Here is a 144,179-nt window from a genome sequence, read left to right as displayed (position 1 = left end):
CCAGCGCACCCAGTTTGAGGTTGCAAACGCAGTTTGAGTCACCCCTACACCGACAACTCTGCTGCAAACACATCACACGGCACAAGCGTAAATTCTGCAGGTTCTGTGTTCCGAACAAACCAAGCCCTAAGTGCAGCCCCGTTGTTTGCAAGGGACTTACATGAATATATTAAGGTTGTAAGTTTCTGGTAATTGGTGTGCAATGGAAAGCGGATTTTCCTCAGATCTGAAATCGGTTCCAAGGCAGGAAATCCAGGATTACAAATGCCTTGGGGTTCAATCCCAGCCCTAGCGAGCACACGGTTATTTGCCCTCCAGTTTCTCACCCCCGACATCAGGCCCTGCAGCCCGGCCAGTCTCAGCAGCACCAATAGTGTATTTTCCAGGCAAATACCTGCATTACCAAAGCAAACCCTTTGTCAAATACAAAGCAAAAAAATGACATATGTTATCTTTCAAACATTTTTTTTTTATTGTAAGTTCTTTGCAAATATTTGTATAGTCATTACAAAACATACCAAAGAAAATTTCAGTCTATTCAGAGAGTCGTAATTTACAAAAAAATAAATAGCTTTACTCTAGAGAAGACAATTGTCTAGTATTAAGGTCAGCAATATCATCCACAGAAGTCCACGCTCTCAGAGTGCTGAGTGTTGGGGCCACCTAACTTAGTTTGACTTCTTCCAGCATTTTCCTTTAAAATGAGACTAATCAGAACATGAGAAAAGTAACTTTTTTCTTCCCACAGAAAACTAAACATTCAACATAGATCCTGAAAACCACACTCTGTTGCTAATTGAACTGTCGGACCCCCAAAACAGTGAAACTAACTTTTTGTCTTTTTTGAACAACTGTAAAAGAACAGTTTCCCACAACAATTCCACTCGCCAGCAGCAGCATGAAGGGCGCGATTCTTCGGTATAAGGCTAATGAATGGTCCTTGCTGGGGCAGAGCTGCTGTTCCAGCCCACAACGGCCCAGGTTCCTACAACCAACGTCTCACCTCGGCCCTGCAGACAGAACCAGGATTCGCCACCCCGATCCCAATTGCTGAGTGAAGCGGGTGTCCGGCGGGAGCCGCGGCTGCCGCACACGTTGGGTTTGGAGTGATTGTCGCTCCGGACACGCTCGGATACTGAACTTTGTGCTTTTCCACATCAGCACTGCAGACACGCTATAGCGAACTTGCTGCTATACACTGTAAACACATGAACCCTTTAGGAGAATGCATAAAAGCATTAACCACGTACAGTAAACGCAATAATGAGAAAGTCTGGCACACGTTATTTCACGAGAAGGAAAAATCTTTGGACTGTAGTACTATATGCCACAAAACGTTCCAAGTGCATCCCACAATAGATGGCTCATCAAATGAGGAATCAGCAAACAAGCGAATAACTAGAGTTTGCAAAAATGGTTTAAACAAAAAAAAAAAGGGGCTTCAAAACATAAGAGCAGATGGAAAGAAAAAGCTTGCTGAACTTCTCTGATGAATCACTCCGCCTTACATGTGAGCATATAATGACAGATTTCAGGCAAAAATTAAGTCTGTGAAGTGTTTAGCACAGTGCATACACTTCTCCTAAAGCAGGCTAAAATCAATACTAAGGAGAATTAAAAAAAAAAAAAGAAAAGAAAACAAATTGCATTTTGATGTTACTTCCATCATGCTCTGGCTGACTTCCCTCGGTCTGGAGCGGAACAGTGTGGTTCAGCTCTGGGGAAGGGACAGTTCTCTGAACGTATCGCCTCCCCCTGCCCCACACAGACGAACCAGGTTCACGTGCTACGCCAAGCCCGAATCTTTGGCCATGCTGTAGAAAATGCCTTTTTCCTGAAGCAGGTCGTCTGGGCTGCCACACTCCACCACTTCTCCTCTGTCCAGGACTAAAACTCTGTAAAACAAGTGGGAAAACAGTCACAAGAAGATCCAGAAAGCCACCAAAGACAGATGTGGAAGCGCAGACAGAAGCCGACGGGAGCGTAGCTGCTGTGTGCAAAGACAGTTTAAGTGCATGAAGGGACGGGGTTCTCAGCTCTGTCCTTCCCAACCTCATTGCAGAGTGTCTGTCTGGTCTGGTTCGCATCTGGAATATCGTGTCCAGTTGTGGCCCCTCAGTTCCAGCAGGACAGGGAACTGCTGGAGAGAGTCCAGCGCAGCCACCAAGATGCTGCAGGGAGTGGAGCATCTCCCATGTGAGGAAAGGCTGAGGGAGCTGGGGCTCTGGAGCTGGACAAGAGGACACTGAGGGGGGACTCATTCATGGGGTCAATATGGAAAGGGGGAGTGTCAGGAGGATGGAGCCAGGCTCTGCTGGTGACAACCAGTGACAGGACCAGGGGCAATGGGTGCAAACTGGAACACGGGAGGTTCCACTTAAATTTGAGAAGAAACTTGTTCCCGGTGAGGGTGGCAGAGCCTGGCCCAGGCTGCCCAGGGGGGTTGTGGAGTCTCCTTCTGTGCAGACATTCCAACCCGCCTGGACACCTTCCTGTGTAACCTCATCTGGGTGTTCCTGCTCCATGGGGGGATTGCACTGGGTGAGCTTTCCAGGTCCCTTCCAACCTCTGACACTCTGGAATTCTGTGGTTTCTAAAACCCGTCCTGCTGCTGCCTCTGTTAACCAGCCAAGCGCTGGAGACACTCACAGTGTCACTGGCTGCCGTGCCCCAACTGGGAGCTCTGGTGATAGTGCTGCTGGTGCTGGGCCTGGGCTAGGTGTTGCTCCTGGCTCTTATCTTCCACTATTGACCACACAAACAGAGGTCTTCAAAAGTACACAAAGACCTTATCACTTTCGTCACTTTGTTCTCTGCCACTTGCTGATAAAAAGGATGAGAGAGCTAAAGACTGAAATTATGAAACAAAACCCCGGCCCTCAAGCACACCTTAGCAAGGCGCTGAGGATGAGGGAGCCCATATGAACTATAACCAGAAGCGATGGAAACGCTGAATAAGCTTCAGACAAGCACAGGACCTGTCCCTTTGATTCACAGAATCATTTTGGCTGGAGGAGACCCTCAAGATCATCGAGTCCAACCACAACCCACCCCTGGCGCTGCCCCATGTCCTGAGAACCTCATGTCCGTCTGTCCAACCCTCCAGGAATGGTGACTCCAGCACTGCCCTGGGCAGCCTGTTCCAATGCCCCACAGCCCTTTGGGGAAGAAATTATGAGCTCCCTAAAGCTCTGATGCCTCTTCCAGCTCTGCCTAAATTAGGGAAAGACCCAGCAATAGGCTCCAGTCCTTGACTCCCTCTCCTTCCTAGTTTGCCTGGGCAGAGGGTTCAGAGCAGCTCCCCAGGCCAGAACACACCCCCACCCATCAAAGCAGAGACTCAGCGGCTCTGCGCAGAGCTGCCTAAAAACACACAGGTCAGCATTTAGCAAACACAAAGATGCTCGGTTGAGTAGAGCACAATGCAGGTCACACACACCACTGTTCAAGATAAAAGCAGTATTACTTTACCTCGTGTAGTCCATGATTGTGTTCAGACGATGTGCTATAGTTAATACAGTACATTCCTCAAACTGAGACTTTATTGTTGACTGTATAAGCTTATCTGTTTCAAGATCAACAGCAGCTGTGGCTTCATCCAGAACCAGGATTTTGGACTTCCTGAGCAGAGCCCGTGCCAGGCACAGCAGCTGGCGCTGCCCCACGCTGCACAGATGTGATGGGAGAAAACAGTCAGGACAAGTTTGCAGTATTCATTTTGAAGCCTAGTAATTCCTTGTTCTGAAGTATAGGTGCCAAGAATCCAGCAAAACAGATAAGGTCAAGCCTTACTACTTCACTGCAGGGTATCTAACGCCATCTGAAACTACATCCCCTCCCAAGCAAGTCCTGGCAATGCAATCAGAGAATATTCCAAATGGCTTCAGCATCACTGCATCAGGCTGCTTCACTGAATCAATGTGGTGCTGAGGACTGGACTTCAAATGGTTCCTTCAGACTGAAGATACATCCTTGTTACGGTGCAGAAAGCAAGCTGCCAGCTCCTAGAAAAATGGCCTGTGTTGGCCCAGAGCTACGGCGAGCTCAGAGCATCCACTAGAAATAGCAGGTTGCTGCTAAGAAAATCCTTTCCAAGGCTGCCCAGGCTGTCAAACCTCTCACAGCATTCTAAACATTTCTTAAATGACTTTAAATTCTCAAACTCAAGAGTTTAAAACATACTGAATAAAATCTAGTTGGTCATGCTTTAAGAGTTTCCCAATCCCTCCCCAAATTCTCCCAGGGGCACAGGGGGATCCCCACACTGCTATGGCCTGTCCCAGCTGGGCTGTAAGGCTTCTGCAAGTACCAAGTCCTGTTGCAGATGGGACGACGCACACACACCTCTCAGTTCTCACTTAGTTCAAGGCAATTTGCAGTCACGGTGCTTTGACCTACCTGAGGTTCTCGCCACCTTCGGCACACTCATGATTCAGTTTATCAGGAAGGGACGATACGAAGTTTTTCAGGTGAGCCAATTCCAAAGACTTCCAAATGTCTTCATCGGAGTGTTGGTCAAAAGGATCCAGATTCATACGCAGAGAGCCAGAAAACACTACTGGATCCTAGTCACAGAAAACAGGTAATTGATAACGTACACAGAACGTGGCAAGTGCTCCAAGAATATTTCTTAGTGCAAGGAGAACAACACATTCGGATGCAGCTGCAAACACGCTAGGTCTACTGGATTGAGGAGGGAGACCTCACTTCTTCAACAACAGCAAGTTATTCTCCCTTATTCCTTGTGCCTCTTGGGGCCTGACCTCCGCCCTCTGCAGACTCTGGAACTCCAGACCTTTCTGTGAGTGAGTAACTCATGAATCCAGGGCAAGAAACCAACCAGACCCCTCCTCGCAACACACAAACCACCACCCAAAACCTCACAGCCAGCTTTCCTTTTGCTGGGCTACTAAGCCAAAGAACAGGCACTCCCTGCCCAACCTTCCACCAGCAGGGACTACTAGGTCAGCTTTGCGCTTCTTCGGGAATTACACCATCTGTAAATGTTTCAAATGTCTTCAGCTGCAGTATTGATGAAATTAGTGCATTTTTTTTCTTGGACATGAAGAAATAACACTTGGGAAATACTTCTGACCTAGTGGTGCCAGACTGGTGCAAAGTGATCAAAACAGAGAAAGCAAAGTCCCCTCCAGATTTCCAAACGAAGTGGTGCAGAAAACCTTTTACAGCGCGCTCGCTTGTTTCTGCCAGCGTCCTGCAACCCTGATTTATATAACCACATTTTATGGTCTGTTTTTGAATCACAACAGGCAGGCAATAAAGGCTACACAGTCACAACAAGAAGACTGGAGACACTCAGTTGCTGGGTGAGACTGAAATGGTTATATATGGATTTCTGAACAGCCAAGCTCCCACTTGTTACCCAGCACAAGCAAATGGAGGAGAAAAGCTTGGTTTCAAGCACATGACAGAGCGTGCTGAAACAACTCAGCTTCATAGCTATAGATCAGAAGAGGAATAAATATATTCTTCCCAGTATATGACTGAAAGAGCATTGTTACAGAACGAGTTCTGCTCGTGGCAGGATTTCACACCTACCTGAGGGATGATGGTGATCTTGAACCGCAAGTCGTGGAGCCCGATCTTTGCAATATTAACTCCATCAATAAGAATTTCTCCTTCGGCTGCTTCATTAATCCGAAACAAACCTAAAGTAAGGGAGGATTTCCCAGCTCCCGTTCTTCCAACTATTCCAATCTGTTGGGAAGGAATACAGGAACAAATTATTCTGGGGAAGAGTTAAAGCATTTCCAAGCATCTACCCGAAACAGACATGTTTTCAGAAGGTTGTCGTATTTGCTGGGCTATCAACACCTCAAAATGGCCTAACAAATTGAGGCTGAACAAAGTGGGCTGGATATGGAAAAAACAGGAACAAAAAACAGTCAAAATTTTCATCCCAATCACAGAAATTTTCCATTTGTCTAGAAAGGCAGATGGAATTGGGTAGAGGAGGTTTCCCTTGCGCTTTGTTTGAGTCACACTTTGCAGTTATAGTTGCTGACTTGACATTTATTTTGTTTGAATTTGTAGCAAAAAATATACCACAAGCGCTGAGTTTCATACTGTATTGTTGTGCTTCCCAGTTAGACTGAAGTCTTCCCCAATTTATTTTCCCAAGTGTTCTTTGAGGTGGTGTTCTGCCCATATTTGTAAGCAGAAAGTGTGCACCCAGGAAAAAAGCAAATGCCTTATTAGATACCACAAATAAGGAAGTGGGATAATAGATGTCTTGCCTTTAATGCTACCATGCAAGCTGACACTGTTATTAGACACCAGAGAACACACACAGGACGGGGCAGGCTGCGTGTGATCACACATGCGAGGAAGCCGAGGAGACGCACACGTGTCAGCAGCAGCTCGGCCAGATCCAGATAATCTATGCTCAAGTCCCATTTTTTCTTGCAGCTTCTGCCTCGCCCCATCAGGGCTCCCCCCCTCTACTTTGTAGCTCATTTTCTTGAGACTATAATTAACTTAATCTCTCTGCAACTTCTACTCCTCTTTGCTTACAGCAAACAAATTAGCAAAAAGTCCTGGGAAAGGGAGAGAAGCCAGCATAAACCTCACTTCCTTATGAAACCAGACCAGAAAATGCTTCAAAAGCATCCACATAACAGTGTATCTTCATCCTTTGAAAAGGAGAAGAGCCCACTATATTTGCCAGTTACACTAAGACCGATTCTATAAAAGCTTTTCTAGTTCTTAAGGACGCAAGACACAGGACAGAAGAGGGATAGACGTCTCTTTGGCTTATGCATGCAGACTTATAAACAGTAACACTCTACTATAAATTCAGATTCATTACCTTCTCACCCCCATTTATGGTCACATTTATGTTTTTCAGAACCAAATCCAAGTCTTCCCGGTAACGTAAACCGTAGCCTCGAAACTCAACCTTCCCTTCCTCGGGCCAGGTACTCGCTGGGGCGGTTTGTTCAATGCTCCACTCAGCCTGCAAGAACCACACACACATTATCTGATCAGTTCCTCCTTCCACTGGACATAGAAAGAATTAAGACAAATCCTTGTTAGTGCGTAATTTGCAAAGGGAACGGTGATGATGAGAAGAGAGGGAAAGTGCTGCCCTAAGGCAGATGAATGTTTATGTAGCCAAGGGCTTTGCTATCTCAAGTCCCGCTTGCTGGATAAACTTTCCCCTTACAAAGGGCAGATCAATGCAGGCAGCACGTGTCCGGGTAACCTGCTGGTGCCGCCCCACCGCGGAACGGAAACCACCGGGGAAGCCAGACGTGCAGCTAGAAGCAGTTTAACTGAGACGTAAGCACTGAAAGATTAAGAAGTTGGTAAAGTAAACAGCTGCAGCCTCAGCCTCCCACAGAGGTGGGACAGAACACACCCCCACTGCATTCGCTGCCAGGGCCACACAAAAAGGCTTTGAAGTGGGTAAACACTGGTCTGCCACCAGAACCTGAGAAAAAGTTCTAGGAAGGGTCTTCATAATGCTCAGTGCAAAAATAGCAACTCAGGTCGGGTTCGAGTGACAAGCACGGCAAAGAGATGCCACGGGGAACTCTGTTCTGTAGCCAAAAGGGGCACCACCGCAGACGAAATGAGTTGTTGGGCGATTTGAATCAAAACAAAAGTAGTAAATCCTCTTTATTCCCCGTACTGAGAGCAAAAAGAGAAACACTAATTTTAAAAATGATGTTTAAATGCTTAGGAAATCAAAACACTTGTACAGTTCTATTGCTTAGCCCAGGGCAGAATGGGACATCTCCGAAACAGCACGGTGCAAACATCAGTGGATACTCCCCAGAAGTACCCACAGATCTACCCGTGAAGATTTAGCCTGTCCCCAGAGAGAGGACACGGCCAGCACTGAGCTCAGCACCCCCAACCTTGGTTTGCAGCCCACCCAGCCAGCTGGAACAGTGCACTGACTTGCACAGCTGTGGTGGCCACCTCCACCCACCTCCTTCTCCATTTCAGCGTATTCTTTGACTCTTTCTACAGCAACTATGTTGGTTTCCAGCTCAGATGACATGCGAACCAGCCAGTTCAAGTACGCTGTAATCTGCAAAAAGAACACGAGTCTGGAAGCAGTTTACACTAAATATCTTACCTGCGATAAATAAAAGATACAAAACAACCACAGCACTGCAAGTTCATGGAATGCACAAACACAGGCAAGATCTTGGCTTATCAGTGCTGGAGAGGACAAAAGTCCAGATGCCTTTAATATGCAGGGGGCGAACTGTCTCAGCCACATCCCCTCACACAGACAGGGCACAGAAGGAACTTCCAGCATCTTTCCAGATGCTATTTGTAGGTAGAATTCTCCTTCTGTGTTCCATATATTAGTTTTCCCTCCAAAGGCACAGCAAGGTTCTGACTTTCTGATGCAGTCTTATAAAAGCTAAAATTACCTGCAGTGAATAGGACACTGAGAGGCCAACCAGTCCCGCGCTGAGTTTGTTGCGCGCAATCACCGCAAACAGCGCTGCAAAGAGGACGATACAGTTCCCCACGTACTCCAGACGGACGGCAAGCCACCTGCAAGACCAAAAAATGGAGTGCATCTTTCCAGTAATCCATCCACAGAGACTCAGGAGTGCAGCCACTGGCTGCCATTTGTAAGGAGCACCGGCAGCAGAACGCGCCCTCCCTACACAGCCCCCTTCCAACACTTCAACCCCACTGCTACCTGTTTGCAACAATGCTCGGATAATAGGCTTTCTGATTCTCATCCACTTTCATGTCGTTCTGCTTTATGAATCTTTTCTGCTCCTCAAAGGCTCGAATGACGCTGGCTCCCAGCAGAGTCTCGTTGAAGTGAGAATACACAGGAGAACGACTGACGGACTCGAGGCGCTTGAGCTGACGAGAAGTGGCCACGTAAAATCTCTGCAAATCAGAGTGTGAGAATTACGGTTACATCTAGACTGTGTCTGAAACGACAATGGGAATAGTGAGAGAGTTCCATGTCATTTGGGCTGTTAGCTACAGAGATTCAACTTAGATGTGAAATACACAGCTTTTCCAACACGTTTAGGCCTAAAAAGACCGTTACCTACACTCTGCTCTCTTCAAACAACTGCCAATCAAACCATCTCATGCGACGAACGTTTTCTCCTCCCTCTCTGCAGGCTGAGTTCAACAGCATAAAACACATACATTGCCGCCTTTAAGGTTTACTAACAGACCCTGATAGATTCATTAATTCAAGAGTTAACATCAAAACCCAGCTGCTTCTCTCCAATCTGTACTGGCTTTAGTAGATTCTGAGCATAAAGCAAGAGGGAAGCAAGCATGCCATGCCTACCCAAGGCAGGGGGAAAGGCTGCTATCATTTCTCTTGCTCTCTAAACAACATTCTGACTAAAACCAGCCATACCAGGAACGCACATATACCCCTCTCAAGGCTACTCTTTGGAAAGAAGTTTTAGAAAAGCCCATACGTTTTCTGTATTTTGGCTCTGGGCAACAAGCAAAACAGAATTTGCCTCAAAATCTAATGGTATTTTTTTTAAACCAGCTTAAGTATTAAAGAATTACCTTCCGCACAGAAGTCATTCTACCCTTGACAACGGAAGGAAATGCTCTGCTAACGTCAGCTAATCATTAAGCCGTGCAAAGCACAGTCAAGTCAAGTGTGACTCAAGTCAAACACATTAAAATCCATCCTAGTGCGGAGTACAAACTGCCTTCAACACCAGATGCGGAGCAATTGCTGGTCCTGGTGTCTCTGGGTAACACCCCGTACCTGCACGAGCAAGTAGACAAGTCCCAGAGGTGGGATAACGACAGCAGCTATCGGTGTGGCCAGCAGAATGATGATACAAGCCCCTATCACGTTAAATGTTGAGCCCATGAACATCTTGATGATTGGCGGAATGGCGGAGTCGATGGTGTCGATCTCCTTGGAGAAACGGTTCACCAGATTGCCGCTGGGGGTGCGTTCAAAGAAACTCATTGGAGACCTGAGGACATTGTGCAGCAGGTTAAGGTGCAGATGTCGCGAAGCAAATATTCCCCCTATTGACACAGCCATTGAGTAGCCAAAGACAGCGATACCTAGAAAAGAAGACTTGTTTTTAATCGCTTCCACCTCTTATACAAACCATTATCCTCATTTTGTCATCATTTAGCATCAGCACATCTGTTGTACAATAATCCTGAGAACTGGGCTTCGCTACAGACTCAGTGAATACGTGAAGTAATTTAAAAAAGAAAAACGTCGGTGAAAATACCACATTCCTCTCATGGAAGAAGTTGTTTCTCCATTATAAAATTTTGTGTAATATTTGAGCACTTTCCTTGAGTAAAGACTACTGAATTTTAACCTGGCGTTTAGTTTTTATTGCAGGATTTTTATGGGAATTCCGACGTGGAGTACTCGGGGTGTTAAGTTTCATGACAAACAAACTTTGGCTACAAGAGGACACATAAGGAAAAGCTGAACGGGGCTCCCCTGGTCTGAGCAGCCCCAGGCCGGGGCCTCCTGTGACAAAGCGTCCCTGACAAGCCCTGTGCAGTGACGGGCCAAGGAGCCACTGCTGGGCTCACACATCTTGGCCCCAACTGCTGCCTCACTGGCCCTGCAACCCACTGCTGTTCCCATTTGGTACAAACGAAAAAAAAATAACCAACTGAACCATTTTACAGGTTAGTTTGCTTGCCTTCTTTTAATTTAAGTTGTTCATCTTCCTACAAAAACCCATACTCAAATCCTCAGCAAACTACTATTGCAGTTCTGGGGATACACGGTCACCAAGAGCATTAGAAACATTCTGAACAGCTAATCTTAACATAGGTAAGACCAAGCAAACCTTGAGAAATTCCCAGTGCTCCATACACTCCCAGTCTGACATCTGTGTATTGCTGTGTCCCATTGACAACAGGATCATCTGTCCATAAACTCAGCCAGTAGTTGGAAGCCAGGGAGGCTATGTGATTACACATGAAGAGGAAAATGCTCAAGAAAGAGATAAAGACTCCAATCGCTTTCATGTACTCCCAGTACACTGTTGCCTTTACCTGAAGACAGAGGCGAAAAAAAAATATATCATTTTGCAGACGAAGTTTCAAAACCAGCAACTCCCCCCTTCTTCAAGACCTTTTTAAAGTCAGTATTGCTGCATCAGGCCATAAAAACACAAGCAGCCGAGCGTTCTGTGGGGCTGTGCCAAACCCGATATCCCCAGCAGGAACACATCGGCCTTCCCTGTTCTTCCAAGGGCCGGGGGGAGTGGCCTGAGGCAACACAGAGCATCAGGCAGGGCCAAAAACCTCACTGGGAGTTCCAGCTTTTGGCTCCCTCTCCTTACCACAAGATTATACAGACATTAATTAAACCCCTGCTCCACATGGCTGGTATCCTGTGATCTATCTTTAACCAGAGGATTTAAGCAACATTGCAAGGAGGTGTAAGTGCCATTTTCCCAGGAACCTCACTCTCAGGTTTCTCAGAAGCCCTGTGTATCCTGGGATTATACTTGTGTCTACAGTGGAAACTTGGCTTAAGTTCATCTGAGCCAGTTCCAGGTCCTTATGCTGAAGGGCAGACTTCATTAGGTCACCTCATTTGTCACAACCTCTCTCCAAGAAATAGCTGCAAGGTTTTTGTTTCTTTCTCATTTCTTTCACTTTAAGCTTTGATGTGGTCAGGCCCATCATCTTACACAGAAGTTTTGGTGCCAGCATTCTTCCCGCAGGCAAAGCTGGGGCTCAGCATTGGGAGCAGAGGGCACAGCAACGCTTCCGTGAAGTACTGCACATCAAGCAGCACGTCTGAGAATCCTCTCAGCCCTTTCTCTCGCAAGTTACACAGCCTCCAGAAGCTAATTTCTTCTGAACCCGATGGATTTCTCTGAAATGGAGAGAGGGCCAGGAAGCAGGACCTTACCCTCCCTGTCTTTGCGGTGTCGGCCTCCGTCAGCTTCCAGGAATTCTTCTCAGCAAGCGGCTTCTGCAGCTCTGCTGTGCTGCTCTGCTGCTGCGACTTCCCAGTCTCTCTGCTGTATGTTGAAGAGTTACTGAGTTGCCTGTTGGAAGACATTTATTGTTCAGTCTTAGCATGATACAGGGTAGGTGTTTACTTCATAAAGAGACTTCAGCACTCCATGGCTCCAACCAGTCACCATCAGGCCAGTGGTGACCAGTGCTTCCCTGCTCCTCTCTCCGTGCTCTCCTCATCCTTCCTGACAGCATTCAGCTCCAGGTACCCATCTTCAGACACCAGTAACAGACCAGCCACTCACACAAGTCTTGGTTGCACAAACTCCAGAAAGAACAATGCCTGGTGATTGTCAACATCAACTTTACACACCCCATCACCATACACACTGCAGCTGCTCAAGTGCAAAAAGGCACCTGCACTGGCATCAAAATGGGCAATTCTACTCCCAGGCACTCATTAGCTGTCAGAAATACAGCATCTCTAGAGCACCATAAGAATAAGGCACAGGCTGTGAGATGATCTGGGGAAGGTACAATCAGAGTGGTTGCCTCTGGTCTCTCTCAGGCATTGCAGCAGGTGTATTAGGTCAGACTCAAGGGCCACGTGGTGCTTCACCCAATCTGGCAGCACTCAAACGCAGAAGCCTTGGGAAAGCATACGAAAGTGCGTCTAGCCCATAAGATACCACGCCAAACCCACAGTATGTTGCTACAACACGCTAGTTTCTTCACATGGAAGAACAGCAGGAGAGTTCTGTGCGCACAGACATGAGTGTGCAAGTCTGCACCAGCACCTGCAGCAGGGCTGCAGCCTCAGGTGTCCATCTGCCCAGGCGCCAGCAGCTGGGAAGACTGGGATCCAGGGGCTCTACTGGGCAGAGCAAGTGTCTGAGCCCATCTAGGAGATATCTGCCCCGTACACATGTCTGTAATACATTCTCACCCGTGAACCTGCACCCTGCTCAGCAGTGGAACAGGATGAGGCCACGCGGTGCTCATTTGTGTGCGTGCAGCCTCAGCTCTCCCAGGCTGCTGGATCCAGTATTACGTATTTTTCTCTAACAAACATCATAAACACCAAATTACTCTTTGTCCACAACTGAGTAACAGGATGGAAAAAGGAGAAAGAAAAAAACCAGACTACACACCTATGCATGAGCTTTCCTCGGCCTTCGTTCACAAGGACTCCGTTTTCCACAGGCTTTCCTTCCTTTCCAGAGGGACTGCTTGCATCTGGGGGTGTGAAAAGGTAAACATGAAAATGGCAAAGCAAAGAGATACAAAGGTTTCAAGTCAATGCTAAACACCAGGTGCAGTCCTAACGTGCAAACAAAGCAAGGAACACAAGTATGTATTTACAGATACTAACAGATAACTGACCAGGTGAACAAATTGGTTTAGTTCTACCCCAACAGGATTAGTTGCCAAGGCAGGGAACGTTTATTTTTCTATTTTTCTACAAAATGCAGGTCAATAATAATAATAATGTAATATAATTATGAGGAAATAGTTTATGTTAAAGCATGCAATACCAAGTCACACTATGACTCATGCTGTAGGAAAAACAACAGCTCAACCACTCCTTTCACACCATGTCTTTTACACAGTTAACTAGAAACTACTTTCATTTTAGAACGCAATGAGAAGACATTCTAGTAAATGACGGAGTGAAGCTGTAAGAATAGCAATTGTGTGCTATTAACTTTGAGCCTTCCTGCAAAATTAAGCAGGAATTAACATGCAAAAACTTGGTGGTTTTAGGCAACCAGAGGCATGAGATTAATCCAAGCAAGAAATCTTTCTATGAATGTTGCTTCTCAAAGAAGTCTTGTTACCCACAATATCCCATTTGTAACAAGACGCAGCACAAACAAGACAATTGTCTAAAACACAAAACCTGTCAGCTTGAAATATTCAGCTTTCTCTGAGCAACGTGATTCAGTGTAATATAGTGCCATGAGTAAAATCTCTAGGTTCAAGTTTTGCCATAATGTTCCTAATACAAACCAAATGACTGACTCCTAAAGAATTAACTGTCAAGTAAACAGAACTTTATTTTCATGTATGAAAGTTAATTCATTTTTGTAACAAAAAGAATTTTGCATTTCAAAGGGTCTATGCACAGTTTATGCCAACACACAAATTCCACCTGCATCTACTGAAAAGATAGGCAGGAAAATTTGTGTAGATCTAGAGTCTGAGGTTTTTGTGGTTTTATAGTAAAGCAAAATATATTTACAAATCAGTGCTGTGGACCACTTGACCTTAAAGCTGTTCCCCCTGTGACTGCAAACTGAACATTGGTTCATCACTCCAAAAACCCAAAACTAAACTGTTCAGTGTGGTCTAGAAGCAGAAAAAAGCAGAGAATGGGAAAAACTGGAAAGCTCATTGACTTAGTTTTTATCTATCTGAATGAGAGCAAACCAAGATGGGACTGCTGGGTACTTTAAGCACTTCACAGCATTTCTTTGGGAAGGTTCCTATATGAAAACCAGCAAGCGTTCCAGCGTCGTATTGCTTTAGAGCATCACTAAAGCTCTAAACCCACATGAACAAAAAACCACAAATAAACCATCCTCCCCAAACAGCTCTTAAATTTGGTTTTGTGTTGTAGGATTACCTGCTTATATTGCATTTACCTCTTGGGAACAAAACGTGGTCAAGGTGCATCTTTAAAGTTTATTTCAAGCTTCCTCATAGAAGTGTTCAAGATACAGAATTGTTGCTGCTGAGTTACCTACAAGCTGACACACCAGCTGTTGAAGTGTCACACAAACAAGTACCATGCAAACAGAGACCTTCTACTGTGCAGACAAAATTCTTCTAGTAACGACTCAATCTCTTGTAAATGAACTGCAGCTACTCATGTTACTCCAACACAAGCACTAATGTAAAGCCACATGGCAAAAAAGCAATTACCTGTTTCCAGAGGTTGAATCGTTCCTTCTAATGAAGGATCCGAGTCTAAAAGTATATATCATTAGCTTTTTCCAGAACACACTCAACTGTTTTCAGCTTTTACAAACACGTCCAAGTAGCACAACCTAAACCACGAAACCATGAATGCCCAAGGCAGGATCACATTTGCTGAAATGGGCATCTTTTAAACCCCAAACCTCATACACAGTCAAAAGACAACCTTGAGGAAAAGGCCCAAATCAGATGGCTACAAATGAAGAACCAAGAAACTTCCTTTCTTTCAAGATATGCACTAATGAAGAGAGAATAACTAAAAAAAGCTACTCTGAAGTGGCTTCATATTGACAACGACAGAAAAACCTGACTACGCATAGGAGCTATCACAAGGTCACTCAGTCCCGTGTACTGGGTAGTCCCTGGTCATCCCCCTGCACAGGCAGGTCAGTGTGAAACAGCAAGATATTTCACTCTTCCGAGCATGTTTATATCCCAACGGCACTCATCTTCAATCAAGATTTGCTTCTGCCATTGGGACAGAGGCTGCAAATATCTTTTACTTTAGGAAAGAGTAAGGAAAGAGTTGCATTTTGAATTTAAGAGAATGTCATGTTATCTCCCGTTTCCTGCCGCAGACAGGTGTGTCCTGAATTACCATCGGATCCACACTCCACAAGGACACTTGGAAAAGAGCCGACACATTTCACTGTTTAACTCCTGCCTTCCAAGCTGTCAGGAAGGAGAGAAGCACCGGAGCATCCCCCTGGGCACCGCACAAGCCATCCGAACCACTCTGCTGTTAAGCTCAGCTCAGCCTCTTGCTGCTAGAAGGAATCACATCCAAAAAATAGAGGTGCGCTGTTTTTTTAGTGGGACGCTGTGGATCATGAAGGCCCAACACTTTTCCTTGCAGATATGAAACCCCAGCCCAAAATGCAGAAATAATTTTTAGGATGAAATACACACTACCACCTAGTGTATAATACAAAGCTATTCAGCAAAGAAGCTGACTTTGAAATTCAACACTAGAAAAAGCAAACAAACAAACAAACCCAAAACCAAACCAAACAAAACCAACACACACACACACAAAAGACACACAACTTTTTTTTCCTCTCTCTGCTGCAATTTATACAGAGGCCAAGCAAAGCCCTGCAAATCTCACTCCTGTACCATCTTTTACAGGGGGCGGATTTCTATTTTCTACAGGGCAACAGCTTGGGGAATTAAGTCCACAAAATTTGAGAAAAACACCAAAGATGTTCACATGAATAGCTACAAGTGTCAGACCAAGACCCTTCCTTTCCAGATAGGCAGATGTCCAGACCCTTAGCAGTTCTCTGGGTACTTCTACACCCCTTTCCCTCCAATCCAACACTGAGTAAAGCCTGTTGTGCTGCCCGCTCTCGTGTAGAAAAATGAACTGAATAGACACTGAATGGTCGTTCAGCTTTTTATTTGATTGCAAAGTAACAGAGCCAAATTCTGGGGAGACAGCCATCTGAAGCACAGCCCACGCAATGTAAATCAGAGTCTGAACTCTTTATGGTGCTGTACATCTCTGTCTTCCAGGCACTGCAGTCAAGTGCAAAGATGAACCAGACGGTTAAAAAATACTTGAAGCTTATGGTGCAATTGCACTTCTGTGGAGCCGCTTTTACTCCCCACAAACACTAAAAATAAATCCAGGCTTTTCAAGGACAAACCAAAGTTTATGCTGAAGCCATTTGGAAAAAAAACAGCAAAACCTCAACCCTCACACATGTTAAAACAAAAATTAACACTTGCCGCATTAGTTAGTATGGGGGACAAGGGAAAAAAGTCATAAGAAAGTTAATCTTAAAGTAACTATTTGCTGTCTCTCCAGGTATTACAGCAACAGATCCAAGTCTGTCACCCAGGATGACAGCGAAAAGGACACGCACTCCCAGGAGGTCAGGGCACATCTACAACTGCAGGCCAGTCTGCACAGGAGCAGTGCTGGCATCTGCTCATCACCCATGCTAAATGCCAACGGAGTGGCTGCTAAAAGCAAGAACAATTTGGATGCTCTTTATACCACCTGGCAGGTTATTTTACATGTAACTCCAGTTACTCTGGAGATCACACACCACAGACACTGTAAGGCGCCCACTGAATGGACTCTGGTGAAAGCAGAGGGTTTTCTGCCCTTGCAGAAGCAGGATGTATTCCAGGCAGAAGGTATCAAACCACAGTTTTCTATTCTGCTCCAGTTTCAGTGTTGTGAGGCTGCTGACACGGAGCTTCCCTTTCCAAGCGGGTGTGCAGACCCTCCAGCCACTCCGGTCACGTATCGCCCTGTGCTTACCCAACAACCTGTGATGTTTAGTAATATTTAGTGATCTTCTACACATCTGATAAATATTAACATTATCCCTGTGAATCAGATAAATAATGCCTCTTTTTTTTCACTTTTTACTCAACCAAAACTGAGAAACAACTTCACCGTACATAGGCCAACCCCGTGATTTAACAATCCTCTTCGAATGACCGGGGTCACACTGAAGTTAAAAATGCTTTTTATTAGACAACTGCAGAGAAGCTTGCCAAAAGATAAAGCACTGGCTCACTTTCCAAAAGAAGGTTTGGTATTTAAATGGAAAAAGTAACTTAGTTTAATGTAAAGGACTTGAAATCCTACCATGCACTTGGACACGGGAGGAGACAAAGGTTAGGGGAACAAGGCTATTAAAGGAGGCAAATCTTTGTACAACTCAACTTGTTAACTTCCTAGGGAAGCACAAAGTTTATTTGTCTGGTACACTGAAGACCACACCACGCCTTATTGTGCCCAAAGTAGCTATGGGAGCACCTACAGAAAATACACAGGAGTCAGCCCAATTTTGCTTCCCCAAAACCTCTTCCCGCCGTGCTTTTCAGTGGGAGACCTGACCCCTGCAGCATTTGCTGTTACAGTGTCCACCAGAACTAGTGTCCCAGCACAGTGACAACTGAGACGAAGTAAGGGCCCCTTCCAGGACAGAGCAGGGCGTCCTGACCCAGAGACTCCACATAACACGTCACCCCACACCCAACACCCCATCGGAGACAGCTGGACACACAACAGGGAGCCGGGAGAAGACGCCACCTCACACCTCCAGGAACCAGACCCTGCTCATTCTCAGCCTCCCAGGGTAGCCTGTGTGCCAGTCTGGAGAGAACACAATAGAATCATTTTGGTTGGAAAAGACCCTCAAGATCAAGTCCAACCATAACCCACCCCTGGCACTGCCCCATGTCCTGAGAACCTCATCTCTGTCTGTTCAACCCCTCCAGGGATGGTGACTCCAGCACTGCCCTGGGCAGCCTGTTCCAATGCCCCACAGCCCTTTGGGGAAGAAATTGTTCCCCACATCCAACCTCAACCGCCGCTGGCGCAACTTGAGGCCGTTTCCTCTGCTCCTGGCGCTTGCTTCTTGGGAGAAGAGACCAACCCCCTCCATGCTCCAACCTCCCTTCAGGCAGCTGTGGAGCGCGGCGGCAGAGGGCAGTGCCACAGAACAGGGCCCACCGCTACAGCCCTCCCGTAAGGAACCTGCAGACAAACACCAGGAGCAGCCCTTGCCCAAGGCAGCCGTTCAACACCTCGCATCTCAGTTTTCCTTGTGACAGGCGCGTGAGGAGTAGGCTAAAAACTGCCTCCACATTCCCTCAAGGGAACAGGTGGGAACCAAGAGTTTTCCAAATGGCAGATGAAAAGCAGGCTCAGTCCCCTCCTCGTTCTGGAGAGCCTGCTCTGCAGCTGCCATCTGCCAGCACACAGGGCTCCACGGTGCCAGCAGCCCTCAGCAATCACCACAGCAAGCCGCTGAGGAAAACAAGCTGGAGGCAAGAGACCAGGTTCTCTTATTAAAATCCAATACTGCAACCATCTGCAGATTAAAAACAAGAAAAACCCCTCTACCAGTGCAGCTCTACAGCTGTTTCATAAAGCAGAAGCAGGAGTCAGGGACATCAGCTACAAAAATGAGCTGCTCCTTCCTCTGCTCCATCCCCAGAGGAATTATCTGCACATCCTAACAAGCACAGGAAGGGTGTGTAAACCCCAGTCAGCCTTTACATGATGTCAAAACCATCTGAATTCTGCTCTTAGAATAATTTTACTACAGATCTGCTTCACATTTTCCTACATTTTAAGAAAGAGTGTGTATTTAACCTCACAACCTTCAATGCTCTCAAGAAACAAGCACCTCTACCAATAGGCGTATCTTTTGACTTTCCTTCCTCTACTAGTATTTTGCCTTTAATGTGACTCCTTTAACGTGCCACACATCAGCTTATCCCAAGCAAGTTTATTCGTAAGCTTACCGCTGTCCTCCGTGCTTTGTTCAGCATTGGCGTATGTACGAAGAAACTCAGCAAAAGCCCCATCTTGCCTCAGCAGGTGCTGGTAGGAGCCCAGCTCAGAGATCTCCCCTTCAGACATCACCAGAATTGTATCCATTTGAGGCAGATAGTTGACTGCATGGGTCACCAAAACCCGTGTCTAAATAGCAAAAGAAAAAAAAAAACCAATAATAGTTTTTGCAGCATCTCAAATTTAGGAAACGAAATGGTTGGCTGCTTGAATTTTTTGTGTAATACTGTAATAACAATAGACAGGCATGCAGCATTTTTAAGAAAAGGTGCTGTCCTTGTGTAAATTTTTTCCAAATAATTCTGAATTACAGAAACCAGGGCACATTTCATTATCAAAACCTCAGTGTTTTATAAAGGTCCTCTAAAAATCTCAGAAGGATCCTTTCATTTCTCAGATGTTTGAGACAAAAGTGTGAATATGCGACTTGACAAACTTGGAATCATTTGAACTCAAAGCAAATCACATCATTCTCTAGAGACAAGTATCTCATTATGACGTACTTTATTTTTCAAGATTCCTTTTGGTCCAATAACTTTTTCAAAAATATGTTTCCCAACATGAGCGTCAACAGCTGATAAAGGATCATCAAATAAATAGACATCTGCGTTACAGTAAACCGCCCGAGCAAGACTGACTCGCTGTTTCTGTCCTCCAGACAAATTCACACCCTGGGGAAACAAGAAAATATGATCTGTATTTACAGCTGAAGAGAGATGTCTTAATACAGTTCATGAAACACACAAGTCACAGGTGGTTTATGCAAGTTAGAGACATTTCAGCATCGTATGAAACAAAGTTCCATCACAAATAGCTTCGCTACCACAACAGAATGGAAGGAAGCACATCTACCAATTCTCACTGCCAGTGAGGGGCAAGTCAAAAATGTGTTTGTAAAGTGATTGTAAAATGTAAAATGTGGTTGTAAAGTGATTAACCCAGACCAACCCACCCAACCCAGAGGCTCCTTTCCTTCTCAGCTGTGTCTCTCCAGAGCTGTCTCTGATTTAATACACATACTCTGCTCACACTCTACAATGTTCTTGGCCTGCTGATGGACACGAAGGTAAAGCTGCAGCTTTGCTGAACCTGGGCCTGTGGGTTGGCAGCTGCACCCACCCACCACAGTCAGCAGGCAAAACACATACCCTGCAGGTTTGGGGATTTTTAACGAAGCTGAAGCGTTCAGAAGATTCTTCTGTTGCTGCTCTATGACCATGGCAACTTAAAGATTATTAAAAACTGTCATTGCAAGATACTTTTGCATTTGTAATTGAGGACAGGTTTCCTCCCCTTTGGGGCTTGAAGACAAGGAAAACATACTGCTCAAACTTGCCTCTTATTGTAGAGGATTTATACCCTGAATGCTTTAAAGTCAATACAACTTTCAGATAAAGTAGAACAGAAGTCATACGGCTTTGACTACAAGCAACAGCACTGTTGCGGTAGAGAGAGTTTTAAATACCTTTTCTCCTATTTCTGTTTTGTCTCCTGTAGGAAGAATCTCGATATCAGGCAGCAGCGCACAAGCCTCAATCACACGCTTGTAGCGGCTCTCATTCATCTCCCTTCCAAAGATAATGTTATCTTCCAGAGTTGCGTTTTGGACCCAGGCTTGCTGAGGAACGTAGGCTACTGAGCCCTGCAACAACAATAAAGTTCCTTATTTAGTACTTTAGACTAAAGGTCTGCACACAAAGTCAAAGCACAGCAGGGCTTTGTGAGGCAGGCAGTGCCCATCACCTCACAAGTTGCCTACGGTCATTTCCAAACTGTTCTTGGGCTACAGACTCCTCCAAAATGTTATTTGTATAAGTGAATGTAACAATGTGTTGGTGGAAAATAAAGGACTTCAAACTAAATATGATTCTCTAACGTAAACTTGGAAGAAACGTGTTTAGAGAACCTGTTTGCACAACTGCTGAATGTCAAAATTCATTAGTTCTTTCTCATAGTTATGAATTATGTTCAGCATAAAACAATTTAACCTGGAATACAAGTGTTTAACAAATGCACCCAGACAAGCTATTTCTGCAGAAAGCTGGGGAAGTAGAATAAAGAATTTGAGCTACTGCAAAGCATTTTGCTTTGGAGGTTAGTAGTTCTGTTTCTGCACAAATAAGCAGCGATTCAGACCTCACCTACTTTATTTTTCAAGAACAATTTCAGAGATGACCAAACGTGCATGCTTTTAGATGCAACATATTTGTCTTGCTCTTAAAATATTTCTCCTCCCATACATTAGAGCAGCAGCAAAGTCCAAAACAAGGACTTTTCACTTATTTATTTACTTCCAAGTCATTTTTCCTCTGTGAGCTCTGTGCAACTTGGATATCTAAGAAAGTACAAACTACAGCAGCGGCTTTTCCCATGTTTGGCCATCTCTGGGTACCCTCTCTCCTTGTAATTCTCTGATGTCTAAGAAGGTATGAACCAACACTGCTCTTCCTCAGTCTGGAGTATGAATAACAGGATCTCCCCACCTCATACCTGGCTGCCAACCACAATACTTATTTTTGAGACCTTCATCATTCTGATTATTTGCCTAAATCTGAAACCAACAGATCTAGAAATTGTTGGGTCGAGGCTTAACAGGCAATTACACAGAGTGCAGCCAAAGGCATATACATGGCTTGCCAGGATATCAAGCTGAAAAACATGTTCATTTGAAATGCGCCTCTTCTGCTCTTTGCGTCACTTGGAAATCTAGAATCCCTCTAGAAGACCCACAAAGAGGTGAACAATTCTTCAGACGCATCGCACCTTGACAGCCACGTAGCCTTCCTTTTTGTCCATCTCCCCCAGCAATGCAGACAGCAACGAAGACTTTCCACAGCCAACTTGACCAACAACAGCTACCAAGGAGCCTTCAGGAACAGTGAAATTAATGCTGAAAGAAAGTGCACATAATTCAGCCTTGCTTGCTGCCACATCCTCATAGTTAAACAGTCTATAGAACAGCCCATATAAAGCCAGATGCCATGTGAACATCCACTGCAAATGCTGACACAGCACAGAAGCTGTTTGAAAATGCAAACGTCTTATTCAGAAAGCACCAAGCTCTTCTTATACTTAGGACATAGCTTCTTAACAGGTAATTAACCCATCCAGTATTTCTCTGAAACGCTCTGTGAACACACATGTAAATACCAATGGATGCTTCCCAAACAGCATCCTTGTCTCAAAGAATATGCAATTTAGAATCACAGAATAGTTTGGGTTGAAGGGACCTTGAAAGTTCATCCAGTCCCACCCCTGCCATGAGAAGGGACATCTTCACCAGCTCAGGTTGCCTCGTTTAAAGCCAAGAAAGAGCAGCCAACATTAAGGCAGTGGACATGGCAGATGGAAGACACAGCTTGCAGCTGCATCACCCAGTTCCTTGGTTAGTGACACCATCTGCAAGGTTCCTCACTGGTTTTCGCCAGCATGGGAATCAAGGGTGGCTACAGCTCAGCGAGAGGAAGGTTTTAAAAGGAAGATGCTGGAGACACAGTGCAAACATGAGACCAGGGAGAATGACAAGGGGCTCATCTGGCTGCATCCTCTAGATGGAGCTCAGCCCGTCGGCAGCACGGAGCCAGAGCCTGGAGTCACTGAGGATTCAGCTCCTCTCACACCTCTCACTGTTCCCCTTTCTGTATCACATACATACAACATACTCTGTAAATTCCCCTAAGTCATGAAGCCCCTAGTTTAAAAAAATATATATAGAACAGATGTTATTTGTTTTCCTATTATTTTAAGGCAACAAACTATTCTGCATATAGATTTTATAATTCGAATTCAGATCACTTATGATACAGCAAGATTAAGGAGCCCAAACGAAGGGTACTAATTCTTACCTGTTCAGCAAAGGAGGGTCAGTTTTGGACCAGCTAAACGTTGCATTTTTTACAACAATGCATCCTTCAGCTGAGAAATAGAAAATTCATGTTTATAGAAGTGCCAGTGCAACCACTTAAATTGTGTGCTCTGGATCATGCCACAGAAGTCAATTTAAGCACAGGTAGGCAGAGGTATAACGCTACTTTTCCGTCAGAACAACCCACTGCTTGCTAAAAGCTTGTGTTCTGCTTCTACTGAGTTTATCAAGGTAGCAGTGGTTCTGAGGTTACGCTCATTCAGTAACCAGGAGGCACACAAATGTCAACTATACAAAGATCCCGACTTATTCAGCTGCATTCTCCTTTATCCAGCAACCGCACCGCAGCACGGCCAAGGCAGTTCAGCAAACCGGCCGCCTCGGTGCTGCCATGGAAGCACCAGCTAAACTGCCAGTTCCACCTGTGAAGTCAAGTTACTGCAAGAACGGTGGGGCAAAATAAATCAAACTACCAAATAAATTAACTTTGACCAAAACCACCATTCAGTGAAATGTCATATGGTACATCTGTTGATTTTTACAGCGACAGCTCAAAATATACCACTTCTAATTCAACCGAGTATGCAATAAATACTTAGCCTAAGAAAATATTTACATTAGTATGCAAGTACAACCTATTATGGACAAAAGCCCCCCAAACACCCCACACTAAAGATTTGTGAGCAATGTATTAATGGTTATCAGCTGAGAAAAAGGAGGAGATATTCCCAAAACACAGATGGAAAGGAAAAAAACCAAACAAAGTTAAAATACAACAGATAACTGCTCACCCGAAAGGCAAGTTACTGCAATGATATAGAGAGGGAGTGATGGGGATTTCACTATCTTTGTAAAAAGGCAGAAAATCATTCAGAGATGACTGATGTAGTTAAAGTCAGGTTTTATTTTACAAGAAAAAGGGCATTAGTTTTTCAGTAAATCTGCCTTCATGATTATCTAGCTCCTAAATGGCTCTATATAACACTCGGTACAGCAGGAGTGATGGAGTAACACTGCACGAAACAAATTAGAAGCATTTTCCAGAACTGGGGCTTATCCTTTCTCCTTTGAGGGTGCCAAAGTGTTACACGATTGCTCTTCTCCAAAATGCTGCAGTTTGGCACAGCATCAATTATCATTCTGTTAACTGCCTACAAATTTCAAATGGATACACTTAAAACACTCTAATAAGTGATTTTCGAAGTGACCATCTGTGTCTGGATGCAACCACTCTGTAGTCTGGACACAGGAATTGAGGAAAGCAATTACCTGAGAAGGTGGAAGAAACTTTATGTAATATTCATCTTATTCCCTTCTCTACTTTCTGGCTAAAAGTTATCAGTAAAAGCACCGAAATGCAGTATATTTGTTACAGGAAGCAAAACAAACACTGCAAAGCCACCCCAAACCCGGACACACTGATTTTCAACAGGAAAAGAAACTCACACTCTGTGACGGGATTCCTGACAATGCTGTCTGCGTCTAACTCTTCATGAGACAGGAACACCCGAAGGCGCTTCAAGGAGACACTGGCCTGCATGGGAAGGGGATGCAAAATACCCTGTTCATTTTATTTAAGAGCTTGTTGTATTGCACCATGTATACATGACATCATTATTATGCACTCCTAATCCCTTCTTAAATCCATTGCATAGTTTCTTGGATAGTTATCAAACCCGCACTTCCCAAACCACAAGAAATGGGGTTTGTTTCGGGAACACCCATCCACCAGAACTGGGATTGATAATTTCGTTCATGCAGCATTTAACAGACAGGAAACACAAAGGTCCCTTTCTGAGGTGGCTGAATTTCACCACTGGACATTCTCTAAGCATAGGAATAGAATCTTTCCACCCCGTGGCTACTTGTGCACAAAAAAACCTGCTAATGACCGAAATCTTACTTCTACTATGCTGCTGATAACCATAGGAAGCATGTTCAATGGAAACCTGAGGATGTTGAATAATGCGAGGGAAACAAACGCCTTCTGCGCATCCAAGATGTTGTTCTTGTCTATTGTGACATACACAGCAAACGTGGACAAGGCAACCTGGAACAAAGTGTAATGGGTACAGTTAGGGTAACATTTTTTTAAAGCCACTAACTCAGGAGTCACACAGTCTGACCACCAGAATTCAGAGGTGTACAAGTCAAAGAAAGAATAATGTTCTGGGAACCTCCTTGTTCCTGGAAATGATTTTTGCAAAACAAGCATTTGATTTAAATCTACTGTTGTAAAAAGAAGTTGACGGCTCCTCTTGGAAAAGTGTCAAGCGCTCACTTGCTTCACATAGCAAGGGGGAAACCAGGAATGTCTCGGGCTGTTTGTGGTCACACCGCAGGAGAAGGGAGAGGAATGATCACCAGCTTTCCTTGCTGCTCTCTCCCAGTTTAAGGCACTCCCCATGGTACCAGACACCGGATGAGTAACACATATAGACAGAAAAGTTAGAAAAACCCCAATGCTTTCCCATTTTGTATTTTACAGAGACTACCACAACCCTACACTTCCAAGTGCAGCGCACTGTATCTGGACAGATTGTTTGCCAAGAAACCCACAATGTTACTGCATTACAACGATGAAGGCTTACAGTACCTCAACAGTTCCCAACAGAAAAGCTTAAGATCCATGCTGAACAAGAAAACGAGGGTCAACCATTGTTATCAATCTCAAGGTATAAAAATAACTCAAAAAATCCATATACTTATGTGCAGTTTTAAAAAGTGCGATGATTGAATTACAGTAAAATTAAAGTAAAACCAAACGTTCACTTGGAGATCTACTCTCTGCACAGTGTTTTCTTCCATGGCAACAACACTCATAGCTCAGCGCATCACAAGATCCAGCAACTCTTTCCCACAGACTGCCATGTAAACCAAGACCTGGAGGTAGGTTAACTTTTGGCATTCCCCTCCCACAAGACTTGAAACAGTTAGCTCAAATACCTAAGGAACAGCCTCATCCACTGAAGACATTAGTGTTTCTGCTAAAAATCAGACTGCAGTGAAGACGCGTATTGTTCTCCGCAGGGCGGCTGACTCAGCGGTGCCTGGTCCAGTAGCGTGTTTGTACAGCCCTTTAGTTTGGAGAACTGTGGTCCCAGGGAAAAGCCCTCCCACAGAGATGGAAAACAACACGGGTCCAAAGAATAACCTCACCAGCAGCATGTCTGCACTTGTGTCACCATCGGAAAACCACCCTTATCATCACACAGAGCAGGAGGGGAGGTACTGCAAAATGAATCATTTCCTGACACCACAATTGAACAACGTTTTAAAGAGGCCATGGAAACAGGAGGAGGAGGAGAGGAAATAAAGGAGTTTTACACGTCTAAAGTGCTTTCAGGTAGGCACTTCCAACAATTCCTTCATCAGAAGTTCAGAAGAAAATAGACAAATGGGAGAAACGGGATGTCAGCTGCCCCGACCCTGTCCCAGGGGCAAACCCCATGGCCACACATCAACAGCGTGCACGAAACAGAGCTGCTCGTTAGGCAAATCTGCCCTATCAGACTCTACAGAACAGCACTGAGGAGTCCACCTGCAGGGTTTTATTTAGCAACTTCATTTAACAACGTATTTAGATTAAAACCATCTCAGGCTTCTTTTAGAAAAGCATTCACTTGAGAATGCGGCTGATGTTTCCTACCCAGGGCACTGCTTCTGCCTTTCATCATGCCAAAACATAATGTAAACAATAAAAGTGTTTGTGGGGAAGGAATCTGAGACTGGAAAGTACACTTAAACACCTTCAATTGGAACAGCACATATTTTATCCTAATGTAGTCATGGCTTTTATTTGCGTCTGCAGACAAGAGCAATGGCCCCGTGTTCTAATAGGCTCTGAAGCAATTTTGATGTGATCTCACCCTTCTCTCTCTTTTATTAGTTTAAATGTAAGCTAACCACAAACACAGTGGGGATGTTTCACATATCAAGGATTTTTTTTAATAAGAATTTGATGCAACCACAGGGTGTGCAATGGCTTTCCCTCTCCAAGATGCTGGGAGAACCCAGGTCAGGTGTCCCTGGCACACAATGTCCTGGTCCATCAAGGACTCTTATCTAAGGACCTGCTGCTCTCAGAAAGATGCTGAAATAAGGGCAGATTTACTGTCAGCCACAGGCACCATCTGCAGAGTGCTGTGCACATTAGCGACCTCTTCTATAATCAATCTGGCAGTACATGTGACCTTAGGTTCCCCAAGTACACCACTAAAAACAGAGCGGGATGCAGAGGAAGTTTCCATTTTTAAATATTTCAGCCATTAACTTCAGAATACACCCAACTTGGATGTTACTAATTTCAAAGAAAATAGTAGCACCAGAAGCAGAGACAGAAGTGTTTGATCTCCCACCGCTGCTGCGGACTCTCCCACTCATTAAAAACAAAACCAAAACAAGTTGTCGAGCGCTGCCTTGGACAGCACGATCCCCAAAAGAAGAGCAGCCTGCTAGATTTGTTCCACTTACCAAAAAAGGTGCGCAAACCCAAGTGAAGGTTGCCATCGCAGCGAGGTAAGCAGATTTTTTCAGGACTTTGAGTTCTTTCTGTCTGATCTCTAATACCTTCTCTCTGAAGGCTAATTCCCAAGCATACAGCTTCAGAACTTTAATCCCATTGAGAATTTCATTCATCAGCTTAATTCTGTTGTCTTTGCTCTTCATTTGAGCCACCTAAAAACAATATTGCAAAAAATAATTAGCAGAGCACAATACTTGGCAGAGGCACAAAGTTCTAAGCTTTGTATTTTGCCATGGCCAAATTTACCTCATAATCATCAAAAGCTTACTAGCTTCCCAAACAGAAAATCTGAGATGCTATCTGAACAAACAAATATGCAGACTTAACAAAATGTTTTAAACCAATTAAAATAATGCAACTAAAAACTCAAACCAAGATGAAAACAACGATGGCACCGGTTGAAGCGGGATTAACCGTGCACCAGGGAGCCCCAGGACTCAGGCTCCTCCAAGGTACAATATGCACTTCAAAAATAAGCTGCTATAATCAAGCTTCAGTGATGGGCGGTTTGCATCTAACCGTAGGCCAAACTCTGTTTTCCTTTACTGTCAGAACTTAATGGCTTTCTGATGGTGCACTAGGACAAAACACTTTCCATTCAGCCATAAGGAAGGCCATTCTTGAGGAATTTCTGTCTTCAAGTGTTTTAAGGAGGGCAGCACAAAGCTGGGATCATGTTCAGCCTCAGCAGAGTCAGTCGCCTGCACTGGTACAGCCACCCAGACCCTGTGACCAGCGGCAGTGGGGACATCCCCACTTCCCCTGCGTAGGAGCCAAATCCTGGAGTCTATTTTCATGAACATCTACAGCTAAAAGGTTTAATTTAAGTAAATCTGACATTCAGTAAATTCAGTTAGTAGTGAATTCTGTACCGGAAAGCATGTGGTGGGGCTATTTGAAGTAGATTTTGCAAACGAAAACATGAGAACTTGAGTCTACATTTACTGATGTGCACTCTGTTACAAACCAATCATTCTAAATAAAATCGACTAGGGATCAAGAACAGCCAACAACTACAACTGCTCCCTCCTCATCCTTCCAGGAAAAAGAAACACTGCAACCACCAACCTGGAAATGCGTGTATTTCACTTATTACGGTTCATCAGGCAGACAGTAGTTTATGTTTGCACTTTAGTTCTTAAGCAGCAAGTTAAAAACTAAACTAATTCCAATCCAATCATTAGGCATTTTATGAAGTTTGTTAATCTGTCACCTTGGTCTTAACTACTGCAAAATTTTTAGACCATTATGTACAGATAATGCTGTAAGGCTGAAAAATGTGAGTTTGTTTATTCTGCACAGACAACACCTCTGACCTTTCCCTTCCCTCTTCCTTTTTTAAGGGATAAATAGAGGCAGGGGAAAAAAATTTAAAAGGACAAACCTCAGGAACAAATCAAAGAGCAGAACATGTTTCTTAAAAGCAGTCTGTCGCATACAGAAAGGTTCTAACCTGATAGGTTTTTGTCTTCATCGCCATCACAGCGTTTATCGGAACCAGAAGAATCATGACAGCCACACCTGCCAGCACCGAAGGACCTAAATTCTGAAAAACACTTAACTGTAAACATTCATTCAAACTAATATTAAAAATATTTGCTCAAACTACTGCATATGCTACAGGAAAGCATCCTGAAGTCACTTTTCAAACTCTTCTTCCCTTTTCAAGAACAGCTCAGGGGAAGGAGGATCAAGTAGTGGCTTGGGTTGATGCTTTGATTTTTGAAACAAATGTACATTTACAACCCCCCATATACAGAGGTATATATAGATACAGATAATCACTCTCACTATATATATATATATATACACATCTCTATACAAACATACAGAGATCTTTTAATGTTTTCCAGTTTTTGCTAGTTTGTCTGTTCTTCTGAAGATGAGACTCATGACAGGAGTGACTGACTTCTTGGGGATTTTCATCACCTTTCTGACTGACAATCGGTAAGAGACAGCCTGGTGACTGCCTGGACTAAAACAGCTGACATCTCGTATGGTGACTCTCTGAGTGCAGAACCAAGACCACTTTTATTTAAAACAAGTGAGAAGTGAGAAACCATAGGTGCTGCAGTCCCCCAGGAGATCATAGCTCCCATCTGCATCCTCCCAAGCCAGGAACCCCCTGCCTCCCTTCTTGACAGCAGTGACAAAACCAGCTCTCAACAGCTTCCAAACAAACAGCACTTTCTCCGCACTGCTGTAAACCCTGTGGTGGTCTGAGCAACAGCTGTCTGCAGGCAGGACCAGGGGAAGGATCACGTTGCCAAAGTCAAAGCAGGAACCACCACACAATGCTCACCTGCCACAGCAAGTACAGCGCTAGTATCACCTGGAAAGGTGCAGACCAGATCATGTTGATATAGGTAGCCAAGTCCATGAACCTCTGAGCATCCACAGACATCAGATTCACAATCTCACCCACAGTAGAAGTCTTTCTAGCAGAATTTGTGATAACAAGTGCCTAGGTGCAGATTAAAAAGAAAAAATTAAGGCAACATGAAGGAAGACCGACTTCTCCACAGATTCCAATTGCTTTACAGAGCTTCATCTTTAAAATTACAAGCAAGCCTTTCCCTGCTTCATATTCTGTTTACCCTGCACACCTTACAAAATGCAACTTGTAGAGTTTTAAGCAAGCAGCTGGGTTTAAACTAACAGAGAATTAAAGACAACAAGCAGTCTTTGGGATGAGGGTTGGACACTGGTTTTATTGCTGGGGGGGTACTGGTGCTTGTTTTGGGTTTTAGTGTAAGAAGTGGAATCTTCACTTCTTGTCACACATTTTTCTCACACAGAGCCATCAGTCCACAGCTTTGTTACATGTTCCAGTTTATTTCAAGATGAGGCGGTGCTGCTGCTAAGTCCCAAATGAAGTTGTAAATGCAGATGCATCTTAATTTCTCATAAATTGAAGTGGTTTCACATCACCAGTCCAAATGAGACATGGTTTCTTGTTAGGCAGTGGGAAGAAGGTGCCTGAACTTTAGCTTACTAGAAAATCGCTCTGTCTTAAAGCCTTTATTTATAAATATGATACTCTCTTATTTCTATTAAGGGTTAGGAATCAGTCTACCAGCCTCCTAACTACTTTAATTATTCAGACTTAGGCAATGCATTCACACAGTCACCAAGACGTATTGTTGTATGTTTAAAGACGCACCTACCTTTCGATAAATTACACCAACAATAGCTGTTTTGAGCCTCATTCCAGTTACAAAGCAAATATGAAAATACTGGTGAAGAATCAGTGTCTGAAGACAGGCAGAAACAAACAGCAGCCCTGTATAAAAGAATCCTTGCCAGCTTGGTGCAGCTTTGTTATTTACAAAGTTGATTAGCAATCTGTGGAGAGAGGAATTAGTTATCTTGATATATGCAAATCAAAATGAAACATCAGGGTTACAGCCTTAGAGTATTCCAAATATTATACAGGTCATACAAGTACCCAAAGTACCAAACATTGATAAAACACCTAAGCTAACTCCTTAGAAACTGGAGATCATTTTATACTAGTACACATCAGTGCCTCCTCCTACCAATGTTCTACTTCAAAACGTGAAGCATCACATACCTTACATGTACAGCATTCTCTTGGAGCTACACTAAAAACTCTCTTGTTCCCTTCAGCTAAAATGCAACTGCTTATAGTTGTTTTACTTCTTCTCACCTTAAAGCAACACAACTCCTCCTACCCCCTTAGCTCTCTGTTGCTTCACATACTATGACTTGCAGTCCCACAATCATTACAGGCTAGAATTAAACAAACTCTGCTGCTATTGTTGATTATGTTCCTGCCTGGCCTTCCTAGTGTTGGAAAGGAACATAAAAAGTCAAATATTCAATGGCTGATGTTATTATCTGAAAACCAAAGCACCAAAATAATCTGTCTGCATGGTCTCTGACTTGCATGACAACTGTTCCCCACTGAACCAGCTGAAGGCAAAGCAGGTTGGTGAGTGAAATACCAGCACGTCTGTCCGTATACTTTTAATACAACAATCAAGCATACAGGTCTTACTTCAGAATTTCTGGGCCCGCAAACATCAAGAGATCATGCGCAGCTTTAAACAGGAAGCTCATGAGAAAATACGGCCCGAAGGTTTTATATAACACCTTGAATAAAGATGCTTCAGAGCTCTTCTGTGATGGTTTTATAATCAAAGCTTCAGCCTCTTCTGTCACATCACCATTTGAGTCACTTGATTTTTGCTGCTTTTTGGGCGAGTATATCATGCTTACTGGTTGCCTGAAATAAGAGTAGGTATATAATGTAGCCTTTGTTCAAGCATAAAGCAAACTGGAAAAATACAAACTACACAAACAAGACATTTATGAGCTGTTCATCGCCCTTCTCAATAATTTAACTGCATTTTACTGTCAATCAAACATCTTTTTAAGCATACAACCATGGCTAAATGGTCTTCTTTGTAGGGACAGGTAACATTCCCATCGAATCTCTCCTATAGGTTTGTCCTGTGGAATGCGGAATATGGCCATAATGTGCTAAACCCTACGTGCAAAGGCCATTATTATCCTAGAACAAAGTACAATGAACTTTCATCAAAATCAAGGCCTCGCTGTACCACCTGAGTTAAAAAATCACAGTCAGATTTATGCCAAGTCATGCCCAATGGACTGAACACATTCATTTTGTACATCTGGCTTATGCCAAACTACGTACTTCCAAACTTCTGAGGACAAGCTGTATGTAAAAATACACTGTGTAAGCAAGCAGGCAATTTTCCTTCAATGAAAAGGTGCTTGTGTTTGGTACAGTAAAGGATGATGAAAGCAGGATGGAAACTGCAGGCATGCAGCCTTTCTAATTTTAGTCATCTGGCTTAGATGCCCAGGCTCCCTATATAGTCAAAGGAAAAGACATAAGCTGCTCTCTTTCACACCCTGAACTGTCCCCTCTTGAGGCTTCACCAACTATAGAGGGAGCCCAAGCTCCTAAATTACATGACTGAAGTTCAACTGTGTGAAAACATTCCCTCTCCAGCGAAAAACCACATATCCAAAGTAACAATAATCAGCTCTGGATTACGAAAGACTAATGGCAACTTGGTGCAGCTCTTCATAAAGAAGACACACACACACCCTGCTTGGTTCTGGTTCTGTATTGCGCTTAGGGACAAACACAGAACTACCGCTCCAGCCTTACAAAACCTGTCTTGATAACAGCCAACAAACAGCTCCAAGTTGAGGCTGAGTAACCTGAGCATTTGCATCTCCACATCTTGGAAGAACTGCCAGGCAGGATGATGAACTTACCTCTTGGTCTTCGCCCACTCTTTTGCCCAGTTTCTTGCCAAACCTGGCACCACCTCCTCCGATTTGTCCTCTTTATTTAGCGACCACAAATCCTTGGCTTCCAAAGGTCTCCGGTAACCCTGAACCATCAACCTGTATCAGAAAGAATCAGCACTATATATTTAAGAACACTAGAGAGATGTGTAATTATGTGTATGTGTGTGTGTGTATATATATATATATATATACACACACACATACACATATATACATATATATATAATACTATAACACAATGGTCCTTACATCCAGCCCCAAAACAGAGCCAGCTCTTCACAAAAATGCACACAAGAACCTACAACACAGGTCCAGACGCTAAGACATACATCCTCCTGTCTTTACTGTGAGAATTAGACACCAAAACATCTAAGGATCCAGGATATGCCACGGAGTTCAAATTTCAGGGAAAATAAAACAAAGAAGTGACCTCATCTGAAACTCAGACAGACAATTAATATTCCCATGCCTACCATGTTTCAAGATCTTTATTAGCCTTTAATTTTACAAAGTAGTTCCTTTCATGTAGCTTTCTGTTGGAACTCTGGCCAAGTACCAACCACAACTACACACCAATATTATTTTACAAGTTTCTGTGTTTTAACTCACAAGAGTATGTGTTGTGACCAAATCACACAGCACAACCAAAGCCAGGTTAATGAAAAAAAAGACAAGACTATTAGACAAAAAAGAGCTAACAGTTTCGAATGCCTTAGTTTCTAAATACAGCAGATAACTTCTACCTTTTATTTCCCAAAGAAAAAGTTTATTACCTTCTTTCAGCAAACATACTAAATACATACTGGCAAAATTTGAAATTACAAAGACTCTTCAAAGGAAGTCAAAAAGATTAATCAAATTTGAAATAAAAACTATTTATCTACAAAACCACCAGCCAAACCAACCGAAATTATTTATTATCGCATGATTACTGCTAATTTAACTCTGAAAGCATGATCCTACAATGTCATCTAACTTTAACTGGTGCTTCATGCATCATCTTGTTCTTACCCACTAATCCACCAGAAGGTGATTCTGGAGAGGAAAGAAGCACTGGACTCCGGACACGGATTCTAAAGGACAGAAAAAGAAATCCATCTACATACAAAGTGACTGATACAGGGCCAAAAGTAACAAACCAAGCAGACAAGACACTCTGGGAATTCCTTTTGTTTCTAGTGGTTTTGTTCACACTATGAAACCTGTCATTCATGCTTTTAAGGGCTTGTTCAGGAAAGACTCCAGGGCTGTGGGTGTCATAATCAATGCCTACCTATCTTAATGCAAGGTGTGAGCACATAAATTTGTTAACTGTTAGTCACAAATGAAGAGTTTGACTCTACTATTCTAGCAGCTAAGGGCTGTGACTCCATCTAAACAGATGCACAATTAAAAATGAAATTGTAAGCACCTTAAAAACATCCCAAAACAGCCCCAAAAACCCCTGCACCTGCATGGGAATGTAAGTCTCCATAAAGGTAGGCGGCAGCTCATGTTCCCATCCAGCCCAAGGGCCGTCTGATTTAACTGCTCCTCAGGTCAACAGTCTCTCCTAATTTGGTTGGATTGAGACAACAGAAAAGTAGGCTGGAAGAATTTCAAAGGCACTAAAGGTGATTTACTTGCAGTGTGGATTTCTCTCTTCCCTCTGTCGCTGCTCTGAACAGCATCTAAAGAATGCTAAAGCCAGCCCCTCCTTTGGCACACAAGCCACCAGGTTTTTTTATCATCAACTGGAATTGCAGGAACTCAGGTATCTCCATCTACTAAAGTCACCAAACATCATTAGAGCCCTGCAATTAAAAGTCAGAGCCAAGCATTTCCCAGATTTGCATTTTTCAGCTCCTGTTTGTGTAAGCTGGTTTCTCCCCGAGCGATGCTGAGCTGTGTTGTAATCCAGCTATACAAAGCAGGTTCCTGCATCTCCTTCACACAACTTTTCTTGCAACCTTGTAGGGAAAAATAAGAGTATGTACAACACAGATGCTTTTTTTGAAGGAGGAAAAGAGTTCCACATTTCCAAAGTATTTAAACACCCGGAACAAAAAGATTGCAAGAAAACCCAACATTATTGCTTAATGAATAAATAGAAGTTTTTAAACTCATAGAAGTTAAAAAGAAAGGAGGGGCAATTCATTCAGCTTTCAGCCACGCCAGCATTCCTGATCCAGATTTCTACTTCAGCAAATACAGGGAATACTTTCAGCATCAACAACATTTCAAAATATTCTGAACTTCACATAAGATGCTGTATTACTTTTTTCCTCTATACTTTTTAAAATTTACTTGCAGGTGGAAACTCTAAATTGAAAAGGCCACCAGATCTTGTACTACCCAAAATTGGACTTCATTCACATAAAGAAACTTTAAAACATATTAGATTACTGCTAAAATAATACTATTTTTGATAATAGTAAATAGTTACCACACAAGGAACTACTAATCCTTCTGACATTCATGTCAGATGGAATGAAGACAAACTGTAACAAGTCTGGGCTTTTGTAAAGAAAGTGAAAACAAGACAAAGACTTCTACAGACATCAGCATCTATACCTTGGAAAATTCATCATAGTTTTTTGGCTTAAGTAAACATATAATGATATTTTACTCAAGACTTGCAAACATTTCTGGCTTGGAAATCCTTGGGAGAAGGGAATAAAGCAGAATTTAAGACTAACATGACTTGCTTTGTTCTTTTCCCCATCATAAAATTCAACAAACACTCCACTCAAAACAAAAGTCAAAATCTAAAGTCTGCCCTATTTCCTAGAGACACTCCTAGAAACACTCAGAACACAAAACCAAACCACTGTGGTTTCAAAGCACCTTGTAATTATCGTTAACTAAGATCAAAGCAGCAAAGGTTTCCACAAATCTGCAGTAGTCTGTCAAATATATTTCATCCCCAAATGAGATGAAAAGGACCTGCAGATGAAGAGGACCAGCAGCATCCTCCTCCCTCCAGGCACACATATAGCTAGAACATATAATTAAGGACAGACACAAAAAAGATCATGTCTAGATTAAACCGAATTTTTACATCCAGACCACACTCTAACGTTAATTGCTCTTGTAACTGAGCAGGTTACATTTTTGCTTGACACAAGAGCGGTAAATACGGAAACCAAATACATCCATCCAGATCCATGAGTTTTCCAGGTATAGATTCTCCCCCAGCTTTAATAGGAAGGGAATACGCATCCTTCCGAGTTACTGCCTGCTGAACGGGATCGGATGACCAGATGACAGCGTTTCAAATCAGTATTTCCCACCGACTGCCAGAATCACGACTGAATATAAATACATACGAGTAGATTGCACGTTATGATATTCAGCACTCAGCATAGACTGAACACTTACAGGATCCTTTATTGTTTCAGAAAACAAAGGTGGTCGTTCTGGGAAACAACACAGGATGAGCTGTACAAGTAACAGGACGAAATAGATGCAGAAGGTGACGTAACGAAACGCATCCACTTTACCGCCCTATAAAAGAAGGTAACATTCCAATTAGACAGCTTAAGGAATTTACTTAAAACATCATCTTCCTATTAAAACAGCTCATTACTGTAAATACTGCTGACTACACATATGTTACACTACCTACGTCCATGCAAATTAAAGTAACTTACTATTTTGGTAAAGGGAAGGTAAAGAGAGAGCGGAGGAGATAAAAGATACTATTTATTTTTAACCAATCACTGGCATGAACACACAAGCATGAACAACTTCTGTAGAGCAGTTTTCTTTAAGACACAGTTTGCACTAACACAGCAGGCCCCCATTTAACATCAAGGTGTTCCTTAGAGGAGCAAGGCATTTATGCACTGGAGAGTAAGGAGTTTTCAAAGCACATTTGTTAATTAACATGCATACAGAAAACAAGAATTAGACAAGCAGAATTTAGGTTACAGCTTGCTGTGTTGTGCTCAAACTCCAGAGGTTCTTCCATTTTGTGGACTGGGGCTGATACATGAAGCGTAATCCATGGAAATGAAAGCGCAGGGATGGCCAGACACACACCTCCACACACACCAGTAAAACCCCACTCACAATAGCTAAAGACAGACGGTGGCTGAAAGTTCTCAATATTCACAACATGGCTTCAAGGTTTCAAGAAATAAAAGTGATATGCCATTTGCAATTACTTGGATATTTGAGGCAGCCTTACTATAAAGCAGACTGACACAAACATATTTCACTTGTGCACTTTCATTTTGTCTCAGCAGATGAGATCACGTTACCATCAACCGAAGTGTTTCAGGAAACCCATTGTATAATCAACAAGAAGACGACGTAAACTCCCAGAACAGCTTCACATCAGAGATTATACACTTTTATTGTATTCAGACGCACCCCCTTTCTGGCACAGCTCACAGAATTTTCTTGGCAACTGTTGCTATAGTTGACTATGAATTTCACCAGCATTTCAAAACTAGAGCCATTAAGTCTTGCTTGGCTTGGTTTGTTTTTATAATGCAAGGTACACTAGATGGATCATTAACTGTCTTAACTAGCAAAATCAGCAAGCTACTACTTTATTGCTGCAGCATTTAGGATAGTTTTCAACTCAATAAGGCCAGCAATCACTTACCGTATTTAAGACATGTATAATTTTGGATCTAAAAACCACTGTGGCGCATAACAATGAGATGAGCCAGAAAATTGTCATTACACCTGAAGACTGGACTCCTTTTATTCTTTCATATTGTATTAAAAATGTGGCAAGCAACTGTGGACAAAGAAGATAAAGATATATTCACAAGCTCTAAGTTTTACAACACATTATATACATACACAAGGTACTGCGTTAAAGTGTCCTTATTTCACCGTTCAAATCAGTATGTCCCAGACATTCTAACACCCAGAGATTAAGCGTAATTCAAAAACATGCTCAAAAAGGAAACTCTCTGGAACAGCAAAGATAAGAAGGGGTCAAAAAAGGAATACGTACTAGACAGAAGTAAATGACCACATACACATAAGTACTGTCAAATGCTGTCAGTCTATTTCTTTACTTTTCTGCTTCTACATCGCAAATCAACATGCAATTATAATGACACTATATCCTTTCCAATTATTTCCTGACTAATTATTTTTAACTGAAAAAGATTTCTTTCCATAAAAGCCACACCATCAAATAACACTGACAAAATATTACTCTGTTTCTATATTTTTTGTATTTTCAGAGTAATCAGGAAGCTGGTATGACTCAGTAAACTCACTTGGCTGCTGCAACATGCATTTTTTGTCAGCCTGACAAAAGCTTGACAACTGCTTTATTAAATGCCCAAAAACTATTTAACAGTATGTTTCAGGGCTCCTGGCTTTTTTTGTTTGGCTATTGTTGTTATGCTGTTGCAGTTGTTGGTGTCTCGTTCTACCCCTGTCTTGAGTATCATATTTAATCACCACCACTCCAAGTCTGTGATTAATGTAAGGCACCTGACAACAAATTAATAGCAAGGCGCTTTCCCTGAACTGCAGGCTGCAGAGACACTGGTGTGAAAACAGAAGATACTTGCGCAGGCAGGCAGAAAGAGTTAGCTGAGGGCACCTATGTTATGGCCACAACAGAAGAACTTACCATGGTTATACCCAATACTGTAGGGCTAACGAGGAAAAATGGAGCTCGAAAAATATTTTGACTTCTTTCCCAGAAAGAGTAGAAAAGGTCTGCCCAGCAGACTATCCACAGTATTAAGCCCAAAGCCTGCAATACAAAAGCGTATTTCATACATCAGGTCACACAGATTAGGCAGCACAAAATATACATGAACACTAGATATTATGCGTTAGTGGAAGAGGAGTCAATACTCAGTTCAGCTCTTTTGGGCAATTCTACAACATGCCCAAAAGAAGAGTGATTTGAAACAAACTTATTGTTTCCTCTCTAGAAGAAAAAAGTGAATTATCATAGAATCATAGAACGGTTTGAGTTGGAAGGGACCTTAAAGCTCATCTAGTCCCACTCCTGCCATGACAGGGACATCTTCACCAGCTCAGGTTGCTCAGAGCCCCATCCAGCCTGGCCTGGGATGTCTCCAGGGATGGTTCATCCACCACCTCTCTGCCCAACCTGGGACAGGTTCTCACTACTCTCCTCATGAAGAATTTCTTCCTTATATCTAATTAAATCTTCCCTCTTTCTTAAAACTTTTCACTTATTCTAAAGGCAGAAAAGGAGAAGAAAACATTAAGTACCTATTTCACAATAGAAGGGGAACAGAACATCTGCAGCAGCTCTACAAATCTATGCTGTGTAACTTAAGAAGCTGACAGGTAATAAATTCCTTTTCTTATTGAAATAAAGGCCTTGAGATTGAGTTGCCTTAACACAGTCTTCTCCAACTGGTCCTACAAAGGATTTGCATGGGGTTTTTTTGCAATGTCAGAGTAGATTTCAGAGAGCCTTCTGATAAAAGGGCCACAGAAACACATAAAGCTTAGAAATCAAACAAAGTAGAACAAATAAGTTACAGCTGAAGTGAGCACACACGTCAAGATTGAGGCTCAAGAGAAATAATGTGCTAAAACATAGCTGAAAATAGACTCAAGCTTACAGAGAAGCTTAGCAAGTTCTGATTTTAAAAACTCACATACCGTTTTGGCTTTGTTGAGGTTTGACATTTGTATGTAGCCCCTGTCATGACAGCGAAGGTGCAGGAAGTACACAGGGAAGCAAACCCACAGGTAAATGCAAGGAATCCAGACCAGCACTGTGTTCTGAAAGCACGGGGTGAAGTCTGGGTTTTCTGTGTGCCATGTCAGATTCCAATCCTGGGGAGAGAAAGTGGATCGAGTCAAAGAAAAATCAAACTCAGAACTTCAGTATTTGAAGAAAGAAATAGCCACTATCTGCCTTATTCTTTACCTCTTCTTGTGTGTTTATTCACACTCTTATTAAACTGGTTTCATCCAGTGATATACCTAATTTTATTCCACTTTTTGTAGCTCCTAAGTTTTAAACATTCACCTTGCAGAAAAGTAACATGACAATGAAAGCTATCTCCCATTACGACCACTGTGCAAGGATGTGCAAATCCTCAGATACCCTGCATTTCCAGATTTCAGCATGGAAACATTATCTGGCACACAGTAAAAGTGAACAGGACAAGGCAACATCACTTTGCTGTCTGTGGAGTCAGAGCTCCCCAGCTGCCTGCAGCAAACCCCACTGAGACTGTCTGGAAATCCATACCGTCACCCTTGCAGCCCCTTTACTACTGAACAGCACGAAAATGTGAATCAATACAATTCAATGTTTCCCTATTTCTCTCAACAGCAAGATAAACCACCATAAAACCAAACTACAACTGACAGTTACAGTAGTAAAAACGTGATGATCATTTCCATTATGCGTACAAGCACTACTTACAATGACAGGCTATTTAGTAAAATGAGTTTTCATACCATATTTATGATTGGCTTGAGTTAGGGAAATCTCAGAGATGCTCCCAGCACAAACCTTTGTTAACTACCACCGCATTGCCAGATGCAAAGTGTTTTTTCAGACGGCTGCACAGCTTACGAGTGCACAGAACACCAGTACTGCTACCGGGACATAATGGCAGTCAGTAATCCTTCTCCTCTATAAAAGCCCGAGCAGGTCACAGAAATAAGCGCCATTATCCACATTTTATAGATGAGGAAACAGAAGCAAAAGGAGCAGTAGTGCCTGGCCCCTCTATTCCAACATCAAAGCTGGAAACAGATCCCGCTGCTCGGAATCGCCAAGCTTTGATCCTTGCATGTCTCCATCTTCTACTGATTAAGCAGTTTCAAACGCTACTACAAAGAGAGAAAAATAGATCTGAAATGAAACAGAAGATATAACTTACAAAAATTTCAACTTGACGCTAACCAAACATTATTTTATTATAGAGCAGGTTTCCCTTTAAATTTGACCATTCCATATTAAGATATGTTGTTGTGTTTTGCTGGTTTTTAAATAACTTCTTTTGCAAATGTATTAACAAAAATGTTTTCCTTCCTCACTTCCCTCTCAATTTCTGTCAGAATCGATCATTTCTTTATCAGTTAGATACAACTGCCAGCATGCACAAGACACACAGCCGTTGTTTTCCTCTTCTAATTCCACAGCATTCTAAAACTTCTCACTTCATTTAATTTTTGTGAGCTTAAAAAAAAATAAATCCCCAAACTTAATACGGCAAATTCAAGGAAATGAATACTGGTAGAGCATAATGAAAATGCCTGATTATGTTTTAGTGTATCTGCATAGGGGTCAAGTACGTTGTTCGTGACAAGGCGGCGGCTGCGAGGCGCTGCGGGGAAGCCACAGGCTTACGAAGTTCCCTGCGTAACATCATCGGAAATCTGAGCTGAGTCATCCTTACGTTCAGCCACCGCACAAGTGGTTCTGGCTTTCCCAGCCCCAGCTGCTCCGCTCCAGCACAACAGCCAAGGCAGGAAAGTCTCATGACTCTGCACAACAGTTTATAATTCACAAATTAGGATAAATATGATTATACAAGTAAATTGACTGGGGGTAATCCGCTTTATAACAAACAAACAAGAGCACTGACATCATTTTAATGAGGAGATTTGTTGATATCTACACACCGCCCATCTCCTTTTTCAGTGTTTTTAAATGTTTGCTGTAAAAGGAATCGGGCAATTAGCAGAAAGGGCAGAGCAGGTAACGCACAGGTCACTGCCACGTGGCTAAATAAAGTTAAAAAGGGCTGTAAGCATGACCGCTGTGCATACTGGCTGGGGGACATTCTAAAAACATGCACTATCTTTGATATTTGCAAGTTATCTGGAGGATAGGAAGTTATCTGGAAGGCAGGAGAGTAAGATGTAACGGTACTTCAGGGTTAAGAACAGAAAGTGGGTACATGGGCGGTTTGGTGTAAGATTACTGCCAGAATTTAACAGTCATGGCAACATCAGTGTATCTTCTTCAACATTTTTCCAGGATTTGGTCCAGAAGTTGCTGGTAGGAGTTTGCTTAACGTAAATACACTGTTCTCTGTAGAAATGGCTGCACCAAGGTGAGGTGCAGAAGCCCCTGCCATTTTCCATCCATTTCTGGTGACAGAAGGTGACACAGCAGTATTTCTCCTGCAGATTCCCTAGGTGCAATTCTCTCCAATGATGCCTACACAAGGCGGTGGCACAGACAGGAATTCAGCTTTACAAGGTTCCATCATGGCTGGAAAACATGTCGCTCTCATCATGAAACCAACATGTATTCATAGGCAAATCACTGCGTTCAGGTACGCAAGTCTAGACTAGTTCTGCCAGTTGAAAGAACATGCTGCTCCTTTCTTTTATATAAACTCCGATTTTCTTTTTTGTTTTCCAGCACAAACCAAAATTCTTTACAGATCAATAAAGAAACATTCACTGAATCAGACCTTTGTATTTAAAAGACACCAATTAGCAAATTAATGACATTTTTTCTGACTTGAGTTTTAGAAACGCTATTTTAGCAAGTTCTATTAAAGTACTAAAATGCCCCATTTTCACATCTCGAAGATTAATAACAATTTTCACTCTGATCAGCTAACCCTTCTACTTTGTAAGAGCACACCAAGCGACAGACCCAAGTACCCACTGAAAGCCAACACAAACTAGCAGCTTCCTGCCATGGGGAGGAGGAAGAAAAAAGGGGTTTGGTTTATCTAGAACTGTTAGATTATATCATCTGGAAACAGCCTTTAATTTAAACTATGACTGCAGGAATCCACAGGAAAAGAATCAGTGTGATCCTTGTTCCTTTCTTGGTGGATGCTGAGAGAGATCTGCTGGGGGTTCAGTTTCAGTCTAGTCCAGAAGAAGCACATCTTAAATGTTAAATAGTTTCAGGTTGGGGCTTTTTTTCCCTTTTAAAAATCCCTGGACAATTCTGAAATTTCCCAGAAGAGGAAATAAGTATTTTTAAATTTATCCAACCTATTGCTCAGTTTTCATTTCCATCATTAGTACTGTGGCTGAAAAAATACCAGCCCACAGTTTTTTGTGCCCATAGCATGTTTTCTCTTATGGCAAAAAAGAGGCTTCCTGTTACATTTGAAGTGAAACCCCCTAACTCCAAGAGCACAAGAAATGCTTGGCGTTCCCCACAATCACGCGGATCTATTCACAGGTAAACCACTTACTTAACAGTGCATAAACCCGACGAAAATAAATAACTACATTAATTCCTGTCTAAAATTTCCGGAACAGGCAAGATAAAAGCATTGGCAACGGGAGCGTAAGCCAAAGTTGCGACACAAAGCGCCCCCAGTGTGGCTAATCTGAGGAAAAACGGCGTCTGAGGCTGGAGGGACCTGTGGCCACTGTCCTGGCAGCGGGAAAGGCCAAAGGAAGCATAACCCAACCTGACCCCACTGCACATTTTCTAATTCTCACTGGAAGAGACATCAAAATCACTCAGTTTCATGTCTGTGGTGCGCGAGGTGCCATCACACTGTTAAACCCACCTGCGTGAACCAGCTGTGACTGAAAAATGACTTAAACGTTACCCCACACTACAAAAACCACACAGGAATCTTAATTTCACAGTCAACACTTACACCTCAAATGGCACTTGACACTGATATCGGTGTGTACCCTCTACTTTGATATCGCCCCCAGAAGAACCACCTCATTCGTAATACCGAGATAAGGTTTCTTTATCTTATTTTCCTAACAGTAAAAACATTTTTCCTTTAATGCAACCATTACATTTAGTAGAACATGAGTAATTAGCTCTCTCAGGCACTAAGACTGTAACTGCAGCTGACAGCTTTCATTACAATAGTATCATCACTTTCTCGTTGAAATAGGAAGTCTCACAATCTGGCAGCTCTAGATATCGTATTAAAAAAAAATCCCTAGTGTAGCACCTATAAACCCACGAGCTGACTCAACCACGATGCCACGAGGCCATCGGCCTTTAGCCTACACTATCTAGGACAGCAAGTTTCCTGCCTGTCCCCAGGCACGAGATGTCCCTGATCTGGCTGAGCATCCAGCCCCTGAGGGGCCACCAGCACCAGTGAGCAGTGACCTCTCCCTTCAAGGCTGCTTTAAAGTAACTCTGATCTGAATGTACAAGTCCCCAATATCACCATTCTCCATCAAAAATAAAAGGAAAAATAGTGACACTGTTGACCACCTTGAGAATTAAGGAAAGCAATGAACTACAAAGTGATCCACATTTGGCAATAGGCTGGAAGGTCTGTTCTCAAGTGATGAACTAATAAGAGCTCTCTGAAGTTATTCAGCTTGCCAAATCTTACCCAATGTAGCTTTAAAAATGTTGAAGAAAGGCTGAAATAACGTTCTCAAAACATTGTAAATATAGCGTCTTTATTCTGTCATTCACATTTTGGAGTCAGATAATGAAGCATATTTAGAATAGAACCTCCAACAAGCACAATCATACCCAGTCTTCACCAGCATAACATTTGCTCTGTTGTGCTTAGTGTTCAGGCTAAATCACAAGAGGTGACAGGTTGATAAAACAAGCAACAGATATTCCTACATGAAGAATACTCCAGAGCTCCCACAAAAAGCAGCAGAAACACCCACCCCTGCAGCTCTCCTGTCTGCTCAGCACTGACCACAGGCAGCAGACAGTAACAACATCCCTAACAGTGGTGAACAAGGCACTAAATGAGCTATATATGACACTACAAGCAACATCACAAACTTCCTATTCACATGCTTACAAATCCTTTAAAAATACTACTCATATTATATTGAAATTATTTTGGAAGAAGTACTACTTGCATTAAAGGATCGAACAGCTCTAGAATCAGTTCCAGATGAAGCAGCATTACGCAGAAGGACAAACATACTGCTCCACCTTAATTGACTTTGCTTTCCCCTAGGTTTTTTCTCACTAAACAGAAGTTACCCAAATGCACGGATCTCCCCTGTGACACAATGCAGTTGTTCTTCCTGCAGCTGAAGTTAGTGTAGAATCTAACTCAAATGGTACCTTTGCTGCGGTGCACATAAAGTGAGCTTATACAGCATTTAAGTAGAGCAAGTTCCTTTGAAGACCTACACTACTTGGATGAAATTACAGGTTTACTGCTTTTTTGTATCATTTAAGGGTGTACTGTGCAAAAAGGAAGTTGAAGAGAAAATGAAAATACTCGCACACATTTTACAACATTGTCTTTCCAACAGCTGCTTCCTATGCTTAGTGAAAGACGGAGTGATTTTTGTTTTTAGAACACACAAAACCAAGATTCTACCACAAAGTAAAAGCCACACAACCAAATACTTGACTGCATTCCCAGACCTCCACAGACCCTAAAAATTACTTCTGGAGAGAGAAATGATGGAATTATGCTGCTGCAGAGAACTCCAGCACTGACCACAAGCAGCGGAACAAAGGAACACAGAGTGCACCGGGCGGCTGGCATGGGAAGAGACTGGAGGATCTCCTCTGATCACATCCGAGGAGAGCTGCTCATATCCCCACCACGCTCTCAAACAGTTCTTCAGGTCAATAACAACCCAATTAGATCAATAAGTTTCTGCCTTTTTGTTCTTCTACTACCACAAAGGTGAACTAAGAAACACTAATGGCAATTACTATATTGGAATGTAAGAATTCAATTCAGATCTCTAGCTTTCATGGAGATCACATTCACCCACAGAAAAAAAAAAGTAGCTTGAGGGGCTTTGTTTTGTTCGTGGGGTTTTATTATTATTATTGTTACTACAGAAGAACTCAACCTGCCATGCAACTGAGGATCTTTTCCTCTTAGTTGCTATTAGAGTCTTGGGCAAGGGGTGGGATGGGGGGTGTTCACCAAACAAGTGAGAACACAAAACGTTTCTCCTCATAAAGCCACGAATGCACCAAAACTACTGCTATTAAATCTGAAGTTCACTGGTTAAAAAACTAGCAATAGTCAGGGAAGCAACGAAAATATAATAGTTTAGCAAAAATTCAGAAAATAAAGATCTCTAATTAAGATTTTGACATGTAAGTCTTGTGCCTGAATAAATAGCCTTAAATCATTCACCAACAAGGCTTCTAGCCCAGCCTCCCAAAATACCACGCTCAGATTGAAACCTCAGATGGGGGAAGACACCAGGCCCTTTCTCCTTCCTTTGGTTCAAAATAATTCTGACATCTAAGCTTTATTCTTACAGTCTCTTAAGGTTGTCACGAGACAATGTTGTTACAGCAAGAAGGGAAATTTTAAAATAGTCACGTAATAAACAGGGGTCCTAAAATTTGTAAATCATTTACATAAAGAATACTTAGAGGAAAAAGTATCAGTGTTTCTAGTGACAGGGAAATATCCTTAATTTCTCATAATGTTTTCTGTTAGAAATGGTTTTAGCAAGACTAGGTTATCATAATAATGACTTACAGACCTGACTTGTTAACACAGCCAAGAAAAAGCCTCTAAGCTTAAAGCAGGCGTCTGCACCTCCTTGTCCAAACCCCAAACATCAGTATTTCCTAATGTTTACTAATAGCTGAAATCCTTCCTTACAGACAGCACTGCATTATCTGAAACTGTCTGTAAAACGACAAGTAAAAAGCATGTTTTGCCTTTGTTTCCCTTTAGTCTAAAAAGTAGCTGGTGCAGAGAACAGAGCATCTGCAGCTGTCGAATGCACACGAGCTGATCTTTGTAATCCAAGAATCTAAAAGCCACTAAACTAGGGCTATTTTTTTGTGTCAGGGAAACATGGGACAGATTACATCAGCACTTGCAAGATTAAAAAACGTTTAGCCTCTTTCTACAGACGTAACATTTCCATACCCTGCCATGTCTGCAATACTATGAGACATTTGGCCACATGACAGCAAAATATTTACTCTTCACAGCTTCAGAATCAAAGAAATCAAAGCGATGGTTTTTGCCTTTCTGTTAAGTTTTTCACTGAAAAGAGTTACTTAAAAGGATACAAGAAAAAGATTCCTGCCCTCATCTCCTTTTTGCACCAAAACCCAGACTTTTGTTCAATAATGCAACCACTGAGTGCAAAGTGAAAACCCCTGCGAGAAGTTTGAACATACCTGGGTAGTAATATTACAAAGGGACTAAAATAACAGTATAAGTTGGGATAAAGTGTATCCGAAGCTACCACAGACGCAAAGAGTGAGAAAACAGTAATGTACGGAATTCTGACTCTATTAAAAGTAAGCAAAAGGTCAGTACTCGGCAGCAGGCTTTTTAGGGATGTGACCCAGAATGACTCCACTGCCGCCCGAGCTAACCTTCGCTTAGTCTCAGTATAGCACAGTGTTTCAATGTAAACGGCATTGTAATTGCAGAGAACAGTGCAACTTACTCGGGCATTTTGCTGGGTTTTTTTGCCTCATTTAACTTTTCTGAGCAACCTTGAACTGAGAGCTATAAAATGACAGATCATTTGTTAAAAAAAAATCCCCATCAACAACTGAATACCAGGTTTCATTTTCCTGTATTTCCCCTAAACTGATATATTCTGGATCAAGAGAGCTAAGTTTAATTTTTAATGTAAGTTTAATTTCTATGCAAATTTAGACCCACATGACCAACAAAAATGTTTTACAGGTCTAGACAAGAGACAGCTGACAAATAAGGCTCTGGCTTTCACAGCTAAAAAGCCCAAGGACAATAAGCCGTGAGGCAATCACCTGTTAATTATAATGGCACCGTCTTGTGTAAAGGTTTCTCTGTTTAGCACTCTGCTGCTCCTCCTCTGTTCCAAATGCTGTCCACATATGACCTTCCTCTGTCAGCAACTAAGTAGTTTTCTGATCTGCATCCTCTTTTAAACTCTGGACACAAATACATTCATAAACTCCATACCTTTCTAACCGAAGGAAGAGTCCAAAGTCGTAACTTTTATCAAGCTCACTCAGCACCACAAACTCCCTCCCTAGATCTGCCACAAACACACTGAAAAAAGCACTGAAAACATATTTTACAGGGCAAAGAAGCTGCAGGGTTCCAAGATATGTGCTAATTTACTGCAAATGTATAGAAGCATAAGCCACAGAACTTCAAACACAAAATTAATGCTTACATAAAAAGCCTGCTTTTTCTTCAGAAGTCTATTTTGGGAAAACTATCAGTGTCCCAGTGTCCTCATAAACAATATAAGCATAGCAGCTGTTTACATCACACAATATGACCTCATGAACGCCAGCCAGTCATTATCATGAATTAAAGATTTTTTTTTCTCAATAATATCCTATCAAGCCACATTATAGTCTTACAAGATCCTAACGTGTGCAATCAACTGAGAGGCTGGTTGATCTCCCCAGCTACAACAATATCAACCCAAACACAAGAGGTAATGTCTCTGGATAAACACTCAAGAAAACACATTTATTAGGGCAGACAAAACATGTCTAAAAGCCTCAGACACAACTCTGCACAATGGCAAGAGAAGCAGAGCCCAATCCCACTGAGTTGGTCCCTAAATTTTGTGTACAAGGATAAGCTTCACCTTTTCTCACCCATTCTGTTTATCTTCTGTCGCTTGGTTCCATATGAAGAAGTACTGAAACTATAACAGTGTTTGGATGCAATTTCTTTACTGACAGAGGCTCCACAAAAGATTTCTGCACCAAAAGGGAAGAAACAGGCCTGGGTTTACACAGGCATACATGGCTTGAATAGTTACAGGACTCTAGTTTTCAAAACAAAACAGAGATGAAAACTTGCTTTTCTCCTAGAAGTAAATGGAATTACTTGCTTTCAATCAACAACCAAAAGCCAACTAGAAAAATGTGGAAAAAAAATCCATTAAGTTTCCACTTAGCTAAAGAATCAAAGTTAACTTCAGCTAAATTTTTAAAAACACATATTTGCCTGTGAAGTACAGAATAGGAGCTTATATGAATAGAAGCCATTTCTCTCACATTCGCTTAAGTATAAGCAAGAACCTCAAAAGTTTCAGATTCTATTTGATTTACAGGCATCTTCTAGCAAATGAATAACTAAAACTTACCGTAAACCCAGCAGAGTGCTGGCGAGGGACTGTGAGCAAGCGCTTAGTGTGAACTTGCCTTGTCTTTCATATCTCTTACATCTTCTTCATAAAAGCCCTACTGGGGGTTGCCCTTGAAAACTCAGTGTCACAAAAACTCTTAACTTCTCCTTTAGCAATCTCAAACATGAAAAGGTACTGCGTAGTTTACAAGCTCTGAAAAACTGAAACAACCCCAAAATTTTATTAAAAGGAAGGAAAACCAGCAGAACGTTTCAAAACGTAAGTGCACTGAAACCACTGATTTGTGAGCGTGCATGTATCCAGACAGTGAGGTCACCAGCCCAAAGTGTACAGCAGCTTCTACATCTGCCTTGACAGAACTGAAATGCAAGTAGTGTAGTGCGAAACGCTACCCCTAGCACACTTGCTTTATTTTAAAGCTTTTACTGTCATCAACAGCTATTAGTAAATATTATTTACTATCTAGTAAATATTATCTACCCCTAGCCCACTAGCTTTATTTTACAGCTTTTACTGTCATCAACAGCTATTAGTAAATGTTATCTTACACCTTTCTTTATATTTTGGAGGGAATAGTCAGTGATGCTGGAGAAAGCAAGGATGAAACGGTACCTTTCCAAAAAGAGAGTCTGGTTCATAGGAAGCAAGAAACAGTTTGTAAGCACATCCGGTTGCAGTGAAGTTAATATGCTGAGTGGGGGCATAAAGATAGGTTAAACAGTGAGGGGAAAAAAGGGGAGTGAAGAAGAAGAAACAAGACAGAGAACTTGCTTGGGCTGTTGACCTTTCAGAGTAAGCATTAAATAAAATCTGTTTAATTCTCAGACAAGAACTTTCAACAACAACATTCCTTGGGTATGAAAACAAGGAAAATCCTGGGCAGCAAAGCTTAAGAAGATTAGCATACAGTCTTTAAGGGTTCATTAGTTCCTTTCAACCTGCAAAGTGCCCTCAACAATTTAAAACCAAGTTGCCCCAAACTCAGTGCCACCCTAGACAGAGAACACATCTCCTCCAACATTGGAGATGGGGCTGCTGCACCACCACAGCTGCAGCACCAACCCAGCTCACCACGAGCATGAAGTTCCACATGCCACCAAGCACCCCGCTGTCACCCAGCTCCCAGCAGTGCAGGATGCAGTCCACAGGACACAAGGCCAATACCACACGCAGGTGATATCTAAGAAGCCCAGTGAAACACTGCAAATATAAAGGGATTTTCCAAAAATCCATTACAAATTCAGCTTCAAGTAGTAGCAACAGCAGAAATACCAGAAAAGTAAGTAGTCAGAGTACCATAAGCACCAAAACCAGCATTACCCACTACCAGGAACAATGCGACAAAGTGGACAGAGTGTTATTTATGAGGACAAGTTCAGCAAGGAAGATTCTTCCAGACACATCGTACACCAACTGGAATTCACAATTGTTCTTTTGCAGGATTAGAAGAATCCAGAAATCTAAGGACCACACCCACAGGAACCTTAGCTGGAAGAAATGAAAGGCAGACCCCACGGGATTTGGAAAATGATGACAAATCACAAAGCCATCTATATTCTTGGGAACCAATGCAACTAGTGAAAAAAAAAAGTACAGAGTAGTTATGATGCAGCACAAACATCAGAAATGGCTATAGTACATACAAGGACTGTAAATGTTTTCATAATGAAAAAAATCTGCCATCAGAAATCCTATATAAACTAGTTGTTTGCAACATCCTAGGCGTAGTTCTTACTTCTACCTGCTGTTTCAATTGCACAGTCCAGAGAACTGGCAGGTCTTTTTCACAAAACTACTTACTCTCTCAAGTCATTTTTTCCATAAATCTGAAACATGTATTTGCTAAAGCTCTTCAAATAAAATGTCTCATTCTAGGAAAGGAAACAAAAATACATTTGATGACAACTCATAATTTAGCCACTTCTGAGATACCTGAAAATTAGCTGAAAAGAGATATGAACTTAAACAATGTAAAAGCAGGTTAAGAGTCACTTTTGATCAGCTGGGAAAGCTAAATATCTTAAAGTTTTAATTATTTTAATAATATCTGCCGTGTAATACCTTAATGGTTCTTGAGATAAACATACAACGGTATCTGTGAGACATACAATTTTACTTCTTTCTAGAAAGGCAGCTCATTAGCTCAATGCTATTTAGCAAACATCCGATGAGCTGTTCTTTAAACAGTTTAAGAAAATCCACGTGTTTTCCTCTTACCCCCACACTGCCCTCAGCAGCTCTCACCGCACTTATTTTTTTCCCCTTTTGAACTTCCAGCTCCCTCTCCTCCCTTCCGCCGCACAGTCTCCTGCTCCACGCAAACCGCTTCCTCCCCAGCAGGCTCCCCACGCCGTCCTGCCCGAGGCCGCGCTGCCGCCAGCACCTGCGCGCCCCAGCTGAGCAAGACCCGCGCTGCAACACTGCACATCCCGCACCTTCGCAAGGCAGGTTTGCAGCTCACCCACAGCGGGCTGCGCACTTCATTAAGGAAGAGCGAAAATATTGCTGTGCAAACATGCGATACAGCTGCTAGCCAGCAGAAAACGTGTCTTTGGCCTCCTTCACAGGACAGCACCCCACGCCCGGGCCAGCAGCCGGTCACCGCTATTGTTCGCACCCGCACAGCCCCGAGTAATGCAGCCGAGCGGCCCAACGCGGGAGGCAGAGCCGGCTCGGGTCACCCGGGAACTCGTTCCCAGTCTCCCGGATCAACGCACTTACCGGTTCCCCCCGCCGAGCCCTCCCCTGCGGACACCCCACACTCGAGGCTCGCCAGCTCCTGCTCCGCGACCCGGGCGCGACGATCTCGCACCCGGCCGGAGCCCAGCGGGACCCCGGCCCTGCCCCTCCGCCCAGCCTGCGCCGCGCTGTGCCCACGGCGAGCGCCGGCACGGGAGGCTCCCGCTCCCCCGCCACGGGGCGCGACCATCCCGGTCGCAGCCAGCTCCCCGCCACCCCTCAGCGGAGCCAAGAGCCCGCAGCCCCATCCCGCCGCTCACCCAGAAGGGCTCGTAGGCGTCCGCGCTGCAGAAGCTCTCGACCCCCATGGAGCGCGGCGAGGAGACCGCGAGCTCCCGCGGCAGCGTTGCGCTTCCCCTGCGCACCCTCCGTGCCCGGGCGGGGGAGCGCCGGCGCCGCGCCCTGATTGGCTCCGCTGTCACGGGGATGCCGAGCCCGGCGGCGCCGCCGCCCGCGCTGCGCAGTCCCGCCCGGCGGGGGCGGGGGCAGCGGCGCCCGCCGAGCGGCCCCGGCCGCGGGGGAACATCGCTTCCACACACGGGGCACGGGGCGGGACGGCACCGGACCGGGATGCTGCGGGCTCGGCCGGAGCCCAACACGTGCGTTTGTCCAGCAGAGAAACTCCCCACGCCCCCATCAGGGTAACCGGGGCGGGAGCGCTGCCCCCGCGGCGCGCCTCCGCCTGGCACCTGTCCCCAGCAGCGCTCCGGGCCCCGCACCGCTGGGCCCCAGCAGAGCCATCGCATCATCTCCCGTGACACCGCCCCGGCCACGGGGACTCCGCCAGCCGGTGCGCGGAGGGACCGCAGTGCCCCGTCGGTACCGGGGAACACAGGCAGGGCACGGCCCAGGGAAGGCCACAGCGAAAGCCTGGGCTCACCTTCACAAGTTTCACTTCTCAGCGTGAACCAGTTAGACTCGTTTCAAAGCCCTGAACTAGTTCAAATGGACTAGCATTAACTGAACCAAAATAACTTCATATCCACAGCCAAGTTGGCACCAACATCCGTATGAGTTGAAACAACTGCAGAGTGCTGGCGGTTGCGTTTGGCTGTGTCCCACTCTCAGCCCATGGAAAGTGCATCAGTGAAACCCACAGCAGCACCCATAGACTGCCTAACCTAACAGCAGCCCACCTGGGTATGCGCGGTGCAGATGTGGGTCAGCACCATATGTGGCATGAAAGAGCAGAGTGGATACGTACTACCCTGCAGTAACATCTGAAAGCTTTAATCACACAAATTACACAAAGAGCCTCAATTAAAAATGTTCTTTTGACTCCAGAGCAATTATGATAATGGATCAAGTTGTTAGAAGAGAGTTCTCACTGTCTAGTGTGTAACTAAATGCAAGCATCACACATACGAAAACTGTATCAAGGATTGCTCTGTACTCACCAGTATGTTGACACTGAGGGTTCAGAGCTGTGCTGGTGGCCACTGTGTTCTGACTGTCCGTCCATCCATCTCGTCTGTCCTCTGGGGGGGGATCAACTTGCTCCCGGGGTGTCGGGTCGAGGAGCAGCAGCGTTCAGCCCACAGCGAGGTCACACTTGCCATGATCAACTGAGCAGGACCATCACAGAAAGATCAAACCAAACAAATTGGGTGTCAGAAGCTGTACAAGTTTGTGCTAGCTTAACCCATAACTTACTTCATGTCACGTTCAAATCTTTACAGTAAATGTTGAAGTCCAATTCCCCTTATTTTTATTAAGAATATTTCTGACCTGTTTTGTACACCCACTATATTCATCTTAAAATCATCTTAAATACCTTGGCAGGTTGCTTTTGATGCTCATGATGACTCCTGTTGAAAAAATTCCATCATAGTCCCCAACACCTGTCACCCCACTGCACCCCCAGCTGGAAGGTATTTTTTTTCCTCCTGTCTGCTCTGCAACGCATATAAATGTTAACAGCTCCAACAATACAAACTTTCCAGTACCTAAGTTGGAGGAGCTTTTCCCTTTTAACAGCACTATTAATAGCATTGTAAGCCAGAAAAAAAGCGCTAAGTAATACAACCTCTAAGAGCTTACACTTTTACACATATTCTGTGTGCAATAATAGAATATAAACTTATGGTTGAAATGATACAGCAAAAAATTATTGGGAATATAGAGATCATATGCAAGTTTCCTCCAAACAGGAAGACAGTAAATAAGCATGAAGCAAGGCAAGTCGAGAAAAACTAATTTTTACCACTCCAGATACTATTGTGTGCTAAAAGACTGACAAAACTTCGGTTACACTTTCAGGATTCAAACTTTCCAAGTACTTCAATATAAGGTTGGGTTTTTTTTCAGCCTCAAACTGTGCCTGTACCAATGGGCATGTACCAGGTTAATAACATTTCTCATCAAATAAAGATACTTATATCTGCAACTCCAACTAGTTGCCTTCCAACTAGTCCCAACTCCTTCCCTTAGAAGCTCTAAAAAACAGCAACAAGACCACAGATTTTAAACAGTGAAAATACAGAGTAAATAATTAAATGTCAGGGGAAGCAGAAGAGTTCAGAAGCAAAATGTGAGAGACTCAAAATGTTTGTGTGGAGGAGAAAAAAACCAGACCTGACACAAAGACCAACCTACAGACAGAGATGCAAGATCCCAGAGTTCCAGTCACTGAATGTGAATTGCACAAATCATTATTACAGCAGCATCTTTTGAAACACAGATTAATATATAAAATAGAAACTGCAATCTTATTTAAAAAAGCATCTCCTTGCAATCAGAAACTTCCCCTACCACCCCAAATTCTATTTTGGACTCTGAACTTCCCTTTGTAGGACACAAATTAGAGCTGGATAGGAAAAATAGAGTGGAAAAGAGCAACAACGTCTCAACTGGAAATGAGGTGTAATAGAACACTGACCCACAACAACACGGAGAGATTTGGAAGGATGCAGAGAAAGATGTTTTTGCTGTGAAAATGCCATGTGTGTTAAAGGCAAGCGATTGTTGATCCCCAGAGCTCACTGGGGATCAGGGCAGCAGACGGACAGACAGAGGCAGCGCTGCCAGCTCACTGAGGGTTACCATTGTGGGAAAGCAACAGATGAGCTTCACCATTGCTCCTGCAGACTTCTTTTTTCCTTAATTTTATTTATTGCCCATTTCCAGAGACTCTTTGGAAGCTCAGAAAGTAAATATTTGCTTTGAAAGGAAATATATTAAAGAAAAAACCCCACCCCACACTTCAAGGCCCTAAGTGGTTTACTGCTCAAGACTCACATTTTCCTTCAAGCCCAAGCAGGTTGCTCCATCTAGACCATGACAAATCCCGCTTGTTCATCCATACTGGCTGCATTTCCTTTGGGAAATATTTAATACATTTGCAAAATAAACACCGTTGACTCATCCCAGCGCCGTGGAGCACACACGCATACCGCCAGACACACCAGGGATCCTCACAGCCTTGCACAACACCCAGTGTACAGTTACATTTTGGCAAAGACTTTTAATTAAGAGCTTGTCTTTGGCCAGGTCTTTTGATTTAAAGTTCATCTTTCAGGGACTCAGTACAAAACTCCTCCACTACACATCAGGGAGAAACTCACGCATTCTCCATGATTCCTTTCCTCGTTTTTTTCCTTCACATATCCCCCCCCCCCCCCCTCCCCCATAAAGCACATTCAAAGCCTTTTAAACTGCAGAGGAAAACAAGTTCACGCCACCCCAGCTGACTCGACTGAACTGGCAGGCAGGCCAACAAAAGGGAACCCCACGCAGGCACCGCTAATCACTTTATAGCTCGACCTTGCCGGGGGACACCCTGTGAGCACAGGGACTCGCCCTGCGGCTGGGGAGCCGTTCCCTGGGCGGGGGAACCGGGAGGACAGCGAGGAGGACACAGTGCGAGCTCCGCCCGGCCCCTCAGCTGAGGGACTCCCGGGCCGCCTCAGGGAGCGCCCGGCCGCACCAGCCGCGAGGAGCGCGCCAACCCCTGCTCGAGCCGTCGGCGCTGCCTGATTGGCCGGTGCGCGCTAAGAGGCGGGGCCAAAGGCCCTGGCCTCGCCTCAGCGCTGCGCCTGCGCAGTGCGCGCCTACCGGCGCCGGGCCGGCTCATCCGGGTCCCTGGCGCGGCCGTTGGCCATGGCGGCGGTGGCGGAGCTGAAAGCAGGTGGGGGCTCCGGGGGCATCTCGGGACACCGGGAGGGCTGTGCCACATACACCCGGTGGTCGGTTGTGCCTCGCAGTCGCCCCGGGCGCTAACGGCGGCTGCCGGCTCCTCAGGGCGCCCGTCGGGACCCGTCCCTCAGGCTCCACACAAACATCTGATGGTCTGATGTCCCCTCGTTAAAAACATCTCGATCTTGTAATATCCCACTTCCTAAATTGCTGGGACGTGTGTTTACTACTAAAAACAATATACTTGTGACTCTTTCGAAGGCTTAATTTTTATCTGTAACATTCCTACAGTTATCTACTGGCGTATGCACAAGTGTGGATATCTTATCTTTAGCTCACTGTGAATGTGCCGAAATTGTGTTTGTATTGCGAATGATAAATGCTGCTTGAATACTTTTGGCTTTGCATTAACAGATCTTTTAATGGTAACAGTTTTAAAGGACACGCTGGAGAAAAGAGGCGCTCTTGGAGAAATAAAAGCGAGGATCAGAGCTGAAATTTTCAATGCGCTGGATGACCAGAGTGAACCACGGCCGCCGCTGTCTCATGAAAATCTCTTAATCAACGAGCTAATTCGTGAATACCTGGAATATAACAAGTATAAATATGCAGCATCTGTTTTAGTTGCAGGTATTGGGGCTGAATTTTTGTTGTCAACACTGTATTAATTGATATTTACTGTTTCGTTGAGTGATTCCACTGATAGTATGAAATTAGTAGGTGTGACCAAGCTACACAATTTTGTTTTCCCTTGGAAACAAAAGAGATGCGAGCACTCTCTCCACTGCTTTACTTGCAACATTAAGCCAAATAATACCATTAGTTTTCAAGAAAACTTACTCTTTGCTCCTTATCCTCGAGGTAAATGCTTTGGTAGAGCAGTTGATGCAAGAGCAGGAAAACTTGGTAGCAGCCTGCAAAATCAAAATACCTTTATCAAAATCCCTGTGTTTGGAAAATGGCTACCAATATTTTTAAAGCATATATCACTTTTTTTTTTTCACATTGGCATATGAGTAAAATTAAAACTTATGAATCCTACAAGTGAATAAAATTTCTTTGAGGAATAATTTAAACTGAAGTAATACGTATATAGAGTAGTTGATAGTTTGAACTTCAGCAATTCTGGCACTTTATGCATATAGACGGTATCAGAAATGTGGTTAGATGGCCTCAGCTTAAATAAGAAAAAAGAATATGGTGTTTTTTAACAACTACAGTTAAGTGTTACTGTTACTGGTTGTGCTAAAATACCAGTATTTGAGAGCTGGTTAGACTACAACATCTAATGGTAGCCATAGTTTATATGGCACAACACTTACTTATTTTTGCAGCTGTTGCTAACTTGTATTTGATATTACAGTAATTACATTTGCTATTTAATAATTAGATATATTTCACTGTTAAAATTGGAGGCACAAAGGTTCATCTCGAGAAGAGGGAATGGAGACTGTATGTATAGTAATTAATGTATGGAACCTGTTTCATAACAGTACTTCTTTGGAGAAAGAGTTGTTTGCCTGATTAGTTTAACTTTATATTGTACGACGTCTCTAATACTTTTGTTAGTTTCCTTTACAGTGAAGATAAAAATTGTAATACGCTGGTGTGAGTTATATGAATATGAAGCGCTAATGTTTGAGTTCCCTGGAATTACAATACACTGTTAGATATTAATAGTCTAAAAGGGAGCTGTGTGCTCTCATTCTCTTTTTAAGTCTCCTGAGCAGTCTTTAAAAGTTAATTGTGATATTTTTCTTAACAGTCTTAAGAATTTTGCGGAAATGTGTTTTCCAGAATCTGGCCAGCCTGAAGTGCCCTTGGACAGACAGTTTCTTGCCAGAGAGCTGAACGTAATCGAAGATGTAAATGGAAAATCAGTGTAAGGAGTGATTTTTGGAATGCACAATACATTCTGCTCCGCTCATCTTTTTCTCTTTAGTGTCATTATAAATCACATATAAATGTTCTCTCCAGTTGAAATGTGACTGGATCACAGGGCTGTTCTGACGTGCTAGGTTCAAACTCAGTGTCAAACATGGGGCTGTTTTCAAACATACTCAAAACTAACATTTCTGCCAGCTCTATAGCATTCTCCAGATAATGTACTGGCACACCAGTACAGTCTGCCCTACCGTTAGAAGCACAAAACAGATATGCTCTTTGCATATCAGTGCGTTGCTTTCTAGAGCAATAAAAAGATGATAGTAGTCTGAGATTAGATACAAATTCGCAGTACTCCGATACGAGTGCATTAATGAGGAGCTGGGATACTGACACAGGTTTAAACATGGTCAGTGTTCTCTGTCAGAATCCATCAGGTGCTGAGGAAGAATCGAGTTTGGGATGTGTGGGTCACCAGAGTCCGAGCCATTGTACCGCACGGCTGAGAACGTGGGTGTGTGTTCGGTGCGAAGTGCGCTCCGGTGCTTCACCTCCGCGGGTCTGGAGTTCAGCTGGGAGTGTCTCCAGTGTAAGATTTTTAGGAGAATGTTGGTGTTCAGGATGGGCTTAGGTCTCTGCTTATTTATATATTGACACTTGCCATAACATATTTTACATAATTAAAGACATCTGTACATATTCTAGAAGTAAACACTAAGGTCTAAGAAGTTCTGAGGAAAGGGCGTATTTTTAATGCTCGGTATTTCCCAGAGTTCATAGCTTGCTATTGCTGTTTCTCTCTTAAGCAGACCTCTCTTGTATGGAATTATTTCTCACTTCTTACATGGTGGGAAGGAAGAAGGTTCCCAGAACACCCTTCCCAAAGCGCCTTTGCTGACTTACACAAAGCACAACCTTGGCAAACCACCTACTGAGAGAAATCCAAAAGGTGGGTTTGGGGTCATTTTTGCAGCAGTTTGATTTGTGACTAGATTTCCCATATGATACGTATGCTTACACCAGCATAAACATGCAGATGGACACAGTGCACCTACCACCTTCCCTACACAAGGAATGTTTGAACTGACACTTCTGTAATAAAAATTGTTCAGCAGAGCAGTGTTTATAACCCAAAATACCGTTAAGCTGTGTGACCTGACCAAACCTGTTGCTCATGTATTCACTTAAGAAGGGTCCTACTGTATCCAGCTCAAGAAAGACCCACCCATGATTTCTGAAACTACCTGGAGATGTACCTTTGCTTAAGTAAGTGCCTGACTTAGGCCAGCTCTCAGGCCTGCTCCTCTCCACGGCTGTGCTTGTGGGACCACAGATACAGCACACAAATCCTATTGCCCTTGGAAGCGCTTGACTGGTCTTCCCGTGTGTCTGTGGCAGGACTTTCTTATATGGGAATGCACTTTATTTATAACACAGACATTTAAAAATATGGTAGACAGCCCAATTTATATAATTTTTCAACACTGCAAGGTACTCTAAAGCCGCTGTTACCTTGTGGTAGCTGTAGCTACTTGGTAGTTATTTGGGAAAGGGAAAACATCTAATGGTTTCACTTTATTCTGTTGAGACTTTTGGGCTGTTAGAAACAAAACTCATTTAAATTGGACTGTGCTATTCTAATTTGTAGGTGGTAGAATATCTGTTGTGACATTTATGCTTTTAGAAACAGAGATTTAATTACTGGAAAAGATCAGAAAATATGAGTATCCCAATTCTCAGTATCAGAAGGGTCATTCACCAAGTTGCTTTACCATTTCCCTGAAAGTTAAACTGGCCAAATCACATTCCCTTCCAGTAGCACAAATCTGGAATGGGCCAGCTAGACACAGTCTTGTTACATCGGCAGTGTAATACAAGAATTTAATCTAAATTCTCAATAAAATGTATTAAATAGTGGAGGTATCTCTCCTTCTCATCTGTTCCAACTTAATTTCTATAGAAAGTTCTTAACTCTTTAGCTATCAATTCTGTATATGGGCATAAACCTTTTCTAGGACATCATAACTCCCATCCCATTGCCTGCAGAAGCTTGAGCTCCAGGTTCGTTATTCTGTAGTAGAACACTGCAAAATCTGATTTTGCCTTTCTGCTCTGTTTCTGGCTGGTTGAGATTAATATTGCTGAAGCCACAGAACGAAAGGGATCACTGGTCCAGTGTTTTCCTTCGAAGAGTCTGCTTTGCAGATGAGTTCTTTCTGTTGGGACAAATTAGTACTATTGTTTTAGTACTACCAATTATTTCCAAAATTTTGAAAAATATGAAGCCTGAGATATTATTGACATCTAAAAAGTGAGAGAAAAGTACTAAACACCTTTTCTTAATTAATTCATTGAGGCAATGTTGTTTCCCTTCTGCCAGAAGGGGGGGCTGAAGAAATAAAATTTCAATACCAAAACCGCAATAAATCATCTCTTTGTTGGAAAATAATGATTCCTGTCAGAAATTTCTCCATTTAAAAAAAATAAACTCAGTGCGCAGAATAATAGTTTTAAAGTATAACTTTGTACCTCAGTTCTGAAATGGATTCTGTGCGGGGTCACCTTGCCCTGTTGACTCCAATGGAATATCAAATGGGGATTTAATTGTTTAGAGTTCGTTACAAAACTCAGGAACGATCATAAGATATGACAGCACCTTGCTTTTTGAAATAAAAAGAATAACAGCTTTAAGGCTTTTAACCTATAAGTAACTGTAGTCTGAAATTACTATTTGCATGTGTTTGTGGAGACCTAAAGGCAGTGGGTTTAAAATACTAATTATGTAGCTGTTTTAATTAGGCTGCATATTAAGGTAATCAAGTCAATTAATAAACTCAACCCTCCACGTCTCGTATTTAACATATTAGAAATTATCTTGCTTATTTAGTTGAATATTCCAAATACTGGTGTAGACACTGGGAATCCCAGTAAGATGTGGAATATGGTGTTTCTGTTAATTCATTCACTACAGCTGTGTTGAAGTTGTCTGAAATCTAATCTAGTAATGCAAAGCTCTTCTCTCATTCAGCTGCATGGAAAAATAGATGAGTAAAATTGCCCGAGTTTCCAATGATGATTGTGTATCAAAGGTGATAGTGATGGAAATTCACACTTGCACCTTTGGATCTCCAGATGTATGAGAACCTTTCTGCCTGTGTTTCAGTTTCCGATGGAATTCCAGAGCCGGGAAGGATGGCTGGCACCAGCATCGAAGAGCCCCTGGTTATACAGAGTATAAACCGATGATCTCTCTCATGTGCCAGTTCCTGATGTGAAGTTCTGTGCGAGTTCATGTAGGAAATTCTTCTTGGCATAGATTTCCCCAGGATGTCCAGCGGGACCATTGCAGCTTGGTAGATCCACCCATGAGACAGAATGACAGGGTTGTAATTAACTCAACAAATGTTAGCAAAGGCTCTTCCTCCAGTGCCAGTGCAAGGAAAACTGCAGATTAATGAAGCCTGTGTCGAGAATTGGCCTAAAAATACTGCTTTTTCACTTCTATTCTGTGTGGTGTTTTGAAAGTGTTCAGACTACACATTTTAATCATTCTTGTTTAAGAAGAAACTGCTGCTACATTCAGATCAGTATGGGAAAATAAATTTGAATAGAAAATTAAAGTGCTTTAGAGGAATAGTTGTTTTTAATTCTCCGGAAATGAGGACTATATTTATCTTCATGCCAACAAACAAACCAGGGTAAGGCTTTTCCATCAGGAGTTGCTATAAATTGTACGATGCAACGCTGAGTAGATGGGATGGGGAGGAACTTCCGTTTTTTTCCCAAACAACATGAAACTCCAAGTCAGGCAAAACTAAAAATAAAGTTGATAATAGATTACTGATTCCCAGAACTGTTCTTTTTTTTAGCTGAGATATTCACGTGTTTTGAGATGGTAGTTGATTTTAAAAGCCAAACTGACGGGGTACATAAAAAATAACAGGTTAGCTTTTGTTCTCTGCTCATCTTCACAAAATGTATGGATGCTGGTGTTACCAGTGGTACTGAGAGGAGTTTTGTATAAATACATTTATAGGGTTGTGCTCTTAAAAACCTTAAGTTTTAGATAAATGGTGCAGTAAGTGGGGAAAAAGAGAGGAAGAGAACATGAAGTTTGTGAATTCAAGTTAAAGGGCCTTGAGTGGTACAGACGGCAAAGTTTGGCCTTAATCTTGATTTGCCCCAGTTTGCATTCCAGGTATATTTTATTTGGATAAGCTGCCTCTGCTCCAGTGTGGATTTGTGGGGAGCAGTGCTGGGCTGCCTGGGGAAGCTGCGTTTCTCTGTTTGGAGCCTGAGCGATGAGTTCATCCCCTTCGTGTGACCGGCTGCTGATTTATAAGTATCTCGGGACTGTTTCCAGGAGGGGAGGACACGTTTGCAAATGCACCTCCATCAAATCCATCTTGATGGTTTTTGTAGCTTTGCATCAATGATAATTGACTGTTAGGTGAATGAAACATGTTTATCTCATGTGCCCTCGCTGTTTGCTCGGTGCTGACAGCGCCAGGGCATTCAACGATGCTGCTGAAGAGCAATCCCTGTAAAAACTACCAGCGGGGATTCTACCTCCTTAGTAGTGCAAATACTCACGATCACTGATCTCTCTCTAAAAATATAGTAGAGAAAGGGTATTCTAAGCTGTTATTTGCAAATTACGTTCCAAATTTTGGAGTGAGCTGAAAGTGTATCCATGGAAAGTTGCGCAAATCAACTTTTGAACAATGCAGATATGATTGGCCGCAGAAATGCTTGTGTTTTTAACTTGGGTTTTCCAGGGGTTAAATTCTAAACCCCTGTTTCTCCGTAAACCAGAGGGTCAAATTGTTGTGTCTGGAATCTGAATTGTCTTTTCAAGAGCAAGGCAAAAGGCTGTGGGAAACAAGCTCCGACCTTCCATGCTGTGCAGATCTTCCCGTGTCACCCAAGGCATCGCCCCTGCTTTCCATCTGCCCACCACGCGTCACACAGCACTGCCCAGGTGCCACGGAGCTCCCTGGGAAGTGGGTTTTTAGTGGTAGAAATCAAATACGATTGTTGTTCTGCTTGGAGACAGCAAAGGCTCTTTCCCAAGCACACGGTTCAATGGGTTCATGCTCTCCACAGCTGGAAAGCAGCGGCTGTTCCATGGGCGTTCCACCGAGCTCGGAGGGAAAGGTGTGAATCTGAAATGAGAGCAGAGATATGCTTCAGTCAGAGGGAATCTCAGGGCTGTTTTATTTGGGGTTGCGCGGGAGCTGCCCCATTTGCTCTCAGTGCAACAGGCATTTCATCCCATTCTCCAGCACCACAGCGCGGATTTGGGCTGCTGGAAAAACCTTGTTTCAAAGTGTTGCCATTGGACAAGCAAATTAAAATCAAATTATTACCAGTGTTATTTATTTGTACAATAAAGCTTGGAAACAGGTCTATGAAAATATACTGCTGTAATCACACATTAATAATCTGGCATTTACCCTGAGGGGACATGAAATATAAGAGCATCTTTCAAGATGCAGACGCGGAGTCCTGTGAACACCAGGCGGCCTCGCTCGGGAACAGCTGAAGAGGGATCGCAAAGCCTGGACACTGTGGCTGCACTTCCCAAAAAATCATCCCTAAAGGAGCAAGATCGGTATTTAGGTAAAAATAATTCACAATCCAAGAGTCACACGTTCAGCTTATAGACAAAATCGCCACCTAGGTAAGCATGCACAAAACTTATTTTCCCAAAGAATTTAAGAAGTCTGTCCAGCCTAATTACAGACTGGGATGTCTTGCATTAAATGCCCTTATTCTTTATACTGATACCACAAAACTGAAAAAAAAAAAAAAGAGATACAAGCATATAGAAGTTTGAGGATTTTAAAGAGCAAAATGCATTTCTGAATTTACTGGAGACAGAACACTGTAAGTGAGACTGCTGCAGAGAGACCTATGTTCAAAGAGGCTGTTCTTTGTCTGAGCTTGGTATCACAAGTGAAGGTGACAGGGAGCCAGTGAAGTTTGGTGTGGATATCAGATCTGGAAAGCGCTTTGGAAGAACTTAACCCACAAATTTAAAAAAAAATAAAATAAATTAAAACCGAATATTTTCTCTCCCCTGGCATCAGAAGAAACGCTGTTCACAGGCTCCCCAGCACCGTTCCAGAGGTGTTGAGTTCTGTCGCGCGCTGGGGACATTTTTTTCTGAGCTTTATCAACACGCTCCAAGGAGTCGGTTACGTTTCCTTCCTGCACACCCTTTGTATCGAGCCGAATCTCGGTGTCCGTTGCTCAGGTTTCCGGAGGGGTGATTATCGTGGGGTGATTAGTAAAAGAAACCCCCAACTCTTGGTTGACGCTTGCAAAGCCGCGTTGTCAGCAGCCGCTGGTGTCCGGCTGGGTCAGAACTGCCCCGTGTGCTTCACGCGCTTCCCTGACCTGCACCCAGCAGCACAACCCTCAACATCAGGCACTTGGTGACTCTTTCCCCTCGTCAGATGAGTGGACGGTTCTGTTTGGGCGCAGTGTCCCTCCTGCCGCAGGAGCACAGGTGGTGATGCCCGGCAGGCAGCTGCAATTACACACGGCAGCTTAGAGAAACATTGTTGGTAAGCTTAGCTAAAAACATCTTTCAACAAAAAAAATTGCTTACCTGACACACATTATTTAACAAACTAACATCACCATCCATGCTTTTCTTTTTTCCCTCCACTGTATTCAGGTTACAGTGTGGTAAGGCAGCTGAAAGTTCATTTCTTTCCTTCTTGAGACCTCTTGTTTTGTTTTGTTTTTCAAGTATAATATTTACAGTGCAAATTCAGCAAGGAGTAACTTCAAGGGCAGGCTGCTCAAGACTTTATTTGTTCTAGAAAATAATTAAAACAAATAAACAAATCGGGGTTTTTAAATAAAGCTTATTTGTTGTCCCAAAGGCATTGTCCACTGGGAACCCACAGCCTTCATTGGGAGGCAACGTTGGTTTAAAGAAACACCCCGACACTTAGGAAAGTCCAACCAGGCTATTACATGAGTATATTCTTACGTTAAGCGTTCAGTGGAGGTTGGAAGCCACATTGGCACTTATCAGTTCCTACCCCACATGGCTCCAGAGTGCAATTGCTCCCGTCCCAGCACTAACACTTTTTAGACTTTGTAGCCGCGTTTAATGTCACGTCATCCATCACCCTCCGCCGCTGCGAAACACCCGGCCGGGCAGCACGCCTGCCTGTGCACATGCAGCGCTTTGCAAACTGGCCGCGATAATTTCCACTCCTTTTTAAGCTACTATTAAAATGTGCCTGGTTTTGTGAAACAGCTGCACGGGTTTAAAAGGAACTGCTTAGGATAGCTTTGATGAATGTTGAAATGATCATATTTTTTATAGGCTCCCCTTGCGTTTAATTATCTTATAGCCACTATATTCTTATTTAAAAGCTAAAGTTGCAACTGAGAAACTGCAAAAAAAATAAGGGTGGACTACCCCGTGAGAAACTTTCTGCTTAACAAGGGCGAGTTTCTTGGATTTAGGTGCTGGTGATAATTTCCCCTGGCTTTGCTCCAACACAGTCACATGTGCACGACTCTGATATGACCCCACCGCCTTTTGGGTCCCTTGCACGGCCGCGCCGCAGCCCCACGGACACCGGCCCTCGGCGTGGAACGGGCTCTGGCTGCCGGCACCGTGCGGCCCCGGCAGAGCTGGGCTGCTCCCGCTGAGGCCTGAGCGCCAGTCCAGATCTGATGTGACCGAAATGCTGCAGGGAAGAAGCCCCAATGCTTTCCCTCACTCCTGTTTACCCAAATTTGCTCACTGCTACCAGAGCCAGAGAAGGGGCTACAAGCCCATCACACCTGCAAACGCTGGTACTTTGAGTGACAGCAGAGGTTTTCTGCCCCATTTCCCCTCATCGGTATTTTATTAGGATGCTGAGACCAATATGAGCCTCATCCATCTTCCCCAGGAGGGTTTATTTTCCAGAGAAGACAGGGCTGTTGATGTCAAGAGAAATTATTTCGCCCAGGACCGCGTTCTGATCCTTTGGGTATACACCATATTTAGTCTGTTGCTGAGAGGGGGTTGTTTCGGTATTTTGTATTTGGCACGTCCATGGGAATTCCTAGAGCATCCTAGCTTTCCCTTTTTGGGATGTCTCCATCCACAGGTCCCACTGCACAAGGCTGTTGGCTACCAGCGGGGGCGGAAGGGGGGCCAGGCCAGGCGGGACTGCAGGTTTGGGGGGTGTGAGGGGGTTTGACGAGGAGCAGAGCACTCCCTGACCCCGGCAGCTCTGGTCCCGGTGCCCTGCGCTCCTCCTCGCCCCAGCACGCAGTGCTGCCACCGTTCTTTCCACTGCATCCCAGGGGCTGCTCCCCATCAGCTGTTTATCACTTCTCTTCTTATAGAGACAGAGGGAAGTATTTTTTTATATACGAAAAACAGTATTTACGGTCCTTTGGCAGGAACTGAGCTGTGCACTGGACGGCAAGGGAAACTTCGGTTAATCTGCTGGGGAGGTGGGAAACCACCCTTGTGTTCCCCAGGGGCAAAGGAGGCTCAAACCAGCCCCAGGCTCCAAATGTCACCTAAACACATGGAGACCCAGAGCATCCCCGCTGTGTCAGGAATGACCCTCCTCTCCCAAACAGCCCCTGAAACCAGGGACTTCTCTGAGCTCCCAGAACACACACTGATGGTGGGTGGGTGGGAAAACCTCCCTCTCCACGCGGGACTGTGCCCTGTGTCCTTCCCCCGCGCAGGGGCCACAAGGGGCGAGGATGCTGCCAAGGCAGGAAAGAGTTAAAAATCCATTTGCTTGGCTGAACAGTTTCACCCTAGGAAAAAGCAAAACCCCTGTACTTGTGAGTTCGGGGCACCCATTGCGAGTTTGGGGCTCCCCTTTCATCCCTCTCCAAAAGCCAGAACCAGCCCATGTTCCTGCGGGTGCTGGGGCAGGGGCAGCAGCCGGGGTCAGGCCCCGCTGGGGCTGAGGTCCTTGGCTCGGGCTGTCGGCTCTAACCCAGGTACCCAGAGGATTTTCCAGCGGGACGTGGTTTCCAGGGCCCCTCCCCACTGGCAGGATTCTCCTCCTCTATATAGGGCGGCTAGGAGGCAGGAGGACTCGGGCTGTCCCGGCTGGTGCTGCACAGGTTCCCGACTCTCCAACTCACCCTCTGCTCCCCAAACCCGACACCTGTGAGTAGCGCGGGGTCCCTCTGGGATGGGGCTGGGGGCTGCTGTGCTTTGGGACGGAGGAGTTTGGCGAGCTGTTGCGCTACTTTGCAAATGCATTCAGTGAATTAAGCTGCAGATAGTGTCCGAATTGGAAATGGGAACAGATGCGCTCAAACGGTTTATCCTGATTTGAGTATTGCTGATCGGGTTCTGCTTAAAATGCACTAGAGACCAGGCATGTTTGTGAGCATGTACAGATGTGCTACCCTGTTCTTTGTAACGCTGCTCTTGCTCAATGAGCCTTAAAGAGGCTGCTGAGCAGCGGCTGCGGGCCAGGTGCTGCCGGGGATGCAGGAACCTGCACAAATACCCAGAACATGGGCTTTTGGGAACCCGGAAAGCTGGTATCCCGAGCAGCTGATCTGCTTTAAAATTTTCTACTTTTTCAGTGCTAATAAAGGAACTTAGTGCACTTCCCATGCTGTTTAAAGAAAATATAGCCAAAGAAAATAATTAGCTTGTCAGCCACTTGTACTTTAAACAGGAAAGATGCTTAAAAATTAGAAGAAGAGATGGAAACATTTTTACAAAAACACCTTAGCATTACATATGTGTGGTTTTAGTACACTGGGAATAAAGTTTAGTATGCTGGGAATAAAGAAACTAATCTGATAATTCACTGAAATACACTAATTTGAGTCGTTTCAAACATGACATGCCTTTTTTTAAAGGGAAAAGAGAACAACAAGCTTCTAACTTTACCAGAATAGCGTGAGAAGTGAAGGCGGCAGTAGGTGGCAGCATAGAAAGCAGCTTCAGCCTCAACCCAGAAGTTCACGCTTCTTTCACACACGTATTTGTATTATGTGTGTGTGTGTGCATGCTCACATGTATCAGCATTGATATGTATGCAAGAGGCGTATGTCCGTGCGTAATTAAGAAGCAATAAGAGAGATTTTAAATACAGGGGAAATCGAAAGGTTTGTCATTTTTATCTAATAGATACATCTCAAGATCTTTTCTAAAATGCACTTGTTTCAACCCAAGCCCACCTTTGCTTTCACCCCAAGCTTTGCAGCGAGACACCGAACCCCCAAAGCTCACAGGACCCTCCAGCCACCAACACAGGGGATAAAACGATGAACCCCGGGAGCAAAGCGCTTGATGAAGCAGCCACTTTACTCCTCTGGCTGCATTCGCTTAGATGTAAACAATGATTTTTATTATCTCATTTGCAATGGACGTGCTAGTCCCTAAAAGGTATTTGTTTTGAATCTGTTATCATTACATTTTTGCGGAACAGCTAGTATTGAGGAGAACATCGCCATATATGGTAGCGTGCATGGACGTACGCGGAGGAGCCCGGCTCTATAACTCACTGAGACCTGCTAGTGGCAAATCTGTTGGCTTTTCTTTTAAGTATGTTAATCTTAGAAGACACCAAGAGCTAGAGATAGCTTTCCAACTTGTGCAAAGTCCAGTTAGAATATGGATTATTTATGAACACGCAGAATCTGATTTACTCAATAGAATGACATTTGAGGGTATCTGATATAACTGGTATTTTCCAGATGAAGGGGATCCTCGTGATGCAATTTAAGTATTTTTTCCTTCTTTTCTCATTTTTATGGTTTATAACACAGGTAGTAACCGGGGCAAATTTCTCTGGAGTATTAAAAGAGCTATCAAGTGCTTAATGAGAGTTATGTAGTAACTTACACTAAGATAGGTGAGAAGACCTGATAGGAGACCAAGGCACTTACAGACAATTTGTCCGAAGTATGGAGAATGCATTAAAAAAAAAAAAATACGAGCCCTGTGAAATTACTGAAAATGTTCTTTCTTAAAATACAGACTTTCCCTCTTCTGTGGTTGAACAGCCAGAAACTAGCACTGCTGATACCTCCGTGTGCAGATGAAAAGGTCCACGATGAGAGCAAGCGTTTGAGGGGTGGTCCTGGTGCCCCGTGGGGACAGGTGACAGGCCAGGAGGGACGGGTGACAGTGCTGGTGACACAGCTGACTGTGCTGGGGAACCAGGTCCTGAACAACAATGTCAAGATTAGGATTCACCCCCTAGATATTATTTTTATTACATTTTTTTTTTTCCAAGCAATGCTCAGCTGGGTAATTCAGCTGGGAAAGTAACACACAAGCAACCTGTAAAGACCATAGTGAAGAACTCCCGAAGCCCAGGAAAGGCAGTCGGAGCCAGGCAGCAGGTTACTGCTCTGCTCTTCCAGCAGAAGCCGCTTCTGCGAGCAGGACTTGGCTTCCGAAAATAATTCACATGCTTGCTTATATGTTTCTCTGTTCTAATAATTATTCCCTATGCGACTGTGATAAGCGTTCATACTGACATGCACATCCTGCAGAGGAAGGGAGAGCATCCTTTATCTCCTCATTAGAGCAATGCAGTCCCTCCAAGCTCTGACCCAGGAGGCAATTCTGCTTGGCCAATAACCTTTTAATTAAAGTGCGCTTCCTGGACATATTTATACTGTGTCCTTGGAACAACATACTCAGGATAAACTCATTGTAAAGACAGCATTTGGCTTGTGTCACCGCCCTGAAAAGGCAGCGGAGAGCAGGCGGGTGTCTGCAGCGGGACAGCAGGAGCAGCGGGAAGCAGCTCTGGAGGTGGCCATGCCCACGTGGACGCGCACGTTTGGGGTTTAGATGAGTATGAAGGACCTAGTTCGGTGTAATTTGGCACATTTCTAAGGCAAGAAACTTCATGTCAATAGAATTTTTGTGATTGCTTTCCCTCCCTTCTCCTCCTCCCTTCCTCAGGACAGCTCCCCCTCTGAGTACAAAAGTATTTAGTCTTTTATGTGATTTTGGATACCACCTACCTCAAGGAATGAGTGAGCAGCTCTTGGCACAGGTATTGCTCTCCATGTCTCTCAGCCAGCCCTACAGATGAAACTCAGGAGCTGGCTAAGGGGTAAATTTTGCCTTCACAGGGACTGTTCTCAATAGGCAGTAACGAATCTTTACCCTTGGCCCATTTCCCCAATATCTGGCGTACACTTCCCAGTGCAGTTCAGTCTTGATCAGAGATGGACCAGGTTTACTCATCAGAAAGCTTCAGCAGCTCATTAGTTCAGTGCACAGAACCTCACTAGGACAAATCTAGTCGAGTTTGTGGAGCTCAGCTTCTACCCCTTCCATTCAGAAACCCTCTTTTAATATTAATATATTTTAATTAATATTCACTGATCTATTCAACCATTAATATTCATGAATCCACACCTCATAACTACATTTCCTTTCTTACTGCAGTAGTACTCAGCTGCTACTCAAAATTTATCCTCATATTCCAGAGGATCAGTCACAAGTTCTTTTTACCCAAATCCATGTTTTCTCCTCATTGTGTTCCAGAGGACCTATGAGATCCAGCTCAGATTGTCTATTCCCTGTTTCTTGTAGGGGGTCTGTTCTTGCTGTGTTTAAACTAGTCAAACATAGTCCTTAGGTCTAGAGGATAAAAACTTGTATTTCCGAGCTGTGCAGTTCATGCCACTTCTCACACATTCCAACCTCGTCTCACTTTCAAAAAGACAATTTAAGTAACAAGGTGCAGAAAGCTCTATGCGCAGGAAGAAATAGGAGAATGTAGCAGAATACAGACAGCAGCTCTGTTTCATGCTGTCATCTGTAGAAGATGGTTTTGGTTTATCATGTAACAAGGAATGGAATCTTCCCTTGGCCCTTGGGGAAGAAAACACCAAAGAACTTCTGGGTCATCCCACCTCCTTTGTTGCAGGCCAACATTTTTATCTTCAGTTGGGTTTTTGAGGTAGATGGTCAAGATGATTTGGCAGCTTGATTCCCACCATCGTCATTTGTGCCCAGCCTCAAAGTAGCAGGATTTGACTCTGTGAAGCTCACCTCTGCAGCTCAGTTGAATTTTTGTCATTTCTGACAGCAATACCAAATTCCTGTTGATTTGAATGTGCTGTCACTTGGCCATAGCAGCACCATCCGACCTTTCTGATGCTTCAGGATGGCCAGAGAGCTCTATCTTCTTGGCCTAGGATGGGCTGAAATCCCCCCACTCATCACCACAGGAGTTCCCCTCCACAGGGGTGGAGGATGAGCCTCGGCCGTCACCGCCACGACGGGAGAGCGGCCGTGCCGGGCCCTGCCACCCGCTCCACCGCCCGGCCCCGGGGCAGCGCTCCGCCGTCCCTTCACCCCTTCGGCCGCCAGCTGGAACGCTCGGCCCTGGAGAATACCATCTCCATTATTGGAGCTGAGCAGCTCCACCAGCCCTCTTGGCAGCCGGGGAACATTTTCTGCCTTAATCTGCTCAGAGGTCACATAGTTTCCTCTTGCAGCTCCTCCGAGAATCCCCCGGGAGCCAGTGAAGGGCTGTGGGCTGCAGAGCTCCCCGTGGGGACCCGAGGGGTGACACTGCGGGGGCCATGCCCAGAGCCGGGGGCTGGGGTCCCTGCCGCCCCACGTGTGCACCGATGGCCGGGGAAGCTGTCGTGCCGTGGATCTCCAGGCAAGGCTGGTGGCTACAGAACGAGCCCTTTAGCGCAAAGCTGTTTTGTTTGCGGGTTTTTTAGATGGCAGTATTGTCAAGGGAGTTTAAGGAGCTGGGGTATCTCATTTCCACTGAATTTTAGTGGGATATCATCTAACTCTCTAAAATCCTAGTTTTGTTTTTAAGCGACATGTCACCTTCTGCATGATCCATGCTTCTCTCTCAGACCCCTCACACAGTCCAGCCTTGAAAAAAAGCCCAGTAATCTGTGGGAAGACTTCAGCAACAAATATTTGGAAACCAACCTCTGATACTCCCAGAGCACAGGGTGTCCATTTGGCTACGTACCGCAGAGCTTGGTCCTTACAAAGATCATTCTGCTTATGGGTTGACTGCTGACATCTTTAGCTGTCAGTTCTCCAGACTCCCTCAAGATTCATGTTTGTTTGAGTGCTGTAAATACTAAATTAATTATCAATAAGGAAATGGAACAGCCTCTGTCTCCCGGAGATGTTTTTCTTGGGCACACGCTCTTCCCTGCTCCTGCAGCTCCTCCCCAGCTCCCCTCTGCTGCCCTGCACGGCGGGTTTCCCGGTCACCACCGCTCTTCTCCTGCCCTGTGTTACCCCACAAGTCCTCTCCTTACCGCCCTCCTCAGTGAGGGCCGTGTGTCTCATAGGAGAGAAATGCAAAATGTGAAAGCTCCAGCATCATCTGCAAAGCTCTGGCAGCTCCATCCTACCCTCAATGGGCAGAGGAGAGGAGCTGCAGCCAAACCCCCATCGCTCCCACCCACGGAGCAGAGACCTCCAGCTGCTTTCTCCAGCTGCGACTGCACCATGCGGTTTTATCCACGTGCAGCTGCACGTCGCAGACGCATCATCCTGCCCATTTGAGTGTCGTGGTGCAGAGTATCTAACAGCTGATGCAACTCCCAGGCTTATTTCTTCTCTCTCTCATGTGGTAGACATTTACTCTTCATAAACAATCAGATCCCACTGTCCGAAGCACGGAAAGGGGATAACTCTAAATTCCTTCTCCTTCACCAGCAGTACTGATAACAATTGTTTTTTCCCTGTTTTTTTCTTTTGACCTTTTCTTAATCTTATTCTTCTCCAAATGAAATGGCATTAGATTGATAGAAAATAGCCCTTTACAAGAAAAGTTCATTTCTGTCCTTTCTGGAACACAGCCCGGGAACTGTTCTTCTCCTAATTATTTCATTATTGCACTGGTATTTCAGTACGCACCCAACAGTATTGGGGTGATGAGACATTCTGTGTGTATCTGAATTCAGTTAACCCTGTGATGGGCAGGAGATGAGGCTGCAGGAAGCTGTTCAGTGGGTTGTCTTGGTGCCATCCCAACAGTCCCATGGCACAGATGTTGGTTGTGCTTTGCTTTCCTCTCTGGTCTTCATCATAAACAAAATAAATAAGCCCAGGTGTCCTCATTGGTTTTAGTGCCATGAAGCTTTTGAAGTAGGCAGTTTCAGATGCAGTAACAAAGGGTGGGAATCCAAACACAGATATTTTAAGCTATTTCTCTAAGCTGGGACCCAAAAGTATCTGCATGGAAGGGTGAGATATGACTCAGGACCTATAGTGCTTTGTATCTGCCGCATGGCAGATTTGACAAAAGTGTTTTGCCTGCAATGTCTCCACATTTGCCTCCCTTTGAAGCAGAATATTTTGCTTCCTCAGCAGGTGTCTACCGAGTCAAAATGTCTTCAAAACCTCTCAGCGACGATGAAAAATTCCTCTTTGTGGACAAAAACTTCGTTAACAACCCACTTGCCCAGGCTGACTGGTCAGCGAAGAAACTGGTGTGGATTCCATCAGAGAAACATGGATTTGAAGCAGCAAGTATCAAGGAAGAGAAAGGGGATGAGGTGACAGTTGAACTGACAGAAAATGGAAAGAAAGTGACACTGAGCAAGGATGACATCCAGAAGATGAACCCGCCGAAGTTCTCCAAAGTGGAGGACATGGCAGAGCTGACTTGCCTCAATGAAGCTTCAGTGCTGCACAACCTAAGGGAGAGATACTTCTCAGGTTTAATTTATGTAAGTAGAATCGAACATGCACGCGTTTCCTATTGCATGCTGCCACATCCCGTCACGAACAAGGAGGATCCCGCGCCCTGTCAGGGATACGGTCCAGCACACAACCCCTCTGCACTGCATCCCAAACCCAGATATATTTAGTCGACTTTATCCCCCAAGACTTTTCTGCTTCTTTAATAACTGCTTCTTAACTAAACTAAGCCATATGGAAGTTTCTTCCCCAAATCTCGCTAATTCTGAAAGTACTCTGTGGGCACTGAGCAACACCTCAGTCCTGCTCTTTGGGGAAAAACAATATAATCCAATAGGGACTTTTGAATGGCTTCAATATAAATCCGAACAAGTTCCCAGTAACTTGCAAGAAGAACTTATGGAAAAGCCAAATCATGCAGTCTTTTCTCAGGCAAAACTCCCACTGAAAGGCAGTTTACAAGTGCTGGTTTGGTGGGTGCTTGAGTAAAAACTTATGTTTGAATAAATGAATAAGCCCCCTGGAATTCAAGCGAGAGTACTCACATGCTCCAGTGTGTTACTGAACCAAAGTCACGCACCCACTAAAACTTGGTTTTCCCCCTGTGTTGGTCAACTTACAGATCAGACAAGCCTGAACAAATCATAATCTTCGTGTGAATTAGGGCCGTGATTATTCTGTCTTCCAGTCCATATTATATTAGCACAAGCCTATATTGACATCAATAACCCTGTAACCTGACTGCATCAAGAGTTACGAACTGCACAGTAAGAAAGCTCAGAAAGTTTCTCTGGCTCTTTGCTGTCAGCTTTGATTTCACGGGGAGGGTCCTTGTGCTGTGCTGCACAAAAGTAACGCCCAGCTTCAATCTGAAATCCGAGTTGCATCACAGAGCACTGATGAGTGGAAGTACACAGCTTAAGTAACAAGGTTTTAGAAGCAGGCGTAGATCCTTCATTATTAACATGAGGAATGCTACACTGGAAAGTAGGAAATGCAGCAGAACAGAAGATAGTTATATATAGTACAACAAGGAATTGTTATGTGTAACATAAAAGAGCGAAGCTCCAAATCTTTTCTTCAGGAATGTACTAAAATGCACATCACGATGATTCCTGAAAGCAGTTGGATTTTCCACCTTCTTAGTATTTCATTTTATTGGTTTTTAAGTTTGCAGGTGAACATACGGGCCTATGTGTTATTATATCAGAACACGCTGCATTAATTACTAAACCAGAATTTTTCTGGAGATGTTCTGCATTGTTGCAAGATCTAAAGAGAATTAGTGGAAGAATAGTGGGATAAAATGTGTGGAGTTTATTCCTTTGTTACTGTTGTTCTGAGCAACGCTCTGCATACACGTTCCAGGATTTCCGATATGTTTACTTCATGTTTTTTGGGGGGAATTTTCACTTTCTACAAGAAGAGGAAACTGATTTCCAAAAGTAGATAAAGCAATTAGAAATCAAATATGTTTTTCATGGAGACAAAAATGGATGTGCATCTGAAATTAAGTTTTCTTTCTCAAGAGCCTAGATATTAAGATGATAAATTAACAGTTGAAATTATTTTGACTTGTATTGCAACAAATTATTAGTATTTTCAGTAACTGAAACCTGCTTAAAACTGTCCAGCCTTACACAGTGTTGCCCTGCTAGATACTGTCATATCCTTTAAAAAAACATATGGGGCATCTAAACAGAATTTGAGTCTCATCCACTTGCAAAACTAACTCTAAACAAGCATCTCCTGGCTTTGCGCTGCTGTGCCTGCGCTGCCTCCCTTGGAGACCCACCCACACACACAAAACACGGCCTTGACATTTTCCCCTTTAGAGCATCACTGATGCAAGTGGGGATTCCCAATTCTGCTAAAAACAAAAGAAAACTAAACCCAAACAAATGTCAACCTAGCTGGAAAAAAAATCATCTGCTCTCTGCATTTATATTCAGTACTATGAAATAAAAAGATTCAGTGCAGAAATTCAGAGTGGCTGTACAATGGAAAAACATACTGGCCTTTTTCTTCATCGAAGATGATTAAGAAGGTCAAGAAGCATGTTGCCACTAACTCCTGTTTCACATTGCTCAGAAGAAACAGAATCTGCCTTGTCCACACGCAAATTAGACCCAAAATTATATTACCATCAATAAAATAGCAATGCAACTTCAGTGGATTTGAGAGTAGGATGAAGTTTCTTGTGCCTGTGTTCGTGGGCACTACTAACTCGGTCTGTGTCTAACAGTGCAAAATGCTTCCTTAAGTCCCAGAACCCCAGGCTGGTTGGGTTGCCAGACCTCTGTAGATCCCCCAGCCCAGCGCTGCTCACGCAGGGTCACAGAGCAGATCACACAGGTGGGTCCGGGCGGTTTGAATGTCTCAGAGCAGGAGACTCCACCCCCGCTCTGGGCAGCCTGGGCCAGGCTCTGGCACCTCCCAGCAAACAAGGTTCTGCTCATGTTCACATGGAGCCTCCTGTGTTTCAGTCTGTGCCCGTTGCCCCTCACCCTGGCGTTGGGCACCACTGAACAGAGTCTGGTCCATCCTCTGACACCCACCCTGAGATATTGATCCCATTGATCAGATCCCGCTTAGCTTCTCTTCTCCAGCTCAACAGCCCCAGCTATAGATGCACACTGGAACCAGAGGTGGGATTCTTCCGCTCAGGTCTAGGCATTCACAACGTAGATGCGTGTATTTGGGCCAGTCTCTCTTACATAGCCATCATCACCGGCTGTCCAAGGGCTCCACAAGCCATGATCCCTTAAGAGACTTCAAACCATGTTCTGCCTCCAGCCCCCCAGGAGACATATGGCGGGGGGATCCCCTATCTGAGCAGACCCCCCTAAAGAGAATAATTTAAGGCACAGAAACTGCAAGCCTCCCACTTTCAGTCATTAGCCAGCTTGCTTACCTTCAAACCATCACACGCATTCATCTGTTTCCCCAAACCCTTGCAAAGCAGATACCTGGAACTACCCCTGGTGAAACCAAAAGGTCTTTGTCACCTTCCCTGAGGTGAGAGATGGCGTCAGTCACGGCTGGGTTAGAAATGGGGATTCCTGAACCTCATCAGCTCAGGCTTTTGTCCTGCCTTGATACCCAGCTCCGGGTGCCTCTACGTCAGCTCTCCGGAGGGATGTCCCTGCCTGCCCGGGGTGCAGAAGCCCCCGCAGCAGCACGGCAGGTAGACGCCTGCAAACCCCAGGGAAGGGAGATCTAAATAATTTCCTGGATTGGAATTATTTTACTTGCTTGGGAATGATTAGTTGAGTGCATGCAGTAAATCTAGTTCTACTGAAAAAAGCCTTACTTTCTTTTCTGCAAGGGCTTGGTGGTCACTGTAGAACAAAAATCTGTCACTTTTCAAGTGCATTCTCCCTGCAGCACTAAAGCTCATTTTGACGTGATTAACAGAGTTTCACTCCAAACTCCAGCATCAACGAAAACCCAACACAGTAATTATCTCCCTTCCAGATCAAGGGGTTTTATTGAGATCTGGTGAAGACCTTGATTTTCATTTTATCAGACCCAAGGCTGTGGAAGTGCCATCCCAGCCTGTATCAGTGGGGCTGGTCCCCAGCAGCACCCAGAGCACCCCGAGGCTCGCCCACCTGGAGCACCCAGTGGGCTCCTCGCTGCCGACCGACACCAGCGCTGTTTGCTGAGCACCATATAAAGCGCTCGGGCTGTGCCGGGGCCGTGTTGTGCCGTTTCCTATTATGGTCAGGACAGGGAAATCCCTGTGCCCGAAGCCAAACGTCCCCGACACCATTTCACAGCCCTGCGCTGTGTCCTGCAGGGAACCAAGGCAGCGCGAGCATCCGCGCACGGCGCCGGCGCCGCGGCACACACCACAGAGCACAAAGCAACCGAAACACCCAAACCCACTTATACCCAAGCTGGAAAATCCATTATTTCATTATTTCAGTTTTTTAAACTCTCACAGTTCTAAATCTAACAGCCATAGGCCAGCTTGAATATCCCAGTACCTCTGCAATTATAGTCTCATAAATTTGTAATTTTTTTTAAGGGGAACCCCCTGAAAGATGATTATTTTTAGTAACTGTGATATATGATTCCCCATCTATTATCATATGCTGTTATTTCTACTCCCAGTTCAATATCTGGAGCTTTCCAAAACAAAGGAGAATTGAAAAAAAACCTAACAAAAGCTGGATGAACAGCTATTAGCTAGTACCTAATGTTCTTATTTTTTATGTATCTATTTTATATGAATACCTTAATTAACTGTAAACAGAAACCACATTTTCCCTTAAATTTCTTACAGAAACAGTCAAGTAGTGAAGGCATAACTATTCTGTTAAGACATTTGTTTGAAACTTGAGTATTATTTTTCCATGAGTACTTGAGTATTTTTTATTTGCATGTGTTGGAAGTATCTGAAGTCCAGAAGCTCTAACATCAGATCAAAGCATGGCTTTTCTACGGATTGCTAAATTTCCGTACTTTCTAGCAGTTTGCTTACTAGAAATGACTATTTGTGCACTTGGAAACTTCACTCATACACGTACATTCAGAAATTGCTGCTTCATTTGTCACACTAAGCAGAATACAAAGAGTGTTATTTGCTCAGACAACGTTAGTTCAATGCAGCTGATGCCTGTGTTCCCAGGCTAGACATGGCACACAATATTAAGCCCGGCTTTTATTTGAATTTCCTTGCAGACTTATTCAGGTCTCTTCTGCGTGGTGGTAAATCCCTACAAACAGCTGCCCATTTATTCGGAGAAGATTATTGAGATGTACAAGGGAAAGAAGAGGCACGAGATGCCACCCCACATCTATGCCATTGCGGACACAGCCTACAGGAGCATGCTGCAAGGTAGGCGACTTTAATGCTGCAATTTGTAGAAATCGCCGCACAATAACATGGGAAGAAACACCTTATAACCCCACGTGTGCTCCTGCAAGGAGCACGGCCAGAACAGATCTGTTACGGAGGGTGACACGGGCTTTCTAGAAGTTTCAGAGGAATTCTTTGGCAGGAACGGCAGTCCACAAACACTGTGACTCAAAAAGGAAAAACAGTCCTTTTACCCATCTGTGTCGAGGCATGTGGGAAGGTTTCAAAGTCGAGCAAATAGTTTTGGCAAATACGGGCATGGAAAACGCTCCCTCTGCAGCAGCGGGGACCATTCCAAAGTTAGCTGCTCGCGCTGCTGAACTTGTTCTTGTCTCCCTTTCTCTCCCAGCAAAGCAAATTCAAATAACGTTTTGGGGCTACGTTCATTACGGTCTAATGTGGTGAAGCCCTAAGTTGAGATGTGCTGGTTTCTGACGATAACAGCAAGGAGCAGTGGTGCGAGAGCAGCCAGGCCCCAAACAGGGCAAACAAAACTCCTGCTGCAGTCACACCCCCGGCGGTTTTTGCTCTAGGGAAAAATCATGAATTTAGGGATGAAAAAGCTCTAGTGATTAACATACAAGGCTGCAACACCCACAGACTATAGGGACATGACCAGTTACTGTCTCACAGTGACCTCGGTGCTCCAGGAAACCAAGACTCTGCAAAACACTTGGAAATTTAAATGTCCACATTGGGGGCCTGATCCTGCAGAAAATCAGGCTCAGCCCTAATGCTTAGGGCTTCCCAGTTTGGAGCGTGAGGATTTAAGGCTTTAGGGCTTATGGGTTTGAGATCTGACTGGGGAAAAACGATAAGCGGCATCTAGAAGTTTCAGTTTAGCAGCTAGATTAGTACCCAGTATTGATTTCTTTTTAATAATTACATATGTACACAGAAAGGTGATTGTTACCAAGAAATTAATCCATTCAAAACCCCTTTGCACTTCACCTGACTACATAAATAAAGCTACACAGCGTTTCTCCAGGTGCACAGCACCCTGTCATCACAAGAACTGCAGCGCTCCTGTGGTTGTGCTGCTTGACATATGAACCTGGGGAGTTCACTAGACGTAAAGTAGTCAGTTTGGCATATCGGAGTTAATTGCTATTTTCTAAACCAAGACTTGGACTACACAAAGTCTTCCCCGCAATGAAAAAGATCATCTTACGTGTGATAGGCTTCTGGGCAGCCTAAATTGCCCTACCCCAGGCAGGCTTCTACTGACTGCAAATACCATTCAAATCCTTGTAATTTTGGTGCAAGCACTATACACACACACACACACACCCCAACACATCAATGGTGACTGATATCAAAGTCATCAAAACAAGGCTTTCCAAAAAAATAAAGTCCCGAGTACCTATATGTACTAATCAGAATGCTAAAAAAATAATCCAAATAACAAAATCCTTAGAACTTCTGAAGATTAAACTCCTTAAGATAAGCTACTTATGCGATTCCCTGATTGTATCTTAGGTTCCTAACTTTAGAATCTTACATTTTCAGATATGCGAGTGTTCAAAATACAGTTAATTCACCTCCAAACCCAGAGCACTAGGTATCTTTACAGTACTTCACAATATCAACATTTTTCTTCCTATGGCTTACATGACATTTATGTTCTGGAGCTATTTCTGTTCCTTTATTTGAGTGCATCCCAGAAGGCAGAGCTACAGTGCAGCAGAGAAGGACCAATAAATCAAAAATGGAAGATATTCCGAAAACAGACTTTCCTCCTTACTGTAACAGCAGAGTTATTCACAAAGATAGGCATATCAAATGTGCTTAGGACTGAGGGGGCAGGTGCCTTTAGAATAACATGATGCAGTAAATATCATTTTTGAAATAATTACAGTTATAAGAAACTTACTTGACATGAGCTCATCCCACTAAGCCACAGCCACGCATGTTCCAGATCATCTCCTGAGCCCTGTGCTCTGCATCCAGCCCCGGGCAGGGCTCCGAGCGGGAGCAGCTGTATTTGACCCTCGCAGGGAGCTCTGCGAGGAGCTTCTGGCTCCTGCAGGTCCTTCGCAGTGTTCTCCTTCAGCTGCGCACAAAACTGCTACTTGTCCCTAAAAATGGATGCAGGAAAACAGCTAGGAAAGGGCTAGAAGCTATTTGCAGGAAAGAGAACAAACTATAATATCACAGCCTATGCCGAAACAGGAGAAGTGTTTTGGCCTGACAATATACGGGTTTTCTGCTTAATGTGAGACTAGTATCAGCATCGATCAGCCTGATCCCAGCAGCATCAGGACCTCTCTCTGTCTCCCATCCTGGGGCTGGTTTGCTCTTTGCTGCTGTCCTCACCGGCGCCTGGAACAGCCTGAGCTCAGCTCCCACTCCAGGCTGGTGCTGGGACAGGGAGGCAGCAAGAGGACACTCTTCTTCCTATCACTTTTGTGGTGCTCATAATAATTTCCTGGCCCCATCAGCTCCTGGGGAAGCTTTACACCTCATTATTCATATGCCTCCTTTGCAAGGAACTCTACTTGACAGCAGAGAGGAGAGGGAGAGCAAGTAGAAAGAAAGGAGGAGGGAATAGCTTATGAGTTGAACCTTTAAGAGAATGATCTTCCACCGCCTCCCGTCCCAACCACGCACAGCTGGCACGGCAGCCGCCAGCAATCCCACAAGGTCTTGCATCACAAGCCCAGGACACCCACGCTTTACTTGCTTGTTGACTTGCACATGCCATTTTGGAGTCTCTCCATCTCTGAAGAGGGCCCCTGTCAGTTTTAAAGCTGTGCGTTTGTTCATAAAAGCATGCTCATGTTTTGTGCATAAAACTAAACCAAACCTCAAAATAACTCCAGATTGTATTCACATTGGAGTGGTGAAAGTGGGCGTCAACACGGTTGTGTGTGTGTGCACGGAACATGTATAGACGTAGGGAGTTTATAGCTTTTTGTAAGCATAATTGCAAATGGAATACAAACAAAAATTTTTACTCATAAACATGGACCAGGGCACTGAATGTTTTCCTGGTGACATTTCAGTATTGCTGCTTATCTGGGAAACTTGCATAGTTTCTTCTTGCCAAAGTAAAATATATCTTAGCTTCACGAGACTGAAGACTTACATTCTGGTACTTCGTGACCAGGGCCACTTGGCCAAGAGCAGTCGGCTTGTTCAGATGTCTCAGGGAAACTTCATCCCTCGGTGAATCTAGCCTCAGTGTCTGCAGATTGCTGGTCCTATTGCAGGCTCGTCCCCTGGGAACCACAGCCCTTCACAGTCTCATCCTCTCCTCTGTTGGCACAAACATCCAGCAAAATCCATGAGCCGTGCACACTGCACTTCCCTCTGCTTTACAGACTTGTTTAGTTAATGTATTCATTAGGGCTGATGTTTAAGTCCCATCAAAGTTGCTCTCGTAATAACACTTAGCTATGGTTAACAGAAATCAGATAATTGGACTTTTTTCCAAATATGCAGAAAAGCTAGGCAGAGATAAAATTTCCACTTGTTTCAAGCGGTTCTGAGCACCTAAAAGTCCTGGTTTTAGGCAGATCACAGTCATACTGTCTCATGCTCAGACCGACTGGGGCGCTGGATGTCTGGTTGAATCTGCTGATTGCCGCGTCGCTAATGCAAATGATTATTGCCCAGGCACGGTCTCTGTTGCTCATTTCCAGCCAGAACAAGAATAAACTTTATCCACTTTAGTTTTCTTTGATCTAGAAGACTAAGAGAATACAATATTCCATGAGACTATTTTGTGCATCTGTCTGTCCCCAGGAGCTACCGCACTGAACTGGTTGTCTGTACAGACAAGCCAGCTAACCACTACTACAAGTAGAGATTGCAATCATAAAATATCACCCCGTGCTTCTGCCCCTACCTCTCTCTCCTGTGTTGTGGGGGAAGTCGCTGAGGTCTCAGCCTTCTCATTCAAGCTCTTGCACTGCCAGCCTGCAGTCATGAGGCAAAACTGCTCCGGGTGAACACCCCACTTTGCTTTCTGCTGAATTATTGCTGAGGGGGGTCACCTGTGGGTGCACGAACAATGCTGGTGGCAGCAGCGAGGAGAGGGCAGAGCAGGAGAGGAGATGGAGGATCCTCCTGCAGCTCCGCCAGCGGCAATGGAGCTGAGACTGTCGCCCAGTGGGGATGAATAATTCCGCCGCCTTCTGCCAGCCCCCTGCGCACAGCAAAGAGGTGATAAACAATACAAATGGGAAAAGTCAGGATAGGTAGCAGTAGTAACAGATACACCACTTTCATGTTGATGATTAGGATTTATTAAGTGCTCCGGCAATAAATCCTCATGGAGAAGATATATTATGGTTTTCTGCAGATTCAAGAAGGTTAACTATTTTCTGCAAAGCCATTTTTATTCAAGCTTGAGTTAAAGATGGAAAAACAAACAAGCTAGTGGTTACTGGGAGGTATGAGAGAGAAACACAGTTCCCAAGATTTTAGAAAAGGAGGCTGCTGTGGAAAGCCATCTGTTTACTGTGTCCTCAGCAGGACTGTGCAGAAATGTCCCCTTTAGGCAGTGCAGTTATTAACAAATGTAAAGAAGCAGTAAGCGAGTGTTGGAACATGGTTTCAGTCTGTTTTTTCCCTTTTATGGTAAAGCTGCCAACTTGCTGCTTCATTGTGATAAACCATCTGATTTTGTTTGTGATTAAGCAGAGCTAGCTGGTCTATCGAGAACAGAGGGACATATGATTCTTACAAGCAATCTCAAGGTGTCTGGTGAAAAAGCTAAGCAGATTCCAGAAAAAAAAGTGCATGTTTAGGAAAGCTGGTGGGGTTCAGAATGTAAATGTGGATCTCCATGCTGTTAAAAATTGAGAAGAAAATTTGAAAATGTCCCAAAAATCTACTGTAGATATACAGGAGGTAACATTATAGTCTTCCAGGTGGCATCAATTTTTTAAAAAAGCTTCCTATTGGAAGCTGGAAGTCATGTTTTGTTACTTTTTAAACCCGAGGAACTATGTTTAAGGAATTCTATTCATGCAAGTCATGCTGTTCTGGTAGATCTACCCACACAAAGGTGCAAGAACAGGGCACAGTCCTTTCTATATAGAATAAAATATTTCAGAATGTAAATAGGAGCAATGGAATGGGAGACCCCTTGAAAGTAAATGAGAGCAGTATCTGCAGCTCACGTTGTAACAGAATAGGATGAGTCTGTCCCAGCCTCCAGGCTGAGCCCTCCCAGGTGGAGAGACCCACTGCTCCCCCCATTTCCTCTTCATTGCCACTGCATGCAGGCTGCGCTGATCGAGCCCAGAGAAGTTAATAAATCCTAATCATCCACATGAAAATGGTGTATCTATTACTACTGCTACATGACCTGACTTTTCCCGGAGAAACTGAGTAACAGGCTTGGCTTGCACAGCCCGTTCCTCTCCCAGAGGGCACCTGGTGCAACTGCTGACCTTCCTCATCCTCCTCCTGCTCCCACATTTCAGCAAAGCTGCCCAGACACCTGCATCCATGCAAACCCTTGTGTGGACCAGTTCGTGAGAGACCTTCAGCTGGGGGGTTTCACTTACTGGGGCATCAATGGGCAGCAAAGAGCAGTGAGAAAATACTTGGCTTGGAGGAGACCAACTTTTCCTAATGTTTCCCGAGCTCAGAAATTCCACTGGCAACTCCGTATCAGGGAGTCACTATTATTTTCTTAATGGTATTTATGGGTTTGTGATGCAATATCAATATATGCCCATGGTTTCTATTTACACAACAGTGTATTTTTAGCAAAAATTCTACCATGTTCTCACTTTTTTTAATTTAAAAGAAAGCCTAGCTCATATCCTGCAGTGAAAACTAAACATGGCTCACAGCTCCTCTCTTCCCAAATGTTTATGTGGAAGAGTCCTGCTGTGCTGATTGCTGACAAACACCTCCAATCAAAATGTAATGAGCCATTTTGCACCATTTTACAAAAAATAGCAGTTAAATGGCACCATTTGCCGTGTTAGTGATCAATAAAGCAGTTAATGTTATAGCTATTGAGGAACAGGGAGTAAAACAGTTGTTTAATATCAATCCAAGCCACAGCAGAATCCTCTGCTGCTTTTCCTAGACTGGCTGCGCTTCAGGCAGCAATTACACTTGCAAGCTTAATCGAATTTATCTCCATTATCTTTACAGAGTACAGAAAACTTGTTTATCTGGCGGTATTTATGAGACACAGGGTCAGTGATAGGGACAATCAGACAGGTACCCGCAGGCTGAACAAAAGGAGGAGGGGGTCCATGTCTGAACCCCTGACCAGAGGCTCCACTGGGCCAACACATCTGATCAATGATGCCAAACCACACAGAAACACTTGCTCTGCCTTCGTTATCTGCCTCACGTCCCAGATTTTACTCCAAAACTGATCTCAGCACACACGCTGGTCAAGCGTCTTCACACGGAGGGCAAGGTGTAAAACTTTTCTGCAAGTCTTCTTTGATGGAGCTTTACAAACTAGTTCAGCATTGCAGGGCACATTATGAAACCTCAGGGGTTGTTCATTGTCCCTCACAGCCTCAAGATCTCAGCCTCAGCCCATCTTTCCATAAAGTTTGATCCACAATGTGTTGCATGGTCCTGTTCATAGTAAAAAGTGTGACAAATACTAACCTACTTGTTGGCGAATTTTGTGAAGTATCTTGTTTTTCTCATTCTTTGGGAGATATCTCAGAGAAGTTGCTTGTCCTCTTGATAAAAGTTGTCTCTTGGTCTGAAATGGAGTACATCATTTGGGTCTTTGAACTGCTCTGCTTTCAAAATTTAAAGCTTTACATGGCCAGCTTAAAACATTTTAGGTTTTGATGCCTTATCTGTCCAGACTTTGTCTCAAGTGGGATGCCAGCCATACTTCATAAATGTAGTAAAGACTTGAGGTTCAGGTCTGAAATTTTCAGCTATAATCTTCTTAGAGAGAGCCTGATCTTTCTGCTGTCCTCATTACAGTTCATCTCGAATGGAATTTGAAAAGAAATATTTTTGAACTCTTAACCTTTTGTTCATCTTTTGTACAAAATATTTCCATTAGAGATGCGAGTTTAAATGGAAGGGCAAATTAAGTAAGATGTGAACCCAGTACCTTGGACTAATCATGGATTTTGGAAAGTCTAGGCTGTTCAATGTAAATCCTTATAAGAGCTTTTGTCAGGACATAGCCATTTTCCCTAATTAACAGATTTTTCTCTTTATTCACAGATCGAGAAGACCAGTCTATCCTGTGCACGTAAGTAAACTGATCTATTTTAGTATATATCAATATTACAGTGTGTTTCTTTATTCAAAATGTATTACATTTCTGATGGAACTGATATATTCTCCACAACTTCAGTGGGCTGAACTCCTGTCCCAGTCCATTTAGCTGTTGATAAAATAAAAAGCAGGTATCAGTGCCATAGGAAGTCTTTAACACACAAACGTATTTATTTACATTGACTTTCTGAATTCAGATATTTAAGAGCTTACAGCGAACAACTGGGGAGTGTGGTTGTAAAACTGTATGTGCAGACAGAACAAGGGATTTTAAGAGTTTCCTAGAGGAAGCTGAGAAACGGAGAAAAGTGAGGAGCACAGAGCATCCCGGCTATTCGCTGAACCGCTTTTCGTCTTTAGCTGTTGGTAACTCGCCATCGCTTCCCCAGTCAGTTCCCACTGTAGATATTTTGTCGGTGCTGTAGTTCGGTGCTGTTGGTGTGTGTTGTAGCTGGACAGGCAGTGTGGTTCCGGGGGTTTGGCTCAGGGCTCAGCAGCTCCACACGAGCTGGACCCTCCTGCGGTCCCTGTGCAATTGCTTTAGGCAAGAGTGAAAGACCAGCTAAGCCAGGCCTGCTTTGGATTCTCTGATTTCCCCATGTCCCGCTTGCTGAAGCCTCCCTGAGTTTTGAGCTGCCAGCGCTCGGGCTGCAGCAGAACTGGGGGCTCAGCTGTTGTGCCATGGGTCGGAAAGTGATTTTATCGCAATAAGCTTTGCTGGCTGTAACTTACTGCTGTACAAAATCCCATTGCTTTAGCATTCCTACCTATTTTGCAAATTGCTCTGACTATTGAATTGGCCAGGGATCTCCTCCTTGACCTTCAGTTTTGGCCTTTTCTCCATTCCTCTGTAGCCAGTTAGTTGGTTTTATTTACTTGAATGCCATCAAGGATGCTTTTGACAAAAAGTTGTGTTTGTTGTATTAGGCATCTTCCAGTTTTCCTGGTCAAAGGCAGGAGTTGATTTTGTGACTAATTATTGTTTGCAGAAGAGGGCATGCGTATCACTTAAGGGTTCATTCAGTGGTGCTGTAGTTTGTCAAGGACTGCAAATACACACAGTCCCAAAATGAACTCGTTTTAGCTTATCAGTGAAAATGTGGCTACTGACTGGCTGAATATGTATTGATACTACAGTTTTTTAAAAGCATTGCTACTGGCCACCAGCCAGACAGCTACTTTTGAGTGCCACTGTTGACTGGAAAACATTCATCATCTAAGAAAAAGTGGAAATCATATATATACTGTAACCAGTAGCATAAGGGCCAGCATAGGTCTGACCTCTGTTGTAACAAGATTTCATTGCATGCAAGTATACCAATCAAGAATCTATCTAAAAATACATTAATAACCGAACAAACAGAAATACAAACAAACAAACAAAAACCCACAAACAAACCAACCTAAACTTGCAGCAATGATGAAATAAAAATTGACCATCATATTCTTCTCAGGATGAAACATGTCATGGTTATGAAGATTAATTTATAATATGCATTTCCTCCTTTTATTCCTGTACTTCAGTTTATTTTTCCATTAGTAAATCTTCAGATCTTTAAGATTTGGACTATTAGGATTTCTAAAAAAGGGCGCTTTTTTTTTTTTTTTTGCAAATCTATGTCTTTTTATTCATGAAAATCCACTAAAGGCTCCATTTCTGATATCCACCATACATTCAAAGTACTTTGTTTCTTCCACCTGGCCAGCTCAGCTGGAAACATAAGGTGTTTCACACCAGTAACACATAGAATAGAGAGAATTAAATGTCTTTCCTATTTTGAAAACAGCTGCAGTAAGTGATTCATTCAGATGTTTGGAATGACTGCTGTATGTTGGATGGGCACTGTGACCCACAGCTTAAAACAGTCCTCACACGTCTTTTAAACCAAAAAGATTAGTCAAGCTAAAACCAATGTACACAACTGGTTTATCATCCTTGTTGGCCTTATTTGGATGTACAGAAAGAAGCAGCTTCACTTGGCTTTCAGCTGGGCAGATTTCAAGCAGAAGCAATTTGCGCTATTTTATAGAATTGCTAAAAATTCCAAGAAATTGTCTTTCTGCTTAAACTATGTAACAATAACTGAAGACTTCATGGCATTGATCAGCGGGGATCTTTTCTTTAAATAGCTACAGACTCAAACTTTCCAAAGCCTGGTACCTAGATTGTAAAAAGTGCAGCTGTAAGATTTCACACTTAAGTAGTTGTGGATGCTGCCAAAAATTCACTTATGTGTAGTGAGGCTGCAGTGCAGACTCTTGCATTCTTCCACTTATTGCTACCTACCTCCACTTTTTGCTGTTTCCCTGATGGGAACCCAGTGGGACAGCCAAAACACCGATGACAAACTGCAAGCAGAAACAGTGCACTTTATTTTTAACTACACCGTGCTGTGTGCTTTGTACCGCTTCTGCAAAACGATTCCATTTTTAGCAGAGCTCCCCTAGCAGCAAAGGTCTCAGTGCCTGGGACTCAGCTGGGGCACAGATCCGAGAACTAAGAGTGATTCTGGGTTTCTGAGTATAAATATACCCATCCTCAGGACTTCACACTCAGCTCATTGAGCCTCCCCTCATGTGGTTGAGTATTGTTTGCATTCTTTTGCAATCCCTACCCTTTGTGTGATTAACTGCGGCATGTTTAAAATGCTCCATCTGTCTTTAATGGGTTCGAATGCTTCCTCAGAATTCCCGTCTTTCCTAGATTTCATTATTTCCTCTACATTTTGTTAATAACTACAGACACAGTGCCTTTGATGTGCTCTCCCCTGTGCTCACATCCTTCTCGCTGTCAGCCCTTTCCCATGGGCAGCATCATGGACCGTCCTCTCGTGTCATTCCCAGTTCTCTGCCGCTTTACAACCAGCCATAAAACCCCACATCCTCACATGTACATGTAGAACCTGGAGCATAAGAACTGGAACATAAGAACTGGAACATAAGAAACTTTATACCGTGGCTGTGCTTACTAATACATGTGTGGCTGCATTTTTGTGTTGTAACATAACATAGTATAACATATATAATAAATATACAATATCTAACACTGCACTGAGGGTATGAAATCTTATTATTTTATGTGTCTGAGAATTAAGGCCGTTAAGACTTTTCCATCGTTGTGTTTTGGTCCCTGTTGTGTTCTGGGCAGCTCCCACTGCTCTGCCTGGCTACTGCAATTCCCTGAAATTCCTGGTTGCCACTGTACTCTTTTGACATTGACACTGGATTTTGCCACACAATAATCTGTATTTGCTCTTGCAAAGACAATGCTGGTCTGTGTTGACCAGCACACTAGATATTGCTGAAGGAAAAATCCCCAGAAATCCCTCCAGTTGCTCAGACACCTGAGCAACCTTGGTGCATCAGCAACTAAGCGTGAATCGGACTAAGCCATGGCCAGTGACCAGGCTTGGCCCCTTTCAAGCTTCTTCCAATGTAAGGAGAGGCACCAGCCTTCAAAGGAGACTTCTGGACTTTAAGTTGTTCAGTTTCTACAGACGCAAGTGGATTCTACTGAGTTTTCAAAAGGTGTTTTACTAAAAATTCCCCAGGTGTTATTTGCACGTCTAAGCACAGGAGTGTTTTAGAGATCTCCCCTTAAACCTGCTTCATCCTGGGGTAATCACATTTTGGCCACTTTCTGAAAAGAGTGAGCACAATATTTTCTACAAAGCAGACATGGCTAAGAGGACTGTGCACAAGCTTCAGCTAAAGAAGAAAGAACCTTAAATAAATGAGAAAAAGAAATCTGATCAAAATTCTGAATGTTTGGGGTAATGTGAAGACTGTGAAAACTTCTTAAATTATTTATAATCAAATAGCTTTTTGCTACCTTTTACTTTTTTTATACGTGCATTTAGTTTGAATAGCTTCTATTAAAACATAGTAGCACGGTACTTTTTCCACTTAATTCAGTACAGTGACAGGCAAAATTTGGGGTGAGGCGGTGACCATCCTGCCCTTTTCCCCTTCGTCCTCTCTCTCTTTTTGGGCAAACTCTCCATCCACGGGACCTCGATCTGCTTCCTCCCCATAATCCAGAGCATCCTCCAAACCGCACAGTCCCATTACTCAAAAGACTCCTCCAGAAAGTGTGAAGCTCTGTTCTTTCCCAGCTCAGTAAACATCGCTCAGCATGGCCCTGCTCCTGCCCACATGTCTGGGGCAGCTCCAGCCCGCGGTGGAACTTGGTGCTGAACCAACTCCGTTGAATCAGGGAGGGTTTTTAGCAGTAAACTAGTCGGCTCAGCGGGCTGGCTTCTGAGCTGGGTCCCCAGGGGGGTACAGTTGGGCCAGGACAAAGATGTGCCAAGCCCTGATGGGATTTAGGCAGCTCTCTGCCCGCTCCTGCGCGGCCCCTTCCCGCAGCGCCAGCACAGCCGCATTAAGAGATGTGCGAACGGTCGATCTTTGTGGTTCATCGGTTACTGAAACAAATGCTGAAAATAAAATCTGCTGCTGCTTTTAGATGTTTCCAAAAGTGGAATTAAGCTAAGTCTTATAATATTAATACAAAAAGCTTTCAAAATTTCAACAAAAAAATACCCTTTCAAAACTTTTTTTTCCCATTTCTACCCAAACATACAAGAATCCGAGCTACACCACAGGCTCAGCCCACAACAGTGGGGCCAATACAAGAATCCTAGCTACACCACAGGCTCAGCCCACAACAGTGGGGCCAATACAAGAATCCTAGCTACACCACAGGCTCAGCCCACAACAGTGGGGCCAACATGTTCATCTCACCTTGTTCCACTTTGAAAACCTATTCTAAACAGGATAATTTTAATTTGAGGTGGAGGGAATGCAGTCACAGAGGATTTAGTAGCTCATGTTGTGTAAAAACTCTATTATAGCTTATGTGCTTTAAGTCCTGTACTGAGTTCCTAAAACAATGCCTGGCAAGAAAGCAGGGAGTGACAAATGTAAACTGTGCCACACAATGTGAGAGTGGCATTTTAAACAAGCAAGCCTGTAAGCCTGGGGACCCTTTTGCTCTGCGAATGCCAAGGAGTTTCTGAGGAGGAAAACATGTTTGGGAAGTAGATTAAGTTGTGCTGCTGGGCTGATCAGAGCTGTGCACTGGGACCTTCTTTGGATCTGGTTTTTGTGTTGCCCATCTGAGCTGGGTGCAAAGAACGGCACTGGCGGTGAATGTGCTGCCTCTGCCTATGGCAGGCAAGAAGAATTATTTGAGATGTTTCAGTTAAACAAATGCTCAGTCTCCTCCCAAAAGATCATGGTTAGGACAGTGGTAACAGTGTTTGTATGGTTAACTCCCACTTTGGAAGATAATTTAGGGGTACAGACTGAGGATAATGGGCACCCCAAAGAGAGGAGCCCTGTTGCCTGTGGTCCATGCCAAATCTGCTGAAAGATGCTCGCAAGAAAAAGACCCATCTTGAAAAATTCAGTCACTGAGCTCAACAGCATGTAGATTTAAAATCAGGTGGGATTCCTCATACCAGCTCACAAGGAAAGATGTTTCTGCTGCCCCAGAAATGATGGGACTTCAAAGCCAAGGCAGAGGAAAAAAGCCAGCACACCCAATTCCGTTGTGGCTCAATAGTTCTCAGAAGAATTTTATTCACCTGTGAAGCGAAGTAAGAGACCCACATTCTGTCTTCCCCCTGGATCTTTCCCCTTGGAAGCTGCTTCATGCTTAGAGGCACTGACCCTGATCTAGCCATTCCTCCTCATGAGTTTGCAAGCACTTGGTATTTTATTACCCAGATGTATTCGAGATGCTGTCACACAGCTGTGGTGCATCCTGCAGAGTATGAGGGCTACTGATGCTGGTTAATGGACACTTGTTTATGAGGCCTGCCTGTTGTTGTGGACATCTGAAAATGATCTGATGTGTTGAAAAATTAGATGTATTCATCAGGTATAGGCATTATTCTTTGTTACTCATTGACCTTAGAGATTTTTTTCCTACTTGTAGCTGTTGAGATCCTGTCTGTTTTCCATTTCATGCTGAAGAACTTTTTACTGTCCACTTCAAAAGGAAGTTAATGCCTCAAAATCTATCTGCAGAAAATACAAAACCCCTCAGCTTGTGCAGGAGCAAAGAGTTAAGGATGAAAGCACAGAACAAAATGTGAAGTAACTGAAGCATTACAGTATGGTAGGATAATTACAAGTAAAATGATGCCATATATGGTAATACTCGCAGGGATTCAGAGGAAAGCCAAATGATGGGCACTGTTGCCCTGGGAGAAAGGAAATGCAACTCATGTAGTGATGAACTACAAATAACCTTTAATAAAACTGAATAGTTCAAAGCCGGGGGTTTGTTTGAAGAGAGGGTTGTTTTGTTTTGTTTTTTTCCAGAGAAACAAAGTTGTAAGGTAGATTTATTTGAAAACGTTGTATGCATATGTCTTCAAATTGGTGTGCTTGGTTTGGAATTGTTCCCAGGACACTTAATTCTTATCAATAAAACATGGAAATGTTTTAGCACTGAACCCCAGGCAAAGATGAATTCAGCCTCTAAACTGCGCAAATTAACCCAGGTCTTGTGAAAAGGAATGTATTCATCTCAATTATTTCTGGGGTTAAAACTCTAAAAGCCAGAAGAAACACTTCTAATCATGTTGTACTTCAAGCAGGATTTGTTTCTGGTTTTCTAAGGTTTACATCAATGTCATCCCATCTTGAAAGTTCTGTCCAGCACTTACTCATACTTTTTATGTTAATTTATCACTGGTCCCTTGGTAGGGAAAATTAACTCCTATATTTCCTAATTAGGGAAAGAAGCAGAACTGCAATGGATCCAGCTAAATAGCTTCAGCTTCAAAAGACCTGACAAATATCCATGGGATTTTTGAACGTATTGTTCTTTTTATTTTTAAATCCATTTTAATTTAAAGCCAAAGTCAAAGAGGTCTGACTTCCATTCAGACTGTTGACCTCAGAGCACTAGCTTGGTACGGTTGAAAGAAATAGTTCATTACATCCACACTCACTTTAATATCCTTTTTGATTGCTGCAACAGGGCAGCAGGCACAAAAACATTTCTGTCTATATAATCATCAGAGCCAAAGATATCTAAAAGATGTGAGATGATGTAACGTGACACTGAGAGAAGGAAAAGTAGGCTGGAAACATTCTCCTGAGAAAAGGCTGGGTAAATGTGGACCTTGCACCAGTGCTTTGAAAACCAGTGGTTTACTTTAAGAGAGAGCTCAAGAATTGTAAATAAACTTAAGCCTGGAAGTTGTCCCAGGGGTGAGGGGTCACTGCCACCATCCTGCGTCCCCAGGGACACCATGAGGAGCACAGCCAGGACACCGGTCCTGCCGTGTCCCTCAGCACCCATCTCAGATCTGGTCCCGCTGAGCTCAAAGAGTGTTTGACCACGGAGTTGAGATGGGGCAGGATCATTCACTTGTTCTCCAGCACCAATATAAACCATTAGTCTAATATCAGTGTTTCAGAAGAGAAATCTGTTGTACTACTGCTGAGGTTTTTTTTTACTGCTGCACAACATCATACTTAACGTTGTATTTTTTTGCCCTTAAAATACAAGCAGACTCCTTGCCAGCTCCGTTTCTCATAAATGTTCTGATGCTGCCAAAGCAAGATGAACCGCTGTTCAAAAATGCATCATGTTTTAGAATTGCCTTAAATGGCCCAACATCCAGTGAAAATACTCACAGGCAGAAATACAGCTCTGATAATGTGTTCTTTGTGTGCTGCACTCGGATGGATTTGGAGAGGTGGTGTTCTGGGGTAAATACTAACTGAGCCAGGCAGCTTCCAGTCCTGTTTTTATACACTAAATACACCACATGGCAGAAGGAGTCCACTACTCACTGACCTTCTTTTGTGTTATTTTCTTTCCCCTCAGAGGTGAATCTGGTGCTGGCAAGACAGAAAACACCAAAAAGGTCATTCAGTACCTGGCTGTTGTTGCTTCATCCCATAAGGGCAAAAAGGACACCACCATCACTGTAAGTGAGCTCTTCCATATTCAACTTTTCCTCTTGCGGCCCATTAGGACAGTTCTGAGCAGACTGTGCTAACAGCAAGTCCACGCTGGAGCTTGCCAAACAGTCGACATGTTAAGAGTACACAGTTACGTCACAGCTCTATGTTTATGGAAAAAAACCTTCAGTTTGACACCCCCTTAGGCATCAAATCAGAATGGACTTCACCAGAAGAGAAATATTCATAGCTTTCCATATGCATAGCACCTATTTATATCCTGGCATGAAGGCCTCGAAATCTGCAAGGGCTCAGGTCCTTATTTCACCCTTGGTCCATGGCAAATAAGTTTGGGAAAGCCTTTAACTAACACATTGTCCAAACACATCACAAAAATATATACCAGCATTTAAGCTTCCAAAGTTTTGACTGACTTTGTTAGCAAGTTTTCTTAATAACTAGTAAAGAGTCACAGTATAAAACTTGTCTTTTATTTTTACTCCCCTGTCAGAGAGAACTATTTGGAAAGGCACAATTTTTTAAAGCAATTTGTTCCTTCAAAATTTGTCATAGCCTTGCCTTAGTGACTAAGGTTTGTCTTCTTGCTCTGAACCACAACATGAGTTATACCTGCGCGGTTCCTGGAGATCATTAGGGTGGCTGAGGCTCACAACTGCCTTTGCTGTTCTCAATGGTACAACTCCAGGTCCTACGTCATTTCCAGCTTTTTGATGTTAATCAAGCTTCTGTAATGAAAATGTAGCAATTCACTTTAATGACAAAACAGGCTTAATTCAGAAAGACATTTCAGTGTGTCCCAAATGCACGACCGGCTCAAAATAAGTAATTAGTAGGACAGTGGGAAACAAAAGTCAAAATGCGCAGGTCACACACCCTGTGTGCCCACAGGTAGAGGACTCCGGAGCACAGGGTGTGCAGCCCGGCCTCCTTCACCTTAAATAATTGCTATTTGTCTAAAGGAGATTCTGCTTTTGGGCAGGGGAGGGAGTACATGTCCATTTGGGTAGTATTTTCTATAAATCTGGGATTAAATTTAGTGGAAACAGTCCAAGACTAAAAGCATTTTCCTTTGTTGAATGTTTATGTAAAAAAGCATATTTCTTCCTACTGGGTCACTGCTCAGTGTTTGGGGGAAATGAACTTGTGGTTTCCAGGCCATTCCTAATGGGCATGGAGCTGCGGTTGCTGCTGATGCCTCTCGGGAATTACATGAGTCTCAGGATTAAACTGGCCCTGAGACAGACCTGAAGGCAAATACCCACCAGATGGGAGCTGAGCAAAAGCCTAAGTTGTTCTGTAACGTGCTGACAAATAGTAATTCAGTGACTGGGACTACTGACACTGCAATTTCAGTCATTAAAAAATAACGAATAGCAAAATGCCTCAGTTGCACCAGAGAGAAACTGGGGATTTAACATAAAAATATCTGTCCTTCTCCAGTCCTGGGAGACTGCCCTGGGACTGGATCCAAATCTCATCCCTGTGCTTCAAGGTTTTTCATTTTCTTTAGTTAAATTGCTCTGTATACGTTAATGGTATTTGTACTCTTGGTATGTCCGCAATAGATTGTCTTTATTTGTATTCCTGGTTTATTTGCACGGAAACTGTGTGTTGGTTATTTTAATACAGGAAAAACAATAGAAATGTTTGTGTAATGGAAATGATACTGACACTTGTTTTATACCACGTTATTCAATACAGCAAGGTCCATCTTTTTCTTACGTGAGTAACTTAGACTGTTTGATGTGTGTTTAAGGCACTGAGTGTAGATCTGCATGCTATTGTTGCACCTTGAAAATTTCAGAGAGATTTTGAGAAATATGTTGTATGATACGATAAAAAGCAACAATAGCACCAAATGCTCTCACAAATCAACCCTAACTGTGTCAGGCTCCATGGCAAAGAATGAGGTCTGACACAGGCAGGGTCATCTTTCAAACATCACCCTCTTCTCTATGTGTGTGTTCAAATCGCCGGGGTCTGAATGAAATTTCCCACGATCCTGAAAGAGCCACTCAGCCTGAAATCGAGCAATGTGATTTCTAAATGAAAATACCCAAACGCTTTCTGTGCTCCAGGTTGAACTTTTTAGGACTGTCGTGAAATAATTCCTAAACCTCACGGTGTTTGTTTGATTTGTATGGCTGCATGCTTTCCATTTGGTATTGCTTTCAATTTTACATCTTCATGTAACTGTTGAGGATTGTTGACATCCACAAAAGTCAGCATGTTCTTAGCTTGCTGCTATGATGTGTAACAGAGCGATTCTCACTGCAGCATCTGCCTGCAGGTGTGTGACAGCAGGTTCTGACAGGCCCTCGCAGGCCCCAGGGAGACAGGATTGCACCTTCCTGTGCTTCAAAGGGGCTGATAAGAAAGATGGGGACAGACTTTTGATCAGTGCCTGTTATGATAGGACAAGGGGTGATGGTTTTAAACTAAAGGAGAGAGATTCAGGCCGGACATGAGGAAGGAATTGTTGCCCTGAGGGTGGTGAGAGCCTGGCCCAGGTTGGCCAGAGAGGTGGTGGATGAACCATCCCTGGAGACATCCCAGGCCAGGCTGGACGGGGCTCTGAGCAACCTGAGCTGGTGAAGATGTCCCTGTTCATGGCAGAGGGGGCACTGGGAGCTGGGAAGGTCCCTTCAACACAAACCCTTCTGTGATTCTATGATTGCAGTGTGCCACACCAGCATACCAAGGCAGGTTTGCTGCCATATCCCTTCTGGTGCTGTGCCAGGCAAACAGGAGGGGTTTTTTATTGGGGTCTTTTTTTCCCCATTCTAACTGCTGCCTCTCAGACTTGCCTATGACAAAGGGTGACATGTTGCCGTTTAGTCAATTTAGTATTTTATTTGATAAGCTCTCTGCAAAAAGACCAATTCATTGCTGGTGTAGGCAGCGCTGTGGTGCTCAGGGGCCCGGCAGCTGCATACGGTGCTGTTCATTTGGAGCCACAATTTTATCCCCCAGGTTTGTGGCATAGTTCAGTTCTCACTAGAAGCAGGTGGATTCTGTATCAGTTAGGCAGACAAGGCTCTATTTTAGCCGCCACCACCTGATTTCAGTGACACCCTGTGCTTACAGTGGAGTTTGTACGTCTACAGAGTGTAACCGGAAAGAGTTGCTCAGTACAGAGGAAATTCAGGGACTTTTAGGAATTCATTAGTTATTCTAGGACTCCTGTATTAGCTTCTTTGGAAGAAGAAGCAGTACTCAAAGGATAGGATGACAAGAAGCAAACGTGAAAGTCAGCGACCTCATAGGACAGAGCTGAAAAGCTCCAAAAAACTTTATTCATAAGCAAAGGATTGTTTCAACTTCATTGATTTCCTTAGAAATAGGAGTATTAAATGCATGCTTGTTTCACTGCATGATTTGTTTCATTAGCAATTACCAATCACAATTAACAATATAATATGAAGTTTGCGTGTTTGCATGAGAACTCATGATCCTAGTTTGAAATAAATCAATGCATTTCCATATTTAACCTAAGTAGCCTTGCATGGATCATTATTAATAGACCTGATGAAATCTGCTTTGTAGCTTTGTGCTGCATTACATTAAAATGATTCTCAGCAAGTTATTCTAATTACATCATCATTTGCTAGCAAAGGATCTCAATAAACTAACTTTAAAAAGACATGTTAGAGGTTCCTTTAAAAATATCCCTTCTAAAAAATTATATTAACTTGGAAAAAAAAAAATGACATTGAATGACCCTTTTTCTTAAGAAAGGCCAGTCATGATGCTAAAGAACTAAATAAATTGTGATCTGTCACAGGCAACAGGGCTGGAAAAGGGTCATGTATACAGGACAGCAGTCAACTGCACAAATATATAAACACAAAGATTAACAGAGAATGAAAACAAATCCACATGAAGTGCAGTATTCAGAAAAAAAAAAGTTAGAGGCTTAAATTATCTTTCACATTCTTCTCCAGTGCACATGTGTTGGATTTAATGAAGTAATTATGAAGTTTAGGGTTAACTGTATCTGAATGAATTTTAGGGTGAGCTGGAAAAACAGCTTCTCCAGGCAAACCCTATTCTTGAAGCTTTTGGAAATGCCAAAACTGTGAAGAATGACAACTCCTCCAGATTCGTAAGTAGGACAAGTACAGTCGGGTCCATGTGGGGGGAGGTTCAGCAGCTTTAAAAAATATAACGCACTGACAGTGGCTCTCATCAGCGCTTCTCTCTAAAGAGGGTCTTAAAACTAATCTCTTAAAAACAGTTTAGAATTCCTCTCTGAAATAGGAATTTGGCCTTATGGAAGATTAAAGACCAAGCTCGAACGTGACAGGACTCTTGTCCTCTCACAATTTAGCAGTCTACGTGTGGCCTTCCAGAGTCAGTTCCTGCTCCAAGTGTGATTGTTACTTAGCAAGAGTCATTAATAAATTAAAAACTACTGGAGAAAAAGAAGAAATAGTCATACAGATTCAAGTTAGGATGATGTGAGCTCAGGGCTGTCACCACTTGATGATGCTTTACTCTGGGAGTGCTGGCAGACACTCGTTTTCCCTGCAGACCTGCCTCTGCTCTCCCCGCAATGTTGGGGATCCAGGATCCACATGTACAAACCTCAGCAGAGGGAGTTATGCAGATCCGATGATATCCCCTCATTGTGCTTGCGGAAATCAAAGTAGAAAATAGTTGTTGTCATATCCCTGGTCCAGTAGGGAGGATTCCTTTCCCTCTAAGTGCCTGAATGAAATGTGGGGGCAAATCTCTGCAGACAGATATCAGAGAAGTTCACTTCCCTCCAAGGCTTTTCCACGGGTTGTCCTGGCAGGAGGGAACCAAGCACATTATCCTTAAGAGGATGATGTACATTTCTTATTAAACACTAATGCTGGAAAACCTGGCCTAACCTGAAAGAACAGCCCAATCTAGATGTTCTTTTCATTCACAGGGCAAATTCATCCGCATCAACTTTGATGTGACAGGCTACATCGTCGGAGCGAACATCGAGACCTGTATCCTTTTCTGTCAGCTTCCCAAGAAGCTCCTGGAGTGAGCAGAGGGAAATAAGATAAACAAGCTCCATTGCCTGTCTAAGAAAGGCGAATATTGCCGAGGCTGGAATAAACAGAGATGGAGGGAAGTGGCTCCATTTATGCTGACACCAGCTTCTCTGTTTGTCTTACTCTCATGCTTACATTTTCAGGTCTGTTCTCTCAGCTATAGGAAAGCGTGCTGTTCCCCATATACAGCTTCCGAAAATGGAAGCACTGTACCTGAGGGAACTGCAGAATTATACCAGTACTGCAGCTCTTGCCACAGAATTAGATGCACCTTCATGTTAGACAAACTCGTGGCAAATATTCCAACGTTACTGATGGTTCTGAGGCTAATGACATAATTAAGGAAGGACTGAAATACGTCATTGATTTTTTTTTTTTTTAACACTTGACAAACAGATTTGCTTGAAAAATCCCGTTGTATTCGTCAGGCTAAAGATGAGCGAACATTTCATATCTTTTACTATTTGATTGCCGGAGCTTCTGAACAAATGAGAAGTAAGTTAATTGCTGATGATTCTTAGATTTCATTGAACTGTCTTACTTAAGTAATTAATCTTTACTTCTTTAATTGTATGTCATTCAATCCTTTCTATAAAAAACCAGCTCTTTAGCTATAGAAAATAATTCTGTCTAATGAATTAGAAGAAAGCTTCAATTGATGTCCACCTGTTTGAGCCAAGTTGTTTGCAGTTTACAGGATGTTTCAATTTACAGGAGATGCAAACCCATTCAGATCCTATCTTGAAGATGAATAGGGTAGAGTGATTCAACTTTTTGGTTGTTTTTAATACACAAAAGACATTGCGGCTCCCAATAAAAATATTGGCCTGTGGTTTTAAAATAAATTAAGAGAAAGTATAATAATGTGCTGCGGGAAAGACAGTGAAACCCACAGCTTCAGAATGCTGAAAAGGTAAAAAGTATAAGTGGATCCAAAAAAAGGATCAGCCGTAATTTATATTGGAACATCGTGTCTCAAGTATGACAGCTTTCCCTAAATCATGGGTTGCTAAAGAATGTATAAAGTAATGGATAACTCTGTTTTTTCCCTGTTTATTTACACTCCTTTCCTAAGAATCTGTTGGTAGCCACAGCATAGGGCTGAACAGTCTTTTGGTCTGGCCCACTACAGTTGTTACTGGGTTCCACTCTTACGATTACATGATAAGAATCCCCACAGGGACAGGTGCAATCCTGAGTACGTTACACATGGTGTTAAAGGAAAGACTTTTGGGAGGAATGTCTCAGATTTGAGTCCATAGGGTGCAAAATTCCACCGAGGGGCAGAGACATTGCCCAGTTACTACTGAAAACAACACAAGCAAGCTTGCTAAATGAAGAGTTATTTTGAAAATATTTGTGCACCGCAAAACCCTAGACTCCTCATACAAGCAGAATCTTCCTTTAGTGAAAACACTGTGTGCTTTTTTTTTCCTGTTGTTCATTGGGAGAACTCATGAATGAAGAGCATTAAGTTGATACACTTAAATAAAGCTTTTCTTCTTTGCTTTTCAGATGATCTGTTGCTGGAAGCCTTCAACAATTATACCTTTCTATCTAATGGCCATGTGCCTATTCCTTCTCAACAAGATGATGAGATGTTCCTGGAGACCTTGGAAGCCATGAAAATTATGGGCTTTACTGATGAGGAACAGACAGGTGAAAACTGTTAGCATGATTGTATTCAGGGTATACATCTGCAAGTGATGCTACATAGAGATGCAAGCACACAGAGGTTAATTCTGTCCAGAATAATCACTTTGCAAAATATGCATATGAAGTAAGATTCCACATTCATGTAAGAAAATTAAGATTACTAAGATTCTTTAGATTTGATGTCCATGTTTCTCTGAAGAAGCGTGATCTTGCACGAACCACCAACTGGAGAATGCTAAATGTACCCACGTTATTTAATCTCTTTGCCTCTTTATTTCCTTTGTGTAAAACTCTTCCCAACTGTTATGTAGCTGCTGTTTCTAAGTGCACTTGGAGGTGTGCCCATAGATTTCCCTCCTTCCCAGGAGGTACCAGATTAATTAAACCACAGATATCTCACAGAAAGAGAATGAAGGTTCTCTCATAAGGCCAAACTTGTTGAGCACAGATTTGTTTCTACCTCACCCTAAAAATAACATGAAAACTTGGTTCTGTATGATCAGGAGAGACACAAGACCTAAACACAGGTTGCAGTTCACATACTAGAAGCACGTGGGGATGCTCAGGAAGTCATGGGAGAGTGAGGGTAACTGTTCTGGCCTTGCAAGGAGATCTAATTACCATCAACTGCTTTTAGGTTGTTGTTAGGAAAGTTCTACTTAAAAAATTACATCAGTAGCCTATCTTGTCCCATTGCTGCAGTGGGGACCAGTGGTAGCAGCTGCAGCCAATAATGAAAACTCTTTGCAAACCTTCAAAGGATTAAACAGGCAGCACTTGCTGGAGACAGAACGCAAGACGTTTTGAAGAACTGGCACCTGTATTGGAAAAGAGAGAATACATCAGCAAAGAGAAATTACCTCTGTGATGCACAGAACACATGGGCAGCTCTATACAGTAATTTAAATATGGGTCATATCAAATAATTGTCACAATATTTTGCTGTCCATCCAAATGAAAAAATGCAAGGCTTTTTCTTATAAGTCTGATAAATTCCAGCGATCTGCTTGTAGGAGGAACATGACATGCACTCCTGACCCATTTGAATTCCACAGTTGTCAGCATGCAAATGTACTATAGCGCATGGTGTTTTTAAAGGTAATTTGTGTTTATGAAGGGAAACATTCCTCACTAGAACTACATACATACCCAGAACAGAGTACTGAATTCAAGCCAGCTATAACAACAGTAATGACCATTTAAAGCCATTTTTTTCCAGAACTTTCCAACTAAGATCACGAAAAAGTTGCAAAATATTCTGACTTAATTTTGAAAGAAATGGAACAAGCTCAAATAGCTCAGATTTGTAGTCAATGATTTAGAGACAAAAGAAATAAAAGCATCGAGCAGGAACCAACAGCTAAACTGTCTGGAAAATGTGGCCTGTCAGGACACCTGTGTGGCTTGTACTGCTCTGTCCCTGCAGCGGGCAGGACCAAGTGACACCTGGTGGCAGCGACAGCCTCACCCCATCACTCGAGCCTGGGAACCCCTTTGATTTCATGCTCTGAAGTATAAGCTGTTTAGCATAGTGTTCTTCTCCTGTATAAGTTTAACAAATAACTAGAACTCCCTATATTCATGCACTCTCATCAGCGGATTTTACCACCTGAATTTAGGCAACATCACATTTACACATACTTTACTAATCAAACATTAATCAATTATTTTTCTGTGCTTTGACACTAATGCTTCGAAGATTTGTGTACATTTCATTTTAGTTGCACAACTAAATATCCACATGTTCCTGCATAACTGGAGCTTTAGAATTGCTACACATTTTCGAAGCTGCTGGTAGATTTCTTTTTTAAATTTTAGAGGTAGATACAGGTTGCCAAGTGACCTTTGAGAGAAAATGCTGCACAGAAGGGGAGATGAGTTCCTGAGACCTGGGGTCTGCCTGGGAAGCACAGACCTTGTTTTGGAGGTGCTGGTGTTCCCAGACAGGCCCGTTTACTGCATAGATCACAGAGATGCTGCTCCAGCAGCTCTCGCACTCTGCAGTCTATGGCCAAGTCTGTTAAAGCAAACTCAGCTCTTTCTACAGAGGTACAGAGCACCAGAGGCAACAGAATGAATCTTCATTATTGCAGAGAGTAGAGCTTTGAAAAAGCGTCTATTCTGTTCCTCATTTATATTATGGTTCCTCATTTCTATTGTTTCTCTTACAGCTATACTGAGGGTCGTTTCATCTGTCCTGCAACTGGGTAATATTGTTTTCAAGAAGGAGAGAAACACTGATCAAGCTTCTATGCCAGACAATACTGGTATGATTTACCACTTTAAAAATTCAGTTAACAGTAAGAAACTCATAAAATAGCAGCTGAGTAAGCACTCTGTTTCGGTATTTTTTATGTAATTGTTATTACAGATATACTTCACAGGCTTTAAAAGATATGCCATACTTAAAATCAGCTCAATTATCATTACCTTTTCCAGTAATCTTGAATCCATAAATTGATGAACAGTGAATTTGCTGCTTTGAGCATGAATACAACTTCTATTTCAAGCCCTATCTCTTGTACATATAATAGAGGGGCTTTTAAGGAAGATAAATAACTTCACATCCTTGCTGAGCTGCTTATATTCAGCTGCAAAGAGAAAAATCATTGTGAAATAACATCTCTTCTTTTTATTCTAGCTGCACAAAAAGTGTGTCACCTGATGGGGATTAATGTGACAGATTTCACAAGAGCGATTCTAACCCCAAGGATCAAAGTAGGAAGAGATGTCGTCCAGAAAGCTCAGACCAAAGAACAGGTATTTACTTGCAGTCTGCTCACTTCTCCTGAAACTATTCTTTCTTCTTTTTAAAATTTAAATTCTTAAATCTTGTCTAAAGGGAAATGCCAGTTTTCTGTCTCATTATCTCATCAGAAATTAGCATCTAATTGGGTTTCTTCTTTCACTTACAATTTTATCTTCTGTTTTTCAGGCGGACTTTGCCATAGAGGCTTTGGCCAAGGCAAAATACGAACGTCTTTTCCGCTGGATTCTGGCTCGTGTGAACAAGGCTCTCGATAAAACAAAACGACAAGGCGCCTCCTTCTTGGGGATCCTCGATATTGCTGGATTCGAGATTTTTGAGGTATGTACTCTGGGACACAAGTTGGCTCAACTCCATATTATCCAGTGGTTTGGATATGATGAAAAACTTCTAAGTTCAGAGTCACAAAATCAATTTGGTTCTTTCGAGCTGGGCAGCACGGCCCCCGGGCGACTACCCCATTTGCTGGGGCAGGGGGTCCTGCAGGGCTCCATGTTCAGAATCAGGGTCTGCTTGTTATGGCTTAGTGAACCCCGGAGAAAGATTTACCACTTGAGAACTGACTGTAAGTTTTCAAGACTTTCTGTTAGAAAAATATGGATCCTTCTAGCTGAATTATTGTAACATGTAAAAAGAAATAGATGATAGCTAATTTCATTTTGTCATGGAAGTTCCCTTTGGAACATCTCTTTTTCATGTTAGGAATTCACTTTTTTTTTCTCTTCACAGATCAACTCCTTTGAGCAGCTGTGCATCAATTACACTAATGAGAAACTTCAGCAGCTTTTCAACCACACCATGTTTATACTGGAGCAAGAGGAATACCAGCGAGAGGGCATTGAATGGAACTTCATTGACTTTGGCCTTGACCTGCAACCCTGCATTGAGCTGATTGAAAGACCAGTAAGATTCTGTCTCTATAGGTGGGATACGACATCAGTTGCATCAGGGTCAGTTATGTGTCAGTACAAGAGAGGCGTTAAAGTGATTTTAGCTCCTTTGTTGCCTGGGAGGATTTGTAACATCGGGGATAAAGAAGGTGCTGCTCTTCCTTGAGTTCTGCCTGTGATGATACTGATCTAATGTCGGTTCCATTGCAGACCAACCCTCCCGGTGTCCTGGCTCTGCTGGATGAAGAGTGCTGGTTCCCCAAAGCTACTGACACATCCTTTGTGGAGAAACTCATTCAAGAACAAGGCAACCACCCCAAATTCCAGAAGAGCAAGCAACTCAAGGATAAAACTGAATTCTGTATAATGCACTATGCAGGAAAGGTACTGAACAGATTAAACTATTCTGACTTAGAGAACTTTGATTCTTTGATGCCTAAGAGGTAAAAAAAGAAACTGTCCGGGATGGCTTTAACCATATAATGTATATATTAAGTGTTTTAATTACGTATGAAAAAAGATTTGTAAGACATTCATGGCTGTGCTAAGCTCACGTGAAAACACACTTAATCAGCACCAGGGTCATTGAATAAGCCCAAGTAATTCAGATTCCTTTCTAACAAGCAGACTTTTAAAGGCAGGGCAGGTGCCTTGCCATGGATATGTCTGCAAAAAGTCTTTCAGTTGCTAGTACATGTAAGAACAAATACTCAAGTCAGCTCTCAACAACAGAAACTCTTTCACATTATTATTATTATTTGTACGATTTTGTGTTAATACAGTGCCCTATGTTCTTGAACACTCCAGATACCTTAATCAAGAACAGATTTTTAACACTGTTAAACACTGTTTTTAACACTGTTTCCTGCAGGTTACGTACAACGCATCTGCCTGGCTAACAAAGAACATGGATCCGCTAAACGACAACGTGACTTCTCTGCTGAATCAGTCTTCAGACAAATTTGTAGCAGACCTTTGGAAAGATGGTATGAATCCCAACCCTAAACCAGTAACATGGTTTAAAGGGAGACACTTCTACCAGAACTGTCTCACAGCTGTCCCTTGCTGTCCCTTGTGAAAATGATAAGCACCGAACTAAGAAACAATAATAATGTGTTCTAAAGACATATTCATGGAAACCATCATTAGATAGTTTAAAGCACGATCAAAAAATTTCCGTAATATTATTCAACAACAGAATAGAAAATATTCATTACACTCTTACATTGTTGCTGAAAATGTGATACTGTAAACCTCATTTAATACAGGTTATTGCTGGGGCTCACAAATGACTTACCTCACACACTCCTCTCCCAGAAGCCCTGCATGGTTCCCTCTAGTGATGTATAATCTCAATTAAACTCCAACAGAAGAATATCTGTATGCATATAAACCACTTTGTTTTTAAAAAGTTTATATGGATCTGTAACACATATGCTAGAGTATGAATATTTAATACACAGATATAAATGCGCATGCAAACACCAGCAAGGTGCATCCGAATTATCAAATAACCAAAGGACATTACTAGCTAGACTTTGAGAACCACTCGTAACAGATGGGAGTCAAGAGGCGGTGTTGTTCCTGGTTCTGGCACCAGCCTACCAGCTGGATATTTTGCAGGACTGTCCTTTATAGAGCAAACATAAAATATATTCAGTGTATTCAATCACTGGCTAACAAAGATCCTTATTTTCATGTTTGACAGAAGTAGACTATTTACCCAGAAGGCTCTTCTAGTACTTTTTGCTTCTACTGCATCAAAAAGATATTGATGCTCTCTGGGAGGCTGCAGTTTAACAATGCTGGTGACAAGTGTCATGGGAGGCGAGGACAGTTTATCTAAGCAGTTCCATTCATACTTTTCTATTTCAGTGGACCGTATAGTTGGGCTGGACCAGATGGCCAAGATGACTGAAAGCTCACTCCCTAGTTCTTCAAAAACCAAGAAAGGCATGTTCCGTACTGTCGGACAACTCTATAAGGAGCAGCTGACCAAACTGATGACCACCTTGAGGAATACCAACCCCAACTTTGTCCGCTGCATCATTCCAAATCATGAAAAAAGGGTAAATTTCAAATGCTCACTTTTCAGACTCCTGGCGTATAATTCATATTGAGCTGCAGCACATCACAGAGCTGAATTATGTCTTCAAACATAGATATGCAGCTGGTAACATTTTTGTACATTCCTACTGTGCTAAAGTTACTTTCTGTTCCCTTTTCAGGCTGGCAAACTTGATGCCCACTTAGTGCTGGAGCAGCTGCGCTGCAATGGTGTCTTGGAAGGTATTCGTATCTGCCGACAGGGATTCCCCAACAGGATTGTCTTCCAGGAGTTCCGTCAGAGGTAGGAATCCCTCAACTTGGTCCTAACTCTGGGTTTACTCGTGGTGTAAGACACATTTGTCTGCACAAAATAATCTGATGTGTTTCAACCTCCATTACATCCACGTCTTTCCACAGATATGAAATTCTTGCTGCAAATGCTATTCCTAAAGGATTCATGGATGGGAAGCAGGCTTGCATACTGATGGTGAGGAAAGCATTTTTGATCCTCTTGATAATTAGGTCTATACTTCTTATATAAAATCAGTTGAGAATAAGCACAAATGAGAAGTAGTTTTTATAAACCTAAACCTCAGCACTGGAGTTAACAAATATCCCTGTTTTCCTCCAGATCAAAGCATTAGAACTTGATCCAAACTTGTACAGAATTGGACAGAGTAAAATCTTCTTCAGAACTGGTGTTCTGGCTCACCTGGAAGAAGAGAGAGACCTGAAGATCACAGACATTATCATTGCCTTCCAGGCTCAGTGCCGAGGCTACCTAGCAAGAAAGTAAGAATATGTACTAACGAGAATGCCTTCTGCAGCCTTCCATTCTCCGTATAAAAAACTGAAGATATTAAGACATTTTATTATTATCTTTGTACTGCATTAGAACTGAACTTGTGTCCAATGAAGGGCTCACTTCCTGCCCAGAAGAGTGTTATTAGTATAAGTACAGGGAGGCATTTACATTGTGAGGCTCCTTACACTCTCTATACAGCAAGTTATCTGAGGCAATGACCCCTCATTTAAACGTGTTTGTACGAGCGGGAGAAGGCACATTGAAGCCTACAACTGCAGTCTTGTGCGCTGTTACAAGTAGCACCACTGGCATTTGTAAAACAGAAAATAATTTCTTACACAGTTTGGGCATGAATCCCTGATCACCTAGTGTGATCTCCCTTAACGTGCACGGAACTATTAATAATTCCCTTTTTCTGCATACTACCAAGGCTTTCAAAGTGCCAAGCAAAGAAATGTAAATATAATAGGTTTCAAGAAATATGATCAATGCAAGTTCCAAGTGCCCACGTACTCTGGAAAGATGTTCAGATCCAGAACTGGACCTATGCTTTGTGGTTTGCACCTAACTATGGCGTGCAAACAGCCAAAAACCAAGACTAAATAATATACCAGAAAGCTAAACAGTTATCACTTTTCCTCTAGAAAGCACAGGCACTGTTTAAGTGACAAAAGAATTTGTTCCAGACTTCTCAAATCAGGTAGTTAATCAGACTCTCATGCCAGAGTTTCTTTGCTTAATGTGTGCGTCTTGCAGACACCTTTGTATTCTCAGACTGAACCCATTTGCTTTATGTTTTTAATCACAGAGCCTTTGCCAAGAGACAGCAACAGCTGACTGCAATGAAGGTTATCCAAAGAAATTGTGCTGCTTACCTGAAGCTGAGGAACTGGCAATGGTGGAGACTGTTCACTAAAGTGAGTGAATCCCTCCTCAGCTTTCCAAAAGGAATTAAATGCACAAGACACTGAGGCACATCATGTCAGGCACACGCCTTCTTCCAAAGTCCATTGCAGCCAATGGCAAGAGGCTCATTAGCTTCCCAAAGTTCTGTGTTAGAGATACTCTGGATAGGTATATGATGCCATTAACAATAAAGTTACTTCTAGCTTGAGAAGAAAACAAGCAGAGATTCATGAAAGATTTTGCATGTTTTCATACTATCTTTAATTGCCAAAAATGAAATAAATTCACAGGGATGGATAATGAGAAGACAGAGTAGAACAGAATTTGGTGAACATACAGAGTTATGTATCTATGGGGCACTGCGTAGCTCAGGAGCTCTCTAACTGGGACACTAAACATCTTCCAGCTGGGCACTCAAGCAAATTATTTTCCTATTGAAGAGGCCTGGCTCTTTTTTCAAGAACAGCCTTCAGTTTGGATTCAGAAAACTGTACCTACTTGTGTAGAAAAAACAACCTCCTCTGCAACCAGCAACAGGCAGCACCACACACCTGCTGTGCACATCGCATCCCCATGCAGCACATGTAGCTTTTGTACATCACCAATGGACAAAACCAGGCTTGGAGCCATTCAAAAAGTGGCACTTTTAGAGGCAGAGGTGCTCACAAGGCTCTGAGAATTGACACAGGGTTGGCCAAGAGCAAGACTGCTGAGGTTTGCTGGGTTAAAGGCTGTTAAATCCAGCTTGGCTGGACAGGATTTGCGCAGTACCTGAGTGACAGAAGCGCTGCTGTCTGTGCCAGGCAGCCTGGCACCTCAAAATACCACGCTCAGTAACATAAATCATGACCGGAAACACTCTTAAAACAACCTTCTTCTTTTCAGGTGAAACCACTTCTGCAAGTCACCCGCCAAGAGGAAGAAATGCAGGCCAAGGACGAAGAACTACAAAAAACCAAGGAAAGACAACAAAAAGCAGAGAGTGAATTGAAGGAGCTGGAACAGAAACACGCACAGGTGATTTCCAGCTCTGAGCCACAGGGAAATGCTCACCATTCCTTCACCACTTCTAGAAGCTATTACAATAGATGTGTCTTTTTCTATTTGACTCACAGTAATGGTCCAGAACCAAAGTTCAGTGCAGACAAACATGCAGTTACTTCAGCAGAGGCCCCATGTTCACAGCAGAGCCTGGGGCAGAGCTGCCTGCCAGGGCACTGGAACTGGGGACAACTCACAATCCAGGTCTTAACTTCCTACCCATTGTATTTGCACAGCTTTGTGAAGAGAAGAACCAACTTCAGGAACAACTTCAGGCCGAAACGGAACTGTATGCTGAAGCGGAGGAGATGAGAGTCCGTTTAGCTGCTAAGAAACAAGAGCTGGAAGAGATTCTGCATGAGATGGAAGCCAGAATTGAGGAAGAGGAGGAGCGCAGCCAGCAGCTGCAAGCAGAAAAGAAAAAGATGCAACAACAAATGCTGGTAAGGAGGCAGAAGTGACAAACACAGACAATAATGTGTATCTCACAGAGGAAAAACGGAGAGTGGCAAACCTCAGCTTTTGTGACAAGGCTTGCTGCACAGCCCTGCTTACAAGAGGTGTATGTGCCACTCAAGTCAGAACAATCAATTGATGCTCTTTCCTCCATAGTTCTCTCCTCCATCTCAGTTTTAAATAAGCTTTTCTCTAAAAAGTTATTAACCAAATAACCATTACAGATTGTCTAGTTCTTAATAAAACCAACAAAGCCTACAACATACCCCACATACAGTGACAAACATTAAGCTTTTCCTATCATCTAAGCAGTCTTTTATTTCCAAAACTCATGTTTTGTGGGTTCCTTTTTCCCCTCAAAGGATCTTGAGGAACAGCTGGAAGAGGAGGAGGCTGCAAGGCAGAAACTGCAGCTGGAAAAAGTAACAGCAGATGGCAAGATAAAGAAAATGGAAGATGATATTCTCATAATGGAAGATCAGAATAACAAGCTCACCAAAGTAAGCATTGAGGGGCTATTTTCTTTGTGGAAATAGTGCGAGATGAGAGAAAACCTTTTCTTCTGCTAGAACACCAGGAATACTCTTCACTATATAGTCTCGTGGGTGTACAGATTCACCAGACTATCAGTCCAAACTATCAACCAAGTTTCTCATAATTTTTCCATGCTCATTTAAACAATTCAAAACTGTGTAAAACTAATGGTTTTGAGATCAGTTGTGTTAACAATACCTTCAAGCAAAATACCCACAGCAGTCAAGCACAATCAGTGGTAGACACATCATCTTGGCCTGAAGCAGAGTAAATAATTCTCTTGGTTTTCAACTAGTTTCAACCAAACTTCACGATTAAAACTGGAAGTAAGCACATATTCCAGCACTTAGTGACAGGGATGCTCCTCTGAATTTACCAGCCACTAGAGCAAGTACAAGATTCTAATAGCAGCAGGTTAGAGAATATGGAATTCGTACACCACTCCTCAGCTCCTCTGTAACACATGAAACCTATCACTACAACCTCAAGAAATACAGGATAAAAAGACAGTATCTTGGACATTTTTAGTTGGCAAACAGTTGCTCCATGATCACCAATGACAGACACATTTGTTAACAGCAAAGTATTTTATTTTTCTTAAGGAAAGAAAACTTCTTGAGGAAAGAATAAGCGATCTAACAACAAATCTCGCAGAAGAAGAAGAAAAAGCCAAAAATCTTACAAAGCTGAAAAACAAACACGAATCCATGATTTCAGAACTTGAAGGTAACGCAAACAAAAGTGGTTTATGTCAGTTTTTTTGCCCTGGCACACAACAAAACATAATCTCGAGAGAACTTTGTGGGGAATTTTCCAAATTTCTAATGGTGAAACCATTTTGTGTGTGAGAATCACCAAAATCCCAGGGTGCACAAACTATAGATACCTTTTTAAAAGAAAGAAAGAATATATATATATATATATATATATATCTAAAAGAGTAGAGAAAATTGGGGAAAAAAAATTAATACTTACTCTGGAGAAAGATAGCTAAATGATTCTCTGAGGTGGCTAGAGATACATGATGATGTAAGGTATTGTGTGTTGCTTCAGAAGCACAATGACTTATAGTTAAATGTATGGCCTCACTGGAGGCCAGCACATTTTTTTTGCATAAACTCAAAGTCAGATTAAGGACTCCGTGCACTAACACACTCCCATGACCAAAATCCTGACTTTTTCAGTGCGGCTGAAGAAGGAAGAGAAGAGCAGACAAGAACTGGAGAAAGTGAAGAGGAAGTTGGAAGGGGAGTCGAGTGATTTACACGAGCAAATTGCAGAGCTCCAGGCACAAATTGCGGAGCTGAAGGCGCAACTGGCCAAGAAGGAGGAAGAGCTGCAGGCTGCTCTGGCCAGGTATTCTCTCCTGGATCTGTGCACGGGCTAAAAACCCAGGCTGGAACATGTGCTAGAGTCAGGTTATGGTCGGACTTTATGATTTTAAGGGTCTCTTTCAACCAAAATGATTCTATGATCCTATGTGTCTCTTCCCTTCCCAGCCACTGAGATTCTGCAGCCATGAATCCCATCTCTCGGTTACATCCTCCCTGCGTGCTTTCCCCATTTTCCGAATTTCCTTTTGAGAAAAGTTATACAGTTTTTTGCCCATAGACACATAATCTTACCTCCACATATCAATGAGAACTCCACTTCCCAGTGGCACTAGCGGTGCTGTCAAGTGAAGAATGAAGTGTGACAACAGACTTCATAGGCAAAATGCAGAAATTATTTCAGAGTCCGACATCGATCCATTCAGAGTCTGAGTAGATTTTCTGTATAAATTCAAGGGGGACAACACTCATCCATACCTTTTGCTGAATTGGCTGATCAGCATCACCATCATTGTGTCCTGATAAAGTACAGCTGCTAGATCCATTCGGTGTCAGTTCTCCCTCTTTCTTTGCTGCTCTTTGGGACAGATCCTAGAAACCTTTGTTCTCTGTATACCAATTTCCTCAAAGTGAAATGATTTCTTTTTTTAACCTATCAGATGAAATACTCTCTTTTCAGGCTTGAAGACGAAACTAGTCAGAAGAACAATGCCCTCAAGAAGATCCGTGAATTGGAAGCTCACATCTCTGATCTCCAGGAAGACTTGGAGTCTGAGAGAGCTGCAAGAAACAAAGCAGAAAAACAAAAGAGAGACCTAGGTGAAGAGCTTGAGGCTCTGAAGACAGAGCTTGAGGATACTCTGGATACCACAGCCACCCAGCAGGAGCTCAGGTATGGAGGCATAGCACATGGGCCAAAAATAAATATCACTAATCTCAGTACAATACTGTCTAGTGTTATAAATGTGCAGTAGCGCTGTTTTCGCAGTGACTGGAACACCCTTCTCTGCTTCTGCTCCATTTCTGTGTGTTCCCTTCCAGAGCAAAGCGTGAACAGGAGGTCACAGTGCTGAAGAGAGCTCTGGAGGAGGAGACTCGCACTCATGAAGCCCAGGTCCAGGAGATGAGGCAAAAGCACACTCAGGCTGTGGAAGAGCTAACAGAGCAGCTGGAGCAATTCAAACGGGTAAACAGAAATCCCTTTTATTGCAAACTATCCACCAGACAACACGGCTTCATTTTATAGACCATCTTTCTCCTCTTCGTGCTCGTAGGCTAAAGCAAGCTTGGATAAGACCAAACAGACACTGGAGAAAGAAAACGCTGATCTGGCTACTGAAGTCAGGAGCCTGAGCCAGGCCAAACAAGATGTGGAGCACAAAAAGAAGAAGCTGGAAGTGCAGCTGCAGGAGTTACAGTCCAAATACACGGATGGGGAGCGTATTCGGACAGAACTCAATGAAAAAGTTCATAAGTTACAGGTAGGAAGGAGTTTGACTTTTTGCTGTGTCACCTCAGGCTTGAGGAGACCAGGTTAGACTGTTCTGTAAGGGTAAGTCAGGAGGAATCCCGGCCCCGTCAGCTTCAGCTGAAATGCCCATTTTTTGGTCATCTGTAGCGTTCCTACCTTGAACCCCTACTTCAGTTATCACACAATTCAACAATTACAACCACTCTGTGTCATAGAAACGAGCGCTCTTAGTCTCATTGTCCCTCTGTACACATTGCAGTCTGTGATGCCGTAATGCCACCGCTGCTTCAGTCATTGTGCTGCACCTTTTACAGAGGTTTTTTTCTGTTAACTCATTTTTGGATAGAGGGAAACATTGATAGGAAAGTGACTTCTGGAAATGGATTAGATAGCTATTAAACACATAAGGTGGTCAGAAAAATAACAACAAAATGAGAACGCTCACTCATCTATGAGTTAGGGTCTAATAAGAAATAACTACAGATAATTTAAAACAGTTCTCTGGTAGATGTTCAATATCCAGCAATACTAATCAAGATTATTGTTACAACTTTCTTCATAGCAGCAGTGAGCTTTCCTTTATTATTTTAAGTTAGTGGGTAAATAAGGTAATACAAAAAAAAGGCATTAATTTCTGTCAAACCTGGGAAAAGGAAGCAAAACCCACAGAAATCCCTGTTCTCCTTTACAATTCATTGAAAAGAATATACCAGTATTGCCTGACAAATATGACTAGATTTTGTTATATAGTCAAAAAATACTAAGGTAGACATAAATGGCATTAGACCTTAGTAGTCTTAATATGACCAATCACAAAGAAGACATGTGCAGACAATGCAGAGTTTGTGTGTAGGATTTTGTTCCATAAGACTTAAATCCCACACACTGTCCAGAAAAATTATGACAAAATTGTGAATTAAGCTAGAAACACTGCTGGTGCTTAAGGTGACCCAGAAGCATAGGAGAAGATTCACATCCTATTCAGTGTTAAGATTTCAATCTACAGCAAAATAAAGTTTGCAGGAAGATTTTGAAGTTATGCAAAATAACTGAGTTTATTCACTGTGGTGTCTCACAGGTTGAAGTTGAAAACGTTACTGGTTTGCTCAATGAAGCAGAAAGCAAGACAATCAAATTGACCAAAGATGTTGCAACCTTAGGATCTCAGCTACAAGATACACAGGTAAATTTTCATGCAGTAACAGCTCATCTACGATATTTATGAATGCACTATAAAGAAACCTGAGCTAATGACTGTATTGCTGATTGATGTGGTGACTGCAGGAGCTGCTTCAGGAAGAAACACGGCAGAAGCTCAATGTGTCTACCAAGCTTCGGCAGTTGGAGGATGAGAAGAACAGCTTGCAGGAGCAGTTGGATGAAGAAGTAGAAGCAAAACAAAATCTGGAGAGACATATTTCAACACTGACAATACAGGTATCAGTGCCATGGCTAAATCATGAGCTCCATCACTCAGTTTTGTCAGTAATGCCAGAGGTTTCAGATCTGTAGAACCATCCTGGCACAGCATGTGGACTCAGACATTCAGGGAACCAGTGCTGGTGGCCCAGATGGCATCAGTGAAGCTCCGCAATGGAGCCAGCAGTCTCCCTTTCTTTAAATCACCATCTCTAGGATGGGTACGAATGCAAGGTGGCTCCCAAGACAGCCTTGCACACTAGGCCTGTATGTCCATACTGGGTCTGCCTCATTTTCTGAAGGCTGGGTGATGGGTAACCGATTACTAGCTTCACATGGGTCAAATTAGGTAAGATTTCTGGGTCGTAGCTGTCTACCAGCCATCTTCTCTGCCCAGCTTTGTTGTCACTGCTATAAAGATTTGTCCTCTGTATTCAAATTTCAGCTCTCTGACTCCAAGAAGAAGATACAGGAATTTACCAGCACAGTAGAAATCATGGAAGAAGGCAAAAAGAAACTTCAGAAGGAAATCGAAAGTCTCACACAACAGTTTGAGGAAAAGGCTGCTTCTTACGACAAACTGGAAAAAACCAAGAACAGGCTCCAGCAGGAGCTGGATGACCTGGTGGTGGACTTGGACAACCAGCGTCAGCTGGTCTCCAACCTGGAGAAGAAACAGAAGAAGTTTGATCAGGTATGGATCAGGTTCTCCCTTGCTGTGTTATCACCTAACTGCTCCAGAACTCACACACACTCCACTGCTTCAGTGAAAGACAAAGCAGGCTCAAAAGATAAAGATTTAATTAGAGATATACTGGTTAATTTTGTATTTATACGCATCTATCAAAAACACAGACATTTTTCTCTGCCATTAACAACTGACAAGACAGTTGCAACAGAAAAACCCTGTTATCAATGACTTTCTGCACTAACAACATTGTCTTTTCACAGATGCTAGCTGAGGAGAAAAACATCTCTTCCAAATATGCAGATGAAAGGGACAGAGCAGAAGCTGAAGCTAGAGAAAAAGAGACAAAGGCTTTGTCTCTGGCCCGAGCACTTGAAGAGGCTTTGGAAGCCAAAGAAGAACTGGAGAGAATGAACAAAATGTTGAAAGCTGAAATGGAAGATCTTGTCAGCTCCAAAGATGATGTTGGCAAGAACGTAAGTTTTGGGCTTAGAACGATTTCCACAAAAATATCTTAAAATAGCAGCTAACAAACAGATCATTGTTTTCAGTGTGGGAAATTCTCTGTAGCACACAAAGTCATCCAGTGTGATCAGATATTTCATGCAGAATTCAAAGTTTATTCTATTTGGGCTCAAACTTTCAAGAGACTTGGCAAAATAACTGAAAGCCGTCTTCATTTTTAACATAACTTCAGGCATGAAGAAGATTCTTATTCATTTCTAATACTGAAAAAAAACCTTCAAGAGATTTTAAATAATTTACTAGTTTATTAAGCAGCTTTGAAGTTGAAAATTCTGCAAATCTGATTTTATTAGTTGTATTTGACTTTGCCACCAACCTAACATTTACTTGCATAGCTGCAGCAAATTTCCACTGATACAGTGCCAATCACTTATTATATTACAGTGATATGATAATGTTACTTCTAATACTAAATAAATTATGATACTTGACTAGATTAAAATTGAAAGTTTGTGACAAAGAGAATCTCAGCTTATTTTAAGACAGGTTGGCAAGTGTATAAAAAAATACTAATTTACCATTTTCACTGCAAATTCGTTCACTCATTGTTCACAGCTGATATTCTGAAATATGGCCCATCACGCAGGTAGACTGTGTTTAACGAGAATGATTTGTATTTCTTCTAACAAGTCTACTAAATTCTCATTGCTTGAAAGGTCCACGAATTGGAAAAATCCAAACGGACCCTGGAACAGCAAGTAGAAGAGATGAAGACCCAATTAGAAGAGCTAGAGGATGAGCTCCAGGCTGCGGAAGACGCCAAGCTCAGGCTGGAGGTTAACATGCAGGCCATGAAAGTCCAGTTTGAAAGAGACTTACAGGCCAGAGATGAACAGAACGAGGAGAAGAAAAGACAACTCCTTAAACAGGTACTATTCCCTATTTTTGCCTTTGCAAATACCTAACCACACCAAGTGAAAGACCCCAGCCTCATGCCATTATTTAAAATACCTTATTATAGTGAGAAGAAAACATTATATTGCAAATAAATAAATGACTAGGTTATTGTATTCAAAAAGGCCCAAAACGGCATAACAGGTTTTTTTTCCCCATTTCAGTAGCAGGTGCGCACTTGCTGAGAGATGTAGAAATTTAACATTATAACTAATATAGTACAAAACATATGAATTGTTATTTCTGCCACAGAAGGACCTTGCCTATATTCTCAGTGCAAGTGAGAAAAAGACAGAATCTAATAGATCTGCCTTCTCACTGTGCACTGAATGGCTCCAAAAGCACTGGAAATTACAGCTGACAGGACACAGCCTGTTTGCAAAGCACAGCTGCTGCCAGCATCATTTGCAACACACAGATTTCCATGACTACAGAACCCGAATTGTTGACACCTTTCAAGAATCTTAAAATAGATTTCCATTTTGTCCAACAACTGAGCTGCCAGAGAAATCACAGTTAATAGATATATGGGGCTGTAGCCATTATTCAGACACACACGGAGTGTTTAAGAGTGCTCAAGGACCTTCCTAAACTTCATTTGCTTTCTTTAATGATCAGCTCCATGAACATGAAACGGAACTGGAAGACGAGCGGAAGCAACGTGCCCTGGCAGCTGCAGCCAAAAAGAAGCTGGAGATGGATGTTAAGGATCTAGAAAGCCAAGTAGATTCCGCCAATAAAGGTCGTGAAGAAGCCATCAAACAACTTCGCAAATTACAGGTATGTAACCCCACAAATATATATATATATATATACACACACATATATACACACACAGATATACACATATATATGTAGATCTCACTACTGACTTTCATACAGTTATAATATGAAAGCTGGTGACATCTGTGGACTTGATGCCTTTTATGTGTTAAAGGAAGAGTTTTAATGAGACTCCCAGATTCAAGTTTGTGTAGTGTAATGCTCTGTTTGAACAACAACAGAAAACTGCACATGGCAAACCACAAAAATCTCTAATTTCATCATTGCAGAGAGATTCCAAAATTCTTTGGTCAACACTTATCTGCTCTTGACTTACCCACCTGAAGGAAAACGTAGATTCCCATGTAGAGAAAGCAGTACAGGATAAAAATCTATCACAGGGCTTCAATCCCGGTTCTAATACTTGACTCAAAAGCATAAAAATCTGTCCAGAAATCATGGTGTCTCTGCATTAGCATTTTCCTGTTTATACTATAAGTCTCCATATCAGCTGTTCTGTCATATGCTGACAGCTAAACAACAAAAAGGGATGTATCGGAAAGATTAAGACTGCACACGTACTGAAATATTCAGAGGAAATAAAGACAATAAGCATTACAAAAGTCACAGTGTGCAAGTGGAAGTGTTGCTCTTCTTGGGGTAGCATTTCAGACCTGTCCAACATGTGCTAGCTCATCTCTCCAGAAAATAATTTAAGCAGGCATCATTACTATGTAAATGTGTATTTGTTCTATTCTGTCCAAATTTCTTTCTACGGAAACTGTAATGAAGCCAGACAAAAATAAATCTCTGTTATTCTTTCCAACAAGGCTCAGATGAAGGACTACCAACGAGACCTGGATGATGCACGGGCTGCCAGAGAAGAAATATTTGCCACAGCCAGAGAAAATGAGAAGAAAGCAAAGGGCCTGGAAGCAGAACTCATCCAGCTTCAAGAGGTAAAGTGGGAACTTGGAGCAGTATGAAGCAGACTACACAGGACCTTCAGTAGTAAACCAGAACTGCAGTGAAATAATAGAATAGCTATCAGGGACAGAAAGCTATAAGCAGCACTTGTGACAAGTTCCACATGCACAGTGCACTCCACTACATCGGCGCACAGCCAGATCAATCTGAATAAATTCACCTTGGAGGAAGGCACAGTTCACCAGGCTTAACAGGAAGTGAACTGTATGATCCAACACAAAGTGTTTGCAATAGCTATAAATCCCTGAAGTCTTGTTAGCGCTATTATTCCTACGTGACTAAAACCAATAAAATAGAAACCAACTGACAGCTGCATAAAGTACATTTCATAGTGCTTCTGTAGGATTTATGATGTCACATCTTATACCAGTTTTAGAAAATTCATAATCCTGCATATCATGCTATAACTGTCTGAACACTTATTTCCTCATTTCTTTACTATGCTGCCTTTTCCTCTTCTCCTAGGCTCTGGCTGCCGCAGAGAGAGCTCGCAAACAAGCAGATCTGGAGAAAGACGAGATGGCAGAGGCACTGGCAAGCGCTACTTCTGGAAGGTAGGACTAGTCTGGATTACTCACAAGGCTGTAAATATGCTGCTGAATGCTGCATACCTTCCTCTCCCAACAGCCATCTGGTCTTGACAACATAAGTTGCACACACATATGACTAGTCTCATTGAAATATCTAGTTCTCTTTTCTTTATAAGTTATTCACAGTTTATAATAGTTTCAAACACATTCAAGTGGTCACAGCCATAACAACAAGCTTACTAAATTCAAATTTACAGGGCAAGCCTTCAGGATGAGAAACGGCGCCTGGAGGCAAGAATTGCCCAGCTAGAGGAAGAGCTAGAAGAGGAGCAAGGCAACATAGACGCAATGAGTGATCGCATGAGGAAAGCGGTGCAGCAGGTAGAGCACGTTTCAGTACCTGTCATGCTCTGTTTGTACTCCAGCCAAAGCTGTTTGTGGTTCTGGATAAGTATTTGAAGAACTGTCACCTGTCATTTCTCAAAAAGCATGCAACACTCCTGACTGTCCATATTCTCCCCCTTGCAGGCAGAGCAGCTGAACAACGAGCTGGCAACAGAGCGTGCAGCTGCACAGAAGAATGAAAACGCTCGGCAGCAACTGGAGAGGCAGAACAAGGAGCTGAAGAGTAAGCTGCAGGAGATGGAGGGAGCTGTGAAGAACAAATTCAAAGCTACCATTGCTGCTCTGGAGGCCAAAATTGCTTCTCTTGAAGAGCAATTGGAACAGGAAGCCAGGTAGGGGTTTCCTGAAGGGCACAGCTCTTCCATTTTTTGTTCCAGTTAACAAGACAGAAAGCAAATGAAGGCAGACAGGATTTGTGTCATCCGGCTCTCAGTGCCATTAAGGCTTGGTAAACTCTCCTTTACTTAACATTTCTTAGACATATGGCCAGTAATGAGTTGTTATAGGTTCTGATTCAGAGCAAGTTTATTGCTGAAAAGTTCCGCTGGTATCAAGGGCAAGGACCTGCTCCCCTACACTTAACAGCCCTAGACTCTGCCAGGGTAATCGCCAGAACACATTGTGCCATTTGTAGGATTATTGCTTGAGGAAATCACCTTGTGTTTCAGAACAGATCTCCTGGAGCACTCCTAGCATGCAGCAAACACACAATTGTTTTGACCAGAAGAACATGACCTTTCAGTTTTGCTTAGAATTCATCTGTTAAACTCAGTAAGGCCTTTAACACATGGGTCCTTGGTGCCTATTTCATGCACCATGCCTGAGGCAGGTGAGGACATCAGACCTTCCACACCACCAAACACTGCACTGTCCTTTGCAGAGAGAAGCAGGCTGCAGCCAAGACATTGCGCCAGAAGGACAAGAAGCTGAAGGACGCATTGCTGCAGGTGGAGGACGAGAGAAAGCAAGCGGAGCAGTACAAAGATCAGGTATCGGGCTGCGCCAGCAGGGTCTTGGTCTGTGGCACGGGGATTTTCAGGTTTTACCCTAAGGGAGATTCCACGTTCTGCCTCAAAGAAATAGCTCTCTAGAAAGCAGACTGTCTGCTTGGATATCTACACAGCCCTTTGCTAAGAGACAGAACAATATTATTCTTCTTCCATGCTCAGTCAAGTGCCAAAGCACCAGTTTATATCAGCTGCAACAGCCTGATGCACAGTCATATATAGGACTGCGCACAACATCCTTATTGGTATATAAATAGAGATGACAAACATGTTTTATTTTATCATTTTAGCTTTACCTCATGCACACCAGCCTGTAAGCCAGAAAAGCAGGGATGTAGGGCCATGAAGCAAAAGAAACAACAAGGCGGTGTCTGAATACATTAACTATCAGCAAAATGAACTCCCGCAATGCAAAGTTACTTTTACATTTTTTAGATTTTAAGCTTCTACCTTTGATTCAGGCCATGTTTCAGGAAAACTCTCAAGAGAAGTAGAAAAGTAAAATAAAGAACATAAAGCTATTAGATCTGTTTTGAATTAAAGCATTACTCTAAAATTTCCCTTTAGGCCGAGAAGGGCAACCTACGACTCAAGCAACTGAAAAGGCAGCTGGAGGAGGCTGAGGAAGAGTCTCAGCGGATCAACGCGAACCGCAGGAAGCTGCAGAGAGAGCTGGATGAAGCTACCGAGAGTAACGAGGCGCTGGGCCGGGAGGTCACAGCACTGAAGAGCAAGCTCAGGTAGAGTGCCCTAGTTTGGGACAACCATTCCCACTCATTGGCAGCCTGGAAATTTGGCACAAAACTAGAGAAATTTTTTTTAAAAAATATGTCCAAGTAAAGAACAGACACTGATAATGCTGCAAAGTTACTCACTCCTTGTATGAGCTTGGCAGATACAACAGGCCTAAGTCAGTAGGTGAGAAGTGTTTTGTAGACCACAGCAGTCTCAGGATTTCAGCTGTGAGGTGAGTAACTGTGATAACATGGCACAGGCCTTACTCCTTTTCTAATCAAAACTTCTGTTGGCTTAAACAGGAACAGAATTAGGCTTGGTGGCTTTTGAAAACATTATTTATATGATGGCTGTATCTATTTGTACAGAAGCAGTCACAAAAGGGTAGAAGTGCTTGTGCTTTTCACCCTTCCACACTCAAAACTCGCACACAACGACTGTAAACAGTCTTAGACAACATCATAGGTAGCAAAAGGCAAAGCATGTTATATGACTCTTATCCAAAAGTCTCCTTGGACTTCACCACAAAGGGATTCAGTGTCATGAGACCAACGAAAAGATCAAAATGTCCCTTTACGCTTTCTTGTTAAAGCTGAGAAAGAGATCAAGCTGTGATCAGTCACTACACATGTGAGCTCTCCTGCACACACTGCATTTGGAAACACCAACTCACTGAAACAAGGAGGCTCAATTGAATTATAAGGAAAATGCTCTATTTGCATCATCACACTGTACAACTTTGCTTCCTACCTAAATCCAACAGGATTTCAGATGAAAGTAAAGCACCTGCCTGGTTGTGTTCTTGAAGCGTGTGTTCTGCCGGTGTGTTTACCAGTAACGTGCACAAACCTTCCAATATGGATGTACTCCATAGTGAGGAATGAAGGATGAGGTGGCCTTTTCCATCAGCACCAGCTCGGCTGCCGCGTGCTCCTGCCTGCTCTACCAAGCAGTGGCTGTATCCAGCCCTTTCCACATAGAATAGCATAAGGCTCATTTTTTGTTTTATCTAAATGTAATGTAATTGGCTGTAATGTACTTGGTTTAATTATTTAAAAGTAATCTACCTACCTCTGATCATGACAATGTGCTTAGTATAACTGCCTGGGACTCTCTATCTCTGTTTCAGAGGGACACAGGAACCTTCGCATGACTAAGCAGGTACCATGCCTTCAACTTTGCAGCTCGCTTGTGCTGTACAAATTTCCATTTTCTTTGGTCCAAGTAAAAATTATGTGAGGTTTCTGCAAACTGTGAAGGCTTGGATATCTTGGCATTAATCTGTTTTATCAAAAGAGACAAATATTACAATAATCTAGCTACCATCAGCTGTTCAGTGATACGTCTTTCTTACAAGTAGGTTACGTACTGATGTAGACGTACCAATTCTCACAAGGTCTACCAACAGAGTACCTAATCAAGTACTCTGACTTTTTCTGCATGAAAATTGTCTTTTTTTACACCTCATCTTCGTGCACAGACACAAAGATCAATTTTTTTTTTTTCAAATCAAATACACCATTGATTAGTAAAATTGATTAAAAGGACTAATGAAGTGTCACAGCATGCCATTAGAATGTCACAGTATTTTTAATGCATATTGTGAAACTGAGCCTAAGGTAAGATCCCATCTAACTCACCTGAGGTTTGGGAATATCTTATTTGCATGTGATTTATCACACTTAGACCACACAATCACAGACAAAAGCTAAAATCTTGCCTTTCATTACCCCACACTCTGTGCCTGTATTGCTTACAAGGAGCTATTACTTAGGCTTTTAGAGCAAACATTACATTGCTTGTCTACTGTTATTAAAACATAGAGCACAGCCACAGAAATTAATATTGACACTGTCACCTAGCACAGCATTATACTGTATCACAGTGTCTGGAGATAGGAATTAAAAAAAACAATTAAAGAGCTACTGCCTTGTAATATTTGTATATCTTCTATTTTACATATGCTGGATTTTGCTGCAAACACACAAATATTTAAAGATGGTGTCTCGTCCTTGCATGTACCTTTTAGTCAGCCTAATAGTTCCCATGGGACTGTTATTCAAGCACTTGTTCAAAGGTAGACTAAACACAGAGATGTTAAGCAAACACTAACACTTAGGGCTTGTCTCAACTACACGCATTATTCTAAGGTGCTAATGCAAATGACCACGTGGATATTATCCAATCCATAAACCTGTTTAAGAGGCACAGATATAAACAGAAAGTGTTTATCCGCAGGGCCTATATGAGTTTATCAAGTATTAAGTTTATGCATGTTGCAACAGTCGATGTCAGTAAGTGGTCAGTGCGTGACAGAGTTCACTCCTCTGTAGCCAAAACTGTCCTGCACAGTTTGGTTGGGCTCTGGCTGTTACTCCCCACCAGCCCCACGTTCTCTTATAGCACTTCAATGAATTACTGCAGCATAAAGAGTTACTGGACAAGTGACTCGAGAGTGAGAGTCCAGAAAGCAGGAGTCCAAGGGGGCGAAGAGCTCTTCCTGATGAAGACCGAGCTCTTTCTTGACAAGAAGTGATGAATTTACTGACCTAACTTTCATGTTAAACAGCAATAACAAATATCTGCTATCACTAAACAGTAGACAGTGCTGTTAGACTCCGCCAAGCACATGCCAGGGTAGCAATGACATATCCTTGTGTTCAACACATGCCATCGGCACCAGAACAAGGGTTCACTAACTGCAGAGCTGAAATGAAGCTTTATTATCCAGCTAATTGCACACGCACACACGGAACTTTAAGGGCAGAAGTGTGGAAAACAGACTATATCACATTTCCACCTCTGAAACACAGATTTGTGCCCCTGAAATAAGTTAGTCGAGCCAATGTTCCTACCCACTTCCCTCGTGTGGAAGATTGAGCTTTGGATTTAAACAGCTGCTTCAGAAAGGACAACATCAGCTTAGTCTTTTGCAAGGACAAGACAAGCCTTTAAATATTTACGCATGATTGCTGTACTTAAAAGTTCATAGTCGGATGTATTTAACATCAAATTAGTAATTTTGGCACAACATTCAGTGATCATGTATTTGTTCTGTTGCTTATGTCTATGGTCTCAAGCCTTTACAAAGGATTGCTTAACGAGGGGCAAGTGAGAGGCCATGTTACAAAACTTAAGGGTTTTGTAGCTCAGACACAATGGAGGCCAAGAAGAGACAAACGTGTCTTCTCACTTGCTCACACCTCCCCAAAAATTAACCTTGAGGACCAAAGTGTCACTGACTGGGGCTGTGGCTGGGAAATACATGGGGATGGGAGGGAGACGTTGCAGTCACCACAGGGGAAAACAGAGACAAAAGAGTAGGGAGGGCTGCAGCAGATGAGACCGTTTAGCAGAGAACTTTAAGCACAAGAACAGGAATCTCACCCCATTTCTGAACAATCGGGAGCCTCAATCTGCCCACAAAGCACTACAGAACAGAATGTTGTACGAGAGGCTTACAGCTCTTGGCTATTCTGCATTTAAAAACCACAGCCCCACAGGTACTCTTACAAAACTCTCTGCTTCTTTGTGAGGAGCACAAGTGACCTAACACCTGATTTTATTACTTTTTCTCTCTTCCTGCAGGAGGGGGAACGAGCCAGCGTCTTTTGCCGCACCCCGTAGATCTGGAGGCAGAAGAGTAATTGAGAACGCAACAGAAGGAGGTGATGAAGAAATGGATGCAAGAGATGGAGATTTCAATGGAACAAAAGCCAGTGAATAAACACGCTTAAAAAAATTGCACTGCAGCAAGGGGAGGGAGGACGGTATTTAGCACTGTATAAGTCTATTCTTAGTGTCAAGGTCACATACATCCACTCCTCTGACAATGATAAAAGCACAACTGCCTTGTCTCCAACATATAGACTGACGTTAAAACTACTCCAATACTTATTTTACCATGGAGTGTATCTGAAAAGGTGGGTGGTTTTGAATACTCAGAGTAATTCACTTTGAGAATCTTCCAGAAAGTGAGTTTTAGTAGCTCAGATTATTTAAATCCCAGTGAACTATAGTTTACACAGGATTTGTGAGACTGTTACAGGAGAAAAAAAAAGAAAACAAAAAAAAAGGCATTGGTCAGTTAATCTTTTCTTAAACTTTCATTTTGTCTTGAGTATTCGATTAATATAGGTTTTTTGTCTGGTTACTACACCCCTGATGCACCATTCACAAAGTGGAAATGCCTTTTTAATCACTTACAGAAAAATTAAAAAATCATTTGTTCAAATTAAGTCAACTGTTACAGTTTTATATGCACCATGGATGTGCTTACACACCAATAAAAGGCTATAAAAACTACTCCGGTATTCTGCGTACAGGTGTCACTTGGGTGCAATATCACATGCTCGAAGGGAATGGGGGATGCAGAAGAGCTTCTTTACAACTCAAATACCTTTTAGAAAAGGTTGTCCTGGAATCATTAGAACAAAAACCTGATTTTCTCCCAAGCAATTGCTTTTGAAGGAGCAATAAAGTACATACATGGAGCTGAATGAAGTACTTGGGCCAGATTTGGTTACCTCAGGGACACACGGTGGTCACTGAGGGGCCCCAGGATGTCCCCAAGGCCAGAGAGCTGTGACACAAGCGCTGCAGGACACGTGCAGCACCTGGGAAGCAGGTAAGGCCCTGAGCATCTGTCTGTGGGCATCTGAACCCCTCCTCAAAGTCTGTGTGTGCTGATATTTCCAACTAACGCCTCTAAAGTAGGCTGAAAACAATGAGAAACAGCGACCCACACTGAATGCAGTGATCCAAGCCAAGCTGTTGTGCAGCAGGGGATCAGCATGCAGATGCTTTCTATTTGTGGAGCGCTCCAGCAGGACCGCAGCTCACCCCTGCGAGCTACCAGGACCAATCCACGCAGCTCCAGCACTGTCAGACAGCAGCTCTGTGCTCACACTGGGGCAGCAGAGCGCCACACACAGCAAAACCAGGGCTAGAATGACTCTACATGGAATACACAGATCTTACTCCATGTCTTAGATTGTACAGCAAGTGAACCTTAAGCAGTGTAACTACCGGGAGAGCAAGTCACGCAAAAACATCCAGCCTGACAGCTAATGCAATCATCTTCTAAATCTGAGCACTGTTCCAGAAGGCACAGAGATCATGAACTGGAGATTCAGACTTTTCAGATATTTAACCAGCAGAATTGGGGCCCAAATCTCTGCTCATGAAAGAGTAAAGGAAGAGCTTCAATAAGAATTAAAATGGAAAGCTGCGGGGGGGCGGGGTAAGAGCTATCAGGTGAGACCTTTTCATTGCTTGATCAGCTGCGCAGCCCAGCTCTGCTCAGAGCTGCTGTTAAACAGGTGGCGTGTGGGAACCAGGAGACCGAGGAGTCAGACTTTATATAAAACGGTCTTAAGCACCAACGCTTGGAGCAGAATCAGCAAACTGAACATGGTGTCCTTCTAAAAGGAATTAATCCGGAAAACTTGCATGTACAATGCTAGAGGTGGGTCCAATGGTTAGAGCACTGCCCTACCACCTCAGAAACTCAGGTTCCAGTCCCTGTTCTGCAAAGCTTGTGACAAAATATGGAGTCAGAGTTCCTTTAGTAACACCACAGAAAGCATCTTTCCATAACAGTGGCCAAACTAAAGTTTCTCTCCCAAAACAGTTCCTCTGTACCATTACAGGGGTGACTGTTCTACACTAAATTATTTTGACAGTTCCCAACAGCATATCCGCCCCGGTCTGATTATATCTGTAGTTACATTAATGGTACCTCTAAAATACATAATGCTAGCACGGCCCCAATTTTCCAGCTTTCTACCTTATCTCAATGTTGTGTCTCAACCTGACTGCAGACCACCTTGCTCACCAAGCAGGCAAACTATGGCCGGGTAAGGAAAATGCGACTTGTTCTTGACTAATCCCTCCAGGTTGACTGTCCACTGAACCACAGTCCATGTGCCAGCACAACTAACAAAGCGGCCCATGCACTTCTGCTCCTCGTAAGAAAAGTGTCAACTCCCTGTGTGAGAGAACAAGAATCACATTAAAATAGCCAGAGTTCAAGATTTTAAGAGAGCAACACCAATGCTAAGCACTGTAAATCCCAGAGGCATCTTTAGCTATGGCAAGATTTACATTCCTTAGGTAGGAAACCATGAGGAGCAAGAGATGTAGCAAAATCTTTGCATGTGATTCAGCAAAACAAACGACGTCTCTTTCAGCTTCATTGATCAGAAACAGATGAGAAACTGGTAGCAAACATCTGCATAAAGCACAGCAACAATTTGCAAAACAACCTCAAAATGAATCAACAACTAGCGTTCAAAATAAGCTTTATTCTGCTCCCCAGTTAAGCCAACTTTGTAGATGGTCTGAATAATGGGAATTATCTGTGGTTATTTCCTGTTCTAGAGAAATAGATGCATCAGTGACTGTTTTCACAGCATTTTCTTAAAAAAACCAAAACCCAACCCATTACACATTTGTTTGTCAAGTAACTTCTCCCCTCCCCTCCCCACCCTCTGCAAAAAAACCCACACAAATTGTTTAGTCATGATTATTTTTGCAAGTACAGGTTTCCATGAGGTACATTAATACTGTGAGTGAACCTACTCCACTTAAAAAACCAAACTAAAATGCAGTAATATTGTATAAGGGTGGAAAAAAACCTGATTTTAAAATAATTACTACTCAGGTGCATTTGTCTAACATAAATGACTTCAGGTTAAAAACAAAATCTAAATTAGTAACAGCTGAAAGCATATATTCTCATAGAAAAAAAAAAATAAAACAAGAAAACCACTAATACCCGAGGCACATTAATAAAGGGAAGTTTGGAAAGCAGTAAAACCCACCTATTAAAATGTTAGAAGTAGGAATTTCAGCAGGTCTCTTGGCTCCTGCAGCAGCTGGGCCTTATGGGCCACAACTGGCAGAAAGAGATGGCTCTGTGCTAAGCCAGTCCTAAGTCTCCTACCTTGTCTTTAGGTCTGGGCCCTCCCAAGCACTCGGGATTCCTCACCCTGAGCCGTGACCTGTTCTTAACGGCAAATCATTGCTTACCAAACCATCTTGCCACCACAGAGGCAGGTTTTGTGCAGCACGATTCTGACCAGCAAACATCCCACAAAGAGCTGAGCAGCTTCCCTGCAGAAATACACCTTTTCCCACATATAAGCACTCCTCTAACGGAGCAACTGCAGCACACAACACCCGTGATAGAAAGTCAGCGCAACCAGGGTTTAAGCCAGGATACCATGGATGGACAGCAAAAGCCAAGGCCCGAGGAGGTGCACAGGGAACACCGTCTCTGGTGTAGCTAGAGGGACAGTGGCTTTGCCTGGCAGTGTCAAAAAGCAACTTCTGGGAGTTATTTACAGCAACTAACATAGGAAGCAAGTCTAAGTCCAGCACTGCGAGGCAGCATCGCTTCATCACACTGCACACAGAACTCGGCTGAGAGGCCAGGCTGGGAAAGGCCATTGCCAACAGCAGCTTCTGGTTCAGTCCTCACCAACCCAAGACCGCTGCCTGATTGCTCAGTGATATTCTCTTTAAAACTATAAAGTTTTTAAAATATATATATTTTTTTCCTTTTCCAAAGCCAGCCAAGGTTTTCATAGCAGCATCTTGACAACACTTTGTGACGGATGGCTCAATGGTCCTGGACTATTTGAAGGCCGTATTCCAAACTCCAGGCGTTTCACTAATCTGCAAACAAAAAACAACACAAGTGCATTTCTTGCTCAGTTTTATCATCTTCAGAGTCACCGGTCACTTGCACAGTACACCACTCAGCGTGAGGCATCAACGGATAGGAGAAAATCCCCCTGAGTACTAAGCGAACCCATTATCTAACTGGGCTGAGTTTCCGCTGTAACACTGGGCTCTGTTTCGCTGCGAGCAGTGAGCAGCTCTCTTTGACAGGTGTTGGAATTTGTGTGGCCCTTGAGGACAAACCGGTATTCCCAGTACAAGGGCCTAGCTGAATAATTAAGTCTGGAACAAACTGTACTACAGGCACTTAATTTACAGAATATCTAAATAATGTGCAGTACAGGACTGGCACATTTTAAGCAGATGCTGAACTGCAATTTGTAATAACCTTACTGATTTTTCTTAGTTTGTTTAAAACAAGACAACCAGTTCAAGTGTTCAGACAAATTTATAAGCTCAGTTACTTAACTTCCTGTCAGTTGCTCCCTGGAAACACATCTTAACCATAAAGCATTCTGAGTGACCCCATTATTTGCCTTTCCAGTTCTCCTACAAATGAGAATCTTAACTGTGACAAGCGAAGTCCCTATGTGCCATAATGTTCCCGAGATATCACTTCTATAAGAATATATGGCACGAAACAAATTGAGCCAATAATCAAGAGCTCCTCTGTTGTACTTCATCCCATTTAAACACTGGGTTTATAATACAATACATATATTACACTTCATCTGAATTTGTGGTTTTCAAACCTTGATTCCAGTTAGTCTTTGAATTTCAGCAGCTACTCATTTAATTTTAATCTCAGAAATATATAATGTCCCGAGTTGGAATGGACCCACAAGGATCATCAAGTCCAACTCCTGTCCCTGCACAGGATGACCCCAAAATTCACACTATGAACTGATTTGAAACATTCAGATCATAATCCTGAATAACTAAGCTTCATATCTGTTGAAAACAAATCTGCTTCCACCAAAACACAGATTTAATACTAAATAGAACAGTATCAGTCAGTAGGTTGTAACAGCAGCAGCTCTCAGTGAGACAGAAGAGCAGACCCTCACCCCGTGTCACCCAGTGGCTGAGGGCTCAGGCGGGTTTCCAGGACATCTCTGTTCATGTACATGGACACCGCAGTTCTGTTTGGAGACTGGTCATACACAAAGTTTCGGCAAGACGCAAGTTTGGACTCCAAAGCCTAAGAGAAACACAGATGAAGCAGATGTCAGATATCGCCCTTCTCTTTCACAAGATGGCACTGTGGCACACCCAAACGGCAACAAGGGTGTCTGGGGGTTTTTTTGATTCTTTTGGAATGAGGTGTCCAGTAGAGGAACCTGATAGACCTCAGGGCCACACAAGTTCTGAATTTTTGAAAAGATTAAGTCAGTCATCTCCCTAAAGGCAAATTTCTGTTTCTGCAGGGGAGGTCAAGGAGTTGCTGCTGCTGTTCACCAGCAGGAACACAAAGTCTTCACCTTCCTCAGGGAGATTTTGACATCTTTCTTAGAGGTATCACTAAATGTTCATTTGAGCTGTTTCCCTGGACACACACTAGGTTGTATGTACTAGGTGGTACACCTAAGGGAACTGATCCCCTCTTCTCCCCCACATGCTCCCACCCTAGATCTTGCTTTGATGCTGGGTTACTCTTCAGCTGTATCAGAAAGTCATACAAATGCTTGTGCCAAAACAGCACTGGGGTGTTAAGGAGAAAACAGAAGGACAACTTTTCCAGCATCAGCACTACCTTAAAAGTCAAACTACAGCTTAACATGACATTAGGCCTTGCTCAAAGGGCCACTGGCCTCTTAAGACAAACCTTATCAGAAGCCCACTGAACAGCAGGCACCAGCCTTTCCTTGCTACCTTTCATGAAAGCAGATCCCTTCTTAATTTACTCATGCCAATTTATTCTTTCTGCACATGTGCTTTCAGATATTTGGAGAGGAAGATCCTATCCCCATGTGGGTAAGGTCTGAGGAAAACAGAGCAGGGTCCATCTTTATCTGGGGGCTGGTCAGAAACATGCAAAGTCCAGACCAAATTTCAAGGCCATGCTTAGTTAAGCTGGGGGCAAAGCCTCCTCTGAGCAGCAGCACAAACAGCTCTGGCTGCAGTTTCAGACAGCTCCACCGCCAAGAGCCCTGGCTAAGCAGGGAATCGCTCACCCCCACTTTCCGCAGCAAGTCTCCCACGATGTTAAGTGCAGATATTCTTGCAGCAGGTGTGAGAGGGGTTGCACCGTAACTGTCCTCAAGACCTGCAGGACAGGTTAAAGAAGGATACATTACCCATTAACAATACAAAAATTGTACAAAAAAAAAGCTTTCACACTGGAAGCCAGAAGACAGCCTGACATACAGAGCAGAGGAAGCATCAATATCTTCACCTTTTTGTATCTCACCTCCAGATCTTTCATATCCATTAGGAATATGAAGCTCCATGTCCCTGACACAGCTCAAGTTAGGCTGTCCTAAGCTGAAGTCTCCAGACATGCTCTCGCTCAGGCTTCTAGATATCCGTTCTACTAGCCTACTCTGCATCTCAGGTGCTGCAGCGGGATGTGTCCTCAGAGAGGACCAGCGTCTCCCATTTTACTACAAATATCCAAATCCTCTCACTTTTACAGAAGCATTAATTCCTCCACACAAAACACGTAATTTTACACTAAGCATACTGAAGCCCCCAATCAAGCCTCGTTAGTGCTCAGAGCTATAATATTAATTCATCAGAATGCGACAGTACAACTCCCTGCACTTGCACAGGAACACAGTTACCCAAATTTCTGGCTTTTTTAAGAAGATCATGGAATTAGTGTTATTGAAATAACCAGAGCTCACAAAAAGTAATTAATATTATCGATACAAAAGCAGAGATACATTTAGTACAGACAGCTGCGATAACTTGTCAGTGTCCTGCTGTTCCAGAGTAGAAAAAATGCCTCTCTCAAAGAGCACATACTTTCACAGAAAAGCAAATTCAAGTAACACGAGCATAGCATTAAAGATCACACTGAAGTTTTTAAAATCCTTCCCCTAAGTTTGCCAAACATCTCTGGGACAGTTGTGAACTAATAGCGAAGTCCCAACAGCTCATCTTGTCCCTAACAATTATTATTACTGGACAGTTCAAGTCAAATGAAAATGAACAGCCTATGAATAATCCCCAAAAATCAGTGTACAAATACTGAGACCATGGTGACTAGATTTAGGTGTATCTAACTGAAAGACTCAACACTGCTCCCTTCTTGTCACTCCTCCTTTAGCCAGAAACTACAGTAAAACCAAGAGCATCAAGCAGCATTTGCGTGCTGGTTCCCTGTCAGTCACCTCTCCTAAATGTTGCAGGGGTGGGTGTGTTGATGTTGGGTGCCCGGTGCACGGAGGGAGTTGAGGGCACAGATAAGGACGCTTGAACTGCAGTGTCTGTTCTTTCTGTTTCCTGGGCAGTTCGCATCGGTGTTTTGGGTTTCTCCTGTTTCTGCTGCACTGCAAGCTCTTGTCTGAGATCTACGAAGGAAACAAAACAAAGCAAGACTTCAGAGTCTGTATCCACCAAGATACAAATAGGTGAGAAGGTTTGTTTTGCCCAAAAGATTGTTCTCCTTGTGGAGGTGAAGTCACTTATGCCTGTTAAAGCTTACTCCAGGCATACATTCAACACCTAGCTAAAGACTCTTCTAGGACTGTGGCTCAAGATGTTTTTGTAGCATTAGTTCAGTTGCTATATCTGGCTTTAATTTGCATATCTTTTCACAAGGCTCCTTTTGAGGCAGGGAGTTAACTCCTTGCCAAATGTCACGGGCTGTAAGCAGTGGCACAGAGATAGGCTCGGCAACTTGGCACACGTCGGCTTCATTCCGGCTCCTGGCTAGGTTGAGATCCTAGCTGTTGTACCCTTTTCTCTTCCACCCTGGCTTCCACATGAAGGAAACCTAGGCTGAGGCGAGGTGGAAGCCACGGCATTGTCTAGCCAAGGGACAGAGCACTTCCATTCCACAGCCTGGCTGTAGCTTCTGGAAACCACTCAAGAGCATAGAACCTGAGCACATCTGAAAATAGAAGGTGTTTTTCCAGCTACATGGTCTCTCTCTTCTTACCCAGCCTTACTGACAGATACCGAGAAGCCAGCACATGCAGCTGTTCAAAGGTAACCAGAAGTCAGTTTTACTGCCCCATTACTGTTTAATTGACTGCACTTTTCACAGGCCAGGAAACAACAAGGTTAATGGTTATTAAAACTGACCTTCATGAGTACAAGAAGCCAGACCAGCACATGCTACAGCTGGACTGGCTCTTCTTAACCTCCTAAGGCCCTGAAGCTTCACCACTGATTAGGAGAAGACCAGAACAGACTTATTTCTGTGAGCTGCTCTGGAACAAGGTCAGAAGTTCAAGGAACAGTGAGGAACAGTCTTGAAGCTTCCTCATTTACTTCTACATTTCAGATAGCAGATTGAAAAGGTGCAAACATAAAAGCCAAGCTCTAAGATGTATGGAGAGGAGTGAACAGCTACAAGCCAGGAGGGGAGAAAGGGAAAGATCCAAGGAATTTCTGGCTAACCTCTCGCTTCATCTTTCAGGCGCTGCACAGACTCCAGGAGGTTTTCTTTCTCATCCAGCTCACTCTCCAGAAAAGCATTTCTTTCAATAGCCTGGTTTAAACGCTGTTCAAAATCCTCCAGAGACATTATAGTGGCTCTGAAAAAGAGTGCACAAGGTGTCACTACCAGAGCCTTCAAGCACATAGAAGAACTCCCTCTTTCACAAGGGATTATGAGTTTTTGTTTGGTTTGCTTTGTTTTACCATTATTTTTTATTGTAGCTTGTAAGATATGAAAGAGTGCAATGTGCACAGGGGAAGGGAAAAAATTATCACATTTGCCATCTGCCACAAACCTCTTGACCACAGTCATCACCTAATCAGTTGAGAATGGCAGTGCCAATGAGCACAGCATCACAAACAGTTCAGTGACACCATGCTCACAGGACAGAATAGAGGTGGAAAATGAAAACACAGAAGGTGGGTCACCTTTTTGCTCTTTCCAAGTCATCATTTGCTTGCTCGAGTTCTCGAATGTATTTCTGAAGTTGATCTTTAATAGCTTTTGTTTGTGCCAAGTCATCTTCCAGCGCAGAGATTTGCCTGTACCCTTCTGAATGTTGCATTTCAATCTTCTCCTAATCAAAGGCAAATCAAACAGCACATAAGTGACTTAGCAATGCACGTCCCCCTTCTGTGGCATTGTCTGAGCCCCTTTAAAGACAGATGCTCTGTCACTACATGCAAAGTCAGCTCCACATCGTGTGGCAGGGAAAGCTTCACAGCACACTGCTGCAACGTCTTACACTCCACCACCTTGCTATCAGATCACTTCAACATCCCAGGGATTATTTTTTTGAAACTCCAAGATCGTGGTATGAGTAGCATTCCTGAAGTGCTTTCTCCATTGAGAATTGAAGTACAATACACTTGAAGTCACTGAAAACAAATCCATGCACTGGAATTTTAAACCCACTGCACATAGTCAATCATGATTGATAATCTAAAGACAGCTATTTTCACATATGAAATGCATAGACAAGGAGGATGGAAAGGGATACCCATTCTGAATTATGAAAGTCTTGTTTGCTTACAGTGCGGTGGCACTGCTACAATTCCAGATCTCTGAAGCATAGTTACATGCTGAATTTAAGAGCCCTCAAACTCCAAGAGGCAGATTACTTTCACCTAGCTTTACAGAAAACTCTGAACAAACCCTGCAAAGCATTATTTTTGTTTGTTTTTTGTTTCCGAGCAGGAGCAGGCACACACGCTAGGCTGGTAAAGCTCAAAGCCTTGGCTGTGTGGGCCTCACAAAGTTCACCGGTGTTGACCCAGATGCAGACACCAACCCTTGATGGGCTCAGTTAACACTGCTGCTCAATAGCTTCACAAGTTTAATGCTTTGCTCTTGAATTGATTCAGATAAAAGCCCAGAACTGCAAGGTTTGAGTCTTTGTTTTCAGCCAATTGTAATAAACTATCAGCTGATCTGGCCATCAATGGACTCTCTGTTCCTTCACTGCAGGCTATTACTGCAGTTTGCAGGCTGCATGAATAGCCAATTGTTCAAAGGTTTGTTTCAAGCAGAACGTGTTTTAATAAAGTTATCGGCTGTGAAGAATAAGATTTTAGAAAATATGTTTACCCTCCACTTTTTGAGGTTCTACGTTGTTTCTACTGTTTTCATTCTTAACTGCATTGGCTGGTTCATTGTCCCCTCCTCTCATCCTGGCTCCTCTAAAGAAAGAAAATAGTCCACACCCTCCTCAACTAAATAAACTGCAGGTTTTATTTTTGTTGAACTTACGCCTTCTCCTCCAGCCCATCAGCTTCCACCGGTTTATGTGACTGCATGGAACAGCAGACCAATACTCCATACAGCACGTCAAGCATTTAATACTGCTAAGGCACTGATACGAGAACGAAGATCAGTGCAACATAAATACAATGAAACCTCTCAACAGCATCTTTAGCGAGACTGAAATGAGGTAGACTCATCTCTCTTCATACTCTAGATAGCTTCATTATTTCTTAAGTCACTCTAGTCAGAAGTTCCATCTCAATATTCCTTACATTTTATAATTATGGAAGTTAATGCTTTTCAGTTCTTAGTTTCACAGAAGGCTAACCAAGTGCAAAGAGGACAAATTATTTTTCCCCAAGTACACAAAGATGCGGTAACGAAACCAGAACTGAAGCTGCTATATTCCTTGCAGTTATGTGTGTTACCTGCTGGCTGCTCGTTCCCAGCTTATCTGGAATGCCAGATAAAAAATACACAACTGTGTAAAAAGGGTTTAGAACTACTAAGATTTCTTATGTAATGCAAGAATACAGCTGGAATGTTTGTATTTTGATTGTTCTACAGTATTATCTGTGTCTGCACAATGCAGACAAGAAAGCGGTGAACAAAAGCACTAAGTAGATGGAAAAAGGAAGAGAACCGCAGCTCTGCTGTGTTCATGTTTAGTCTCCACTCTACTGCAAACAAGTTGCTCTCATCTCAAACCTATCCTGACACATATCCACAACCTGCAAACAGGAGTTCGGGAACGTTACCAAGGCGTCCAGCACCCTCAAAGCAGACAACAGATTGGTATTTCTTAATTTTTCAAGACTCTTTTGCAGATTTCTGTCCAATTTATTTGTAATGCTGAAGGTTCCTGTCCAACAGGCAAGCTGAATCTGCACGTGCCTGTCTCGTTCACCGTTGCACTTTGGATGTGCAGGTACTGCGTGTATCATCCACTCCTACCTTAACTGACTCCAGTTCCATCCGCAGGCGATTGTTTTCTGACAGAAGGTCTCTATTTCTGGACTCTGTTTGCTGCAGTTGAGTCTCCAGTTCAGCTTCATACTCTCGACTCCCTTCTTGGAATTCACGCAGTTCCTCCTGTGTATTCTCAGCACTAGAGAGCAATTTCAGCAACAGAATTCATCATCGTGAACAAAGAACAAAAATCTCTCTTGTATGCTCAAGGTAAAAAAATACCACTCCTTAACACAGAAGGCTCTACGCCCTTCTCCAATATACATATTCCATAGGAAGGGAGGATCATATGCAAATGTCTCTCCAACAAGCATGGAAAGCTACCCCATAGCAAAATGGTAAACAAATTTAGAAAGCCCGAATACATAGAAAAATCCCAAAATCTGTCTTCACACTATATGCATTGAGGACACATGGAGTCTCTTTAGCTTGTACGTTGTCCACTGCCATCTGCAGATTTTATCTCTTATTGAATTCAATTACTTACTTGGAAATACGAACAAAGCAAGTGAGAAAGAAAGAAAAAGATGGAAGGAAATATATTCTTGTATCCTTGAACAATTCTACTGAAATAATCCTCCAGCAAGCTAAACAAGCAGCATGGAAAAGTCTGAACACTTGGTCTAAGACAAACCCACCAATATCAGCATCTAGAAAGTTGGCATTTTTTTTTTGCCCTTTACTGCATTTACAGCAAAATAATGAGCTAAAGGGAGGAGTGAAGTGTGTCCATTCTCAGCCAGGGATCCTCCTCCATGTGCGTGATGTCAAACCATTCTTGATTCAGAGATACAAAGAATGACAGCAGCACCATGTCAGCACACACAGTCCTACTCAAACCAGAGCAGGGACCACAACCAGCAGTGTCACAGCAGCACAGATTTGCTGCTGTAGTTCATGCAGAAGCATTGCTACTGCTACCACTCAAGACAGCTGAAACACTTTGAATTTATTCTCCTGCGCAGGGTGTTTTCAAAAAGATGGACCCAATTTCAAAGCAATATAGGGGTGTTTCAAAAAGATGCAAATTAAAGTCATTTTATCTCTGCAACCATGAACGGCCCATGAATGAAACTCTTATCACTTGAAAGGGCAGGGCATAGAATTTCAAATTATTAAGACTAGATGCCTCTCACAAACACAAACAGCTCCAGCCTCAGTCATTCGCAAGATGGTGATCCCACAACACAAGGTGTTTTGGTTGCATCTTTTTGAAACGCCCTGTGCCTTTGAACGTGGTGCTACACACCCCATCAAACAACTTAAAGGAAGGAAGACATTGCCTTACCACTGCTTGTATTTCATAGCCAGCTCTTTCCAGTATCTGGTCTCCTCTTCCACTGAGCTGAAGTGATGTCCTTCTGAGTCTTCCATGATGAGTTTGCAAAATTTAAAACCCCTGTTACATTTTTGTCCCGTCCTGGAAAGTTAAAGGACAAAGGATAAGAACTAAGACTGAGCTACCTCGGTACTTTTTGGTGCAGAGCAGCAGATCCCTCATTCCAGGAGGTCACTGCACACCTGGAGTTCAAACTCAAGGTTTGACGAGGCTCTGTCAGACACCATAAATGTGAAAGAACCACTACTGAGTAACCAGGTTTCCTTCCCCAGTTCTCCCAAGGCTGCTCCACACTTAACACCGCATCCCCAGCACTCAGCAACTTCCCCACCCTCTGACTACACAGCATCGAGCACCAAACCTTAAAATTCAGCTCCAGCTGTGCTCACGCACACAGAACACAAATAAAAGACAAGACACCTCAGGCACAACTTCAGCTCCAAATGAGCTGAATTGTCAGCTTCAACAACACTAAAGACATTTACCATGAAATTAAAGAGAAACTTGTAAAGGACACAGATAAAGTACTCAAAATACTAATTTCCTGTGTTAATACTTCCAGGAACACCTAAGCTTTTTATGAACATTACTGCTGGACACATGAAACATTTCTCCCTAGGTCAACATAGACAAAGCTACTTGACTTTAAACCTGAAATGTCATAAACCGTGCATGGCTGAGAGCCACAATATGCCTGGATACCTCAGAGAGCCATGGAAGAAGGGAGCTCCAGAAATTCCCAAGGAGATGAGGATGAAAGCTCCAGAGAGGTTTCAGTGGGATCGTACCTGGCTGGACCAGGTACGCAGAGAGATTGCAGCAACCCGGTGAGCAATCCAGACCATCCAGTTGTCCCTGTGCCAGCACAAACCCAGTCACAGGACACAGTCCCACCTGGGAATGACACATGAAAGGGCCACAGGGGAATCAAGAACCTCAAGCTGGTCACTCCTGCTTTAAGACTTAAGTATCTAGAGACCACAATTGAATAAATGCCCTGTGATGGGCATGATGCACTCTATTATAAGAAACAGGTCACTAGTAAATATTATGAGTTAGTCTTGACAATGGAGAAACATAAAACTTAATGCTCTAGACAACCTGCCCACGTCCAACCCTGGGTGAGGCAAAGATTCCACACAGACATTTTCAATTTAATAGAAACACAAACAGATCAAGGACAGTACATAAAGGCGGAGTTTAACAATTCGTGACAACGGCAGTTGTCAGAAAACTGTATTGCCGAAACCTAATGACTGAGGAAACATAGTTCTTCTATCGAGTTCCAGCTCCAGATCTACTGAGCAAAACATTTTCTAGAGGTAATCCTGATGGAATAAAGAGGAAGAAAATAGCCAAAGCCTTCAAAGATCATTTAGACAGCAGTCCTGCCTTTTCCTTTATTTATGATACTCAGGAAAAGCTGGAGTCTAAGCAACACGTCATGGCTAAAGAAAATGTGCATCCACTGCACATCTACTGAACTCAATGGAAAAAAATTATCCACCGCCTGTGTTGAGACTTTCCAGAAAATCACCTGGTTTAAACAAGCTTAAGAGCCATCTATCTAATAACTCTACTGAGACAAACGTAAGTAGTTTTTTACTACAGACCACAATATCAAGTACTTACAGTAGTCTGGCAATCTAAAGCCCAATTCTCACATCCCTCAGCAATGCTGCACAGTCCCTGCCCTTGTCACGGCCCAGGCAGTTTTCAGGTTACAGAGCAAATGGTGAGCAGTGTCACAGCTCAGCAGCTGTGCCCACACCTCAGCGCACGGTTAGCTACACACCCCCAGAAATTACGCTGTTCTTTGGAAGGGGAGCTGGCAAGTGAAGGGAAAAGTTACTAAGTTTTAGTTTTTATAATGCAGTTTCATTACACAAAATGGCAATTAGACAAAACTACGTGTTTTCTTTCAAACGAATAAAACCACTATGTGCCGAGACACTTTCAGCAAAAACTCTCAAGGCTGCTGCTCTTTGTATGTACTTGCCAAAGTATGCACCGGGGGAAAAGAGTGGAAAAGGAGCGTGAAGAGGAGTGATTTTCCTTGCCCATTAAAAATAAAAATCACAACCAAACATAATTAACAAGCTTGACCTAGCATCGTTTACGACACATCTACTCTATCATTTTTAAGTGAACTGAAAGTGCCTTTGAAGTTAATGAGCATGTCCTCATGCCTAAGGCTCTGTGTACACACAGACCAACCCTTGCAGTGCATTTGGGAAGAAAAAAAGAATTGTCTCTTACAGATGAGGGAGAGGGAGGACGGGTCAGACACAAAGAGGTGATGCAGGTGCAATGAGAAACCAAAAAGGTCCATCACCCATCACTGCGGTCAAAGCACTGCAGAGAACAGCAAGCTAGAGTTCCTTCAGATGTTTATTTCTCACCATTCAGACAAGTTTCTGTATTTCTTCAAAAACAAAGATTCCATCCCAGGGTATGCCTGGGTTTGCTACATAAACTAAAATGTATTTCAGAAGTGTCCAAAGAGGAATTCTGCCGACACAAGCATTAGAATAAATCCTGTATCTGTGTTCAGACAGTCACCAAAAAGAAGCCAGACTAAGATAAAGGTGGATTGCAAGATATCTTGCTCCTGAAAGCTTCCAAACAACCCTCTGGAACAAAAAGACACAGCTCCCATTGGCCTCAAAAGCCTTACTATGCTCATATCTGGCTCTCACTTGTGCTTTCACACTGCACTTTGGAAGGACTAAAAGAATGTACTAATTTGCATTTTTTAAGATTGTACAGTCACATACAAAGGAACTTTCCTCAACTGAGTTTCACAGAACCTCGACAACTTTCACAGATGAAGAGAGGTGCTGTCTCCTTCTGTTTCTAATTATGTCTTTGCAAACATAAGATTATGGACCCACTAAGGATGTTATCCGTTAAGAGTACACTCTGCTTCACAGAGTTCATTACTAAATAGTCCTTATAATTTAAAATTGTTAAACTGCAAGTACACGGAAGGACTGTGGACCTATACTTATTCCACAGAGATGACACAACACAGCAACTGTTTCACTCCTGTCCCAAACCATGGGTACATGTTTTTTGTCTGAAACACACAAGGAAAACCTATTAGGCTCCCTGTACACCCACACTACATCATAGCTCACAGGGATTTTCAAACTAAACAAGGATGCAAGATACAAACTGAAACAGAAAAGAAAAATTCCAAGTTTTAGACAAAGTGTTAAAGCCTTTTTGGTTTTCTGAAACTGGTTAAAAAGAAAAATACCACAAAACAAAGCACAAAAACCCCACTCATAAATATTTCTAAGCTGCCTGTAGAAAGGGTATGGCTTTGACTTCTTGTTTTTCCCCCTGTTGCCTTCTCCCCCTTGATTTTTAACAGCTTGGAGAAAGTATGCAAAAATGCCTGGAAAGTAATTAATTAAACCCATTAGGAACTTCGCATTGTCTAAGCTCACTACAAAAGGGGGGAAGCAAGGCAGGGGTAGAGGAGGTTTTAGCAATGTTTTGTTAAACATTGGCAAATGTGGAAAATCCAAGGAGAAAAATTCTCACTCTACAGCAGGCACACGCTGGCTGCATCTTATTTGGTTTTGCACACATGAAGCCAGAAGAGACGTCTGGCCAGATTTCCTGCATGCAGGCAGCACAAGTGCTGGTCAGAGCATTACAAAACCTCTACATCATACGGGAAAAGGAAGCATTCATGGGTGGGGAGCGGACTTCTGCAATGAGAAAAACACCTCAGCAGAAATGTTGCGGAAACAATTTCATACAAGTGAGAACAGAATTGGAAAATTCTCAAGGGGGAAAACAAAACAAACAAACAAAACAAACACTAAAAAAAAAAAAAAAAGCCACACACAAAATTATTGAAGGAACTTCAGTCTGGGAATCAGTCTGAGTTGACCAAATTCACGATGACCTCAACATAGATTCTGTTCCAGTCCTAGCATAAAGGACCCAAGACAACCCTGCACACCAAATATTTTTATCTTTTTTTTTTAAAAAAAAACGAAAGAATATTTTACTTTGGTGAACAATGCTGGCCTATCTTTGCAGTAATGCTTGATGGCCTGAGTCAGAGTAATTCATATTGTAACAAAAAAACAAGACTAAAACAGCACCATAAATACTACTGAATTATCCATGGCAGAGATGATGAAGCTCCTATCAGACATGTATTCCTAACTGTAAACCAAAACAAAAAGCCCTCTTTGCTCCTGAGAAGCTTTCCCACCCTATGAAAATTACATTTTCTTAAGAGTCCCCTCCCAAGGGTATTGCTGTAACATAAGGGCCTGTTTTCTTTTGTTTGAGCAATACAAAAGAAAATCACCACGAGAGAGAAAAGCAAGAGGTCACTGGAGCGGCAGGATTAGTGCAGAATCCCACAGCCGGCATTGAAAAGAGCGATCATCTTCTCAGGGTTTTCTCTCCCAAAGGGCTCAGTTCAGCAGAGCCCTCGTCTCCTCCGATCTCAGCCCAGTGTTTCCAGCGATTGCTAAGGAATTCCCCTCCCGAAAGGCACGACCTTGCCGCCTCCAGCCGAGGGGTCAGCGCCGGTGCTGCCCACGGCCATGCGGAGCACGGAGCCGGGCGGGAGCTCAGCAGCGGGCGCGGTTCCCACGTTCCCCCCCCGCAGCAGCCGTAACTCCAGAAGCGCGTCCGCAGCGAAGGACGGGGGACGGGCGGGGGCCACGGACGGGCGGGGTCCCAGCTCCGTGTCCCCTTGCTTCACTACCCCAGTTACCACAGCAGGACGAGGGACAGCGTCGCACCGAAACCGCCCTTCCCCTCCCTCCTGTGCCCCCGGCAGGGCAGCCCCCCGCCGCTCGCCTCTCACCGCCGCGTCTCCCGAGCTCTCCCCGCACCGGCCGCCGCCGCTCGCCCCAGCCAGCCCGGCCCGGCTCAGCCCGGCCGCCCCCCATTGGCTGCTGATCACGTGCCGCTGAGAGCTCCGCCAATCAGCGCCGCCACAACGCGCCGGCTGGGAGGTTTGGAAAGTTTCGTTACTTTCAAAAGGCGCTCGGGGGCGGCCGGGCCTGCCCGGCCCTTCCCTGCCCCTCCCTGTGCACCGGCCCCGCTCACACCCCATCCCCTCCCTTCAGCCACGGCCCCCAGGGCCGGCGGCGACGGCTCGTCCTCACGCTCAGCCCTGGCACGCCTGAGCCGCGCTCAATCCTTTCATCAGTGTTTGCCGAGCCGCAGCGGGCACAAGCACCTGCAACCTGTAAGGCGTTAACGGTATAAATCGGCAGCTGCCACCACGCTGTGATCTTAAATACGCATTTTCTCTTGAAATGCTCTAAAAGACAAAAAAGCTTTACATTAACTATTATTTTTTTTTATTCCAAATGCCTCTTCTGAAAGATCAAGAGGTGAGCCAGTGACCATAAATAACATCAGTGCAACATTTTTGGACCAAAGTCCCCTTTCCACGACTGAGGACCAGGCTCCTGCATCACTGAAGCCCGTGTTGCAAGGACAAAGCGGTCGATGAAATATTAGACACTTACACCCATCTACATCTCAGGATGATGTCATCCCTCCAGAAAATGAGCTGCCAGCCTGCACAGGGGAACGAGCTCCTGCAGACCGTGGGCCGAGCTGTGGCCCAGCCATGCCTCCCCAGGCAAGGTCAGGCTGAAGGGGACCCAGGGCTGTGCAGGCTCTGAAATGCCCTCGCTGTGTTCCTACCCAACAGCGTACACAAACACTTGGTCATTAGGCGTGTCTGGCATTTGTTTCCGGAGTCAAACCATAACCACTAATTACCGCCTATGCGTAGATATGCTCCAGCCCACATACATGTGGCCGTACGTCACCCAGTGTCACCACGCACCCATGCAGCACGTTTTACAAACTGCTGGATGACGGGCACCCACACGCAGGGGCCCCCCTCGTGGTTTCATCAACTTCTGTGATGTAATTCCAGCCTGGAGCAGAGTCTGGGCCTGGAAAAACTTAACTGTCTAAATCAGGAATTCCTCTCCCGAAGGCTTTGCAGAACCAGGCTGGGATGATAACAAAGGATGGACACTTTTTGGTAATAATATTCCACTAAGAGAAATCTGTCCACAGCTAAAATACCTTTAACTGGAGAGGGTGAACAAAACAACTATACATTCAGGTCAGATGTTCAGCAGAAATAAATGGAGACAAACTATTATACGACTATGAATAGAAAACTAAATTAGGTATTTAAAAAATTGGGTTAACAGCAATTTGCGATTCTGTCATTACCCAAGAATGTTTTTATTATCGTCTAAGTACAGAAAATAAAGCAGATACTATCGTAGTACGTTCCCAGTAATTAAAAAATCTATACATTGTTTGCTAATTTGGATCAAAAGACATTTTACTTCAATTCTCCGAACAAATGTTTGAGGATAGTGTCTCACATTATGACATTGAACTATGATATCAAACGACAATACACAGATGATATCAAAGGTACACCTGAATATTTTTAATAGTTCTCATCTAAAAATACTTGCAAAACATAGCAAAAGTTCTCAGATTTCAGAGGAAGCTGTTTACCCTCTCAGCCAATTCTGAAACAGTGTTAACAGCACCCTAACAAATGCCAGAGACACTACTGTACACGAGCAATAAATATTAAAAAAGGTTACTATAATTACTATCACCACCTTGTTTGCAAGTAGAACGAGAACATTCATCTTTTAAAATCAGCAGAGGAGAAGAAGAAATGATTTTATGCATTTATTTTTAGTTCGATGATTAATAATTAATAAATGGCAGATTTTTGTGGTGCTAGGGTTAATGTCCTGGTTATTTTAAGGAGAATGCCACACTGATTCTCCCATGAAAGCTAAGCAAGCAAAAATGTATACACTTTCAGTTCTGGTAAGGTTGCAAGACTTTATCTTTTGGCAATAACTTCTTACAGGGAAAAAAAAAAAATTGCTTTGCTGCAATAATTAAATAAGTTGCCACAGAACTATTTGCTCTATGGATGGAACAGGAACTGACCATTAAGTGTCATAAACTACTGAAATTTTTTTAATGGACTACTGTTACAAATAAAAAGATGTGACAAACGTATATTAGAACACCACATGCAAATCTTGCTATCGCTGAAGAGCAAGAATTCAACAAAAATGAAGCCTATTTCTGTCTCTTTAAAAATGTTATATAATTCTCTGCAGTCTGTATATGTAAAATTGGATTTGCATATGCTTAAGCGAGAAATAGATCCTCCCTACTTTAAAACCCTTTTGAAACCTCGAACTGACAATTTTTTGATGAAACTGTCAAATGCTCATTATGATCAAAAGACACTAAGCCACCAAAAAGTGGACCCTGCCCTGCTGTCAGTAACTCCCTCCCGAAGGGCTCAGCTACCTGCACACCACGGAGCCAGCATGGCCTGGATGATGCGGGTTTGCTGCACAACTTGGGCCCAGGCTCCTGAGGGAGCTGTTCAATGGTGAGACACAGCCATGTCTGCAGAAAGACAAGAAAAGTGAAATTACAAATAGAGACAGGGTTGTTGAAACGACAACTGCTAGTAGCACAAGAATTCAAGAGGAAAAATATCAATGTGGAAAGTCAAAAAAAACTGGGTTTTA

At 43.1% G+C, this 144,179-nt stretch overlaps 4 protein-coding genes across 8 annotated transcripts; 2 read left to right on the top strand and 2 right to left on the bottom strand.

The window, feature by feature from the left end:
* Positions 1-458: 458 nt before the first annotated feature.
* Positions 459-51,971, bottom strand: ABCC1 (ATP binding cassette subfamily C member 1 (ABCC1 blood group)). Its single transcript, XM_080353638.1, has 31 exons — positions 51,882-51,971; positions 39,547-39,723; positions 38,531-38,656; positions 37,538-37,675; positions 36,304-36,429; positions 33,955-34,016; positions 32,908-33,039; positions 31,652-31,879; positions 30,798-30,975; positions 29,933-30,094; positions 29,084-29,176; positions 27,579-27,782; positions 25,009-25,155; positions 24,552-24,639; positions 23,086-23,155; positions 22,004-22,130; positions 20,706-20,882; positions 19,744-19,911; positions 19,192-19,369; positions 13,092-13,176; positions 11,891-12,029; positions 10,815-11,022; positions 9,749-10,059; positions 8,690-8,889; positions 8,412-8,538; positions 7,958-8,059; positions 6,830-6,976; positions 5,560-5,718; positions 4,399-4,565; positions 3,472-3,666; positions 459-1,895 (listed from the first exon to the last, which is right to left on the bottom strand). The coding sequence occupies exons 1-31, from the start codon at positions 51,927-51,929 to the stop codon at positions 1,787-1,789; spliced, it is 4,578 nt and encodes a 1,525-aa protein (XP_080209764.1). The 5' UTR covers positions 51,930-51,971; the 3' UTR covers positions 459-1,786.
* A 3,684-nt stretch (positions 51,972-55,655) lies between these two features.
* CEP20 (centrosomal protein 20) lies at positions 55,656-61,483 on the top strand. Of its 3 annotated transcripts, none has more exons than XM_080353860.1 (5): positions 55,656-55,747; positions 56,188-56,385; positions 57,553-57,637; positions 58,449-58,588; positions 60,803-61,483. In XM_080353860.1, exons 1-5 carry the CDS (start codon positions 55,720-55,722, stop codon positions 60,883-60,885), a joined length of 534 nt encoding a protein of 177 aa, XP_080209986.1. In that variant the 5' UTR covers positions 55,656-55,719; the 3' UTR covers positions 60,886-61,483. The 3 variants fall into 3 exon arrangements, with proteins under 3 accessions (XP_080209986.1, XP_080209985.1, XP_080209984.1); XM_080353859.1 differs by having other exon boundaries at positions 58,446-58,588; XM_080353858.1 differs by lacking the exon at positions 55,656-55,747 and having other exon boundaries at positions 56,085-56,385; positions 58,446-58,588.
* An 11,510-nt stretch (positions 61,484-72,993) lies between these two features.
* Positions 72,994-124,681, top strand: MYH11 (myosin heavy chain 11; the record flags this gene model as incomplete). Its single annotated transcript, XM_080353877.1, has 40 exons — positions 72,994-73,335; positions 77,996-78,152; positions 85,350-85,377; positions 93,256-93,358; positions 97,366-97,458; positions 98,272-98,335; positions 98,780-98,878; positions 99,899-100,042; positions 102,211-102,306; positions 102,681-102,799; positions 102,975-103,127; positions 103,536-103,709; positions 103,907-104,080; positions 104,568-104,682; positions 105,572-105,765; positions 105,925-106,046; positions 106,163-106,232; positions 106,377-106,537; positions 107,359-107,467; positions 108,342-108,473; positions 108,734-108,940; positions 109,316-109,453; positions 110,090-110,213; positions 110,672-110,843; positions 111,498-111,710; positions 111,860-112,004; positions 112,093-112,299; positions 113,368-113,472; positions 113,574-113,726; positions 114,154-114,402; positions 114,660-114,872; positions 115,578-115,790; positions 116,434-116,595; positions 117,408-117,536; positions 118,030-118,118; positions 118,352-118,475; positions 118,623-118,831; positions 119,380-119,488; positions 120,074-120,246; positions 123,830-124,681. The coding sequence occupies 40 exons, from the start codon at positions 72,994-72,996 to the stop codon at positions 123,966-123,968; spliced, it is 5,922 nt and encodes a 1,973-aa protein (XP_080210003.1). The 3' UTR covers positions 123,969-124,681.
* Positions 124,682-127,775: 3,094 nt separating this feature from the next.
* Positions 127,776-141,514, bottom strand: NDE1 (nudE neurodevelopment protein 1). Of its 3 annotated transcripts, none has more exons than XM_080354196.1 (9): positions 141,431-141,514; positions 136,537-136,668; positions 135,234-135,387; positions 132,965-133,113; positions 132,497-132,633; positions 131,263-131,442; positions 130,102-130,193; positions 128,995-129,128; positions 127,776-127,921 (listed from the first exon to the last, which is right to left on the bottom strand). In XM_080354196.1, exons 2-9 carry the CDS (start codon positions 136,620-136,622, stop codon positions 127,828-127,830), a joined length of 1,026 nt encoding a protein of 341 aa, XP_080210322.1. In that variant the 5' UTR covers positions 136,623-136,668; positions 141,431-141,514; the 3' UTR covers positions 127,776-127,827. The 3 variants fall into 3 exon arrangements, with proteins under 3 accessions (XP_080210322.1, XP_080210323.1, XP_080210324.1); XM_080354197.1 differs by having other exon boundaries at positions 141,424-141,477; XM_080354198.1 differs by lacking the exon at positions 141,431-141,514 and adding an exon at positions 137,290-137,475.
* Between the last annotated feature and the right edge of the window lie 2,665 nt (positions 141,515-144,179).

Source organism: Nesoenas mayeri, assembly GCF_963082525.1.
Source record: "Nesoenas mayeri genome assembly, chromosome: 15".
Taxonomy (NCBI): domain Eukaryota; kingdom Metazoa; phylum Chordata; class Aves; order Columbiformes; family Columbidae; genus Nesoenas; species Nesoenas mayeri.
This window is presented reverse-complemented; position numbering and strand designations above follow the sequence as displayed.

What these genes read in the sequence shown, in the direction of transcription:
- ABCC1 (XM_080353638.1), bottom strand. Translation starts at nt 51,929, where the DNA reads ATGGGGGTCGAGAGCTTCTGCAGCGCGGACGCCTACGAGCCCTTCTGG. An exon ending in CGCTGTACTTGCTGTGGCAG is followed by an intron (nt 29,177 to 29,932) that starts GTGAGCATTGTG and finishes AGTGTTTTTCAG; the next exon opens with AATTTAGGTCCTTCGGTGCT. An exon ending in TTATCAGCAGCATAGTAGAA is followed by an intron (nt 24,640 to 25,008) that starts GTAAGATTTCGG and finishes CTTCCCATGCAG; the next exon opens with GCCAGTGTCTCCTTGAAGCG.
- CEP20 (XM_080353858.1), top strand. Translation starts at nt 56,100, where the DNA reads ATGTGCCGAAATTGTGTTTGTATTGCGAATGATAAATGCTGCTTGAAT. An exon ending in AGCATCTGTTTTAGTTGCAG is followed by an intron (nt 56,386 to 57,552) that starts GTATTGGGGCTG and finishes TGTGTTTTCCAG; the next exon opens with AATCTGGCCAGCCTGAAGTG. An exon ending in GATGTAAATGGAAAATCAGT is followed by an intron (nt 57,638 to 58,445) that starts GTAAGGAGTGAT and finishes TTCTCTCTTAAG; the next exon opens with CAGACCTCTCTTGTATGGAA.
- NDE1 (XM_080354196.1), bottom strand. Translation starts at nt 136,622, where the DNA reads ATGGAAGACTCAGAAGGACATCACTTCAGCTCAGTGGAAGAGGAGACC. An exon ending in CCCTGCAACATTTAGGAGAG is followed by an intron (nt 130,194 to 131,262) that starts GTGACTGACAGG and finishes CCTGTCCTGCAG; the next exon opens with GTCTTGAGGACAGTTACGGT. An exon ending in CAGCCACTGGGTGACACGGG is followed by an intron (nt 127,922 to 128,994) that starts GTGAGGGTCTGC and finishes TTTTGTTTGCAG; the next exon opens with ATTAGTGAAACGCCTGGAGT.